The sequence below is a fragment of the Sphaeramia orbicularis genome, chromosome 5 (genome assembly GCF_902148855.1).
Source record: "Sphaeramia orbicularis chromosome 5, fSphaOr1.1, whole genome shotgun sequence".
Classification (NCBI taxonomy): Eukaryota; Metazoa; Chordata; class Actinopteri; order Kurtiformes; family Apogonidae; genus Sphaeramia; species Sphaeramia orbicularis.
The window spans coordinates 20,020,800-20,137,098 of record NC_043961.1 but is presented as its reverse complement, the minus strand read 5'-3'; the positions used below and the strand labels follow the sequence as shown (position 1 = coordinate 20,137,098).

Here is a 116,299-nt window from a genome sequence, read left to right as displayed (position 1 = left end):
GCGAATATGATTTAATAATCTAATCATATAAAAATATCATTTACAGATAAAGACACGAACAGTGGAAATTAAATGAATGTGAAAAAAATAATATGTACACATATAATCTAAGAGAATCTTATAGATTATATATGTCTACTTGGCTTCAAATGGTCACAATTCTCATATACAACAAAATCTACTCTGTACTTTGTGAATATATTATGATAATTTGTCTGAATATCATTTAAAACAAAAGCTTGATATACATGATTTTTTTTTTCCTAAAGATGATTCAAAATGTCGTGACTATAACAGGGGATCAGATGACTTGTGGACAATCGTGGATTGTAATATTATTTAAGATGGCGACTATCATGTCAGAAACACAAGGAAACACTATCATATTCGTTTTCTAACAGCTAAACTAAATTCTTTAAACCAGAGCTACAGTGGAGCGTTCAGTCTTCTTCCTTTCTGTTTGACAAAACCAAATAAGAGGAAAAAACAGCCTAGAATGCAGATGGTTACCAGCTATACTAGGTTAGGCCTAGATTGTAGTAGTGCTTCTACGGCTACAGTCATGCCATGCTGTTACAAAAAAAATAAAATCATTCCACTTCAGTGAAATAAATCTAACATGTAATTTCTATCTGGCTATACTCAGAGGAATACTATGATAAATGAATACTAAAGCATCTATAAGACTGGCAGATTAGCCTCATGGAAGACAGATAGGCCACAAAGCAAAAGTGAAATGACTTAGCCAGGCCACTGTTTAGAACACTCAGATATAGCTCGTCACTTCTTGAACGGAAAGGCTTGACGTTTGAAAAGTGTCTCGACAATGTAACGGTCCAATCAGACTGGTGAAAACATAACTACTTGAGAAAAATGTTAATACCTTTGTCGCGAGAATAAAAAAAACTTTTCTTCCTAGACTGACAGAGCTATGACTGAGTGTTTATGAAGTGGTCTGACTAACATCCTGCTTCATGACATCCAACCTCCGCTTAATCTAAGCAGAATAGTGACTGCAGAGCCTAATGTATGATTTTAGTGGTTTAGCTTTAAAACTAGACTAATCTACAACCGATAGTCACCTCATGTGGCCCAGTGCATCCACCAGTGTAACAAACTGGAAAACAAAAATAAAAATAGAGTGTCAAATCAATGGATAGATCTATAGGACGATAAATCGATAGATCATTACACAGAGAGAGAGCAGAGAGAGGAAGTGAAAGAGAAAAAGCACCGGGAGAAAGAGAAGGCATTCATTTGGAAAAGAGAGTCAGCCCATGAGAAAGTGGGCCTGTCCAGTGTAGCGGTGCAGCGGGGCCGTCCCAGCAGGCAGCCCCTCTGATTTCATTAATTAACAGGACAAAGAGTACAAAACAGATGGGCCCGTAGAGGAACTGGGGCTCCTGTGCTACCCCCACAGGCACACATACATACACACAGGGAGCCACAAAATGTAGCACAAACATAAACACCAGCACATGTAAAGTGACACATACGCGATTAAAATAGGAAGCATATAAAAATGCACAGTCTGCATGTATCCTTAAACGCACACACAATCATACAGGCTTCCCAACCTATTTCAAACTGCTGACAACAAGTGTATTGCCATAATGTATCAGTCACATACAGACACATTTAGGCTCTGACGCACCGGCCAACCTGCCAAGATACCGCTTCTGAAGACTCGCAACAAAATGGTAAATATTAATAGAGGTGCACAACAGGCTGCCCCATTAAGGCAATAATCAATATGAGCTAAAACAAAAAGCTGTAAACAGAAGAGCAGACAAAAGGAGTTGGCATGTCAATGCACACACGGCGCGAGAAAGAGAGAGACTGGGTTTGGGTTCAGGCCAGTAGGGTCAATCTGCACGGCTGAACAATAGAACAGTAATTAGTTAACGAAGCTCACTAATGAGGACCCCCCCAACCCCACTCCTACCCCTGTAACCCTGCTACAGCTCCTCGCCAGGGCTGGTGTGTGAGGTGGTAATGGCGAAGGAGGGGAAGGGGGGGCTGGTAGTGCAGAGAGGACGCTGGATCCACCTTCAGAGCAGGTCCAGGCTTTATCCCCAGATCTGAGGCATGCATGGACCAAGGAAGCTCAATCCAGTTTGTTTCCTTCAATCCGATTAGTTGCTTTTCAGATCTATACTAATTACAGCACAGGAGCTAGGCCTCTCTCCCTCTCTCTCCTCCACGTTCTCCATCCCCCTCTTCAGTTTTGTCTACGTCAGCATTTACAGCAAATCTCCAGCCAAGACCGAGGAGCTGGTGCTAGCATCTAACCTCCTGAGTTTCCAGGTGTTCCACCAGTAGAGATGGCAGACTGCGCTATCAGTGGTCCACGGTGGCTGGTGTTAACATATGTTGTTACAGTGCATGGCTTTAGATAAAAGCAGCTACTCTGGCACCAATCAGATGACTACTGTACCTCCAGACAGCGCAAAGTGGAGTAATGACCACCTACCGTAACACACAGAAACAGCACACCACTGTTCTTGTAAGAAAACCATGAAATGCTAATAAATAACCATCTGTCATACACTTTAAGCTTCACATTTATTTCTACTTAATTCAACATATTATTTTAATAAATGCACCCTTTTTAGGCAAATCTTCATTTCCAAGAATTTTATTTATTAAAACTACTAACTGCACATTTTACTGACAAATGAAACCACATAAATCTTGTGTAATATTTTGTCTCGTCCATAAACCCTTTCCAGTAAACCATTAATAAAAACGATTACCGTCTAATTCGAAGAAATAAAAGTAGGTGCATTTCACAGATTATCCTCCTTTCCTTTTCCCCGCAACTGGTTCCAGTAAAGTCTTTCTCTGAGAAAACAAATACCAGTTGTGGCCTTCTTCTCAGTCCAGAGAAACACAACAGCACACCACTGCCCTAAGGCCAAACTCTGCCCCGCCAGGAAATCTAACCTCCAACCAAAACAACTTCAATAGTCCCTCACTTTGAAAACAATAGACAACCTAAAAATTGTTGAATTTAACGTTTACATTTGCTATGCTGCTACTGAGAGCAATTTATTATGCTGAATATGTATTTAGCTATCATTTTTTAACAGGAAGATAAAGGACTGGAGTGGAACGGGACTGTAAATGTTTAATACCATATGTAGCCACTTCTTTCCACGGTGTACGGACCTTGTACTAGTTATGGAGTTCACTTCTCACCCTGTGTGTCCTGCTAGTGCACCCTGTTGCTCTGTAACATCCCTTTTATTCATCTTCCTTGTCCCACTGCTTCCTACTTTATGCCTTGTAGCATATTTTCTCACAGACCAAAGGCTCAGCTTAAAAAAAAAAAAAAAAGAAAAAAAAAAAATCAGAGCATCAAATATTCTTCCTCATTCCAGGGAGGAATGTCTTTCTCACATCTCATGCTGATCAAACAATAGTTAGCGTCCTGTAACTGCAGAGGGCTGAAGAAGGGGTGCAAGGGTGAGTCAGACACACAATGTGAAAACAAAACGTATAAATAAATCCAAATAGGAGATTGCTGAAATGGGAAGATATTATTAGGAAATACTATTGAGAGGCTGACATTGGACCCACACAGATTTCAAAGTTTAAATCGAAAACATTCAGCCTTGAGGTCAACTCCTATGTAGCAAGGAGAAACAAACACAACAAACACAATATGGGCAGTGAAACCACGCATTAGCCAATTTGCTGCTGCGCCAAATTCAATCATTTTTCATCAGTTATATTTTATGTGCGATCATAAAAATAGGCTATAAGCAATAAAAAGCTGTCCAAGTCATTATAGTCTTAAAACTATATAGCCATAACAAATCTGAGATTTGCGAGACAAGAACAAAAACATAAAGGCTCTTATTTTCAAAATGCAACGACAAAATGGCAACCCATACCCTTGTTTAAAACGCATGGTTGGATAAATGGTACTAGAGCGTGCTTCCCCGTAGTCTGCTGCCACAACAACCTGAGATGCAGAGCTGCTTTTGAGTCGTTAACATTATTATTGTTTAGCCTTATGCTGTATTTTGGTTTATAATAGGGCAACGCCTAACCCCACCAGTGGCCTGCCAAGCTGAGCTCCAAAAGCCTCCAAACCTGTGTTCACACCACACACACACACACACACACACACACACACACACACACACACACACACGGCCTGGCTCTCAAAGGCTCAGGCTGTACCTAGTTTTAAGAGGTAAAATGACTCAGGGAGTAACACTTTACAGTTACTCAGAACATATTTGCAGGCTACCTCAAAAACCAGTATAGATTAACAGCAGCTAATAAATATTATGGCAAAGTAAAGCAACTCTACGGACTCAACACATCATTAAATTAAAAAAAAAAAAATCCTTTCTCATATATGAAACTTTCAAAACATTAATTAACCACACACAAAACAACTTCACAAACTCTAAATGTTGTGCACACAAAGCAAGTTACGTGTAAAGGTCTGACTTGACCTGTGCCACCCAGCCAAGTATCTCAGGATAATGCAAAATAGCTGAGAAGTTGTTATGGTGACATAAATCCCATCAGGCTGTGCAGTTACAGCAATGTCTCCTGTGACTCCCGTCACCCCCGGCAACAGGCTTGCTCCAACAACTAACCAACTCTACCTCTCTCCACCCCTGGGCTTTGCTGTCTTTCTGTGCCACCATTTTTCACTCTCAAATGATCCTTGTATTATGTGTGTGTGTGTGTGTGTGTTGTGTGTTGGGAAAGGCCACACGCTGACAAAGACACACCCATTCCTAGAGCCAATCTACATGACCAAGACATTTACACCTTCATAGATATTTAAATCTGAGTCAGCATCTCAAGCTGTGCCACCACGTCTCTCTAAACTATAAACCACAGGGATTCACACACCTTTTAGTATGAACATCCCTGGTTTATATTCACTATGTGCAGCTAAAGACAGGCAGGTTTGCATTATGTGCTGTAACCTCTGTTTGATAGATGTTTGTCCCATTTACACACATTTGAATTTGCCAGTTGTGGAGGAGGGACAATTACAGCTCCTGTCCAGACACTCCAACACATTCTGTCCAAACCTTATTGTTTATAGCCATTTTTACATTAAACCAACAGTCAGGTGGAGCTCACAGACTTCCCCTGACACCAACAGGAGAACCACCACCACAACTGTTTCCTTTCCTCCAACTTTTTTCTCAGAGAATTGACAGAGCTGTGACTCGAAAACAGTGCTGTTATTTTCTATGAAAAAAATTTGTGAGCTTTCTGCATAAACCCTGTGAGGGTTTTGCAGGGGCTCCTACCCCATTCAGGTCCCCCAGGTAACCATGGCAATGAAGACCAAGAAAGAACGCTTTCATGTTGGCGCCCTGAACCGGGATTTGGAGGGGGAAATGAGCAGAGAGAGGAGAGGGAGGAGGAGAGGAGGGGGCTGCTCAGAAACGCACTCCTCAACTTTACAAGCCATACGGTGGGAGGCAAAATGCAATAAGGGAAAAACATGCTACACGGAATCTGAAGCACTGTGTATTGGAAAAGTTACCCCAGTCAACTTACTGGCAGCATCCAGCATTTCTGTTTCAAAGGTAAAACTCACCGTTTTGGAATCCAATTCGTGTCTGTTTTGCGCCAAAACCTTTTCTACACCAGCCTGTTCTGCGTATGTTACAAACCCGAACCCCCTGCGGAGGAAAAAAACAAGTCAATTCAGTCACAAATCTGAATGCAAACTCACGACAGTCCCAGTTTAACAGTCTGATGGAAAAGCATGGAAGAGCATGAGGCATCCAGTGATAGGACGGCGGAGCGCACACGCCTCCTTCTTACCTCGACCGCTTGGTAACGGGATCCCGCATCACCATACACTCCTTCACCTCGCCAAATTTACAGAAGTACTCCTTCAAGCCCTCTGCAAAGACACCATGGGGATAGCGTTAAATAAATACAGACACGAGCTGTGACTTTTCCTGCAGGCCTGGTGTTGATGATGGGCTGCCAGAGGCTGGAGACAGACAATGGGGTCGGGCGGACCACGTTGTGTTTGTGTCCTTCCAGTCCTCAGAGATACGGGCTATCTTGGCCATTGAGCAGGATAGCCCATTAGGCCCTGCGGACCACAAACAAAGCTACACTTGGTGACGATTGGTGTTTTGACACAGCAGCAGTGGGATAATAACACGGGCCATCGCAACAAGAACAAACTGTATTCATGCAGCCTGCGCTCATGCGTCTGAAAATAAATGAATGGATTGAGCAGAGTAAAGCTGAGAGCAACAATAAGGAAAACAACAACACATACGTGGGCAGCAGTCTGGACTAAACTTCTGCTTTAACGCTGAATAATCGATCAGTTCAACTATAAATGCAATTTCATGTCACTCTCAGAGTAAGAGACGCACAGGAAACGGCAGACAAGCCGCTGTATGTGCACGCATTTCCAGTCTTAATCTTCCTGCGTCTCGGTAAGTCTAAATCCTAAAAGCTGATCCTTATTGAATAGGAGGCTTTGATTTAACTATTTACTGTGTTTCTCCTCAACTTCATGACGCATCATATATAACATTTAGACGGTTAATAGCGGGCTGCGTCCACATAAGTAAACAGAAGGCTTTCATTCACAGACTTATTAAAGTAGCGTGTGGGACAGCTCACCTTGTGTTGTCTGCCAACTCAGACCCCCGATGAACATTTTGCTGAATGAGAGAAATACAAGCAGTAAGTCACACACACGCACACAGGAGAACACACACCGATCGGGTACAGCACGCGCAACAGCGAAACGAAAACACGAGCAATTATGGATAAAATAGCATCAATAAAGTAAGAAGAAAGCATCGGCCATGTTGCGAAGTCACCAATCGGCCAGTCGGGCCGTTATAATCCCCTAGAGGAGGGAAAAGGACAGGATTTTCCAGAGGATGGAGGAGAAGTTACAATGTGGCCTTCTGAATGGAAACCGAGATAAATAAACAAACAAGAGGGGGAAAAACAGGCGGAAAGCAGCGGTGCGTCTGCGTCTCCTCCGCTGAGTGGATCCATCCCACACACACACACACACACACACAACACACACACACACATTTACAGACACACACACAGCGTGCTTGTCTTTTGTCTCGGCGCGGCTCCGCTCTCGCACTGAACTCAACTAAAGTCCAAGGTGAACTCAAACCGGGCCGAGAGGCGAGTGGAAGGCAGGCGGACGGGCTGAGGCTGTTACCAGGGGTCGTGGGGGGAGTTGTCCGTGCCGGAGGACAGGCTGCTCTGGCTCCCTTCCGTATCCATTCTGCTCTCCACTGGTATATTCCCGCACTGTGAGGCGAGGAGAGGCAGTGAAGCTCCACTGCTGCTGCTGCTCCAGACTCAGGGGCGGGCAGCCGAGAGAGGAGGAGGGAGGGGGGGTGAGGGGAAGAGGGGGGAGTTGGAGAGGTGGGGGTGGGGTGGTTTAAGGGAGGAGGGGTGAGCGAGGAAACGCACGCACGCACACACGCATGCAGAACGCACGCACGCACAGAGGCACAGACTCCGCCTCTACCTCGTTTTCCCGTAGCCTACCCCAGCCTCGGACCTCCCCCCTCCCTCCTGCACGTTGCCTGCTTTATTCATACACTGCCAGTGGCGCTCTCTCTGTAGTGTTTCCCCGCCGTTCATGTCATTGGTTGATCATAACAGCATGGCCCATTAAAGCGTTTTGAATGTTTTAAGATCTACAGCAGCCACATCACCCGCACGACGATCAGACACAGGAGTATCTTTGTTTATTCTAACAACAAACAAACTCATACAGCCGCGTTTAATACAACCCATGCATCACACCAGGACAGGCCTCATCATTATTAGTAGTAACTTGTCACTCATTAATAGTAATTGCTTCATATTAAGTAAATTTATGAGTATTACGCACGGAAAATGATGTCTTCCTGCAGTGCAAATAGGCCTCAGGTGAGATGAGACTTCCGTATCCAGGAAACCTGCTCCCAAAACAATGAACCTCATTTTGCAAAGATGGTTTTAGTCAGCTATACTTTAAGAGGTCAGTGAGGTGCATGTTGTGTTATGTCATGTTATGTTATGTTATGTTATGATAAGATAACATAAGATAAGACTTTATTTATCCCACCATGGGGAAATTTCACAGTTAATTAGTAATGTTATCTTATGTTATATTTTAAGATAAGATAAGGTGAGAAGACTTATTCCACCATGGGCAAATTTCACAGTTAACTTATGTTATGTTATATTATGTTATGATGATAATTTTTTGTGCAATCCTACATAGGGCTGTCAAAATTAAAGCAGGATAATCCATCATCACGATTAATCTGATTAAATTTTTTTAACTTAATTAACCCATCTGCAGCACAGAATCATTCTGAAGGTCTCTGGCAATGCATTTCAGGCAGTTTGTCCAAGTAGAGTTAGCGTCACACATACACAAATGTGCAGTTGATCCAGTAGTGGCAGGCAGCAGAACCAACCAATAAAGATGGAAGATGCTAAACAGCACATTAGCCCTCTGAATGGAAATATGAGGATAAAAAACCCAAGATGGAGCAGTTGTTTCAAGTTGTTTTGTTGAAACTGTTGAAGATGTTTAATAAACACGTTAAATGCATATATATATATATTCCCTTCTTTATTGAGCTCATACAAAATGAAACACGATTAATATAGATTAAAATTGAATATTTCATCATGATTAATCGAAATTTATCCACAGCAACCCTGTGATTAATCTGATTAAAAATTGTATTCGTTGACAGCACTGTTTATTATATTTTACATGACATGATGTGATCCCTAACTCCCTTCACCCTTAATCGATTATTTATTTTATTTTATTTAACCAGGCAAGAGATTAAGAGCAAATTCTTGTTCACAATGACACCAGCTAGAAAAAGGTAAAACTACTTGTCAAATGAGATACAGCTATCAACCACCATTGTCCTTTTTTTCACTTCGGCAACGTTCCTGTTTCCCTATTGCAAGAAATTCCAACCAAACCTCATGAAACTATTCCTTTTGAGTCTTCCCTATCCATCAATCATTCCTTCCAGTCCATCCCTTGCACAACCCTCAGCCCACCTGCTCCTGATGCCCAGTCTTCACACTAATCCATCACATCTAAACCAGCTGTGATGGCTGCTCCATATCCTTCATTTAGCCCAGTACATATAAATCACAGTTCATTTCCAGTCTTCACCAGCGCTCATCTAAACCCCATCTTACCCACTCCCTCTGTTTCACCCACGTGACAGGCTGTACTAACCAGCTAAGTGGCAGATTAGCAGCATTACCTCTGTTTCAGCCGCTCTCTCAGTCAGGCCAAGCTCGGTCAGCTGAGTAGTTTTGCACAGACTTCAGCAGCTCCGACAGCAAAGTGAAGCAAAGTGAAGTGTTTACGCTGTAAAGTGAAATGTAGATGTTTCCTTTAATACACTGAGGCCTATATTGACCAATCCAGTCAGATGAAATGTAACTTGTTGAGGTTAATTATTTCCTGTAATCAAATTGGTGTTGCACAGAATGTCCTTTCATATCACATAACAGCCTGTTTATGTGTGTAATAAGTTATGTGTAACAGTTCAAACACATTAGACATATTACAAAGTCTGATAAAAGCTTGTATTCATTATGCACCTGACTGAAAGTTTACGGCGATGATGGTTTAACATTCCCACCAGCACATGATGATGTTTCGCATGTGCTGGTGTGTGTTCTGAGACGGACCGCAGCCTGTTTGTGTGTATCGAAGGGGGGAGTCAGTGAGGGGAGGCAGATCAGGGGGAGGGTGTGACTGTGGCCTGGTGGACCATAGCGAGAGAACAGTATGTAGGACAGGGCCTTGCACTGGCTAACCTATCCTAGCTGGAGCCTCGGTTGGGCGTGCTGAATTTCTGCATGCATGATCATTGGCACTGAATAAAAAGAGGGAGAAAGACGGAGGTATGGGGGAGGGGAAGGAACAAGTTAGAGCAATATGAAGAGATAGAATAAAAAAAAAACTTCACTTTACTTCAAATTGCAAGAATAAAGTAAAGTCTTTGAACTGACTGGTGTGAAAAATGTGGAGTTTAAAAGTTCATTTAGAGGCAGGGATTTGTGTTGTTTGAGAAACTTTTGCTAACTTCTTTAAGGGATTTAAGTGACCATGTTTTTCTTAATTTTTAAAGTACGAAATCTAAATTAACATGAGAGTGTGTGAAAGGTCTTTGTTGCGCATGCACTAGACTTTTTATTCCTGCCTTTCCCGTCTCTTTCCTTCTGTCTTGCTGTCACTCTGCCACCTTGAAACACTGCAATAGTTTGTCCAATCCAGGTCTTCACTGCTTTTGTTTCTTTGACCACAACTGACCCAGAGTGGGAAGCCATTGTCTGTGAGTGACCTTTGACCTGCCAGGGCCTGGGACCTGCACTCCAACACCCTCGAGGCAGATTGAAAGAAAACCCGAGTAGGAGATTGGAGAAAAGAGGGAACTTCTGACCATGTGAAACCCTTCTAGATGCAGATCTGTCAGTTGTATGCTACACCAACAGCAGCAGCAGCAGCATTTTCTTGAGCTTGAATCACTCATTTGCATTTAATGCAAAATGTAAAAGGCAACAAGTAGATCCAGGAAGACTTTAGTGAATTAAATACAGGCCATGGATGATGAAAAAGGACAAAATGGCATGTTTGTTCACGGATCAACGACGAATACAACCAGCAGAAAAGTCTTTTTAAGTGGAAGCCATGAGGCCATTTTAAAGTGCTCCATTTGCTGTGGGTGTTTTTTCCACCTGGCAGGTGGCAAGCCAAAGAAATCATTACATGAGAGAGGTAAGGGGAGGAAACAAGCACACCTGTGGTTGCGCCAGGAGCCCCACCTCCGTTCTCCGATCACAATCCCTCCATCCCCCAGGGGAAGGTGCGGCAAAGGGAGAGAGACAAAGGGAGGAGAGAAAGGGAGAGGAAGGAAGAGATTGTGGGAGAGATTTACAGGCCTCTTTTACAGTTGGCAGAGGTTTGAGTTAACCTTTTATTAATCATATGCACACAAAACAAACTGGACTGATGGTGCAGGGGGAGGCGGAGAGGCTTCCTGGGTGCACAAACACACCACAGCCTATTTACTCTGATGACACAGGACTATTTCTGTCTGTCGGCTGTGTGAGTGTGAGCAACAGTACAGATCTATGCTATAATGCCACACAGACGGTTGGGCGGACAAACGCAGGGAAACACACACACACACAAACACAACACCGACGCCACACAAAGGCTTCTGGTTACAAATCAGCAGAGACCTAACACTTAAAGACAGATTGTCAATACTGCACTTGCCACCATGGAAATTGGTATGGGAATCACAGTTTGTTAAAGAGCTGTCTCTATCCATCAGTGGTGTACAGAAAGCATTATAGACTCCTGGATAACTAATTATCTACTACCTCTCATCATATCTACAAGGACTTTAGATTGAAGCATCAGTTTAGTTCTAGATACTTAAAACTGACACATATACGTAGCACCTCAAAACCAATGGTGGAAGATGTATTCAGTTTTAACATTTGCATAAAAGTCCTGCACAAAAAGCCACACTTGACAAAAGCACAGAAGTATAAGCGGTAAAACGCTGCTAGTTAGTAGTTTTTGGGCTTTTTGCGTAATGGATTTTGTGGAATTTTAGAAGAAAAATCACAGTTTAATGGAGCTGTTAACAACTCATAAACATCTGAAATGTGAGCCAGATTCCATATTTTATGCAAGACATAAGCCAAAAACTTTGGAAAACACAGGAGTGATCTTTAACAAAGTTTATTATCCATGGTGTAAAATCTTCATGTGAGTTACTAAAGCTCGTAGACTTTGAGTGGAGTAAAATATTTGGCTCTGACAAGAATGGAAGCACGAGTATAAAGTGGAATAAAATGTAAATCCCTGTGTAAAGTACAGGCAACTTAAATTCTAAGTGCAGTACTTGTGTAAAAGTACCTAGTTACATTCCTGCATTGCTCAAATTCATGAAAGCGACACATTTATGGGCCATTTACTTCTTAATGATAATAAAACATAAGTAGTTGGTTTTACATCTGAGTTTCTTTATGATTTAGCTAATGTAATATTTATTTATTTACACGTCTTCTATCATTTGTGTTTGTAACTTTGATTCTGTCCTGACCTCTTAGGGGGGTGGGGGGTGGGGAGTGGAGTGATGTCACCAAGCAATTGCTGGAAATGACATCATGACACATACAGATGGAGTCACGACCATCTTTGAGACCATCGCCATGCCAACCTAAAGGAGAGGACTGTGCAGTGACTCACCATCTCTTTGTCGGAAGATGTGCTGCGGGTAATGTAGTGTTAACACATGATGTATTTCACACCAGAGCCTCGGAGCAGTGTGAGGGGACGGCCGACGGATGGAAGGAAAGGGGGGAGTGAGACGTGGGGAAGATAGAAGAGAGGATGAGGAAGTGACAGGGGGAGGATGGATGGATGGATGGATGGATGGATGGATGGAAGGTAGTATGGGGGGAGGGGGTCCAAGAGGGAGAGTTTTGTTGGTGGTAAGAAATCCAAACCACTGCTTTCCTAACTACTTTACACACACACACATACACGCATGCACACACGCACGCACGCACGCACACACACACACACGCAGAGGAACAAGTGGAGTTGCAGTGCGTCCCTGTATCTCTTTTAATCCTTTTTCCACTCCCCCCTCCATTTCTTTTCACAGGACCTATCAACGCCATTCCTAGCCGCTATTTATAGGAGAGCACTGTCCCCCCTGTCCCCCTGCCTGAATGTAGACCAGTGTGTGTGTGTGTGTGTGTGTGTGTGTGTGTGTGTGTGTGTGTGTGTGTGTGTTCAGGGGAACCTCAATAAACCAGTGCTTCTCACTCTTAATCTCAATGTGGTGTGATTCACTGAACAGGATGTATGGGAAAGCAGGCTACAAAGATAGGTGTGTATGTGTGTGTGAGAGCAGGGGGAGGGGTGAATGAGGTTGATTTATCCCACCTGTCCGGTTGTTTCCGGTGCCTGCGTGTCAGTCCACGACCGACTGCTGAAATGTATTCCACGAAGACTTGAGAACACACAAATCATCCCAGGAAATTTAGAAAGGCTGTGTGTATTTATTCCTGTGCATGTGTCCGTAGTCAAACTGACACTAACACTACTAACTAACTCAAACTGTATGCGTCGAGGTGCATTTGATGCCCACACGTAGTTGTTGTACATAGTGACAGTTGCTTGACTTGCGTGCTGCAGTGTGCAGGCCCCACAGCCTGATGGAAGGCAGTGGTTATTGATTTATGAGCTCACAGTTAAATCGTGCCCTGCTTTGTGGTCTAATCAGCAACTGACACATGAGGTCTTCACACATGCTCTTACAAACATTTTAAAGGGATAGTTCACTTTTTGCAGAATTGTGTAAGTTAAATAAACATGTTTCTGTTTGAAGGTTTTGGGGTTGAATGGTGAGATTATCTTAGATTAGCTTTATTGCTGGATGTTTATGGGATCAAGTAAAGGAAGGAGAAACACAGCTGCAAAAAACTTACTTTTCCAGTTTAAAAAAAGAAAAAAAAAATTGGCAGACAGCAAATTTAATGGGTGTTTTGGTGCTTTTGATCGTACCAGATGATTGTCTTGAGTAAATAAAGTTTGTCAAGCCGATAAGGAGGAATATGTAGTTCATCTGAAAACCCCACAATATGAATAACTTTAATGCCATGATTTAGAATGAGCATTAAGTCTGATAAATATTAGGATTTTTAGTTTTTAGGGAGAATTATTACCAAATTGTAGTTGAAAATGGCAACAAAAAGTTTCTACAATCTTTGAATCTTATTCCGATACTTTTGCTTTTTCAACTTCCATCAGGATTAAAGGCATCATCAAACACTTCATTTCACTTTAACTATATATAAAAGCAATAATTATGCCACACTCTACATACTGGGCACAGGTGAATAAAACTAAACTGAGGCTACTCAAAATATTGCACGTTTTAAAATTAATCTTCACTGTTAACCTGGAATCATGGCAGTTACAATCTCAGTGAACACTTTGAAACTGTTTGTTTTAAAGATAAGGACTGAATTAGGAAAAAAATCTTTTAAGTTTTCAGCTCCTGATGCTTGGAATGAGCTTCAGTCTGAGCTCCATCTACTAACACTGATTTCTTTGACTGATTTGAACCCATAAAGACCCAGCACTACTTTTGTGGCAGCTCTCAAATGATTTTTCCCTCTATATTTAACTTTCCTTACATGATTTATCGCCATTTATTGTAATAACTTCTTTATTTTGCGTTTTTCCTGTGCATTTTTTCCTATATTTAATTCACTGATCATGCAGATGTTCATAAAAGCTCAGATTAAAGTTAGGGTTATTATATCAAAACCAGAGGAAACTGAAGAAAAACTTACTTTTTCAGCAAATCTATCAATAATTGAACATAAAAACAAGCATCTCCATCCACTGTCATTGATCCAACTCCATGGGTTTTACCAATGAATCAATGTTGTAGAAGATGACGCTGTTTTCATGTTCAGTACGCAACCTCTGAACATCCAAATGGGTCATATTTGTTGGCCATGAAAAGACAACAAACTGCATTTTACACCAATTATTTCTGCATATTAATAGGGTTAGGGGTTTGGGTCTTTATGGTTTAAAGAGAGTATTAAAACTCAAGACTGTTGGTCTGTAAATGTTTCAATTAATTGTATGTGTTTTTTCTGTTTGCAAATGCTTTTATTATTGTAAAACTCTAATGATGTGATTGTATTCCTGCTGTCTTGGCCGGGTCTCCCTTGAAAAAGAGACCCCCCCCCCCATCTCAGTGGGGCCAACTTGATTAAATAAAGGTTAAAGAAAAAAAGAAAAGTCCTGGAAATCAGAAACCAAACAGCTTCTATACCTGTTAAATCTACTATTAACAAACTTTTGAGCTAGAAAAAATATGCTCAAATACCCAAAGCTTTGTTTAATTGTTAAAATTCTCTAATTCACACAAACTTCGTCACACAAACATGCAGCTCTCAAATAACCAGAGGAATCAGAAGAGGAGACTGTATCATTCCTTGATGAAGAAGAAGTGCTTTTAGCCAATCTATGTTTTCAATTCCAGCATCAAATGAATGGAATTTCCTACCAGTATTCATCACCTTTTGTTCTTTTACTCATCAGCTGAAATTGTGGCTCATAAACAATGAAACATACACTCACTGAACATAACTATATCTGAAACAGTATATTTGGATTCATTTATTTAGTCCTAGAATTTTTTAATATCGGATGGATTGGCATTTGTTGCATTGTGTTGCATTTCAATTAGTTTTTTCACACTGTTTTATTAATGTTTTGGATTATTTATGAGCTTTTCTAGATTGTTTCTGTTTTCAGGCTGCCTTTAAACATCTGGCCAGGGTCAATAGATGAAAATGAGCCCTGTCAGCTGACTCATTTGCAGTTTCTCACATTTCTGATGATTAATAAGCACTGTCCCTGTCAAACAAATACAATACAAATGCATACATATATACTCTTATGAAATGCTAAAATCATCCCATTATCCAATCAGAGGACAGATCATTTCTAATTATGTTAAAACAATCATCATAAAGTTTATATGTCCTCCCCTAACTGAGTGATGGGATGATTTAGCAGCTCATGAGTGTATTCACTTTGTCATGGTTATGTGTGCTGGAGCTTTTTCTCATTGTTTTCAAGTATAATCCTCCACCAATGCACCTGTTGCCTATTTGAGTGTGCAGATTTTTTTTTTTTATAAGCAACCAAATTGTAGGTAAATCATAATAACCACACAAGCTAGATTTCAGTTTTCTACAGAACATGTAAATCACACAGCAGGGTGGAGACAAGACAAAGCGTTGAAAAAAATCTGCTGAATAAAGTGGCAAACAGGAGCGAGTCGATGACAGGCATAAGGTGTGTGTATTCCTATGTATTTCTGTGTGTGTGTGTGTGTGTGTGTGTGTGTGAGAATGTGTGTGCAGCTGCCAAGTGACAGAATGAAGGGAGGAGAAAGCAGAGAGCAGAGGGGGTCCATTGTGGATCTTTGTGTGGCTCAGATTGTCCTCTTCTCTGGGAAAGTGGAAACTCAACACTCCTCTCCAGAGGTCTGGTTACCAGGTGAGAGAGGAGGAAAGAAAGGGAAAAAACAGAGAGAGAGAGCGAGGGAGAGAGCGCTGCATAGGTGTGGAGAGAGAAAGCAAAAAGGGAGGCGAGAGAACAGACCATGAGATTTTGGGCATGAGAGCTGGAAACTGAGAGAGGCTGAGAAAGATCAGGAGATGAACACAGAGATAGGAGGAAACAGCCTGAGAAAGAATAAACAGAGAGAGGCTCAGATTGGGTTTAAATCCCACAAGACCCCAAAAACGGATGATCAAAGTGTAAAAACCCTGAATACATTTTAAAATGCATTGTGTGCTATGCTAGCTCATTACATGTGGCCTATAGATAAAGTAATGATGTGGAATTAAACTGATATTATCAGCTTTATGTCTCCTCTGTAGGGAAACTAACCGTGGGTTTACAGAAAGCAATCAGATCATGACCTCATCTGAAGCAAATACCACATGTGGATGTCAACATCCCATACCAACATCCCGGCATAATAACAAAATCAGCAGCAGTGATCCTTTTCATAATCGACCATTAATCTAACATGAAGCCACTGGTACCCATTTATGACTTAGTTATAATATGACTCCTCCTAGTGGACGCTTTAGGGACCTCATGTACAGTCAATTTAAGTTCTTTCAACTTTTCCCATCTTATGAAATGAAACAAATCACCACACATTTTGTATCTAAAAAGGAACATTTAATTTCTTATTCCACTTTTTTTTTCTTTACAAACTATATATATATATATATTTATTTATTTATTTATATTTATTGTACAAACACCACCTTTAACCCTGAACACTAAAGTTTACAAAGTACAAAGAGAACGTACACTATCTAACTAGAAGAAAAACCACTCAATTTCCAAACATATTCCAACTTGAGGTTGATGATTTAGAATGTGCATGAAATATGAACCATTAAAAATTGAGAAAAAAAAAAAGACAAACAGACTTTAAAATAAGAAAGCCAAACTTCTTACTTGTGGTCTACATTGAATACCAGATACAAATGGCTGCCTCACACCATGATTTGGAGCTAATTTTCTTGGTGGACTTTTTTCTTTACATGAGGCTTCCATCTTCTGTTTACAGACAAGGGTACTCTTACACCGCACCTACCTCCTGCCTCGTCTATTTTTATTTTTAACAAAGAAAACCATGATAAAAAAGAAACATGTCATTGTAGATCAAACTCATACACAGTACTATTGTTGCTGTGTCTATATGTGTGTGTGTGTGTGTGTGTGTGTGTGTGTGTGTGTGTGTATAAAAAAGACGGAGCGATGGGAGACGATTGGGGGTCCACAGGAGTGACCATGTGTGTTTGACAGGAGTGTTTTTGTGGATGGTTTCTCTCTTTCTCCCCTGATATTGTCTGGAGTGGATTGTGGAGGCGGTAGCTCTGAGAACAGCTGCATCTGACAAACACTGCGTAAACACTATGTGTGTCACTTGGGGATTGTGTCTATGTGTGTGTGTGTGTGTGTGTGTGTGTGTGTGTGTGTGTGTGTCTATGTATGTGTGTGTGTAAGGACACTTTTACATTTGCAAAGAGGAGTTGAACCACTTATCTAATAAGCATTTGGTCTGTCTGAGACATACATCACATGGCCATTGGAGTGATGAGTCCCATTTTGGTTTTAAAAAAGATCAGGGTGTAATTATAAATGGATAAATTAACCCTTTTCTAATAGAGTTCCTATTTGTATGTCAGTGCAGAGACTAATATTGGCCTTCCGTGTTAATAAATAAATTACAATAATAGGATAGCAATAAACTGCAAATCGCCATTACAAATAAAACTGTCCACTAACAGTGTCTGAGACTGTTTGTGTGTGTGAATGTGTGTATGTGTGTATATATGTATGAATGTATGTGTATGTCTGTATGTATAAATGTATGTATGTGTGTATGTATGTATAAATGTATGTGTGTGTGTATGTATGTATAAATGTATGTATGTATATATAAATGTGTGTATGTACATATGTATGTATGTATGTAAGTATGTATATATGTATGTATGTGTGTATGCATGTATGTATGTATGTATGTGCAGTCATACATGTACAGAGTGTGCATGCACATATTTGGGTGTGATTTTTTTTGCATGCTAACAGGCAGGTATCACTGTCCTCCATTGTAGGCATAGTCTGCCTTGTTGTGCATGACCAGTCTGTTCTCCACGAAATAGAAACTGTCTGACCGGGTTTCATAAGGACACTCCACCATCTGACGGACTGCAAAACAGACAAACACATGCACATCAGCACTTCTAGCCAAGGTTTTTGTACTAATTATGTTCTTCTGATTAAAAGCAACTGTATAAAGAAGTGGTTTGTACATCTGGTACGGGGGCAAGCAAGAGTCTGAAACTAACAATCTGTCAAAACGTCAGAAGGGTTTTTGTTTGTTGGCAGGACAACACACCATGACCAATTAATTTAAACAACATAGCCTGATAAATTTTACATTTACACATTTTCTGTGTCTAAATATGCAACGTGAGTGTTTTAGTAAAACATACTTCAGAAAAGAAAACATAGTACTTTAGCGATGAATGCTTCTCTACACTTAACATTTCCTATGTGATTTATCACCACTTATTATAATATTATTCTCTGTATTTTGCATATTTCATAGTAAGAGTAAGTATTTCCCTATATTTGATTTATTGATCATGTATTTTATCAAAACAGAGAAAACTTGAGAAAGAGTGACTACAATCACTTTGATTTGTCAAAATACATGGGTTTTATTGTTAATTAATGTTGCAGAAAATGAGAGTGTTTTCAGAGCCAAATAAAACACATCTGATGCTGCTGAAAAGGTGAAAAACTGTAACAGGATTACTGTTTCAGACATTGTTAAATGTTTTAGATCAGTAGATGCTTTTGGTCACTGGCAGTAAGTCCTTATTTTCATTTATGTGGATAATAAGGTAACAGGCTGACATAACCTCCTCCTCTATTCATTGTGCAAACCAGTCAAACTGTCCCATAATTGTTTCTTATGGCTGTAGATGAAGAAAAGCCGACTCACCCAGACTCTCAGACAGCTGAGGGAACTCGTAGATGTGCTCGCAGGTGTTACGACTGTTCGGGATGCAGAATCCAAAGTCAAAGTCAAAGCTCTTCAGCAGGTGATCACGGAAATAATGCCTTTCAATCATTCGGAAGTTGTTCAGAGGCCGATTTCCAACTGTGAATTCCACCCTGATTTAATAATACAGAGAGAAGGAGACTGAGATGTTTGAACAGGATTTAGTCATTACAGTCAATCTGATGATAGACGATAATACCACAACTGTTGTCATTGTTTGTGTACGGGACAGGGTGTGTGTCTGTGTGTTGGTGATTCAAGATTCAAGACTTTTATTTGTCACATGTGGATGTACAGGTACACCCCTGTACAAACTGTGCATAGCAATAATATGATAAATATATATAAAATATTCATTCATTCATTTATTTGTTTTAAGCAGAAGAAAAAACTAAATTTTATGTGCACAGAGAACTAATAGCAGAGCAAATATATTAGTGAATAAAATATCTAAAATATAATATGAAATGTACATATGGACATGTAGGCATACGTGTGGGTCACTCACGTAGCTCCCACAGTCCTCAGTCTGAGGAAGGCTGGGGTGAACTGGTACCGTACAAACCGACCCACGCTGGCATCTCCCTCTCTGTTCTCCTCATCATCTTCTGAGACACAACATAGAACAAAGTCATTTCACTCTATTCATACCAATTTCATGGTAATACTAAGAACAGGATCAGTACATTTATTTTTAAGGTCATACATGGTACACACGTGATCTGAGCACACCCACTCTACCTGCATGTGGGGGTTTGGCGATCTCAAACAGGACTGTGCTGGTCTCCAGATCTCTGATCTTAAAGCGCACAAAGTCGATGTTATAAACATTTTCCTCAGGTTTACAGAGGTACCCTGCAGAGATGATAGCAGGTAGGAGATGTAAACATGTAAATTGTGGTCCATATGCATACAGATATGCTGCTTGGTATCTGCAACATGCAAAACACTGTTATTTAGTTTGTGAGCACATCATTCTGCATAAACTCTAAAAGGATTCCTATTCTCTACATATGTGAAGTTAGCTAGAATGGTATTTTTTAAATCAGATAAGACAGATAATACCAAGTGTGTATTGTAGCTTATTTTGGCTTCGATCCAGCTGATGTCGTCATGTCTATGCATGTCCTGATGTCAGCATATCAATTGCCTGTATATATGTGCCAAGTTTGAAGTAAATTGAAACAAAATTGATGTTTTTATAGACATTTGAAATTTCACCCATGATAAATAAATGGGGAGAAAAAGACTTTAAAATTCTTTCAAAAGTTTGAACTTTAACCAATTTTTCCCAAAATGTTATCACATCTATTCAGTCACTGGCAATCTATAAACCCAATTTGGTATGAATTCAACCAATAGTTTTGCTGCTAAAGTGTTCACAAACAAACAAACAAACCAAACCAAAAACAACTACAATACCCTGTGCCTCCCCTTCGGGGGCCGGGGTAATTATAATGATAAGATAATATGTGACTTATTGCTTCTGAAAATGGTACAGCAATAGTCTTTAAGGCAGGAGTGTCAAACATACGGCGTGCAGGCCAAAATCGACCTGCCAGAGGGTCCAGTCTGGCCCGTGGGACAAATTTGTGAAATGCAAAATTCCACTTGGATATTAATAATCAAGGGTGTCAAATTCATTTTAGCTGAGGGGCTCAATTCAACCTCAAGTGAAATACAATCATTATAACATATAATGTAAAATACAATCATTATAACATATACATAAAGACAACTCCAGATTTTTCTCTTTGTTTCAGTGTAAACAATAAAATTACTTGAAGATGTTTACATTTACGACCTATCTTTTCTCAAAAGTGTGAATAACATGAATAAATATAGAAAACCTGAAACGTCTCAAGAGAAATAAGTGCAATTTTAACAATATTCTGCCTGGTACTAAATATGTTCTGCCTTTATTGATCCACTGTGATCTGTACGGTGTAATGTACATGTGTAAATGATAAACTGAGATTTAATATTGTTAAAATTGCATTTATATTGCTTAAGAAATTTCAGGTTGCTTGTAGTTGTTCATGTTATTCACACTTTTTTAACGGATAATTTGTAGATGTAAACATTTTCATAATGTAATTTAACTTTTTCCACTCTAAAACATAGAGAAAAGTTTGAGGTTGACATTGTTTATGGGTTATTATGTTGTATTTTACTGGTCTGGCCTGCTGGAGATCAAACTGGGATGAATGTGGGACCTGAAATTGAATGGGTTTGACCCCCCTGAGGAAGAAGAAGAAGAAGAAGAAGAAGCAGCACTGATTATTGAGGTGTTATTTATCTGTAAGTAGGACTATGTTAGTAGTGATAGGCCTCCTTTTCCGCTCTAATGCCTTATTTCCCTGTAGTCAAATCCCAGCCTGTAGGTCATGTCCTTTTTGTGCAGGTTGAATAAACTCTACATGTTCAGGTCCACTATGTTTTTAGAGCTACTGCATTAGACACAGCCTACTGAAGGGGAAGAACAGCCCATGTTTATAGACACTGTTATCATCCTCCAACACCAGGCTCTGTGTGTGTGTGTGTGTGTGTGTGTGTGTGTGTGTGTGTGTGTGTGTGTGTGTGTGTGTGTGTGTGTGTGTGTGTGTGTCCAAACCTCGGGTCGCCACTCTCAGTCCTAACACATCCTCGGGGCTGATGTGTCCACTTTGCGTCCGGAGTTCCTCCTCGGTGACGGGCCTGCTGTCCACCTGGCTCCTGCGGGACTTGAGCCTCTTCAGAACCCCTCCGCCCGGCTTGCGGTCCCTCGGTGGGGCCGCGGTGCCGTGGCCGCCGCCGGGGACGTTTTCAGCAACAGGCGCGTCGCTGCGGGCTTTGGCTCCGCTCATCGTCGACTCTCCTCGGCTTCCCTCAGCCTCTGCGCGGCTCCTCCGTCTTTGTTTTGCGATAAATGGGAGAAGAAGATGGCGTCGGAGATGTCGAATGTCGAGAGAACTGTCGGTGAACGGTCAAGCTCTTGTTTTAGTAAGCGCATGCTGTACAGTTGCCATGACAACACGTCCACGGAGCCGGAGGAGGGAGTGAAGACGTTTCTGGATGCGTCCACTAGGGGGCGATGGGCAACTCTGTAGATGTTTATTTTTTTATGCAGGCAAGAAAAACTTTATTTCATTCCAGGGGAAGCACAATATTGTAGCCAAAAATAAACAGACAGACAGATAGATAGATAGATACATACATACATACATAGATCAAAACTATAAAAGCAAAAATTAAAAGATTTATTAAGATTCATAACATTTAATGATAATAATAATAATAATAATAATAATAATAATAATAATAATAATAATAATAATAATAATATGAAAGCATGTTCCCTATATGAATAGATGAAAAGATTTAAATATAAAAGATAGAATAGTGCAAAAATACATATTGCAACTAAGTGCAGTTACATGAAGTATTGTAATATATTAAATATTACTTTGCGATTTATGCAGGTAAAAACCTTATTTTATTCCAGGGGAAGCACAGAAATGCAGCTAATAACAAATAGATAGATAGATAGATAGATAGATAGATAGATAGATAGATAGATAGATAGATAGATAGATAGATAGATAGATAGATAGATAGATAGATAGATAGATAGATAGATAGATAGATAGATAGATAGATAGATAGATAGATAGATAGATAGATAGATAGATAGATTAAAAAAGTGAATCAAAACAATAAAAGCAAGAAATAAAAGATGTGTCATGATTCATAATGTTTATTGTCATATACATATTATGGTAACATGTTCCCTGTAGAGACAGACAGTTGTAAGTACAGTTACATGAGGTATTGCAATGTAACATTGTTACACAGGCTATAGATACACATATTATATATAGGCCTATTATTACATGGTCCAGACTGGGATATTGGTTGTAGAGTAAAATTAAAGTAGTCTTGTAATATTCATGTTATAGTCGCCTTTATTAAGTAGACACAAAACATAAACAAGAAAAAAAAGAAAAACACATTCTTATTCCTATAGGTGATAAACAAATGAACTTGAGCACCGTATTGTAGATGTTCTTTTCCCCACTGATAGGCCCACTGATAATACAATGCAATCACACATAGTAATAATAATGTAAAGTCTTCTTTGTTTGTTGTGTAACATGTAAACAGTGCTTATGGCGTTGCCTTGGTGCGCAGGGGATGCAAATGACCACTGCAAACACCTAAAGCTGATGCAAATGGGCTGTTGTGTTGGTCAGTGCTTCCTGCTGTTAAGATGCCGAAAACTCTCCACGAAGCAGCGAAACCTGCGTGGATCCGATTCCTTTTCACTTTCTGTGAAACGGCTGTGCGCGTCAAATAGAACCAGTTCATCCAGTCTCCAAAACAGAGACCACTGTCAAGTCAGAGGAAAAAACGCAAAACAACTTCCGCTGTGGATTTCAAATTAAAACGTGCTCAATTTGTCACTTATTCAGCTGTCATTCAGGATTCTTTCGGAGCCAAAACGAAGACTTTAATGTTTGATATTGAAAATAAGATTTCACATTGAAAACACACCCTGAAAACTGAAAAAAGAAACATTGGCTATGAAAAACGTGTATTATAAATCAAAACAGGATTTGGCATTGATAACGTTTGGCTGAAGTTTCAAACAAAGACATCAAATTTAATTTTTATTACTTTTCTGCATTTTAATATGTTTTTGAATTAAAATCATATTATTTTTATTTGATGTCACTGTTTTATCAATGATAGTTTATCATTTCAATGCCTTTTTTTATCACAAGTTTTTTATGCTTACTGTCATTTTTCAGTTTCAACTTTGGTGACATTTTTGGCACCAAAAAACACATTATAATGCAATAAATAATAAAAATGAAGTAATATAACATTTGATGTCCGTGTTTTAAACTTCAGTGAAACATTATCAATGCCAATACCTGTTTTGATGCCAATGCATTTTTTTAATACACATTTTTCAGTGCCAATGTTTCTTTTTAAACTATAAACTATCATTGATAAAACAGTGACATCTGATAAAAATAACATGATGTTAACACAAAAACACATCAGAATGCAAAAAAGAGAAAAGAAATAGTGTAATATTTGATGTCTGTGTTTTAAACTTCAGTGAAGTGTAATCAATTGCAATACCTGTTTTGACGCCATTGCAAATTTTTTTTTTTTTTTTTTTTTTTTTTTTTTTTTTTTACAATACATGTTTTTCAGTGCCAATGTTTCTTTTTTCAGTTTTCAGGTTTGTTTTCAGTGCAAAATTTTATTTTCAATATCAGACGTTAAAGTCTTCGTTTTCGCTCTAGAGATTCTCTTCATCAGTGTTTTATTTTCATTGGCTTTTACATTTTTAACCCTCATGTGTCACTATAGACATTTTTGTCCATTTGAACAAATTCCCCCTCTTCGTTTCGGTTGTGTTAGTGCTATGGTACATTATTTTAGTTACAAAGTCTGACAAAGTTTATAATTCTAATTTTAATTGTCATTTTTTAAATATTCCATCAGAACACTGAAAAAAAATATTACACTCGTGACATTCTAGACAAAAAATGTCTACTCCCAAAAACTGTTATGAAAACAGTATAGATGGATGTTTTTTGTTTTTTGTTTTTTTTTCCACTTTTTTTTTTTTTTTTTTGGTAAATATTTTTAATTACTTCAGTTTTGATCAAAACTATCAAATATTGAATAAGTGTCTGGATTTTAACCCTTTAAATAGTTTCATTACCTGATGCTAAAAGTGTTTTACATAAATGAGATTAAATGAAATGTTCCATGAGATATGACTATTTTATTCATTTTGTTGATACCTTGGTTATTTTTATTCATTTTGTCAGTTGTTTATTGTTCATTTTCTTCATTTTTCTTCATTTTTTGTGAAAGGTTTTGTTCAGATTTTTGTTCAGTACATTATTTCCGATTATTTTTTTTAATTTGTTGATTATTTTTTATTCATTTTGGTAAATTTTTTTGCTACGTTATTCCTTTTGTTAAGTACTCGTTTCATTTTCTTGAGCTTTTTGTTTATGTTTGATCATTCTTTTTGCTCTGCTGAATATTTTATTGCCAATTTTGCTCGTTTTGTTGGTTACCTTGCCCATTTGTGTTTCAATGTTGTCAATTATTTTGTTGGATTTGGACGTACTTTTTCATTTCAGGCTTCATATCCTTATTCTAGAGAAGAAGATTAGGGCCACTGGAAAAAAATTAAGGTCTAGAATTCTGACTTTAACCCTTTCATGCATGAATTATGAAAACCTTAATCAAGATTTTTTTTCCTGAGTGTTTTTATTCATCTTTAGGCATGAAAAAACAATACGATAGAATTATTTTTATGAACCTATTTTTCAGTAAGTTACAAAAAATTCCACTCAGTTGGACAGCATACGTTTAATTTTTTGAAGCTAAGAAATATATATTTGAAACCCATCATCATAAAGTGATATACTGTGTTAAGCTAATCTGATGTTTTCTCACATTTTATAATATTCTAATACTAGTTATGGAGATAATACGCAAAAAAAAAAAAAAAAAATTGTTTGAGAAAATTAGCAATTGACTTACTATCAAAAATGTTAGTGCATATCATGTTTATCAAGAACAGCAAATTTACATTAATGGTCTGAATGTCAGTGGAGATGATGCATGAGCGTCCACTGTGTTGGTTGATATCCTCCTGAGATCCAGTAAAGTGAAACTCTTTAGCTTTTTTACATTAAACAGTCATCTTGATTGGAAAGTGCATAATGCAACAGTTTTTTTCAGATACATTTTTTAACCCTTTCATGCATACTGGTCACTACAGTGGACAGCTATTCTACAGCTTTTCTCTTCTATATTCATGGATTTTGTTGTTTTTGTTGTTTTGTTTTTTTTCACACATATCTTTATTAAAGTTTTAAGACACTACATATCTTTTCTGACATGAATTGGTAACATTATGTAGATCTCTCCTGAGCATAAACCCCCAGAATCACAAAGCCCTCCCCATAGTTTTCACACAATTTATCAGTAAATACATGTTTCTGTGTGTCAAAAATTAAACGTGTGGTGTCCAGCTGAGAGGACATTTTTGCAACTTCATGAAAAATAGGTCCATAAGAATTTTTTTTTTCCCATTATTATTTTCTTTATGTATCTTTTAATTTTTTTAAAAATTATTTTTATTATTATTTTTTTAAATTTATCTTTCAGAAGAAACTTTTCAATCACATTGTTTTTTTCATGCCTGAAGAAGAATAAAAACACTCAGGAAAAAATTTTGATTAAGGTTCTCATAATTCGTGCATGAAAGGGTTAAAATTATTTTTAATTTATTTATTTTTTAATGGAATGTCCTTTGCAATGAACAGCATTTTTTTTTTTTTTTTTTAATTAAAACTGTCAAACTTTAGTCCCCTATAGAGGACAACAGTGCATTGCTGGGTCACAGGAGGACATGGAATTAAAACAAATAAACTCATGAATATACAAGTAGAACAGCTGAAGAACAGCTGTCCACTGGAGTGACCACTATGCATGAAAGGGTTAATCTCAGAATTCTGACTTTTTTCTAAATAATAAAATCAGAATTTTGACTTTTTTCTCACAATAAAAATAAAATATATATATATAAATTGGACTTTTTTTTTTTTTTTAACACAGTGGCCCTAATCCTCTTCCGTATTACCCCCCCACCCCACTCTAAATAAATAAATAGATAGATAGATAGATAGATAGATAGATAGATAGATAGATAGATAGATAGATAGATAGATAGATAGATAGATAGATAGATAGATAGATAGATAGATAGATAGATAGATAGATAGATAGATAGATAGATAGATTAAAAAAGTGAATCAAAACAATAAAAGCAAGAAATAAAAGATGTGTCATGATTCATAATGCACGGAAATGCAGCCAATAACAAACAGACAGACAGACAGAGAGACAGATAGATAGATAGATAGATAGATAGATAGATAGATAGATAGATAGATAGATAGATAGATAGATAGATAGATAGATCAAAACAATAAAAGCAAGCATTAAAAGATTTATTAAGATTAATAACATTTATTATTTTTATTATTATTATTATTATTATTATTATTATTATTATTATTATTAATAATCATCATCATCATCATCATCATAATCATCATAATAATAATATGGAAGCATGTTCCCTATATGAATAGATAAAAAGATTTAAATATAAAAGATAGAATAGGGCAAAAATATATGTTGCAACTAAGTGCAGTTACATGAAGTATTGTAATATATTAAATATTACTTTGTGATTGATGCAGGTAAAAACCTTATTTTATTCCAGGGGAAGCACAGAAATGCAGCCAATAACAGACAGACAGACAGACAGACAGACAGACAGACAGACAGACAGACAGACAGATAGATAGATAGATAGATAGATAGATAGATAGATAGATAGATAGATAGATAGATAGATAGATAGATAGATAGATAGATAGATAGATAGATAAAAACACAAAAATTAATAAATAAATCAAAATAAATAAATGACTGACCGTGTATGTATTTATTTTCTTAGTCAGACAGACATTATACCTCCACACTGTGCCACACACGGTCCAACCCAAACCTCCTCTTCATCACACCTTCATCATCTCCTCCTCTTCCTCCTCTTTCTGCCTGGGTGCATTTATTTTGTGAACGCGCGCCTTTTCCTGTCTGCTCGTGTTTGTCCGTGCGTCTTGATCTCCATGGCAGCGGGGCTCGACCTGAGGCGGGCAGAGGGAGTGTCCGCTGGGTGAAGAGCGCTCTGACGTCTTATTAGTGTGAATGACTTGAAAAAAACAAGTGACAACAGCTCAGCAGGAGAGACGATCGCGGAAAACCGAGGAGCTTTTTCTTGCTTTTGTAACTTCTTCCCTCTTCCTTCCGCCCTCCACCTGTATGACTGCGTAAAGGCAAAAGGTAAAAACAAACAAAAAACTTTAAATCAAATGTCTCATCTGGTGGGAAAGTTCAGACTGATTATTTTAGGAGCAGGTGCTGTCTGCTATGTTGCGACTTTCTGTGTTTTCCAAGCTTTGGGGATAATTTTTTGGAGATTATGGCTGTGCGTAAACATGCATTTTCATAAATCATTCATTAGATGTTAATGCTTGGCGTTTGTTTAAATAAGACTTGTAGTTCCATTCATTTATCTCAGTCTCCTTTGTCCATTTGCAGAGGACTGAGCTGGTTCAACGACTGGGAGTTCATTGTTGACGCGTTTATTAGTAACTTATTAACAACCCAAAATGAAACATATGTGTCACTACAACGTTAATAAACCTCTTTTTTATATGGGTACAAATAGTTACAACGCGGTGTTTTGGTCGCTGTAGTTTGAGATGATTCACTTCTGAAAGATTTTCCTCTCCCAACATCACTTTTCCTGAAGTTAATGACTGCGTAAACGAAAGGAACTGTGTGGCCTTGGTAGGGGTATCGGGCACTGAAGTCAAACAAAGATAAAGAGGCGATAAAATCCTGAAAAGAAGCAGCAGAAATGGTTTTCTCCAGCTTTCCAGGGTTGTCTAAATAAGTGCTGGGAGTCATCTATCAGCTGCAGACAATGTTTGTTTCCTTAGATCACAATAAGACAGATGAAGAGCAGAAACACAGAAAACATTGAACTTTTTTTTAAGTGGGCGGTGATAACATAGTTGTGGGTGTCCAGTCTTATCATGTTGCACAATACAATGCACACCCAGGTGTTTATAGAGAAAAATTGTAAAATATATCACATGCAAAAAACACCTGAGTGCACACTTGGCTATTGCCTGGAATCAAAACAATGTATGCAAACCAGCTGGAGATTGATATTAAGAGAGTGAGACTGTGACACATTTTGCAGACACAATGAACACTGCTCTGTATTAAAGCGTGGGGTGTGGAGTTACCGGTTTGTGGAAATGTCTTACAGGTCAAACCAGATGACATACTGCACCTGTGGCATTAGGAAACATCACTGTTATCTTTTTTCACACAGTGTATATTAGGCCTGGCTTTAGACAGAGATTAGTCTTGAGTTAAGTGGTCATATGACAGGACTTAAATAGCAAGTTGTTTTTTCTTTTAGTAGTTAAGTAGAGTGATGTGATTGCCATTTTGTATTGTACATGAGTGTGATGACTCATCCGGGCTGTTGAGATGTCTCTCAGTTGTGTTTTATGGTCTCTATTGTAGTGATTTGTCATCTAATGTGTGGTTTAAAGGGTGAACTGTCACTATAAGTTGACAATCGAAGTGTTAATCATTTACCGTCACTGTAACGACACGTCAAATCAGTAAAATTCTGAATCTGAACATGGTTTTTCTGCTGCTATAGGAGTTTTCTTGGTTGCAAATGAGGTAGAGGTGGGACCTTCCTGATCATGTGTGGCTAGGGTTTTTTTCAAGCAGTCCTACAAATCATGTGTTTGAAGAAAATCACAATTATGCTTAAACAGTACTGCCAAAACTTACTTTTACTACATAAAATAAGCACCTTGTCTTTGTCAAAAGTGTCAAAATTACTGTGATTGATGTTGGAGGTCCCAAAGAAAAAAAGAGGATAAGAGTTCTAAGTCCTTTGGCGTCCTTAAAGGTTAAAAGTCTGCTTTCTAAACTAGTTAAGTAAGTATTTGACAAGAAATTGCAACATCAGCAGCAGCAGCCACAATGACAAATGACATCCACATAGTAAAATTATGATTTCCATGAGACTCCCATCCCAGTTTTCCCTCCATGCATTCTGATATGTGAACTTCTTTTGTCATAATTGAAAAACCAAACTTTGCAGATATTATTCCAGCAAGAAAACATTTCTGTTTGGTATGATTGATTGTTCCTGCTTTTCCCCTGTCGTAGTACTCTGAAAAAATCTCAACCATCCAGATTTACCCAGTTGCTTTTGCAAAAACATTGTAAACATCTCGTCTTTCCTTGTCTCTCAGCAACTCAGTTATGGAGAGTTCCATTGAGGCCTCGCAGATCGGAGACCCCTCAAAACCCAAGCCTACCCTGGCCCCCAAACCTCGGCTCACTCCCAAGCCCTTCTCCCTGCAGAATAAAACCACCTTTCGCTCCATAACTGCTCCAAAGACCACCACCACAACCGTCAAGCCAACAACACACCAGACCGGAAAATCGGAAGATACAGGCGTCCCCAAAACCACTCTGACCCCACCAGCTCTGAAAGCTCCTCCACAAAGCACAACGCCTGAATCCAAACCCAGACCTGTGAGTGAGCTCACCAAAGATGAACCAAAAGCTGCCAAAGAAAATAAAACAAGCCCACATGTAGAGGATGTTCCTGACTCAACTGAAGTTCCTGTAAAATCAAAGAAACCACCACCATCTGCTGCACCCAAGACATCCCAATCTGAGCCAACGCAGAAAGAAAACGTCATTCAGACCAACCATAAAGCATCCACAGACGCTGTTAGTGGAGTAAATAAAGACGTAACAAAGACAGGAGATGAAACTCAGGGTTCTGGGATCAAAACGGATGAAGAATCAGGTTTTTCTGATCCAAAATACACATGGGGTGGAACCAGGAAGCGCCTTTCCACAAAGCTAACATCTAAGTTTGAGTCAGGTGGTGTACCCCTGCCCCCACAGCCCACCCAGCCCACCCAGCCCACCGTAACCCCCTCCCCAAGCACCACAAAAGAAGATGCAAACAAATCAGCGCCTTCCAAACCAAGCCAGATGACCTTAGAGCCACCACAGAAAGAGAACGACGACAGCGGACTAAACGAAGAGCAGAGCGGAGGAGGCAGCATCAAACGGAGGATCAGTCTTCTGTTTGACGCATCCAAACCTGAGGTCAGTACTAAGAGGGAGGAGCCAGAAGTGATCGGACAGATGAACAGCACAGGGGGGGTAAAAGAGCGGATTAAGAACTGGGCTGTGGAGGCGAATGCAGAGACTCAGAGGACTGAGAAGAAGCCCCAGGTAGCTCCCAGACCTCGCTCCAAGAGGTGAGTTGTCTTGGTTTTATCTGTGTTCTTTCTCTTTGTGACTTGACCGGACATGCAGAAAATGAAAAGAACATTCTGTTGCAATTAATCTGGTGCAATAAGATCAGATGTTTGTGTTAAAGTGATGACACGTAACTGAATACATCTCTTCAAGGTTAGGGGTGTAAGAAAATATCGGTTCAGCGATATATCACGATGTTTCATTTCACAATACTGTATCGTATTAAAAAGTATTGTATTGATTTTTTTTTTTGTATTTATTCAAATGCAGACATGGCGAGGGTTCAGTTTAGTTTTTTTGATTTTCCTTTTTGTTTTATTTATTATTTTCTGTTAAATAATGGTTATTTGAAGCATCCTATAAGCACTCTTTACTGTCTGAAAGAGGCAGATGTTAGGTCCTTTGTTGGGATTGCACCAAAATAATGTTTTGATGTTGGATGATTTAGGGACTGTCCACTATACATTCTTTACACAACTAATAAAATATGAACGTTTGAGCAGGATCTTAAACTGTAATGTCTGTAAAACATAATTTAAGTTTTAAGTTTTTACAGCGGAAAGTTTTGTGATATCGCTTTAGATCCTGTTCTGATCAAATAAAAATGTGTTCACTATTTGTGCATATTTCTGGTGTAATTCAATTTTTCCAGGGAATAATCTTAAAAAAAATCACCTTGAATATCACCAGTATTCCAATACATCGCAATATATCGTATAATGATGCTAGTATTGTGATTTGTATCGTATCACCAGATTCTTGCCAATACACACCCTATTCAAGATTATAGTCATCTTTTCAATTACATCCTTAAAGATCAGCCCATTTTCTGCTACACACCCTGAAGTACATATTTTTATATACATCTGCGCTTGACATGAAGAAACTTATTTTTATTCTGGATTTCTTCGAGGGATAGGAACATCGCATGACAACATAGAGGTTTGGAAATAAAAACAAAAGCCTCAGTGCAAATGGGATGTTTATGTTCCTTTTGTCACTTAGTTTACTGGGAGAGAAGATTTCAGCTGTGTGTCCTAGAGAGTCTGCCAGATTCTGTAAAAACATAAACTCAGCAAAAGAAGAGTGCAAGTCTAGAACTGTTTAGACAGGAAAGTTTTAGGGGATGTACTCTCTCTTTTCTTTCCCTTTAAGTCTCTTCCCTCTGTGAAATGTCTGGACATCATTAAGGGTGTAGTAAATGCATGTCATCTCTTGCAGTAATATGATTTTTTTTTTTAATATATAATTTATGACCACCCCAAAGTGAGATGGAGCTCTGAGAATACACACCTGAAAGGAAAAATATAGTTTACTGAGATTTTCTGACCTCTTATTTCTCTTTTTTGCAGTTATATTGAGTTATTTTTATACAGGCTGTCACTGGCTGGATCCATCATTTTTAACACAGTTTAACAACAGAGTTTGTTTTTTTCCACTTAAAGCAATAAATAATGTATTGTTCCCTGTCAGTGCTTTTTACAAGGCTTTCCTTTAAATAGGGATTGGCATTGGGTTTTTGTTTAATTTCATAGAGATGCAGGACTAATATTTATGGTTTCTACCTGAGTGCTGCGTATGTTAAGTAAAGTGTGAAACAGTTCTTTAAGTGTTAGAAATTAAATGGTGCACTTGCGGTTCATCCGCTCCTTGCTTGGTCGTTTTTTTTTTTCACATTACTATTTTGGTTTGGGTGGAGGGTATGTGTTAACAACTAAGAGACTAATTGACTTAATATGGCTTGATAATTCAACCTCAAAAAGTCATTAAAGTGCCCGTCCCTTCTATTAAACAACTGCTTGATGAAGTCATAAGTAGACTTTTCAGTTTCTCTGAACATACCTTTAGTTCCATCAGTAGGTTTGACCTTTATTGTTGGATCGCCTACTATGAGAAATAGTACTGATATAAAATAATCCTTTGACTCTGCTGATCTTTGATTGTTTTCTCCAAAAGCAAATATAATGGAATACCATGTGGTTTAAGGCACGCATTTATTATCTTTTTGACATTTGCCTTACCTTGTCCTATTATTAGATGTATAATAAAGTTCCAGCTGTAAAGTTATTTTGATATATGAATATTTACAATGTGTTCTCACTTCAACAGCTTTGAGCCCATAACTGCTCCAACAGTAGAGAAACCATCCAAGCCGCCACCTGTTGAACTTCCTGCAGCAGAAGCTCCGTCCAGTCAGGCTCCAGATCAACCATCAAAGGTTTCTACAACTGAAGAACCTGCAGAAAAACTGCTGGAGGAATCTAAAGATGCTCCTCCTAAAGAGAAGGTGTTGGAAAGTGCACTCAAGACATCAGGACAAGAGGAGCACAATGAACCAGCAGCCCAGACTGAGGGAGAATCTGATGGTGTGGATTGTCCTCTAAGAAGGGACAGCGTCAAACGTCGCTCTGTTCACTTCGGCGTTGTGGAGAGAGATGATGGCGGACCTCCAGAGATCCTGGGTTCAGCATCCGAATCCAGTGCAGAGGAAGAAGAGGCCTCTGAGGATGAAGCTGAGGAGGACGTCAAGGGGTCAGTCCCCGTCTACAGAGGAGTGGGAATCCTTCAGAGTAAAGATGATGACAAGCAAAAAGAAGAACAGGAACGACTGAAACATTTGGAATTTGAAAGGAAACGGAAAGCAGAGGAGAATGAAAAGGCGAGACTTGAGTTAGAGGAGGAGCTGAAACGAAAAGAAGAAAGGGAAAGAGAAAGGGTGAGGAAGATGGAGGAGGAGAGGGAAAGGGTGAGGAAGATGGAGGAGGAGAGGGAAAGAGTGAGGAAAATGGAGGAGGAGAGGGAAAGGGTGAGGAAGATGGAGGAGGAGAAGGAAAGGGTGAGGAAGATGGAGGAGGAGAAGGAAAGGGTGAGGAAGATAGAGGAGGAGAAGGAAAGAGAGAGGTTGAAGGAGGAGGAAATGGAAAGACTTAGGAAGGAGGAATGGGAGAGAAAAAGGTTGGAGGAAGAGGAGGAGAGGGAAAGGAAGAGAAAAGAGGAGATGGAGAGAGAAAGACAGATAGAGCTGATGTGGCAGAGACAGAAAGAGGAGGATAGAGAAAGGGCAAAACAAAAAGAAGAGCGACTCAGGCAAGATCAAGAAGAAAGGGAAAAAGAAAGACTGAGTGAGGAAAAAGAAAGAAAGAGGTTGAGAGAGGAGGAAAGAGTGACTCATGTCCATGAAGATCACAGGCGTAAACTGACAGAAGAAGACATTCATGAAGAGAAACAGAGAGAGGAAGAATGGGAAAAGGAATGGGTGAATAAGACAGAGAGCACGAAAGACGGAGATGAAGAAAAGAAAAGGAGAGAGCAAGAGGTAGAGGAAGAAATGGAACGGTGTAGGAAGGAGGAATGGGAGAGAAAAAGGTTGGAGGAAGAGGAGGAGAGGGAAAGGAAGAGAAAAGAAGAGATGGAGAGAGAAAGACAGATGGAGTTGATGTGGCAGAGACAGAAAGAGGAGGAAAGAGAGGAGGCACGGCAGAAAGAGGAGAGACTTAGACAAGAGGAGATGGAGAGAGAAAAACTAAGAAAGGAGGCAGAAGAGAGGGAGAGGGAGCTGCAAAGGAGGCTGGAAGAGGAGAAGAGGCTTAGAGAAAAAGAAAGAGAAGAGGAGGAGAGGAGAATGGAAGAGGAAAGGAGGAGACAGATAGAGAAAGAAAGAGTTGAAGAGCAAGAGAGAAAAATGCAGGAGGAACTAGAAAGAAAGAAAGTTAAAGAACTGGAAGAACAACTAAAAATGGAGAGGGAGAGGGAGCTGCAGAGGCTGGAAGAGGAGAAGAGGATTAGAGAAAAAGAAAGAGAGGAGGAGGAGAGGGAAAGGAAGAGAAAAGAAGAGATGGAGAGAGAAAGGCAGATGGAGTTGATGTGGCAGAGACAGAAAGAGGAGGAAAGAGAGAAGGCACAGCAGAAAGAGGAGAGACTTAGACAAGAGGAGATGGAGAGAGAAAAACTAAGAAAGGAGGCAGAAGAGAGGGAGAGGGAGCTGCAAAGGAGGCTGGAAGAGGAGAAGAGGATTAGAGAAAAAGAAAGAGAGGAGGAGGAGAGGAGAATGGAAGAGGAAAGGAGGAGACAGATAGAGAAAGAAAGGGTTGAAGAGCAAGAGAGAAAAATGCAGGAGGAACTAGAAAGAAAGAAAGTTAAAGAACTGGAAGAGCAACTAAAAATGGAGGAAGACAGAGAAAAAGAATGTAGAGGGAGAAACTTGCAAAAGGAGCTAAACATTGAAAAAGAGAAAGAGACAGCAGTGGATGAAGCAAATTTAATCAGCTTCAAATCAGAAGATTTACCTCAGACGGCAAATTCCCCCACAGCTCAACCCTACGAGCCCATAGCGAGCAAAGGGCTGATTGATGTTGACTTTGATGACTTTTCTGTAAAGAAGCCTCTGATTGAGGTCGATTTTGACGATTTTTCAGTCAAACCAATGAGATGGGGCTCAAAGGTGAAAGCAGAAACTAGTCCAGTCCAAAGCTGGGCAGATGAAACAGTGGATAAAGAGGCAGATCTGTTAGTGCCACAAAAGATGGAACTGTTGGTACCACAACAGATGGAGACGTTGGTCCCTCAAAAGATGGAAATGTTGGTGCCCCAAAAGGTGGAGACGTTGGTGCCAGTGGATGTCAGCCACCAGGAAGTAAAAGCAGCAGATGAGGTACCAGATAATTCAGAGTTCAGTTCAGAGCCTATATCACTCCTGGAGAACCCTGTGGAGGAGAAGCTGGAGGAGGGAGAGCTTATCTCTATGGAGGTGGAGGAAAAGGGAGAAGACGAGGAGGTGGAGGTAGAGGTGGAGGTGGAGGAAAACGTACCAGCAGAGGAGGAAAAGAAGATGGAGAAGGAAGAGGAAGAGGTGCACAACACACAAGAAGATGAAGGTGAAGGAGACATCATGCAAAAGGTAAACAGCTGTGATGGGTTGAATTGATTGGTTGAGAGAAAAGGGTGAAACTGGAATCATATGAATGGCTAAACTCCACATAAAGGGTGCGGTTCAGAGCACATACGGGAACGCTCCTGTAACTGGAATTATTTTACTACTGAATCATATCAACCTGGCACCTACACACCTCATCTGCACCGACACATTTCCATTCCTGCAGCACTAGGAAAACTATCTTGACATGCTCGCTTCAGTTTGATTAAGTCATGGCTTAAGAACTTGTGTTTGTCTGTGTGTAGAGGTGTGACACTGAGTAATCAAACAAGCATGGCCTGAAATCCACATCTACGTGTCATTTGCTGTAGTTTTATCTAACCTTGCCGAGTGCTGAAACTGATTTCTTACAATAAAGAATATCAGAGTACAAAGAGTTATAAAAAGATAAGCGTTGACTTAGGAGGTGTGACGATAGCAAAGCATGGCGGTGAATTGGTCTGGTTCTCAGTGGAAGTGCTATTTAATTACCATCCTCCAAAGTGATATGCATATGACAACATTTCTCTTCAGTGTAGTGTTTTATATTCTTTAATAATTTGTTGTGAGATGCTTGCAAATATGCATGTTCTATATACTCAGTGTCTATATTTTCATCATGTTTCTAATCCTTTGTTAATGTTCACACTGCGGTAACATCAAACAAAAGTGTCTTCGCTCTACATCCGGTGGTGCACAGATGTATATGTGAGGTTATGCATGTGAGAAATCTAACAGGAAGTGAGATTAGGACTTCCCGTCTCAAAACTGTCTGTCTTTTGTCTGCTTTTATTTTGTTCTCATTGTTGCAACTGTAAGGGTTTTTTTTGGGGGGGGGTAAGTAACCAAAATAATGCAAATTAGAATCAGGTAAAGGAGGAATGGATTATTTCACATGGGCGTCTTGGATGGGTTATGTCCAGCAGTTGTGGGTGAGTCCTTCGTTGCAGATAAAAATGTTACCACATACTATACGTGCTTGTGGTTTTGCACTGAATTGCACAAGTAGGTCAGCTTTTTGCACTTTTGTGAGGATGCTAGTTATTGTCATCAAACATTGAAATTCAGTGGGCAGCACACTAAAGTTGGGTCATGTGTTTTTCAAATCCTAAACAACAATAGATATTCCCATTTTATTTGAGTTAATTATCCAAAGTGAACAAAGTGAATCAACAGCTACGAGGGCTGTGTCAGTCAAGATTAACTGATTCACCACCTGTTTGAACATGCTGCATTTTTGCTGCAGGAGCAGAAAAAATACCTCCTGATCTGTGTGTACTGGCAATATGTGTGCCTTTGTTTTTATTTGTTACATAAAATAAGCCCTAGCATGACACTGCTAAGGTGATTTTATGTAACCCTGTTCCTGCCATAGGGTCACAGAGATTCAAACACAGCATGTAGTGACCATGTCAGTAAGACTAGGTTTTCACCACTAAGTGGCGCTGCTGCTCTTAAAAAAAAATGCATTTCCTTACTTCCTTATTCTGCTGCACAGACCCTAAAAAGTTTATCTCATGTAGGGTTTTTTGCTTGTTATAATCTGGCTTCCATAACATTTTAAGACACCACATATGATCATAGCTGTTGTATAACCATTTAATACCGCAACAAAATCCGCAGAGCCAAGAAACTATTGTGTGTAAGGTAAATGAGGCAGAGGCAAAGCTTTTCATTTTGAAATGTTTACTGGGCAAACACAAGCTGTGCAGCCAACCGTGCAACCTTATTCATATTGACTGCAGACTAAAAGACGGACAGATGGATGGACGGATGGATGGATGGGTGTTGTAGAAAGTAGAGCCCAGGTGCTATGTGTTCATCATGTCCTCATTTGGATCAGGCCAACAGAGTAGCCTGTCAGAATGACCATACATGGTGCCCATGTCTTTCTGTCTCTGTCTGTCTACTTGATCTCTCCACCCTTTTTGAGTTAGAGCCCTTCACCCCCCCATCCCCCACCCCCATGCACACACTTTCTGTCACACATCCACTCCAAAGAGGATGGGCTTTTCCACAAAGTTTGCATGTCTACTGTCCATTTGTTCAGTCATCTGGCCTCACTTAGTCCTAGAACAGGTCATCATCTGTTTTTCCTGTAAAGTCTATCTATAGTCCATACTATTACCTTTCTTCTCGTACAAAGACCTGGTTCTGTGAGGAAGGAGAGCAGTGGAGGGAGGTACAGAGTGCACCTTGGCCCAGCCTGCCGCACCTTCTTTCACTCGGGATTTTCCATGTCAGAGGACAGACTTTGGCTTTGTTGTGATGTTCTCTGAAATCTCTCAGATCTAACAGAGATAAAGGAGTGTTCTACCTGCCTTTTGGATGTTTGGATTGGCAAATACTTCCCACACTGTTTTTTTTTTTTTTTTTTTTATGAATGGTAAATGGAGTTATGAAGTGAATGGGGACATTGGTAAACAAGCAAGAAAGCGTAACTGTAGCAGAACAAGCCTCAGCAAATATGAAAAAAAAAACGGGGTGCTGATAAACAGAGGTAACAGCTGAAGTTGTTGTGAGCAGGACTGAAAGTTTCTTTTCAATGTGAAGTGATAATGAGATGATGGGTAAGTCTATTTTTGAGATGCTGTTGTCTAGGATGTCACATCCATCACAGTGAATGCTGCAGAGGAATAGTGTTGCCACTGTGCAAACACAAGGCTGGTCAGAGTATTTACTTTTTTACTGACGGCAAATAATAGACTGTTCCAGGAAGTTTATGCAGCTTCAGGCACGACAAAATGTTCTATATGTGACATAATATAAGAAGAGGATGATTGTCAGGCAGAAAGAAGCTGGACTAAGTCTTATTTTGCATGAAGTCACAGCTGGATGTCAGAAGCTTTTTTCAGAATAAAAAAAGGCTTTTGTGTCCTTTTTCTTTTGCTGAAAATGGAAATGTTGAAAGTCACAGAGTCAAGATCAGTGTCGGCTTCGTGACTTGTTCACAAACTCCATCATCAAATCTGAACTTCAGTTTATGTGGTGACCCAGTTCCCATGGTGACCTTTAACCCTGGACAAACAGTGGTGTGAGCTTTTCAACCATGCAGTATTTGGGTGGGAAACTGTCCGCCGCCCAGCTGCAGGTCTCAGGATGGGTGGGGAGTGTACGACGCTCCTTGCAAGGTGCTCTGGAACTGGTGTGGGGCGCCGCAGAGGAGAAGCAGGATGAGGAAGATGAAGATAAAGAGGAGGAAGAAGAGGATGCTGAAGGAGGAAGTGGAAGGTTTCAGAGGGCTATTTCACCCCTTCGAAGCTTTGCCAGGAGGAGCAGGAGATCTTTGCATCGATTTTCTGTCAGAAGTCGGCAGACTCTGCAGAGGAGAAACACCGAAACCCATTCTGTAAGAGCTGATGTAGTACATATCAGACAACAATCTTATCGAGTCTAATGAATACAACTTTTACTTGTTTATTTATTTATTTATTTTTTAGATACAATGATTATCTCAGTTTTTATGCCATGATTTAACCCATAAAGACCCAAACATCCACTGGCAACCAAAATCATCTACTGATCTAAAATGTTTAATACCTGTTGATCCACTAATTCTATCAATACATGTAAATAGTTGGTGCAAAATGCAATTTCTTAGCTTAAAATCTTCATCAGATATAATCCATTTGGACATTCAGAGGCTCTGGACTCTATTGAATGTGGAAGCACCATCATCTTCTACAACATTGATTCACCATTAAAACCCATGGAGTTGGATCAATGACAGTGGATGGAGACACTGGGTTTATGTTCAGTTATTTGACCGAAAAAGTCTCTTTTAGTCAGTTTTCTCTGTTTCTGATATAATAATCCTCAACTTTAATTGGAGCTTTTATAAACATTTACATAATCAGTAAGTTAAATACAGGAAAATACTTAATTTTCACTGAAGAAGCACAAAATACAGAGGATAATATGATAATAAATGGTGATAAATCACTTAGAAAAAGTTAAATAGAGAGAAAAATCAATTTGGGAACTACCACCAAAGTTGCACCGGGTCTTTATGAGTTAATAATAATAATAATAATAATAATAATGGATTGGATTTATATAGCGCTTTTCTAGACACCCAAAGCACTTTACATTATTGACCCATTATTCATTCGCTGTCACATTCACACTCTGGTGGTGGTAAACTACATCTGTAGACACAGCTGCCCTGGGACAGGCTGACAGAAGCGTGGCTGCCAATTTGCGTCTACGGCCCCTCTAACCACCACCAAACATTCATACACCAGTGTATAACATTAGATCAGTGGTTCCCAACCTTTTTTGGCTCATGACCCCATTTTAACATCACAAATTGCTGGTGACCCCAGACATTCAAAACTGAGATTTTTTTGCTGAAATTAATTTGTTTGTGATCATGTAATAGTTTACTATACTATGTTGCAAATAAACGGTAATTTTAGATGACATTTAGTCTATGTAATGTATATTATTATGGATGGAGGCAGAAAAGCCAGGTGTAGATTACTGCACAAAGTGAGAATTTTATTTTCCTCGGTCAGGATTTGTACAGTCAGTCCAGTCTGTATTTATCAATCAATCAATCAATCAATCAATCAATCAATCAATCAGTTTATTACAAAATTATTACGAGGCTATTATTTACAAGACTGCAAATTAATACTGAACAAACAATAACTCAAACTATGAATTATGAAAGAGCTGCAGCATCTGAAACCGGCTACAATGAACATTTGAAAGATAAACAGTACCACAGCGCTTCAGTTTCAGCTTCAGAGTTTATGTCTTTTATGGATTGGGGTTGTCTCTCTCAACTCACCATATTTTTTTTATTAGTAAGTTTACTACTAGTTTACTAGAAATTTCAGGCACCCTCATTTGAATTCCAGGTGACCCCACACCAGGTCCCAACCCCAAGGTTGAAAAACACTGCATTAGATCAAAGTCACATTTAATACTTTACTCCAAAGCCTTGTGTTTCCCTTGTAACTCATATCCCAGTGTCTCCTATTGTTTGCTGATAACAATGCAAATTTAGAAGCAGAGTGCAGTAGGCAATGGCAGTCTGTTTCAGGAAGGACACAGTTATCTGATTTAGTTGTCCAAATGTAGTATATTATCAGTGTACACTCATGCCCTTTCCCTCTCTGTTTCTGGTGCATGTCACAGATAAGGACGACAACAGTCTAACAAAGTGTGACATGTCAGACAATGCTAATCCGGCAATGGCTGTTTATATCTATGCCACTCCTTACATTTACTTTCACTTAAATCAGTTATCGTTCTTTTTTGCACAGATAAAATCCATGTTTTTCACCACTTTACACCATCACACATTCGACTCTCTATTGGGTATGAATTGAGTTTTATTTTGTATTTGTTGCATCAAATGATAAGAATTATTCTGCAAAGTGGTGACATTACACCCCAGTAAACATATTTATCTATTATTTTCCAAAGTTTTGAAATATGTTGCAGAAATTAGATGAGATTATTAGTGTGTTTGCTGACTGAATGTGTGTTTTTGTGACTCTTGGTTTTGGAGCACAAAGGAGGAGAAAACCTGCAGGCTATTTCCACTCTAAATTTGATGATGTGCCACTTTCCTTTATAATAGGTGATGTTTTGTCGGCAGTCTTCATCAGTTATTCTGAATCAGAGTCACGGTTTGTTGTGCCTGCAGCTTCTTTAGGATGTTATCCTCCCCATTTCCCTGTAAACAAGCTCTTACACATTCCATTGACCATGATAAAAAAAATGTGATGGAGGTTAACTATAATGAATCCCGCTCTGTCTTGACTTGCACATCCTCCGCCCCTCCAGTGCATGTAAACACACAAACAGGAGCGTACTCTGAAACACAGACACACCGACACCAAATTTTATAGGATTCATTTTATGTTTGAGTGGAGCTTCATTGTTGTTGTTCAACAGTTTTTACAGCTAAACATTCTCAAAGTTCAAAATAACTAGTGAACATACTGGAGCATTTAGTGGCTAAGAAGTCAGGTATTTCCCTTTAGGACAGGGGTGTCAAACTCATTTGTTCCAGGGGCCGCATTCAGCTCAACTGGATCTCAAGTGTGCCGGACCAGTAAAGTAAAAGCATCACAACCGATAAATAATGACACTTTTTCTCTTCGTGGTAGTGCAATAAAAAACATTAAATTGCTTATTATATTATTTAGCAACAAGCATAATTTTGCAAAAAATTTGGAGTTTGAAACTAAAATAAAGCCAGTATTTCATTCAGTTTCTGATTTGCCCAGGTCATTGTTCTTCTTGGTTGTTCTTCGAGGTTCAACTGAACTAGTGTTGCTTCAAAAAAGCAACACTTGTCCAGATGAACCTAGAACTAGAAAAATTGAGTTGTCACTATTTATAGGTTATTATGCTGTTATTTTACTTTAGATCATATTAGTCTGTATGTGGAAGATGAACTAAAATGAGTTTGACACTATTGATTGTTAATATCTTTGGTATAATTTTTGCACTTCGCAAATTCATCCTGCGGGCTAGATTGGACCTTTTTGGCAGGCGGGTTTTGGCCTCCGGGCCACATGTTTGAGACCCCTACTTTAGGAGATGGTGGAGACCAAAACAGAGATAAAACACAAATTAATTCTTGTATTAACTATGTCATAAATGGACATAAACAAATGATGTCTGTCCTTGATATGTAAATAGTAACATACTTGCACTCATGTTTCCTTCCCAACTTTATGTGATAATATGTCATTGTTCTCCTTCCACAAAACTAGTTAAACTCGTAAAAACTGGCAACTTTTAGACAACATTTTGATTAATGTTACTGTTGCGGAGATGTCATCACATTAAAATGCAAACAGGCCTCCCATGGGGATTGTGTCTCCCATTTCATATCAAACAGACACACTTTCCCGTACTTGTGGCATACTTGTTTCATTGCCGAACAGGAATTATTAAGAAAATAACTCCATTGTCTTTTGTATTCATGAGAAACCTTTTGTTATTTGTTATTAAGTGTTTTTTTCTCGTGTCTTACAGTGATCTGCACATGTGTAATATAGGCAGAATGAGTCAAAAACATGAACAGTAGACTATTTGTTAGATCTAACATCTAAACACAGCATGTGGTTATAGGAAAATCACTAGAAGCTCATTCGTTCATGCTGTGATGCTGTCAGATAGCAGGCGTTGTGCAAATGAAGCAGCTCTGTGAGTCCTGAGTAATAAATAAATGGACTCGCAAAGGAGCTGAGACGTGTATGAAATCATATGGAGCCCAGTGCTGTTTATGCAAGTGTTGTTTTGTATCCAGGTGACAGTATCATTTTGGATGTGCCGATTGACGAAACGTGAAGTGAGCTTAAAGGAATGTTTGCGACGAGGTGCACAGAAGTTACTTTGTGTGTGTGTGTGTGTGTGTGTGTGTGTATCCCATGTGTGCACCCATGCATTCCAGCATGTGGGCGTGACAACATTAGAGTGTCGGATGTGTCTGTGTGTTTGCACATAGCAGTGTAGGCCAGTATGTGTGTGTGTGTATCTCTGTGTGTATCTCTGTGTGTATGTGCCTACACATGCTCATGGTGTTTGTTGAGGACAGCCCAGCCTCTGTGACCAGCTCATTAAAAGATGCATGCTTGGCTGGTCCGTAGCCCTTTTCTCCCTCTGTAGTTACTGATCTTGGCTCAGCGCAAAGTTCATTCTCTCCCTGACTAAACTGCACAGTGTGAAGTTCTAATATGCAGATTTATAAAACATAAGCCAGGCTAAAACACTACAAGTCGTTATATGTCAAAATATGTGCGCTAGTATAACAGTGAAGAGAAAATTTTACCAAATCATATCAAGCATTACTGAATGCCACACTTGTTTTCATATGTTCTATTGTGTTCTTCCTCATCTACATCCCTGCTTTTAATATTTCTGTCTGCTCCCTTCTCTAAGGCACAAGTTAACAGTTATGGTTCAGGCGGTGAAGACAGAGACACTGATGTTTTGATAGACCGTGAGCCAGACCAGCAGTATGGAGCCAGCGAACAGACATCTGAAACTGACAGGTAGGAGAAAGCTGGGATGTAAACCCTACTTACTGTGGAGTAAGGATTGACGTTACTAAGTGCCTGCGTGTTCTATGTCTGCATAGGGACAGACAGGACTGAGCAGGTTAAAATATTATTCTGTGTGTCTTGTGCTGAAGGTGCGGCTCAATTCTGTGGTGATTTAAACTGAATACACCTGCAAACACAAGCTGGAGAGGGACCAGAGCTCTAGGTGTACCTCATAGACATACTGTTTTTTATTTATTCATCTAAAATACATTTGACTATACAAATGCAACATGCAAACAAGTAAAAAAAAAATGAGAAAGTTCTGAATACTTCCCATTTGCACTCTTCACTGTGGTGAAAAGAGATGCCCCCTTGTGGTTAAAAGAGCGCAATGCAGAAACTTAGAAATGTAGATGAATGTGACTTCACCTATAAAGGCCCAAACATACGGTCGCGGCAAAAATGATTAAAACTCATTAAAGCTATGGTTATGCAATCAAGTACTAACTCCTGTGTGTATCATGTGACTAAAACAGACAGAAAAAAAACATGGAATGCCTAAAAGCGCTGTTTTTGGCAGTACAATGCCATAGCTATTGATGTAAGAACTGATTTTGTGATTTTGGTTATTATGAATAAAACCATGGAAAATGGATAGATATCAGCTCTGAAATTAAACTCTTCTGATCTATTTTTGTTGTTATCATTATATTTGTCCAGACAAATGTACTTTTAGTTGTATCAGGCATTAAAGTGAACAAGAAATTGAAGAAAACGAGGGTGGTCTAATAATTTTTTCCGCGACAGTACATCAGCAACCAAAAGCATATACTGATCTAAAATGTAAAATACCTGTTGACCAACTAATCCTATCAATCCATGTAAATAATTGGTGTAAAATGGAGTTTATCATCTTTTCATGGTCATCAGATGTGACCCATTTGGATGTTCAGAGGCTCCGTAGTGAACGTGGAAACACTGTCATCTTCTGCAACATTGATTCACCCATGGAGTTGGATCAGTGACAGTGGATGGACAGACTGGGTTTATGTTCAGTTAATAAGAGATTTGCTGAAAAAGTCAGGTTTTTTTTCAGTTTTCTTTGTTTTTAATATAATAATCTTTAAATTTACTCTGAGCTTTTATGAACATCTACATGATCAGGGAATCAAATACAGGAAAGTTCCTTATTTACATAAGAAAAACACAAAATACAGAGGATAATATTAAAAGAAAAATTATGATGAATCACTTATGAAAGGTTAAATAGAGAGAAAAATTAATTTGGGAACTGCCGAAAAGTAGCACTGGGTCTATATGGGTTAAACTACAAATGAAATTAGTCATTTAGAGCATTTACTTGAAAAAATGCTCTAAAACTGCACTTCTAAAGAAAATATTCTTAATGTCTCTGTAGTTACCATGGAAACACCATCATCTTCTACAACATTGCTTCATCAGTAAAACCCATGGAGTTGGATCAATGACAGTGGATCAACACTGGGTTTATGTTCACTTAATGATATATTTTACTGACAAAGTCACTTTTTCCTCTGTTTTCTCCGTTTTGGATGTAATAACCCTCAACTTTAATCTGAGTTTTTATGGACATCTACATGATCAGTAAATTAAATATAGGAAAGTAGGTGATTTTCACTTAAAAATGCAAAATACAAAGCATAATGTTATAATAAATGGTAATAAATCACTTAAGAAATATAAAAAATAGAGATAAAAATGCATTTGGGTGTTTATGGGTTAAATTACTCCATCCACTCCAGACCATCACACATGACAGCTATCAGAGAAATGTGCAAAAAATTCTGTCACCATGTGTTAATATTATGGTAGTGGTGTCTGTGACAGCTGTGTGTTTTCAACTGTCTGCTGCAGCCCTGAAACATTTACTCTGGGGGATTAATTAAGAAAGTTCTATCTATCAAAAACTGAGAAGACAATTTACCTTTCTTTTCAGTGTAATTTGTGTTGGAACATATTTTTAAGTGGTTATTTCTCTTTCCAGTGCAATGCCTGTCCCTGAGCAACCACCTGAAGCCCCTTGTGACGATACTGATAACACCGATTTTCACAAAGAAGCAGAATTGGTTGCATTTCCAGAGGTTGGTGTCTCTAAATCCTCAAAATTTAGCCTCTCTCTGCAGCAAATATGACATGTAGATTGTTTTTCTGCAATGCTGTAGCCTTGTGGCGTGAGGAGAGTGCATTCACGGTGTTTCTGTTTTTCTGTTTACAGAGCACTGCCCCTCTTCTTGACACCAGCGCACAGAGATCGAAGGCCGATTTGGGTAGGAGGCGAAGTCGATCGCGTCCATCTCGCTCTCTCCGTATTGCAGTGCCTCAGACAGAGAAGAAGGACTGGAGGGTTTGTGACTCCACAGGTTATTACAGTCTACGTAATGTTATCTAATCATCATGTACTGCTGGAGCTGGGTGATGCTTTCATTTTAAAATAAATAAACTCTGTCTCCAAGTAATACATCCACTCCAACAGAAAAGCAACCTGAAAATGTGAATTCACATTTCATGCTGTTTGTAAATTTGTTTTCAGAGGCAAAAGAAATATTATCCAAGGAAAAGGAGTTGGAGTCTGATGAGGAGCAGCCGAAAGCGAAGATGGTCTGTTCTCCTCCTACCTCCCAAAGAGTATCCGTGTTTCCTGGTTTAAACCCTGCTGCTTTAATTGTAAGTTCAGTCCTTAAAGAGACCTAAACCCATAAAGACACAGCGCTATTTTTGTGTCAGTTTTCTCTTTATTGAATCTTTTTTATCACCATTTATTATAATATTATCCTCCGCAGTTTGCATTTTTTCCCCATGAAAATCAGCTATTTTCCTATATTTAATTCATTGATCATGTAGATGTTCATAAAAGCTCAGATTAAAGTTGAGGGTTATTGTATCAGAAAAAGAGAAAACTGAAGAAAAAGTTACTTTTTCAGTAAAATATATCATTAACTGAATATAAACCAGTGTGTCCATCCATCATTGATCCAACTCCATGGGTTTTAATGGTAGGTCAGTGATGTAGAACAGGGATGTCAACGATATGTCCCGGGGACCAAAACCAGCCCGCCAAAGGTTCCAATCTGGCCTGCAGCATGAATTTATAAAATTACATTAAAAATTTTAACAGTCAAGGGTGTCAAATTGCATAATGAAAATATTTACAGTTACAGACTATTCTCACAATAAAATGTTAATAACCTGAACAAATGGGAATAACCTGAAATGTTTTAAGAAAAAAAGTTCAATTTTAACAAAATAACAGATTCACTGCAATCTGTAAGTTGTGTTAATAATAAGATGAGATAATAATTTTAATAATAATAAAATGAGATTATATTCTGACAACTGTCAGGTTTACATGGTTGTTAGGTTATTCATATTTTCGTAATGCAATTTGACTTTTTTCACACTAAAACAAAGTGAAAAATTAAAATTATTAGCTATATCAAAGTTATTATGCCTATTATTTTACTGGTCAGGCCCATTTGAGATGAGAATGAGTTTGACAACCATGTTGTAGAAGATGACAGTGTTTCCACAGTAACTACAGAGCCTCTGAACATCCAAAAGGGTCATATCTGATGACCATGAAAAGATGACACACTGTATTTTACACCAATTATTTACATGTATTGACAGGATTAGTGGATGAACAGGTATTGAACATTTTAGATCAGTAGAGGGTTTTGGTTGATGGCGGTTGTTTGGGTCTTTATGGGTTCAAATATGTTTTTTAATGTATGTCTTATATGTAACGTGTATTTGGTAAATTGTACTTTCCATGCTCCTAAAGGCTCAGATAAAAAAACGAACAGGTGGTGAAAAAGAGGGTGAAGTACCAGCAGAAGAGAAGGGAAGAGAGGAGAAAGAAAGTCCAAATGAGGAGGTGGTATCTCCATCCCAACACCTCCGCACTCCTCGCTCTCCTGCTCATCTGGCAGGGGCTGCGCTAGTGCTGCCACCCTTAGGCGGCTCAGGCGGAGGGTAAGACCACAGCACAAGAGCATAGTTCAGAAAATACTTGGGACATGAAAAACTGAAATTAATGGAATACATTACACAGATACATTAAGTTTTTTAAAGTATTGATTCTTTGTGTGTTGCAGTGCTGCCTCCTCTCCTGCTTGGCTGAAAGAACTCAAGTCTAAAAAGCGACTAAGTCAATACGAAAGCGAGGGTTAGCTGCACACAGGTGAGGTCACATGAGTGATGTTTGCAATGTAATAAACTCTAAATATGATTGCAAATAAAATCTGCTCCCAGTTTTTTGACTAATGTAACATACTGTAACCCAGGGATGTCAAACTCATTTTAAAACAGCTCAATATGATCTCAAATGGGCTGGACCAGTTAAATGATGTCCTAACTTTTATAATAATAAATTATTCTTGATGTTAAAGAGTGAAAAAATTAAAATTACATCAGGAAAATGTTAATGTCTTTCAAACTATCCTTTTAAAAATGTGTGTAACATGAACAACCTTGAGAAAAATAAGTGGAATTTTAACAACATTATGCCTCAGTTTATCATTTACACATTACATTACATTACTTACAGATCACAGTGGATCTACAAAGACATAATACATTTTGTAACAGGCAGAATATTATTAAAATTGCACTTTGTTTTGTAAGACATTTCAGGTTTGTTCAGATTATTCACAGTTTTTATGGAAGGATAGTTTTTAAATGTAAAAAAAATTCATGTTATTTTAATTTTTTACACTAAAACCAAAAGAAAAATTTGGAGTTGTCATTATTTTTTTACTGATCTGACCCACTTGAGATCACACTGGGCTGTACGAGGGCTGTTCAATAAGTTCATGGCCTCACCCAGAACAGAACAACACAGACTGATAATTTATATTTTATTTTTCAACATAATCTCCATTTACAGCAATGCACTTGGTCCATCGATGTTCAAGCATCACTATCCCATCACGAAAGAATGTAACTTCCTGTATTATAACAACCAGTATTTCTCGGTGAGGCCATGAACTTATTGAACAGCCCTCGTATGTGGCCTCTGAACTAAAACGATTTTGTCACCCTGGACTGTTAATATCGTCAGTGTAATTTTTGCATTTCACAAATTCATCCCATGGGCCGGAATGGACCCTTTGGCGGGCTGTTTTTGGCTCACGGGCTGCATGTTTGACACCCCTTTTTACCTCAGTGTTCTCTATATGCACTTGTTATATATGATCAGATCAAATCAATTTTTATTTACATAACACCAAATCAAAACTAAAGTTATCTCATGACACTTTACATATAGAGCCGGTTGGAACCAGACACTCAAGCCACTTTACAGAAACCCAACAGAATCCTCCAGGAGCAAACACTATGTTATATAACAAATGCATTATACCTTTAGCAAAGTGTTTGTGATATTTAAAGCATCAGAAGTACTCTGGTAATGCTGCTCGGAATTAAGAGTGAATAAACAGCAAAAGGGACTTTCAGAAGAGACATAATGTCACATAGAGCGAATAAGTGTCTGTAGACTGTGATTTAGAGACAAACAGGATGTCCACAAAGCTTTCTGTTGTCATGATCCAACTCGTGCACTGGTTAAATCACTCCTTGTATCCAAATGCACTTTCCTCTGCTTGATGCACTGTTACTTGTTAATGAAATTGCTGATTGCAGCTAGATTTTGCACTTACCTTTACTGCTCAACTTTTGTATCGCTGGGTAAAAAGAACATTGAATGTTGCGGGGTTAAGGATCTGAGTGCTACTTACAGTACTAAAAATGAACACACTCATAATTTATAAGAGTACTTACCAATAACCTCAGCTATCAAATGCGTTTAATGTTAAATATGTTGTGTAAGACAGTTGCCTTTTTGTGGCTTTGAACTTCTTTCTATTTTTCTTTTAGGAGACACTGCTCTTGCTGCAAGTATCAGCTCAAATCAGCTTCTGCTGCTGAGAGACATTGTGCGATGATTGGACTTTGTGTGCCTTATTTTACACTTTTACTGAGATATGCAGGAGGGAGATTCAGACTTATAATGAATATTGACACCACTGAGAACTTTTCATCTTCTAAATGAAGCACAGTGCCAAGGCTACGTGCCAAGACTGTGATGTGTTCATGCCAGGTACGTGTAATATATGATGTTGTATAAAGGCCTAATGGAGCTTGACTGCACCAGTGTAATTTAGAACAAAGCTGTGGATTGTCAGACTGTTTCATGCTTTGTTTTTGGGTGTATACTGACAGGGACTGATGACACTAGGACAACAGCGAGGTATTTACTGTCTCATACACTCAAACGTACAGTATGTACAGGAAAAACACAATATAAATGATTGCACCTTGTGTGTTTTACGTTTAATTTGTACATAATGCCTTTTACGTTGTTACCAATCACAAATCGTCTCATGTAAACCTACCTTGCACTTTAAAAAAAAAAAAAAATAATAATTACCGTCCATTAAGTACAAATAAAAATAAAGTAAAAAAAAAAGACCTAAATCTAGTGAGATGGGAAAGGGAACAATTGTCTTGCCTTAGATTTCTGTCCTCCCTGTAAAGTAAGTTGCCTTAATACCTTTACCATGCACTCCTTGATTGTATTTTAATGCTTGACAAGTGGTCAGAATGTCAAATTGGATGAAAATTTAGGGATGTCGGGATGCTGTAATGTATTCATGCAGTGTGTTTGTACTCTTTTATGTGCTTTTTTAATGTAATCATGTATGATCAGCGTATCTTATATATGATAAGAGGAAACTGAGGGAATTTTATTAAAATCTTTTCTATGACATGGAGTTCAGTGTGTTTTTTCTTCACTCATTAGTACAAATGTATAGGGTGGGGCATGAAGATCTATAGACCCCAGGGTCAGAATTTAACCATTAGTAGCGTATTCATACTTAACTATTTATATGTAATACTCCTCTTATGTGTTTCATTTGTAAAATCAAACACTATTATGTATCAAGGGCATAAAGTCTTCATGTGCAATGGTGGAATGAGGGTTTTGGACACCCCATGCATTTGTGGTGTATTGCATTAAGAATAAGAATCACTCTTAACCCTTTATTGGGCAAGTGACTATTTTTGGTCATTTCCATCTACATTATGAGACAGTGACAGCACCACTTCCAGTGAGGACAGTGAGTCAACAATCTCAGGTCCAGTGTGGTCTCCAGGGTCTGTAAGGTCCACCTCTCCATAAACAGTGAGTGTACCTGCTTTGTTAAGTACCATGAAGTAATGGTACTAATGTAAGGAATGATGTTCAAAGGGATAATGTGGATGTGGACAGGGGTCTGGATCAGCACTTATGTTGGTCTAATGTTAGAAAAGCGATGTTCTAAAATACTTGTTCCTTTCATCTTACATGTGTTTTTCTTGTATTTCATATATTTCCTCCTTGGATTTTTTTTTTTTTTTGGCTACTTATAGGTAAGGAACCAAATATGATAGCGTCATTGACCTTGATTTTCTACATAATACAAATTTTGGAAAAATTTCACAAAATAAGTCTTATTATGTCCTCCAATAACACACTCAGGTTGAAATTTTTAATCTCAGAGTATTTCTATGAGTGAACTATAAAGGGTTAAGTCATTGAACTCTGCAAGTATAGTGCAAAATAATGCCCCTTGAAACACATCCAGAGCATGACATGTTGAAACTGCCAAGAATTTAGTATTGTTATTGTTCTTGTTACCAACGAAAAAAAAAAATTTGCATATTTTTGCATCTGTCTCATGCAGCCACACCTTTTAAGAGACACAAAAAAAAGTCTTTTCCAGAAATATTTCACAATAATATTTGAGACTGTCAAATTTGAAAGCTTTTTCCCCTACTGTACATATAGATTTTTAGACTGTCGACATTGGAAAGCAGGACATTAGAATTAAGAATCTTTATTTATCAGTATACATATTATATGTGGAGATGCAACACACACCAAAATGACCCTCTGCATCTGTAGTTGAACATGCAGGAACACACCACACATGCAGACTGGGAGTAGTCTGCTGCCGTGCTGGGCACCCAGGGAGCAGTAATATAAAACCCAGACAAATAGAAAGGTAAAGAAACGTGTAGAAGACAGGAAAGTGGACAGCAAGAGAGCTGGGTGGGACCAATAGTGCTGAGTGAGACTGATCTCTGTTCATTCTCTTGGCTGGCAGTCAGTGCATGTGCCCACTATAGGATCATGGTCAGTCAGGATGGCAGCCTGGGCAGAGCCGGGTGGCGTTTGCCAGTGTGCCAGGGACAGGGGGCAAACCTATTGAGAAGCAGTGTGATGGACACAATGGGTGAGACAGACTTGCTGCATCAACAGGCTTTTTGCTGCTGTGGCCAGAAATAAACCATAAATACCCCCACCGGCCTCCACCGACCGCTCGCCAGGCCTCCACACCCACACACCATCACACTGAGACAGACAGAAAAGAGAAAGAAAAGAAAGGAAAGGAAAGACGGAGAGCTTGGCTTGGTACGTGGTGCAGTGAAGCACAAGCCATCCAGGTAAAACAAGATTCTCCCTCTACCTGCTTTTCTTTTCTCTCTGAATGTTTCGTCTGTCTGCAGTCAAACGTTTGTAACTTGAGTAGAAGTTTGTGTGTGCACCATGAATGTTTAATTCTTTCATAAACGTGTGACAAAAACCATCATTTTTATTAAATAAACACATGCATTTAAATGAACCAGCAATAGGTATTCTCTGTAATTAAAATGTGTATGTGCAACAATATTTTATGCTCTAACTGCCTAACATCTATAACTTGCATTTACTAAAATTTGATTTAAATAACTGATTGTTTGTAATGCAATGTTGTGGTTTGTAGAACTAAAATGACTGAACAGCAGGGAACCCCAGACCAACTACCTGCAGAGAAGGGCCAAGGAGGGGCTGGAGCCACATATAAGGTACCTAATACCATTTTTTTTAAATCAAACTGCATAAAATGACAAAATAATAGATTGAAATAAACAGGAGCCAGAAACACCATGACACTAGGACTGGGCTGACAATAGTGATTCTGTATTACCCAGCTTTTCTTCTGTTCCTGTCTTATAGTTGGCTGTTTTTGAGTATGAGAACTTTCGTGGGAAGAAGGTAGAGTTGTCCGGTGAATGTAAAGATGTGCTGGAAAAGACACCGAAAGTTGGCTCTGTCATTGTGGAATCAGGACCGTAAGTAAAACAAAGCCCTTGTGAAAAAGAGCCTCAAGTATTACCATCCCATGTACTGTTTTCTGTACTGGTGTTGAATATGTGCATAAACATGTGTTGCATGTTCTCCAAACCTCAGATGGGTGGGCTTTGAACGATCAGGTTTTGCTGGAGAACAGTTTGTTTTGGAGAAGGGAGAATATCCTCGCTGGAGCACCTGGACCAACGGCCAGAGTGGCTATAATTTGAGCTCCTTCAGGCCGCTGAAAGTGGTTAGTATTCTTCTCTGCTCTTTCTATTTGAACATAGGATAGGTGAAGCCTTTTCCATGTCTGTGCTACTGGAGTGAAGAGTCAAATGCCTGCAGGAAGGAATGATCTGGAACAGGGGTTCCCAGAGTGGGATACATGTACCCCCAGGGGTACTGGGAAGAAGTCCAAGGGATACTTGACATTTTTGGGGGAAAAATACATTTAAAAAGTCATCATGTACAGAATACAAAATAAATAATGAGAATTAATGCTGAAATATTAAAAAAAAAATCATTCATATAATAGTTTTATTATCAATCATCTTGTTTAAGTTTTGGTAACATTTTAAGAACATTTCTATTTTATATTATTCAAAATGAGTTTATTTGAGTAGCTAAGTAATTATTTTGTGTTGATGAAAGGTTTATTCATTAAGTAATGAGCAATTTATTTATTTTTCTTATCAATGAAACAGGACACGTTTCAGTTTGTATTTTGCACACAAAATTTACTATTAAAATTTTTTTTATTTTTGTATATTACAGTTAAATATAGGTTGTTTGTTTACAAAGTTTCGAAAATATAAACAGACCCCTTTGGCACAGGAACAACATTTGCCTAATGTTTTTTCAATCAAAAATGCTGAAGCAAGAGTTAGGGAGTACTTGGCTAAAAAAGTATATTTCAGGGGGTACTCCACCGTAAAACGCTGGAGAACCACTGTGCTAGAACTTTCAGTGCTATAGTATAGTGTATCATCTGATGTAATGTGTTGTGTTTGTCTCCAGGACAGTGCAGATCATAAGCTGCACCTGTTTGAAAAAGCAGGCTTTGAAGGGAGAAAGATGGAAATTGTTGATAATGATGTCCCCAGTCTGTGGGCTCATGGTTTTCAGGACCGTGTGGCCAGCGCCAAGGCTGTGAATGGAACGTAAGCACTATCCTCATGAATATTACTGTGGAAAAAAATCCCTATATATTAGGACAGTTACTTGGAAAATAAGAATAAAACCCATGAAGAACATATGTTTATTCAAAAGGGAATAATTCAGTTATATACTTTAAATAAACATCAGTTATTCTTGTGTAACCCTGCTTTGTTATGCTGTACTCTTTTCCCTCTGAAGGTGGGTAGGATACATGTATCCAGGCTACAGAGGGCGCCAGTATGTGTTTGAGCATGGAGAATTCAAGCACTGGAACGATTGGGGAGCCACTGCACCTCAGATCCAGTCCGTCCGACGTGTGCGAGACATGCAGTGGCACAAGAAGGGGTGCTACATTGCCCCTGCCCCTGCCCCTGCCCCTGCTCCTGCCCCTGCCCCTGCCCCTGTCCCTGCCCCTACACCCAATCCCACTCCCAACCCAAATCCCACTCCCACTCCCAATCCTACCCCTGCTCCCAACCCTACTCCAAATCCCAAATCCCAAGTCCAGCCTCAACCATAACGCCTCACCTCCAGCACCTCCTGCAGCCACAGGGGCAAGCTGAAGGTGGCCAGTCTCCCCCCTAACACTGCATTTCAGCTGAGGATATCTCACCATGGATTTTTGGAACTGACAACAATGAAAACATGTATCTGATGGAAATAAAGGTTTTGGCCCTGATGTAGTTTTGTTCCTGTGAATTCTTACGTGTGCTGTTACAACTTATGTACAGCAATACTGATGTACACAGCTGAATTATTAAATACTTATGTTTCCCCATCAACCAAAACTAAAAAAATAAGGGCAATGTGACACCTATTAGAGTGCCGTTCTGACAAATATAAGAATATATATGTTAAATATATGCTGGCATTAAATTAACATTTTAAGCCATGCCCCAGAACACAGGTGTCAAACATGCGGCCCGGGGGCCAAATCTGGCCCGCCAAAGGGTCCAGTCTGGGCCTTGGGATGAATTTGTGAAATGCAAAAATTACACTAAGATGTTAACAGTCCTTTTAGTTCAGGTTCCACATTCAGACCAATTCAGTCTCAAGTGGGCAGGACCAGTAAAATACTATCAAAATAACATATAAATAATGACAACTCCAAATTTTTCTCGAAAGTCCAATTCGTAAATTTACGAAAATGTAAATATTTTCATTGTTTACACTAAAACAAAGTGTAATTTTGCAAAAAATGTAAATAACCTGAAATGTCTTAAGAGAAGTAAGTACAATTTTAACAAGATTCTGCCTGTTATTAAATGTTTGGTGTATTCTTTTTATTATCATGTAAATGTGTAAATGATAAACTGAGGCGTAATATTTTTAAAATTACACTTATTTTTTTCAGTTTGTTAATGTTATTCACATCGTTTGAAAGGATAGTTTGTAGATGCAAACCTTTTCATAGTGTAAATTAACTTTTTCACTCTAAAACATAGAGAAAAGTTTGGAGTTGACAATATTTATATATTATTATGTTACTATTTTACTGGTTCGGCCCACTTCAGATCAAATTTAGCTGAATGTGGCCCCTGAACTAAAATGAGTTTGACACTCCTGCCCTTGAAGGTTGGAGAAGTGGCTTGTGTCTATATGCAATTTCCTGGAGATGCTGTTGACTGATATGCCCTTGAGCAAGGCACTTACCCCCCATTTCCTCCCCAGGGGTCCTGACATAGTAGCCCACTGGTCCTGGTCTTCACATGTGGTGTATTCCTGTATGATCAGCTAGTGATGGGTTAAAAGCAGAGGGTCAGTTTCAGTGTGTGTCGCATGTCCACGTGTAAAACATGTACTGACAAACAACAAAGATCCTATTAACATGATCAGATAATCAAATCAGGAAAAGCTTTTTACTAGGTACCATTTTCACAGTATGAGGCATTTGTTTACCTGGTGCATAGGCATAATATTAGACAATATGACAAAGTGCTGTAAATAGACAGTACAGTGACAAAACATCTCTGAATCTTGAGTGCAACTTAAAACGAACTGTGCAGCTTGTACAAATTTTTTGCACTACATGTGGAAAAGTTATATAAAAGCAGGGTAGAGGATAATTTATTATCTTAATAATTATTTTTCCAGTTTACTATCAGTTCCTGCCAGTAGTAGGCTACAATACACATCCTGTAAGAGTATAAAAACCTGTTCTTAATGTACCAGTATCTAATAATACATCTGAAATAGGGTTGGTTTGTTGAGTTTTCAGTCATTGGGTAAACTGAGAATTTGTCCCGCCCTTAATGCCCGTATATCCAATCAAAAGGCTGCTTCATTCAGTAGGCTGGACAGATGGGCGGGTAACGCGCAAAATTTGAAAGTGGACCGGAAATAACGTTATTCGAGAGTAAAACAGTATGCTCTTTTCCGCATAAATGCCTCTCTCTTTATTAAAAAGAAGATTATAGCTATCTACATGGCAGTTTGGTGAGTAATCTAAGACGGCTCGGTCCTGTAGCTGTAGAAATGTAAGATAAGAATGGACGTCTGTGTTCCGTACACGCTGTTGTTTGTTAACAGCAGACGTTAGCCCAGAAACCACTTAGCTAACACTGTAACTGTATTGTTGACATTTCTTACCCCGGTTTGTTGTTGACCTTTTAACTTTATAACTCTATCATAGACACAGTTACATTCGCCAGGTTCCGACTTTAAGAAGGACTCCACAGCATTTCTAAGAGTGTCCCCACGTCCCACATGTCGAGACAATGTCGCACTTTTAGATTTTGAAGGAAATAGCCACATGGGTGAACTCAGGTTTGCATCCAGGATCACTATTTGAGTGAATTTTCAGAAAACCTGCAAAAGACAATAAAAAAGACAAAATTACACAAATAAATACAATGCAATACAAATACAATACTGTTATCCAAATATTATGGACTTTTCAAATATAAGATTTACCAGTTAACCTGTGTTAAGCATCACAGTTTTAATAAACTATGTCAGTAGAATGAAACTTTTAACATTTAGTTAGTATTTGTTATAATTTGCGGTTTAATCTGGGTAATAAAGCTGAGTCCTAAAAAACACCCATTTAAATTAAGAACTTTACAGTAATGTTAAAATCATTTAAGATTTCATTCTTCTTCTTCTTACTATTATTATTATTATTATTGTTATTATCATTATCATTATTATTATTGGGTTTATATAATCTGAGGGGAATGCCTCATTTGTAAGGTAACCTAGACCACAGGAGGTCATTGTAATAAAAATGGTTAACAGTAAAAAAAAACCAAAAAAAAAAAAAACCTAACAAATAGAATTTAAAAGGAACAATACTCAGAACATTGGTATTTTTTGGTGACACAAGCTAAAACATACAATAAAGGACAATTCAGTAAAGCAATTAGAATGAAATTAATAAAATATTGTATAAATCATGTGAAACAAGAAAATTTATTATTAAAATATGTGGAAATTAAAATTTTAAGTTCCCCTAAAGATGCAGGTGATGCAGTCTTAAGCTTTTTCTGTCTTCTGTTCCATTTTGTAAGTGCACAGTAAGTAAAACTACATTTTACAAGATCAATAAAAACAGGTAGCACTTGGAGAGTGGAATTGTCTTGGAGCACTCAATGGTGGCCTTCTATTTTTGACCAAAATAAGTGCAATGTTAATTCATATCAAATTGTATTACTCAGAAGTAGAAGTAGTTCTGAAGAAGAAAAACCTATGGTTTTGACTAGTTTTTATTGTTTATACATTAATTTGCAATTTAAATGACTAATTACTATTTATTAATTCAATGTTAAATTTGTCATTTGTTCAGTTGTTGTTAAGAAGTCATGCTGAAGTTCAAGTACATCAGTCAAGGAAGCCTGAAAACGCTGTCGTCCAGTGCGGACCCCATCAGCAGCCGCAGCTCACGACTCAACCAAGTGTTTCAGGTAAAAAAAAAAAAAAAGAAAAACTGTAGCAAAGTTTCTTGCTACTTTTAACAGCAAGCATGAAATGTCCAAAGCCTTTTTTGTGTGGTGCAAAATCATATACACTAGTTAGCTAACAGTTGCTGACTTCCTTTTCCTGTGTTTATGCACTGTCCCTAGGGCAGAGTCAGCCTGTGTGGGCAGCAGGGAGGATGTTCTGTGGGTCGGGAAGAGTTTCTGGAGGCTCTGCTGCTTCTCTACCAGGAGTGTACTTCACCAGAGCTTATGAAGTTTCATCATGTGGCAAACTTTGTCAACAAATGTAAGAACATCTACAAATCTGCAGGATTTTGAAAATCGTTATATAATTTTATTAAGGCCAATGTTCTTCCTTTCTGTGTCTTAGAATTTGAGTCAATTGATTTGTTTTTTGAATTACTGCAGTGATTTTCATTGAATAATAGGATTACTACATTGCAAATTTCACAATTAGGAAATACAATATAGAATATTAAAACCCTGCCAAAATTAATTTATATTTTTAATAGGCTGGCATATGTAGTATTTTGGTAAATAAACACCATAATTGTGTTTGCTTTATTTTACAGTTTCTGAAGTCATCTCAGAGCTCCGAGCCCTGCAGCCTAGTCCTCATGACTTCGAGCTGCGTGCAGTCGTGGGCCGTGGCCACTTTGCTGAAGTCCAAGTAGCACGGGAGAAGGCTACTGGGGATGTTTGTGCACTGAAAGTCATGAATAAGACAGTTCTGCGCAGTCAGGACAATGTAAGATTTCTTCAGTTTTGTAAGTTTTAACGCTAGGTAATAAAATGTGGTAAGGAAATGTTTGAAAGCCATTCTGTATCATTTATTCCAATGATCATTTGGCATTAGCACAAAGAAAACAGACTGATATTGCCTGGTGTCTAGGTTTTCAGATTCATTCATCACTTTAGATGCATCTCAGTCAGACATCAGTGGCATCAAATGAAAAAAAAATTCAGATTCAGATTATCTTGTTACCAGTTAAACATGAGTAGTAAAAAAAATAAATGACAATACTTACTTTCTCGAACAGGAATAATTGGCCATAAATAGTTTATAGCTTACCTGTATCTGTTGAGAAAGTTGCAGTCTCAGATATTCCCACTTGAGGGTGCTGTAGTGTATAATTCATCAAACAAAACCTGGGTACATTATTTCACAGCTGTGCTCTCTGGCATGTGACTAATAGAACAGATCTTAGTCAGAACTGTACATGAGCTGTGACGGGAAGTCTGAAGTGAGCAATATTATGAACAACTTGTGTGAACAAGAAATGTTCTGTTCATACCAGCTGAGACCATTTTTTACACAAATTTTATGCCTAATTTTAACCTTGAGTCAAAACTCAGAAACAAGGTAGAAATTTTTCATTATCAAAAGGTTTGACATGTTTAAATAACGTTTTTGTAAAGAGACTACTGTATTAACTAACCATTGTACTAACACTTTGGTTGATAGCTGATACCGATACCAATGTTATTTTCTGTTTTTCAGTATTTTAGTTTATTCCTATTTTGTCCTCAGGAAACAAAGACATCTACATTATAAAACAACACGTCAATAGTATTTCAGGCCTTCATCACAATCTTTGAACACAAATTAATTCACATACATTTATAAAATAATTGTATAACAAAATAGATAAACACTTGCCACTGCCATGAGCAAAATAACATGTTATTTACTGATGGTTAATCTCATTCAGTAAAGCCATTATTACATATAAAATGTATCTTTATGTTCCTTTGTTTTACTTAAACATGTTAGCGTTATTGTGGTTGATGCACCACTGACACAAACATTTTGTATTCTATATGTATTTGTATTTTTTTGCCAATATATCCTTACTTACGTATCTGTTGATTGTAATTATTATAGGTGGTTTTTCATGAAGAGGAGCGCAGGATCCTGGCTCTAAACAGCAGTCCATGGATCCCACAGCTTCTCTATGCTTTCCAGGATAAAGATCATGTCTACCTGGTAGGAATGGAGGTTTATTTCTACTCTGAGATAGATGGAAACATCTGTACTGAAATGTTGTCTTTAATTGAACAACATAACATTCTCTTTGATAAATTCTGATCTTGTTGTATTTAGAGAAAGTCACAATATTATAATGACATCATAGATTTCATGTTTCTGTACCAGTCTGTATGTTTTTACCTGAAACTTTAAAAAACAGAGGTGAACTGGACCAGTAGCAAGGTCGCTCCAGTTTATCCATTATAAAACTCTATTTCTAAATGTCTTTTACCAAATGCACTTCTGTAGAAAGCTGTGTAGAAAGTTGGTGAGAGTGAAGTGTAAAGTAATTTTATTCTATTTCCTAACAGTTACACTTTCCAGAACATGACTAATTTAACAGAGGGATTAGTCAGAATAATACATGAGCTGCTAAAGGAGGGATCAGAAATGAATAACTTGCATCAGAGACACATGTTTGACGTAAGTCTGATTAGATAGCCTTGGTTAAAAGTGCAAAATCTCTATGCATCTCCTAAATTGTTCAGTTATTGCATTGTATCAGGTGAGTCATCAGTACCATTGAGAATCGTTTGGGTTCAGTGGTGGCTGCGCTGCTGGGCAGGACCTGAAGTGCTGTGTACAGTCATTGGGCTCAGCTGCTGGTGCTTGAGAAATAGCTGCAGTGTATTAACTAACTGCTCATAAATTGACAGTGTTTTTGCATGGCTGTGGGGGAAACTATGGGAGAAACACCAGTGACAGAGTGAGGCATGTTGTTCACCAAATGTCAGTCGTCCTGTGTTTAACTGAGGGAGAATCTTTGTATTTTATGTAGCTACGAAGGCTAAAAGCTGATTTTGATAAGGTTTTTATTAATGCTAAGACTTGATTATGCATTGATTTCCTTCTGATAGTCTGTTAAACATTATCTGTTAGATCCTTAAAGACACCATCCAGTGAAAATGTGGTGAAAACTGTTTACCTCTAAAACAATCCATAGTTGATCTAAATATAGATTGACTTGAGATGTAGGAAATAAGTCATTATCTGCAAAGGCTTTTCCTTCACTGTGCTCTTTTTGAGTTTATCGTATTTGTATGCTATATCTATATACCTTCCTTTATGCCACCTGCATGTCTTTCTCCATTATTTCTCCTCCTCTCTTTTCACTCTGCCTCTGTCTCACCCTGCTCCCTAACTGAGCATGGAGGAAAATACAAAGCATCCATCTTTATCCGTGTGTCAGAGGCACCCAGTCTCCTTGTTGCTAGGTAACACTGGAGAATGCTCCCGTTCATTCAGACTCGCCGACCATTCATGCACCAGGGGCTCTTGCCTGTTATGGCTGTATGTCAGCCACCATATAGCTCGAATTAGCCTAACCAGTCCCTTTCATCTTTAGCTGCAGCCTGCAGAAAACACACATTGAAAGTCAACCATGACCCAGGTTGATGTGCTGAGTTGTTCACACACACTCTAAAAATCCTGCGAGATATCCTTTATTTGTTGTGGTATGCTGCTTTGAGGCTGTGATCACATTATACACAAGGGTTTAGTGGGTATAGTTGGTATATTTTTAGGCACTGAAGGCTAGTCTTTGACTGCAGTATCACAGATAAATCTGTGAAATCCCGTGTTACATAACTGAATCTATAATGAGAAGAACCACCCTATAAGCTTAGGCTGAACATTCCTTTGATGTCATCTTGTGCTGCTGCACTTGTTGCTTTTTTTCCTCATTCAGATCTATTTATAGGCTGTTATAAATGTTTCAACACCTCATTATACCTGAATCCATACATGTTAAATTGCACATTCATTCAAATTCATAGTGAAGCTCATTTTATAACTGTGTTATCAATTATTGTGAATATAAATATGTCTTCAGGCAATGGAGTACTTGCCAGGTGGAGACCTGATGTCCCTGCTAAATCGATATGAGGATCAGTTTGATGAGTCCATGGCTCAGTTCTATTTGGCTGAGCTGGTTGAGGCCATTCATGCTGTCCATCAGCTTGGCTATGTTCACAGGTAAGACACCACCTCCAGTAATAGAGCCAAAAAATGTAACCTTAGTTTTTATCTACTTATTGAGTTCATGAAGCTCACAATTCATAACTCTATTAACTAAAATGGCACACTATGAACATGCAATATCAATGTATACATAAACAAAAAGCAGCATTTTCAAGTAGACCTGTTAGGATTATTACATAATTGCCGTATCACCTCAGTGGCATTCTGCACGCTGTATGAAGTTTTCAGTAATGGGCTTTGAATATTTAAGTTTTATCATGTCTTCCCAATTTCTGTTTTAATTATGGCCTGCAATGCAAGGCCACAGAAATACATTTTTTTTTAAAAATGCGAAGTCAGTGGGCTCTATGCACAGCCCCACTACTTCCTGAACTTCAGGTGGCTCCTTTATTTCCCGTCTTTCATTGTTGGCCACACTGATTAATCCAGGTGTTCCTAATTAATCAGGAGTCACAACAAGAAGTAGCAGGAACACCTGGGTTAATCAGTGTGTCCAATAATGAAAGACAGGAAATAAAGGAGCCATCTGAAGTTCAGGAAGTAGTGGGGCTGTGCATAGAGCCCAGTAATTGTTTCTTCTTCACAAGGTGCATAAATACTGTACTTATGTTACAGTGAAAGCATAAACTTGACAGTGCAGATGTGTGATCATTTTGTTTACTGCAATTATTTGTATGACAATAAAGTTTCAGCTGAAATTTCAACATCATGGCAGCTCTACTTGATTATTGAATTAATTCAATATAATGCGCGACCATACCTCCAGTGTCAGTCAGAGACCTGACCCTTTCAAGGCAGCAAGGAAAAGCAGGTCCAGGCATCATAAACTGACATCTATCTACTTCTTGACTAAATGGTACATAAATCCATTCTTCTTTTCCTTTTGAAAAGGCCTGTGATAGAAGACTTAGAAAACATTACCTGAACACGAGAGATGTTGCATGGTAATTTGACCTTAAGCACTGAGAGTGCTATGTTATGTAAAACAAATCATTACTAGAGTTTACAATTGTATTCCATTATCATCGGAGTGAAAGATATATTGGTAGTAAGGCAACAAACAGCTCTGTAAAAGCAGTATCAAATCCCTCCTAAACTATCTACTTGCAGAGATGTCAAACCAGAGAATGTTCTCATCGATCGGACCGGTCACATTAAGCTGGCAGACTTTGGATCTGCTGCCAGGCTGATGGCTAACAAAACAGTAAGTCGATTATAGAGTTTGCTCTGTGTATTAACTTCTGTATTCTTGACAGTGACATCATTGCCAAATGTGATTTATTACCATGTTTGCAGGTGGCAGCTCCCACAGTACCTGTTGGGACGCAGGACTTTCTCTCCCCTGAGGTCCTGGCAGCTGTGAACGGTGGCTCACATAGCACCTACGGGGTTGAGTGTGACTGGTGGTCCCTTGGGGTCATAGCTTATGAGATGATCTATGCTAGGTCGCCCTTTTCTGATGGCACTTCTATCAAGACCATCAATAACATCCTTAACTTCCAGGTACCAAGTCTCCCATCTGGACTTCACTTACATAAAGCCTGGTTGTTTTGAAAGAAATGAGGAAAAAAATGCTACCCTAATTCCATTTAATGCTGAAATGCAGTCTGCTCCACCTGAAGTAATATCTGTTCACTCTTTGCATTATTTAATCAGTTCTTGTCCATGTGGTTCGCCCGCAGCGCTTCCTTAAGTTTCCGGAGGAGCCGCGGGCCAGTAAGCAGTTTGTAGATCTGGTGCAGAGCTTACTGTGTGGAGCCAAAGAGCGACTAGGCTTCCAGGGACTCCGCTGTCACTCTTTTTTCTCCACTGTAGACTGGAACAACTTAAGACAAGGTAAGGAGATTGCTCTTACTAGACACTTCCTTCCACTGTCTTTAAAAGAAAAATGCTTAATTTGGCTTAAAATGACACAGCATTGTGGTAATTACTTTCCCAGACTGCCGATTTATAGCCTGCTATGAAACATTAATGTTTATAATACACAGAAGTGAACTGTGTGTGCAGGCGTGGACTCGCATAGACAACAAAAGGCAGTAGCGTTGCCAGTGGTCTTGACAGTAGTAAAATAATGAGATTCTCTGTGCTGCTGGCAGCAGGCCAGCTCCTTCCTGAGGAGGAGAATGGGAGGGAGGCGGAGACGAGAAACGAGGCAGACAGAGTAAAGATCTGCAACTCATCTGCTTCTCAATAGACACAGCAGAAATCTTTTATGGTAGCAACACCAGACACGCTCTCTGTTGCGGAAATACATGTGAATTTGTTAGACGTCATTGCTGGTGTCATATCATCATACATTTCTATGCCCATCATTTCCTCTGAGTTGGTTTTTTAGCCATAATATTGCATTCAACACTAAAGAGTAATGAACGCAATTGTTTGTTTTAAAATAACAGGTTTATCAGTTAACTACATTATGATACAGTGGGGTTTTTTTGTGTGTGGGGGGGGGTTTCCTGTGGGAGCATTTAGTGCAGATGCTAGGAGGGACATTTATTGATTTTTCTTTTTTTTTCTAAATCTCAATTGATCCATTGATTTCTTGGCTCTGTATTACAATATAGAAAAGTAATCACACAGATGAATGTTGATATTAAAAACAGCTCCGGTTTATCGATAATAGGACACCAATAGAGCTTTATGCTTCAGCGTTGGCTCTAGCTGATAAGCTTGCTCTGCTGCAGTGAGGGAGAGCAAGTGAGCATGTGTGTATGAGAGGGAGAAAGGGAGGGAGGGAGGGACAGAGGCAGCATGTGCATCAACGCGCGACTTACTGCACTCTAGGCTCCCACCGTTCTCCGCTCCGTTTCTTCTCCCTTCCTTTCTCTCCCCTTTCTCCTTGTGTTGTGTTTGTTTTCCATTTATTTTAATTGATTTATTCATTACTTGTTCATCACTGGTTCCTTTTTCCTTGCCCTCTGTCACTCCCTCCTCTTATCCTTTCTCCCTCAGTTCTCCCGCCTTTCGTTCCTGCATTGCACGCTGAAGATGACACCTCTAATTTTGAGGAGCCGGAGCAGGCAACCCCCCGGTCAGCCTCAGCAGCCCGGCAAGGAGCTCCGCCAGCGGGCTTCCAGGGCCAGGATCTGCCCTTTCTAGGCTGGTTCTTCAGCAGAACGTTGACAACATTGGCCAAAACTGAGTAAGTGCAACCTGTTTACTGTGCATTGTTGTGCTTTTTTTCAAAGACTACTCCCTTCTTTTTCCTGTAGTCAATGCTGAGACCTCTAGCATACCCCTCTTTAACACACCTTTGTTGGTTAATGATCCCATGCTACCACTGGGTGTAGTTCTACCATTACACTCTTCATTACCACAGAAACAAATTTCAGGTAGTCTTGTTTCAGGTGACCTGGTAGTGCCCTGGGCAGTTGGTGTCTTTTCCCTGTCATTAGTGTTGCGCCTGTTGGGGCTGAAATGGGTTTGGCCATATGCTGTGTCAGACAAGGAACGAGGGAGGGGAGGGATCCCCCTGTTCTCTGGTGCTCTCCTTCTCACTGCTGTTTTTGTGCTCTGAGATCACATGTGGTTGATCTGATGCATAGATAGATCAAATGAATGGGCCAGAGGATGTGAACTGGCGTTATCTTGCCATCGGCACTGATTGGTATGCGGCTGAGTATGTCAATGAGGTTTGCTGAGAGGTGGAACCCCACACAGACACACTCCCACCCTCACTGCTGTTATTGTGCGTTCTCTCTTACTGTGCAGCATAATGGGCTCCTGACTTTTATAGTATGGGTTTTGGGACTGTAATTATCCCTAATGGTTTTTGGCTTCTTAACCTTTGATAATAATGCAAGAGGATGGGTTTCATTTCTGTAGCCCCATGGCAGTGTTCTAGCAGGTTAATGGTGCTGGAGACTGCGGATCATGACAGCAGCAGTAACAGAAAGGGAAGAAAAAGCTTTAGCAGATTAGACAGGGAAAAGGATGAGAGCTCAGGTTGGGGGGAGAATCTATTTCTATGGTTACTATCGTGATGTTTTTTTTTTTTTTTTTCCTCGTCCCCACCCCCATCTTTACCCATCTCATCTCCTCTTATTTTCTCCTTCTCTTAATGTCTATGGCCCTTGCTGTTACACCATCAGTCATCTGTTCATGATTTTTAACTGAAGCCAGTCATTTCTTTGGTGCATTTGATTAAGAGGAGCTCAGAGCTCATAGGATATGTCAAATGTGTGAGTGGGTGCAAGCATGTGTGTACACATTCGTCATTACAACGCCAAAATGGAAAGAGAAATGAGTCCAGAGCCGGGCATAATGAAATGCTAATCATGTATTTTGGGGGTTCCTGTTTTTTTCTAAATTGTGTGAACTTGTCTGTCTGACTCCTCATTAGTCAAACTCAACAACAAAATCCCCTTTGACAGCCTCCCTCAAATGTTTAAGAACCCTCTGTGGATTAGCGTTGGAAATTAATCTTTCCAAAGGAGCTTGTCTGCCAATTTATGGATTTTTTGTAAAAGAAATGTAAATGAAATATTGGACATTTGAAAGTGTTATGGAAAATATACAGGAGAATTTTCACAAACTCTAATCTATATTTGGATTTGCAATCCTCATAGTAGCCTGTGCCATATACATTTTAGTTAAAACTGCATTTGTAAGTACCTTATGTGAAATTAAATGAATTTTTTTAACATGCCATCATTATAATCTGGACTTCAGATTTCACCACCTCTTTCAGAATTATTTCCCAAGAGAATCAATCTACTCCTTTCACTCACTGTTCATATTTCACATGTGTGTGCTCACCTGTTTCATTGTCTTTATAAGCCTGGTTTAAGCACAAAAGATTGATGCAGCTAAGCCTTTAACTTGCATACTATCCCTGAGTCGCTTATTTTCTTTGATTTCCTCCATTAACGCAGTCTGCGCTGCACTCACTGGCTACTCTTTTTATGTTCCCTAACAGGAGAGAGATGTGACAATCACCATATTCCCCAATGATGAAAAGCACTGCCTGGCTTCTCTCTTCCAAACATATTTAATTGTAGTGTTATCTATTCTTCTAGGTACGAGAATAGAAAATAAATAATACAGTAAAGGTGCTAAATACTGATTTCATTCTCCCTCCTGGGTAATTTTTGTTCGGAAAATCTGCAAGGCTTGGGGCTTTTAAAGGATAAATACATTGAAACCTACAAACAATATACAGTGAAACTTCAACTACTGTTTATCATATACCTATCTTCTTAACAGGTTACTTAAAATCCAGTATTATACAATTAAAACTTTCAAGCCCTAGCATCAGTTGAGGATTATAAATTACCACATTATCTGTACAGTAGCTCCATAAACTGTTCAACTAGGCACTGGAGAACTTTATGAATTTTGATGTTTAACATAAATTTTTTATTGCAACAGATTCAGCTAGCTGGAACGCTTATTCATTTAATCTGCACTGCTGTGGAAGAGACTGGTTGGGGTGTTGCTTTTTTTTTTGTTTGTGATATAACCTTTTTATCTGTCTATGTGCGTGTGTGTTTACTCTATATAGCCTAAACGTATGTGAGTGTGTTTCAGGGGGATGGCGAAGGGAGCAGTGCTCGCTTTCGTGATTATTTTTAACACTGTGACTCAGCCTGAGTCAACTTTATTAAAGATCCCTCTGCAGTATTTGTGAATCCATTCATACAAAGCATTAACTTATTTGGACTTCTGCACAGAGTTGCTGTTTTTCTGGTCAAGGAAACTGTGAAAATGGCTTTGTATTTCAAATTATTTTCAGAGAATGGCAAAAAAAAAACAGAGTATATTATCTTATATAACAAAAAAAGAGTGTATTTTTTTCAATATAAAGCTCTGTGTAGGCAAACCTGAAGCAAGTGCACAGCCCTAATTCTCCTGTCACATTATTTTGTCAGGCAAACAGTGAATATTCCCAGGTCTACAGGGCTGTTTTGTTCATGTAGGCTGTTTTGTCCTCAATAAACCATAAAAAGTCTAAGCTTCTCTTTGCAGTTATAAAATTCTCAGTTGAATGTTATCCTGATTGTTGTTGAGAGCTCTATTGTTATAACAAGATATTCTTCCGAGACCTGTTTTTTTTTTTTTTTCTTCTTTTTTTTTTATTCATGAAAACGAAATTGTAGTCATTGCATATTTTCCTGCCCTCAGTGCTCATTTGTGAGGCGTTGGTGTTGCGTCTGCATTTCAGCCAGCTTAATTAAAACTACAACAGTCTGTCAAGTCTTGTGATTACATGATGTGGGTTTATGTCATGATATGAAACTGTCAGTCAGAGCTGCAACTAATTATTATTTTTATGACATGGCAAATACTGACTTGCTTCACAAGATGTTATAAAATATTGCTGTACAGCCTTCAATAACCTGTGCACTTTGTAGATTTGAATGTTTGGTACTAGTATGTAGTGTGACGCACAGCATGTGTTTGGGTCTTAAATAATTCTAAAAATGCTTCTATTTGCTGTATGTTGTTACTCCCAGGTCAGTGTCTGCAGGCCTCAACTCTCCTGCCAAGACCAACTCCATGGAAAAGAAGCTACACCTTAAAAGCAAAGAACTACAAGAAACTCAAGACAAATGTCACAAGGTGATGATGTGCTTTCAGCCTCCCTCAGCCTGCATTCATATTTCAATATTTCATCACAAGCCTCTTCTTTTGATGCCAAAGCTAAAGCTCAGTTCTGTCATATGGTTGGGAATGGCGTATGAAAGATATCAGTGTATCTTTCTGGGAATATATATTTTTTTTTGAAATGGAGCTTTTTCTGCTGTGTGTTGACTAGAAACAGTAAACCTAGAACTTTTTTTTTATTAATGAATGAGTTCATAATCTTTTGTTTTATTAGCAGAAGTCCTGTGTTTATTCTGGCTTAACACTAACCAAGCAGCGTTTATTAGAGCTGTAGTAAGCCAAGTTTTTGTTGAATTCACAATATTACAACTAAAGCTGGTGAATGGGTTTTTACTTACCACCTCATTAAGTACTTTTACACTTCTACTGTACTTGAAATGTTAAACTTTACATGAATAATAAGAGTAAATTATCATTAAGTTCTTCTGAAACTTGTTACTTTGGCCTTCATTTGCTTAAAGTATGTGACTAATCAATGCCTTTAAGGGCATCAAATAACAAATGCACTGTGTTTTTGTTTAATTAGATGGAGCAGGAGATCTCCAGGTTTCAGCGTAAGATGACTGACCTGGAGTCAGTGCTTCACCAGAAGGATGTGGAGCTTAAGGCCTCTGAGACGCAGAGAAGTATCCTGGAGCAGGATCTTGCCACCTACATTACCGAGTGTAGTGTGAGTCATGCAATCAGCTGTGTTTGTGTGAATGAATAAAAATGCTTAAGGCCAATAATCCTCTGTTATGTAGTTTTGTGTTGTGCTTTTGAAATGAGTTTAAATTTTGACCAACATCAGCCTTGAGTTTGTCTGCATGCACTCTATGTGTTTGCAGAGCCTGAAGCGGAGCTTGGAGGAGGCACGTGTGGAGGTCTCCAGAGAGGATGACAAGGCCATGCAGCTGCTACACGACATCCGCGAACAAAGCAACAAGCTGCAGGAAATTAAAGAACAAGTGTGTTGATTGTCTCATTTAAAGGATGATCTGTCTCCTCCCTCTCATCATGATAATGATGTGCTAGATTTATATTTTTTTCATAAACACTTCAAGTAGTTGGTGATACAAAAATATGTATTTAAGGTAAAAAAAAATGCATTAAAACTGCTTCCATTGTATAATTTGCTGGAAGGGTTTCTGCTACTTTTTGCAATGCTACCTCACTTTCATTGCTGAAAACGTTTGAGATGCAGCCGTAGGATTTTGGTTCTTTACCTTGTGTCCCTGTTTTACAGACAGGGCTTCCCCTTTGAGGACTCCCTTGTCCTCAGCAGTTATAAAGGTCATCCCTGCAGATGGCATCCCAGAAGATGCAAACATAGAGACTTTTATCCTTACGCAAGAGATTTACTCACTTTCCTCCTCTCAGGGGAATGACTCACAGTGTTTATATTTCTATTAATCCACAATTTTGACTCAAAGCTGAACTCATTGACTTACTGTAAATGAAGTCAGAGTTGTGACAGAAAAGACGGATATCCCTCGTTATTGAGAACCAAGTGTGTAGTTGTGTATCTTATCAGATAAGATGTCACAAAATGCGCAGTACACAAACAAGTAACAGTGTAACATGTTGTCTTGGATTTTCACAGACTCAGGCAGTTACTCGAACTTTAACTTGGAAACTCTGTAGTGCAAAGTTGCCAAGTACAGCTTCAGTGATAATCCTTGAGTTGTTATCTCTGATTTTGACACTTTTGGTGATAAATATTCGTTCCTGCAGTGCACTGCAGTTTCCATAGATCACTGCACAATGAAATGAGTGTCAGCAGATCTGTGAAGTATATCTTCTTCTGTATAGCACTGGCAGCACTTGCTCGTGCTAACAGTTCAGTTCCTTTGCTCAGGCTGCTCCAAACAGACCCCTTCTGTTCAGAACAGCCGTTGCTGTTTTATCTTGGAGGAACATAAATGTCACCAAACCTGCCAATTGATTTTCCTTAGAAAACTATGAAACCAAGGGTAAATTTATTTAACTGAAAGAAACAAAGTAGCAAATGCCGACTTGGTTGTTGTTTTATGTTAAAACACTGTTGATGTTAAGTCATTTCGCAAAGTATTACAAGTGCATTCATTGTTTATTACTAGATAAACAAATACTGTTTTTTTTTTTTTTTTTTAATAAATATTGTCAGTAGCTAAATTGAAGTATGTAGCTTGATTTTACATAAACATGAAAGATATTTTTATCTTCACACAAAAGAAAATGGTGACTTGTTTGCAGCTTCTACAGAATGAGTGTGATCACAGCCTGCCCTGAAGTCCTTGGCCTGATTTCAAACTCTAAATTATAGCGACGTCACAATGCATTTAGCAGCTTGGTTCAGTACACAGCACGATGCCACTGCTGTATGAGATTCACACAAATAACAATGAAAATAAATATTAGGACATTGTTCAGGATTAATATGACATTGAGATCTAATATGTCCACATTGTTCTTGCATCTATAATTTTTAGTCTGCGGTTTTTTGTTTTGTTTTTTCATACTGGTTACATTGTGTGCTGTCTACGACTGTAGGAATACCATGCTCAGCTGGAGGAGATGCAAGTGACTATCAGACAGCTGGAGGAGGACCTGTCTGCCGCCCGACGCCGCAGCGACCTTTATGAAGCTGAACTTAGAGACTCCAGACAGACAAGTGAGGAACTCAAAAGGAAAGCTGTGGAATACCAGCAGAGAATCCAGAAGGTGTGTTTGTGCCAGATGTGCTTTTAGGTCATGAAAAAAAAAAAAAAAAGAAATGTGGGTCATGTCCCAGGAAGAGGATTCACTTGTTGTCCTTAAAACACATACTAACCGCTTGTTTTCCAAGGAAAACATGCAGAGGCACTTGATCTTGGAGCAGATTTGCATCATATTGTACAGTGTCTATTATGTATTTTTCTTTTTTCAGGCCAAAGAGCAGGGCAAGGCTGAGGTGGAGGAGCTTCTTTCCAAACTGGAAAAGGTAACAGATCTGGCTAATCATCCTTCATCAGGTACATCTACATGACTAGGCTATAATTACTGTATGATAATGCCTATTGTGTTTCTTCAGACTAATTCTGAGCAGCAGATTAAAATCCAAGAGCTCCAGGACAAACTATCAAAGGTAAATTAATCTAATTAGCAATTATCTCCAATACAATAGTATTAAAGAGTTAATAGTAATATTCTTCGTATTTATTATGTGATTAATTACAAGTATTTTGGGGGGATTAGTTGTACTTCTAATCAGTACCATAAACCTTGTCATTGGTTGTGTCTTTGAATCTGAATCAGACGAATGTGAAGTAGTACATGGGCACCATTTTGCAGCCTTGATATAGTTTCCAACAACTTACCACAGTCCTTTGTTCATTCCCTTTTTCTATCCTGGGAAAGAATTGTTCAAAAGTATCTGGAGCTTTGTCTTTGGTTGCATTAACAGCCTTTGACCCTCCAATCCTCCCCAGGCAGTGAAAGCGAGCACAGAAGCAACTGAACTACTGCAGAATGTCCGGCAGGCCAAAGAGCGGCTGGAACGAGATCTGGAGCGTCTACGGGGCAAAACCGACTCCAGTGACACACTCAAACGCCGCCTGAGAGAGACAGAGGTACCAGACTAAACCCAGCACCTCAAATTCATGATGCCCATAGGTCTTCTTGTTAAATGCAGTAATTAGACCACACTCATGCAAATTATTCTTGTGCAGTGAAAACTCTAATTCTGCCATTTTTGTTGTCTAAGCAGGAGGGCAGGAAGACCCTGGAGAACCAGGTAAAGAGGCTGGAGATGGTTGAGCGACGGGAGAATAAGCTGAAGGATGACATTCAGACCAAATCCCAGCAGATCCAGCAGATGGCTGAAAAGATCCTGGTGAGAGAGCTACAGATAAGGCTTGCTAATACCCTCCACCCCTAATTTCACCCACTGCCCCCCACCTCTGAACATACAGCACTCTCTTCGCCACAAACAGTTCTTTTTAGAGAGCTCCTTTGTGGCTGAGGTTTTGCAAACAGCTGCCGGTCACCTACTTTTAATATACACATGAACCTTTTGTACACGTGATCTGCCAGGATGAATAGAACCCGCTTCACTCGTCTTGTGGATTTCCAGCTCTTTCAAGCAAGTTTCTTTTTTTATGGTATCTTTTAACAGATAGAGTAGCCTTGAAAGCCTTTTATTCTGTTTTTTAATTCATTGTTTGGTCATGTATTAGCTCCATTAGCTGTTTATATATGTTGTGGAAACTTTACTGGACTACTTACATGTGTTTTGTGGTTACTGCATTGTGTCAAATATCTCTAATCATGCTTGTAATTTTATTCACTCCAGGAACTTGAGGAAAACCTGAGGGATGCCCAGTCAACAGCTCAGAGAATGGAAACCCAGCTGGTTCAGAAAGAGAGGCTTTATGAAGACAAGATTAAGGTGAACCATCTTAATTTTTTTTGTCTTTCAGGTAGCTAAAGACCGCACATATCTGAAAATAGTGAATTATTTGTGACAGTCGTATTTTCTACTCTGTCCTGCCATTTTAAATCAGGAGTATGATGGATATATGCAAGAGCTGTCATACGTTTTACTGTGAGATTTGACACCACACTAATTACTGCTTCAACAGCAGCTCATTAATTTACACCCGTGTCATGATTTTTTTTTTCTATCTTTCTTTTTTAATCAGTGCCTTATCACTTAACAGACTAAAGATGACTGACTATGTAAATGTGCTACACTAGCTAGTCTAATTTTCAACGGGTCTTACTCATCAAGGTTCTGGAGGCCCAGATGAAGGTGGATCTGGCTGACAAGGAGAGCCTCGAGGCCAGAAGGGCCCAGCAAGAGGAGGAGTCGAGGGAAAACTGCAAACTGATCAGTGAACAGAAAGCAGTAAGAAAATAAAACAGACTGTTTTATTTATGACTAATGTCCGCTCTGGCTTTTGCAGGCAAATTCAACATTGTAATGAGCAAGTAGGGTATGAAAAGGATAGCATCTTCATTGTTAAACTCACTATACACTATACACTACAATAAGTTATTTGAAGAAATTTAGTCACAATGTGAATAACAATGTAAACAGTAAGTTTTAATGCCTCCCTTTCTGTAGGACTGTAGGTGAAACGTGTCTGAAATATGAAACCTTTCCATTTTTTCTGCTTTAGACTGTTGTGATGTTTTTAAATTCATTTTCTTACTCTGTAACGTGACACCAGCTACATGAATCGGCATATACAATTGGGTAACTGATTAAATTGAAGTATACATGTTACGCTATAAAGCCTTGGCTCAATCCCTAATCTGGTTAATGTGGTAGAATTGAAGCCGTTAAGAAGCTTTTAGAGCCAGTCATCTGACATTGACAGTAGATGATCCAGGCAACACCTTAATGGGCTCTAATAGGATTTTACAGTAGTATAACGTTCTATTCCCTAAAAAAAAAAGTGCTGCTGGATGTTAGTGGGATGTGATTCGCAGCCAAAGGGGAATAAATTCCTCATCATTGAACCTGCTTTTGGAATATGAGTTTCACGTTATTGCTGTATCCCTCATCCTGTAGACCATTAATGCCATGGACTCCAAAATGAAGAACCTAGAGCAGCGGATCGCTGAACTGTCTGAGGCTAATAAGCTGGCCGCTAACAGCAGCATCTACACCCAGAAGAATATGTGAGTTAACAAGACCTTCTGCCCACATTGAGCTTTCATGAGTTTCCACACCCACACTAAGACTATGTGTCCTCCAGTCTCCAGTTGCTTCATTAGTTTACATCTCCCTGCACCACGGATGATCCTTTATGTGTAAACTATGATTATACTTTTAGGAGCGGGAACTGTAAAAAAATAAGTTAATAGAAAATATAGTTTCACAACATTTACCTCGAAGGCAGATAAGTTATTTCCTTATATTTATATTTAAGTTTAAGGAACCATTTTCTTAGTCAAGTTGATCTCCATGATCTGGTCTGGATAAAAATCTCATTAATTTAGAAATTAAGCAAGCACTTGTTGGTCCTTTTAATGTAACTTTGGGGTCAAGTCATAATATCAACAGTTCTGTATACAATTTTCACCATAATTTCTCTGAGAATGACTTTCATTGCAAGTAAAATTGGTATTGTAGCCTAGTATGAACTCATATTGATTACAATGACAACGATTTAGGTCTTTGTCAGTGAAAATATAATTTATTCATATTCCTAGCCTCATTACTGATGGCTGCTGATATCCATACTTTAAAAAAAATTGAGTATTTTTTATTTTAAACATGCACTATTTAGAAAGTGTTTTAATGACAACTTTCAAACAGGGAATACAGTTTGTTTCTGTGTTTCTGCCGTTGTTAGGAAAGCTCAAGAAGAGATGATCTCAGAACTTCGGCAGCAGAAGTTTTATTTGGAGTCTCAGGCAGGCAAACTCGAAGCCCAGAATGCCAAGCTGGAAGAGCACCTGGAGAAGATGAGTCAGCAGGAGCAGACGAAGAGGACTCGTCTGATGGAGCTGGAGAGCCGGCTGCGGGAGGTGAGGCACCAGAAAGCACAAAGACCGCCCAGAATCTCTAAGCTCAAGATTAAGTAATTCACTTTAACAAGCACACTGTAGCCCTGCGTCATCTCCATCCACAACAGGGATTAGAGCAGCTGATCAGCCACCAAGTAAATAAGCTCAGATCTCTTTCAGATAAACTGCTAATTAACGGCTGTTGGTCTGTAATGGCATGTCCACAAATTTGCCGATGGACCTGCACAGAAGCTACTGTATTTATTGCTTATGTTTAGCTAATGGCTATTATTTTAAGCACCTTCTGATTATTGGCTGATATCGGGTAGAATATGGTTAAATATGTAAATATATTCCTAAGCATCTACCTTGCATAAAGATTCTTTAGTTACCAGCTTTGAGGTTACTTTTTTGAACTCAGTCTGGCACCTGTGGAGAACTACATTTTTCTACAAGATTGATTTTGCTGTAGTGAGGATACACATTGGAGTTAATTTTAAAAATTATATTTGAGACACACTTCCCTTTCATTGGCTATTCACTGGTGCATATATATATCATGTTTTCCACCATCCTTATAAATATACTGCAAAATCCACTAGATGATGCGATCTGATGCAAAGCTACACTATAAAAAGAAAGTCCTGGTATAAGTGAGGGCCGTGACGCCCCATTCTCCTGCTTGAGAGCTCTCACCCCCTGGTGTGCTGTCTGCCGATGTTACTGGTGGACAGCCTGCTGGTTGGATGTCATATTTCTACCCCCACACTCACTTCCCTACTGAGACTTGATGCACAGATTGGCACTAATTGCTGGCCTTCCACCTCCCTCACATAAAAACGCACTGTACTCTCTCAAATATGTTGTTTCACATGAGATTGTCTGTTCATCTCTGTAATAGGGAGACTAAGCACAACTAAATGCACTCTTGTTTGTATTAACATTTCTGAGCTCGTTACCAATACTGAGACAAAAGGCAGCCTTTTAAAAATGATTGAATTTTTGAAGACATAAAAGGTAAAAGGTAAGTTTTATTTCAAAGGTCTTATATCTTAAACCTCACTCTTGTTCTTCTTTTCTTACGCAGGAATTTTTCCTGTAATACCTCACCGTGTAATTAGTCTCCTTTGGTCTTTTTTATGCAACCTGGATTACTCAAGTTTAATGAAAAATGGAATCCTTCTATAATCTTTATCTTTTTAAAATGCCTTAGTTGGGCTTACAATTGGGTATAATCTATTGAAAGCTATGGTATTTTATGTGATGTCATAGAAATACCTACAAATGTCAAATTCATATCGGAAATCACTAAAGACCTTGCTTAGCCTATAATAAGGCTTAGTTTATAATTTGAGACTGTCTTCAATTTCTAGTGCCCTGATATCCTTACAAAAACCATTTGCTACTTTGAGCAGGTCAAGTAACAGCAGGAAATGACATGCAAATATTGTGTGTTTCAGGTTTTATTTATACTGCCTTATACACACAACACTCACCTGTTCTTATCTCTGTTGTAGATGGGCCTCGAACATGAAGAAGAGAAACTGGAGATCAAGAGACAGGTGTCAGAGCTGACGCTTTCACTGCAGGAGCGCGAGTCCCAGATTAGCAGCCTGCAGGCTGCACGTCTTGCTCTGGAGAGCCAGCTGCAGCAAGCGAAGACTGAGCTGGAGGAGACCACTGCTGAGGCTGAGGAGGAGATCACTGCCCTCAGGGTAACATGACCAAGCACTGACGAAGCACACGCATTCAGTTCAAATACTATATTGAGATGTAATGCTGTTAATACATCTATTTTAAACAGCAATATCAGTAAAAGGTCATTCGTCATCATTTTGTCTGTTACACACAGTTGATTGTATTTGAAGGGATTTTCTTGGGTTTCCCACAGAATCACAGAGATGAAATTCAGCGCAAGTTTGATGCCTTGAGAGACAGCTGCTCAGTAAGTCCTACACAGTCTTTTGTCTTTTTTTGTCTCTTGTATTTCTTCGCAATACCTTTGAGTACATAGTGATTCATGTGTGACTCCTAATGTAGCAAGACTCTGAATCATGTCTTTAGCCAGGAGACAGAAATTGCTTTTACAAGCCATGTTTAGATATTATTTAGAGTCCTGGTTTGTGTCTTTATTACCTCTGCCAAGGAGGTTATGTTTTTGCCGGCGTTGGTTTGTTTGTCTGTCTGTCTGTCCGTGTGCAAGATAACTCAAAAAGTTACGGACAGATTTGGATGAAAATTTCAGGAAATGTTGATACTGGCACAAGGAACAAATGATGGGGGGGCACTGATCTACCTTGGCGGAGGTCTTCACTCTCTGAGTGCTTTTCTAGTTCACTTTTTTTTTCTTTTGTTTTTGACTCAGTTGATTTCACAGTTTCTACTCTTCCTAATTCAATGAATTATGGAGCTGAAATGAGTAACATGACTGCAGTTTACTTGCAGCTAAAACATCTAAGAATACATGTTTGACTTTTAACATGTACCGTGACTCACAGAAAGTGACAGTGCTTTCTTTTGTTTTGCATGCTAAATATGTTTCTTCATTATGGTCCTTTGGTAGTAACTGTTACTACACATTGCTTATTAAATGTGTTAACAATCAGCACCCAAGCTGTGACGCTGCTCTTACTCTATGGCTTTTATGACACAACCATAAAATATCTCTTGACTTCATTATCAAGTCTCACACTTCTGCCGGTTTGTGTTGCCTCAGGTGATTACCGACCTGGAGGAGCAACTTACTCAGCTGAGTCAGGAGAATGCTGAGCTGAACCGCCAGAACTTCTACCTGTCCAAACAGCTTGATGAAGCATCAGATGAGAGGGAGGACCAACTGCAGCTCAGCCAGGAAGTGGACAGGCTGAGAAGGGAAGTGGCCGACCGTGAGATGCACCTCAACAATCAGAAGCAGGTAATTCACACATAAACCACAACTGCATGTTGATGCAAAAAATACACACGAGTGCTTAACTTTACCAAGTATTATAAGGGATGTTCCTGATTTTGGCAGGGGTGGCAGAATAAACATACATTCCTTACCCAAGTAGGAGTACAGATGCAGGTCGATACAGATAAAAGTGGGAAAAATACAGGCTCTGAGAAGTATAAAAGTATTAAGTACAAAGTCGGCTTTTTAAGGTAGTTTCTACAAATGTTTTTCCTCAAACCTAAGTGAACTTCACTTCACATTTAAATATCTATTATATTATTATTATATTATTAAATAGATATTATTTAATATCTATTAAACCATTCTAATAAATTTGCTATTCAGCATGCATTTGCAAAAAGTCCATTTAAGTAATTTGCAAAGTATTTCTAGTTTGCTACTTCCCACCTCTGTGCTTTTCTGTGTCCTCCTAGAATATTGAGACTCTGAAGACCACATGCAGCATGCTGGAGGAGCAGGTAGTGGAGCTGGAGTCGCTAAATGATGAGCTGCTGGAGAAGGAGAGGCAGTGGGAGGCTTGGAGAGGAGCCCTGGAAGATGAAAAAAGCCAAGCCGAGAGACGCACCAGAGATCTCCAGAGACTGTTGGACAATGAAAAACAGAACAGGTAGCAATCTGAAGTGGACAGTTTTAGTATTTGTTCATACATACAAACTTACATTAAACTGTTGTGATTACAAATTTATAATGGCGGTGTTCACAGGCTTCGTGCAGACCAGCGCAGCACCGAATCTCGGCAAGCAGTGGAACTTGCAGTCAAGGAGCACAAGGCTGAGATACTAGCCTTACAGCAGGCTTTGAAAGAGCAGAGACTGAAGGCAGAGAGCCTGTCTGACACTGTGAGTCACAAGTGTTGTATCATGACTTTCTTATAATAAAACAATTCCTGCCCCGGCATTATCCATTTTGATTCTAGAAAAGAAAGTCCTTGATGTATTTGTAGGATTCAACATGTAGCTGTGACGTTTAACCTGTAGAAGTCTCCTTGCAGCTCAATGATCTGGAAAAGAAGCATGCCATGCTGGAGATGAATGCCCGCAGCTTACAGCAGAAACTCGAGACTGAGAGAGAACTGAAACAGAGGCTCATGGAGGAGGTAGACAGTGAAATATGAATTCATTTAATCTGTATGTTCTGCTTGGGTCACATCTTTTAGCTGTGTTAATCATATTTATAAATGCATAAAGGTTTTAAAGCGGATTCCCTGATCTAAGTGCCTCTGTAATTGTGTGCTCACAGCAAGGGAAGCTCCAGCAGCAGATGGACCTGCAGAAAAGCCACATTTTCCATCTGACCCAAGGCCTTCAGGATGCTCTGGACCGGACCGATATGCTGAAGACTGAGAGGACTGATCTGGAATATCAGCTGGAAAATATACAGGTCCCTAAAGCAATACCTTTGCAATTAGACAAAAATACTGAAGTCTTTGGGGAGAAAACGAGTCCCAATTAGATATTTCAAGAGTGATGTTGACAAGTGTTTTTGCCATAATAAGGTATCTCAAGGGGGTTAAGACAATAAAGTAATCCTAAGTCATGTGTTCTTTAACAAGTTGTTGTCTGAGATACTTCCGCCTCTGAGGCTCCACTTCTCTTCCTCCAGGCTGTATACTCCCATGAGAAGGTGAAGATGGAGGGAACTATATCCCAGCAGACCAAACTCATCGACTTCCTTCAGGCCAAAATGGACCAGCCTACCAAGAAAAAGAAAGTGTGTAAAAATAATTACGACTTCATCTGTTTATAAATCACATTACAGTAATAATCAGCTTGTAGTCAGATCATGTTTTATACTAATCTAGAATAATATCAGTAAATTGAATCGTTCTAATGTCGACTATTCCCAGGGAATTTTTGGGCGAAGGCGTGAGGATGTAGGCACCACAACCAATGGGGCACTGGCTCCTCAGGCCCAACCAACAGTTCCAATGCAGTACAGTGACATGAAAATGGCTTTAGAGAAAGAGCGCTCAAGATGTGCAGAGCTAGAAGAGGCTCTGCAGAAGATGAGGATAGAGCTGCGATCCCTCAGGGAGGAAGGTAGGTTCTGGCGGTAACCCTTTATAGTTCATTCATAGAAATACTCTCAAATTCAAAATTTCAACCTTAGTGTGTGATTGGGGGATATAACAAGACTTTATTACTTTGGTGAAATTTTTCCAACTTTTTTATTGTTATGTAGAAAATCAAGGTTAATGAAGTTATCATATTTGGTTTCCTTACCCATGAATGGCCAACAAAAAAAATCCAATAAGTATATATAAAAAATACAAGAGAAACACATGTAAGGTGAAAGTAGCATGTATTTTTGAACATTAGGACATCACTTTTAGAATATGACAACAACATAGGTGCTGATCCAGACCCCTGTCCACATCCACATTATCCCTTTGAACATCATTCCTTACATTAGTACCTAATAAAGCAGGTACACTCACTGTTCATGCAGAGGTGGACCTTACAGACCCTGTAGACCACATTAGACCTGAGATTGTTGATGCACTGTCCTCACTGTAACTGGTGCTGTCACTGTCTTGTAATGTATGTGGAAATGACCAAAAATTGTCACTCACTCCCGATAAAGGGTTAAACAAAATAGTTTGTTTATTTTATCTTATGTCTTATGTTACTTCTAAAAGATTTTGTAACACAAATCCACCAAATTACCAGAAAATCCAAAACTGTATATCACAACATATTAAAATGTTACAACTCCTTTACAACACTTAACCCCCTATACAAGTATAACCTCAGGGTGTTGACAGGAAACTGAATACCTTTCACAAATGCTACACTCAAAGCATAAACTAATGTATTAGGCTGCATTTACAGATGCTTGTCTTGTCTATAATATTTTACATGATTTGACTCCTCCCTCTTATTGGTTTTATAAAACAAAAATACCTGATGGTTGACAAATTAGGTCTGTGGCAAGAGGACAACTGCATCTGGACCATCAGATTGTTACACATATCAGTCCTTAAAAATCAATTTAGAATAAAATGATAAAGTATGTGTCTGTAGTCTATAACTTAACAGGACAATCTAAAGCATCTTTTGTTTTATGTTTTCCTCATTTTATGTATTGCTGTCCCCCTTTTAACATGTTTTATGGATCTTTTCTGCTACACCTGCTGAAAGACTTTATAAATAAATAAACTCTGTTAATTTATGCACCCATTATGTGAAACTGAGTTTAAATTGTCGTCGACTGAGTCAAAAAGGTGTTGACACAACCTTGATATTCATAATTCTTCATTTAAAGCTCTATATTAACGCCTCCTGTTTTAAAGTAGAAATGACAGCCCAATACTCAGCTTTAATGTGTCTTCTCTCTTATCTGTTGGATATCTTTCTATGGTACTGTCTTTCTCCATTACCGACACCTGCCACATCCAGTGAGATACATTTCAATGCTGTTTATTGTTGAATTTGTCCCTGGTGATATAGCGGCTCATTTCAAAGCCCAGGAACACGTAGCTCCTTCCACACCAGCCCAGGCTCGACATCAAATCCTCATGTCTGCCATCGTCAAATCCCCAGAGCATCAGCCCAACCCCAGCAGCCTGCTCAACCCCTCAACTCGCTGTAAAGAGACCTCTACACCCGAAGGTTAGTCACTCCCAAACATGCGCACACAAGCTAAGAGACACACACACATAGACTCGGTCAGCCTTGATTAAAATGTTGGATTTTTTTTTTTTTCTTTCTAAAACTGTAAAGTTGTACAGCTGTCTTCACCATTATGCTATCTGTCATAATAGATTGACTCCCTGTTTGGTTATTTTGTGGTCTGTTGTAGTGTGTCTTCTTTACATAGTCTGTCTCACAAAGCAGGATTATAAAGTTGGATAACTGTGTTCAGTACATGTTAAACCTGGATCCCGCTCTAACCCAGGAACATGGACTGAAATGAATGGATGATTTGGGTTTGACTCATTGTGTTTTTGTCCAGTTAACTTGATAATTCTGCTTGGGCCTGTCTCACAAAGTAGGACCAGTTTATAATGAAGGTGTTTGTTTCAATCCAGGCTTCCCAGTCTCACAAAGCCTACCTGAATTTTTCATGGGTTCATCACCATGGAAACTGCACCTATACTGCATATTTGCAAGCTGCATCACCAGTTCAGGGAATGTTTTCATAATGTGCAAACAGCTCCCTTTTCCCATAAGCTCTAGGAACGAGTGAGAAATAACAAAATATCATCCAAGGACAAAAAGTATGAGTGAAAAGTACATTCACGTGAAATCTTTTAGGACGGCAGTATAATCCAGCAACCATTCCAACCTTAGATTCATTACTTATGATGTCATAACATTCACTTTCATGTATAAGAGAAATGTATTTGGATTAGAGTCTGTCTCTAGTTTTGTGATTCAGGCCCTGATTGTCTTTGTTTTTTTCACTTTCACCCAGTTGTTGTTATCTGTCGATTGTTTTTTCCTTTCTGTCTCTTTCCTCCTGTACCTCACAGAAAAGAGGAGGGTCACCTTTGAAAGTAAGTTAGATGTCACCCTGATCAGAAATAGTTCTCAAACATGCATGTCCTCATTTGCATGCATGTTATGTGTATACATGTACTGGTCATACTTTGTCTGCTCAAACCAAAATTGGCCAAAGTGTTTCTGTTTTTTTCTTTTTTGCCACATTCCTGGAGTCATACTTTGGATAGCATAAGGTTGTGTTTCACCCAAAATGTTTCATGTAGCCCATGCAATGCATGATTGGGTTCTAATGAACCATTAAAGTTTACTTATATTTTTGCAATTAAAAATATTTCATTCATTCATTAAATTCCTCCATGACCCTTGAAAAAGCAGAATCTAAGGAAGCTGGTTTCTGAAATGACTAAGCATATAAGGGAGTGGTGTTGTTTTACCTTTTTCTTGTGTCAGTAACTGTCCTCCCTGGCTGAATTGTTTTGCCTGGTTTGTATTACAGAGTTTGGGCGACGTGTGAAGGAAAGAATGCACCACAACATCCCTCATCGATTCACTGTGGGCCTTAACATGAGAGCTGCCAAGTGTGCCGTCTGCCTGGACACTGTGCATTTTGGACGACAGGCTGCCACTTGTCTAGGTTTGTTTCCTGCTCTGTAGCCCAAATCTGAGAAATTCAACTGCTCAACCATATTAAAGTGTTTGTTATATTAATATTTTTCACTGTACTATATTGTTTTACTGTAGAGTGCCACACCCTGTGTCATCCAAAATGCTCGCCATGCCTTCCAGCCACCTGCGGCCTGCCAGCTGAGTATGCCACCCATTTTTCAGAGGCTTTGTGCCGAGAAAAGGCAAACTCACCTGCACTGCAGGTCAAAGAGGCTAGTGGGCATGTTCGCTTGGAGGGATGGATGAAGCAGCCCAGGTATTTAGATCAGTTCTTCAGCTCTCCATTATATGAAGTATATTTTCTATTTAAATTAGTTAGAATAGTTTATACTATATGTGTTTGCTCTCAAAGAAATGGAAAACGTGGCCAGCAGGGCTGGGAGAGGAAATACGTGGTCCTGGATGGAACTAAAGTGTCGATCTATGACAATGAGCCCAGAGAAGGTCAGCTTTTAAATATATTTGCTGTAATAAATGAAAACTCTTTTAAACCCACCATCTGTAGCATGTATTGGTTAAAATGTGTAAACAGTTACTAGAGCCTTGTTATGTATTTTGTTGATTTTGTCAATATAGACCATAGCCAGTGTTTTCAACTATGTTTAAAATTGGAGATTGGAGAATGTTTGGACTGTAAAGGAATTAATAGGTTATTTCATTTTTCATTTCGATGTTGAGATATCCCTTTTATTAAGCCAACATTCCCATTGTATGAACACATGTCTTTAAACATCATATGAATAAAGCTAAGGTTATCTTATTGAATTTCCTTTCAGTCAACTGTCTTGAATGACTACCTTTTACTGGACAAGGTGAAAGGAACTTACAGAAGTGGTTTTGATTTAGAGATGCATAGTGGCGGGAAATATGTTCATTCTCTCATTCAGCTCTTTATGACTACTTTTGCTGTTACTGTCTAGATCAGCATGTCACATATTAAACCATGTTGCTTTTTTTCTGCAGACTGTATTAAGGCTGAGGAGGAGTTTGAGCTGTGTTTGCCTGATGGAGAGGTGACTGTTCATGGTGCTGTTGGAGCTTCTGAGCTCATCAACACTGCCAAATCAGGTACAGGATCAATACCACCTAATCCTGCTGCTACTGAGTGTATCACTGTCTCTACAGATTTCAGTTTGGACCCACATGCCTCTTGTATATGGATCCCTTAAGCCCAAAATAAGCAGAATGTTTACTGTGCAGCTCACCGCTGATTTTTGCCATCAATTAATCCATATTTTTGTGTCTGTACATAGACATCCCTTATGTGTTAAAGCTGGAGTCACATCCCCACACCACCTGCTGGCCTGGTCAGTCCCTCTACTTCATGGCTCCCAGTTTTCCTGACAAACAGCGCTGGGTGGCTGTACTGGAGTCTGTGGTGGCCGGTAGCCGTGGCTCTAAAGACAAAGTGGATGCTGATGCTGTAAGTCTATGTTACGTATACACTGTATGTATGTCCTGCAGGCTTATGTTAGCTTTGACTGGTTTGAGTTTGCTTTGGCCAGTCAAAGACTCACAACAGCCGGAAATCTCCTTAAGACAAAACAAGCTTGATTGTCAGGCTTGTGTCACAAGTAACTTAAACCAAGGCTGGCTTGTACTGTTTGGTTTGAAAACTAGTTGAATATACTGAATGCTCCCATTAAACATCAGCCAGTGCCTTCACTTCTTTTTTTCCCCCTCCCTCTTCTTTCTCTCTGCATGTTCTCAACATCCACGTCTTCTATTTATGTGTTTTCATTGTCTTTGTTGATGTGATTATATTATGTGTGTGTATCTCCATCCAACTCGGTTGTGTGGATCATATTATAGGCAGGTGTTTCTAAAAGACAGAAGAACCTATCCCCTCTGGTTCAGGTACAGTAAGTAGCTGCACGAATGCTTGGGCTTCAGTCAGCCGACCGACTGAGCATGCAGTAGCTATACACATCTATGCATACAACACGGATGCAAGTGTGTGAGCCCTGTCACAGGATGAGTTACTGAAATGTTTCCTTTTAGAAACCACATTCAGTAGCCAAACATACATCAAATGAAGCACATACATAGTTCATGGATGTGAATGGGCAGTGCTGTGCACCTTTGGCCTGGTGTCATATGCAATGTCATGCATGCTTCCGCAAAATCCATGCACTGCTTTAGCCCCGTCACTTAAACACAAAGGCACACACCCCAGTAGTGTAGCAGCCTGAGCTTAGCCTTAGCTTGCAGACTTTTGCTCTGGATGTTTGTGGGTTAATTGCTGTTTCAAATGCAGTTATCACTCCTCTTACATTCTGTGATAAATGTCCCTTGGAAATTATTACATGTTCTCTAAACTGTGTGTCAGCATTTTCTAAAAAATGTTTTGCCCCTACTTCTGTAATGCCTGTTCAATTTATTCATAAAAAATCAATATGCAGCAACTTTTTGCCTTGCAGCAGAATGCACTACATGACCGACAGAATGTGGACATTCAGACAAATGTTGAGACATTATAGCTCTGCAGTTGGGTTTTTTCCCCAAGGTGTTGGATGAGGTTGAGGTCAGGGCTCTGTGCAGGCTCCTCCAAAACGGTCATGCCAAACTCCAAATCATTTTACTATTGACTTTGCTGAGTGCACAGGGAAATTTTCATATCGTTCTTACAAAAAGCAAAATCCATAATATAGGCTGTGGTAAGATATGAAAGAAAACACAGAGGCATTTCCAGTGATGAGCTTTATCTGAAATTAACTTAATACCTTACGTTATTCTTGACATTTAGTGAAGTGAAAAAGTAATGTGTCTTACATTCCATATGCAAAAGTGACAAATACAGAAAGATTGGATTTTTTTTTTTTTTTTTTTTTGGTTTTGTTTAATTTGATCAGTTTCAGATCTTTTCATTAATTGAAGATAGTTGAGCAATGTTCTTCTACTGATGTTTGTGCAAAAAATACAATAAAACATATAGTTTTATTTATTTTAAACACAAGGAATTAAAATTTATGCAAGTGTTTACATTTAAGTAGATTTGGGTACATTGTGCTGGAACTCTAGAGCAAAAGAAATCAGACCATAACACTGTGAAAAACAAACAAAGCATTTCTTTCGCTTCATCTGCAGAGGAAACATATTAGCTGATGTAGATATCCACATGAATTCTGATTAATATTGCAAGATTGATTCAGCAGGGTTTTCTGTTTTGCCTTTGTTTATTCTGTGAAGGCTCTCAGGCTGTCATCCTTGCTGGGCCAGCTTCTTTTGCTTTAAAGCACAAATCTGCTGATAATTGCCCTAACCTGCCCCCTTTTCTTGCGCCATGTCTCTCTTCTTCTCCCTTGTCTTTACAGAAACTTCTGGGCAACTCACTACTGAAGCTGGAGGGTGACGACCGTTTGGACATCAACTGCACTCTGCCGCTCACAGACCAGGTATGAGAATGTAAACGGTCATAAAAACACAAAGACGGGAACCTGATAAGTGATCCTCCTGGTTGAAGTAAGTCTCTGGAAGTTTTTCCTTTTCTCTCCTTTTCTTCATCCTTTGCCTCAGATTGTGTTGGTCGGCTCTGAGGAGGGTTTATATGCCCTGAACGTCATAAAGAACTCCTTGACCCACATCCCTGGCCTAACATCGGTCTTTCAGATCCAGATCCTGAAGGAGCTCGATAAGCTGCTGATGATCACTGGTTAGTTTACGACAGTGAGACTATATAATGCAGTACCTCAGGGGCCTCGTTTTACGAAGAATTTATAGTAACGCTGCATGAATGGAAACTCATATTCTTCTATTCTATTCTTTTGATGCCGGAACCTCAGAGTTTGTGATTATGCATGGCATGTTCACTGTCCACAGGAGAGGAGAGAGCTCTGTGTCTGGTGGAAATCAAAAAGGTGAAGCAGTCTTTGTCACAGTCCCATCTCCCAGCTCAGCCGGACCTCAACCCTTTCATCTTTGAAACAGTCAAAGGATGCCACCTGTTTTCCTCTGGAAAAGTAAGTTAGGCTGATGATACTGACATACAAATCAGAATCATTTACTTTTAGTCAGAGTTAATGACAGTTAATAACAAAGAATCTGTTGACACACTTCCAGCCTTAATTCAGAGTTATTGCTCAGAACTGATTTTTTTAGTTTTTGTCAATTTTTATTTAAATTTTGTTTATTACTTTTTATTTGTTTGTTTGTTTGTGGGTTTTTTTTATGTGTTAACCCTTTATAGGTCACTCATAGAAATACTCTGAGATTCAAAATTTCAACCTTAGTGTGTTATTGGAGGACATAACAAGATTGTATTACCTTTGTGACATTTTTCAAAATTTTGTATATTTATGTGGAAAATCAAGGTTAATGAAGTTACCGTATTTGGTTCCTTGCCTATTAGTGGCAAAAAAAATCCAAGAAGTAACACGTATTTTAGAACATTAGACCAACATAAGTGCTGATCCAGACCCCTGTCTACATCCACATTATCCCTTTGAACATCATTCTTTACATTAGTACCATTACTTCATGCTACCTAACAAAGCAGGTACACTCACTGTTCATGCAGAGGTGGACCTTACAGACCCTGTAGACTACATTGGACCTGAGATTGTTGACTCACTGTCTTGTAATACATGCGGAAATGACCAAATGTAGTCACTTGCCTAATAAAGGGTTAATGTGATCTGAACCTAATCTACAAAGCCACAGTAATCTTCACCTTAATTTAAAGCACTAATATTGCGCAGTGAAAATACTCTACTAAAAGTGAAAGTTTCCCATTTTAACCCTTACTTTTAAGTGCAAATATTAATTATCAAGAGGTTGTTGTGCAGTGAAATGGTCCCTGATATATGTGATGGTTTTGGGTTCTTATTATTGTTGTATTCTATTATATGTGTCATTTTATTACAGTACATGTTCAAGGTACAGCTCATTTGATTTACTTTATCCATGACAGAGCTGTGATGAATCTCAGAATAGAGTTATGTAAAAACCGCATGATTTGTGATGTGACCACTCTGACTGAGTTCATATTACAAAAGATCAGATCTTGGACCACATATGGAAGTGGCTCATTTCTGAATTGAAAAGAGTCAATGTGATTTCAGATCCCTGTCATTATGTAGCAGTTCTACCGTCTGACTGCAGATGTTTAACACTGTCCTGATTAGAGTTTTTTCTCCTTTACAGATTGACAATGGGACCTGTATCTGTGCAGCTATGCCCAATAAAATCACTATTCTGCGACTTAACGAGAGCCTCAACAAGTTTTGCATTAGAAAGGTGAGCATCTTCAAATTCAGCCACTTGTTGCTAATTTTTACCGTTTCGTAATGACATTTTTCATTGATTTGACCTCTGTTTTTATTTTCAGGAAATTGAGACCTCAGAGCCTTGTAGCTGCATCCACTTCACCGGCTACAGTATTATTATTGGCACAAACAAATTTTATGAGATTGAGATGAAGCAGTATGTGTTGGAAGGTTGGTCACCCTCTGTTTTGATTTACAGGGTTGCTGCAGGGTCTTAAAAAGCCTTAAAAGTCTTAATTTACAAATCTGCTTTTACTGCCTTAAAAAAGTGTTTAAAATGTATTAAATTTGATATGGTAGGTCTTAAGTTATGTTGCCATGAACTTGTTGGCTGTATTGTGTTTAAATGTGTCTGGGAAATGTCCAAGCTGCAAAAAATAATGTTAGTCAATTCCACCCGTTCCAACTTGACAATTTATATTGAAATTAAGAACTGAATATCCCTAACTTTGCAGCCCTCGGTGAGAAATGACTGATAACCGTGGGAATCAAGGCACTGGCGTAAATTAATACATTTTTCAAAATTCTAGGAGTTACAAATTTTTGCTAGTATGACTCTGAAATGGGCATTATATCGTGTTTTAAGTAGTCTAAAAAAGGTCTTAAGAAGTCTTAAATTTAACTTGCAGAAACCTGTAGGAAGCCTAGATTTAGTATTTGCAGGGTTTAACAGATTCTGTGTTGATAGATGTAAATATGATTCTAGTGTTGGGATTTAAGGCGTACCCAAAGTCAATTAACCGATGTGACTGTCTTCTACAGAGTTCCTGGATAAAAACGACGTGACGCTAGCTTCAGCTGTCTTCGCCGCGTCCTCCCACAGTTTTCCCATTTCCATCATCCAGGTCACCACAGCTCCACAGAAGGATGAGTACCTGCTCTGTTTCCATGGTAAGGTATTTATTTTCTACATATGTGTAAAACATGCAGTGTGAACAGTTTAACTAATGTATCAGGGATCATATCTGTTTTCAGAGGTTTTACTTACATGCATTTTCCATTCAGTTGATGACATTATGGTTTTAGTTTCTTTTTTTTAGTTTTTTTTCTCAACACTTGACTGAGTTTGACAATATTCATCTTTCATTCTTGCAGAGTTTGGTGTGTTTGTGGACGCATATGGACGCAGGAGTAGAAACGATGACATCAAATGGAGCCGGCTGCCTCTTTCATTTGGTTAGTGTGAAGAAGGCTCTATTTTAACACGTGCTGTATATAATTTTATGTATATTCATATGAAACTAAACCATTTTTTGGCATTTCAGCCTACAGGGAGCCTTACCTGTTTGTGACCTATTTCAACTCATTGGACGTTATTGAGATTCAGGGACATGCTGCCCTTGGGTAAGATTTTCTTAGGTCTTCAGCTTTTTCAAATAGTGCATCATCTTTTTATGGGGGATATTAGTTTTAGGGGTGTCACATAATGTAATTCAAAAAGTAAAGGTCTTTTAATGTGGCACTAAACACTAAAACATATATCTGAGTCAGACTTAATTGTGATCAAACACATCAGTGCTATCGATAATACAAATTAGAATAGGTTGTTTAGTGGTCAATTTGAAGTTGTAATAATACAGGGGTCTGCAAGCTTTACAGTCAAAAGAGCCATTTTTGACTCGAAAAAGAAGAAAAATGTGACCGGAGCCATAAAAAAAAAAATTTAAACCCATCTACATTTTACCATGAGAGGGCTGTTCTTCTGTAGCCTATTTGTGATTAGTTTGTTATTTAACTTTGTATTTCCACTACAATAATGCATTGTTTGGTGCTTTTATGAAATTGTACAACTACAGTAAAGAAAACATTCAAGATTTGTACTTTTTTTTTTAATGATGTACACTATTTCCAAAACAAAATTACATTGTGTAATGGATAAAAAGCTCAACTTTCATGTATATGAGCTGATTTTTAAACAGCGGAACTACTAACAAATGCAAGCTGAGTATCTTGTATTAAATTTGGCAAGAAAATAATGTGGTGTGACATACATTTTGGTTTATTTGCTGTCAAAAAATTATTTTATTCTGAGTATAGCCTGTACATTTTTGCAGATGGACAATGTTAGAGTTGATTTAGGCCTATAAAAATGTTAAAAAGTAATGGGTCATTTGGTTCATTTCAAAATGCTCCTTATGTTTTTTGACAAGGGGAGCCATAGAGAGAGGCTAAAGAGCCATAACTGCCCAGGAGCCATAGGTTGCAGACCCCTGTAATGTATTAAAATAGAGAGATTTCACAAGAACACAGGCTGAGCTGCTGTTTTGTCAGGGATTTATGGTAGTTTTCTCAGACTTCATTTCCCTCAGATTGGACTGTGTAACAAGAGGAAAAGTGAAAGGTTTAAGGGATGTCTGTTTTAGGTGGTGAAGCAGGACCAAAACCCAAACTAACCCATTCAGACCCTCAAATGGTTCTGCATACGTGTCATGTAACTCTGTCCAGTGGATGTGTCTGAACTAATCCTGTTTCACATATCACACCCTCGCGGCCTCTTGTTGACCTTTTCACACTTTTCAGAATCATGCCACTAGACCCAGAGCAGGAAATGTTAACTCCTGTGTTGTCTCATCTCAGAAACCCTGGTCATAGTTGTCAATATCTATACAATGGTTTGTTCTTCTCTGTTTCCAGACCACACTCCTATGCTCACCTGGACATCCCAAACCCACGTTACCTTGGCCCAGCCATTTCCTCTGGCGCCATCTACCTGGCCTCATCCTACCAAAACAAACTGCGGGTCATCTGCTGCAAAGGCAACCTGGTCCAAAGCCAAGAGGGAGGAGACCTGCAGCGTAACGGCTCTGGACGCAGGTGAGAACTTTTCTATAGACTTTTTATAGACCTTACACTTCACACTCACATTTCTGTGCATGCAGTTATGATATAGAACTATATAATAGTACTGCATGAGAAGAAAACACTGCTATGAATGAATGCGAATGAGTGAGCAAATGGAAATGATGCACAGTAAGTGGAAAATAAGTGAAATCCCAAGCCATAAGCCCGTCACTTAATTTTCACATTATTTAATGCTTTACTTTCACTTCAGTAATGTTCCCTCAGCAGAATTTGATTTTCCAATAATGAAATGAACTGGTTTGATTTGCAATATTCGAGGAAGATGTATATATAATCCTGTTAACTGGCTATTAGAAAATAAATCTACTTGTAGCAGTTTTCCCACAGTAAAAGAGATGCATTGGAAATTTCTTTTTAGCTTTAGAAAAGAAGGAGCAGTAAGAAGAACCAGTTTAGAATGAAAGAAAGAATGAGCATTGTATTTGTGTAATTCATTCATTTCAACTCTGTCAAATGTCTTACTTTTTCACTCGTTTATTTTTAGATCAGGTTTGGTTGTCTTTTCCAGTGCAGAGGCCGTTCTCACACTTACTCACAGCAGTAGTAGAGACGAAAACACACAGTCCTGACTCCTGTGGTATTCCACTCACACTGGTGTTAAAGGGTCACTGGGATTGGCTGGCACTGGGACACAGGTTGACATCCACAGGTGGTGGCGGTAGTAAAATGTTGTCCAGTCTAATTGTGAAACAGGAGAGTAACGGCTACATTTTGTTCTTTGCAGGAGGAGGAGTTCATTTTTTATCTGTAGCAAATCCTAAGAGATGTGTTTTTAGATAAATGTTCCTCTTGGAAATGTCTCCTGTCAAATGTAATAAGTAAATTGTGTAATAAAGACTGGCTTCCTTCTTTTATGTCATCGGACTGATCAGTTCCTGAAAACACTAAAGCTGGACTATTTTTTTGTCTCACAGAGTTGGAAAATTGGCGTTATTAAACTTTAATTGTTTCTGTGTGCCAGTGATTCTTTTCTCTCCAAAATATATGATAAAAATAGAGAATAAGCTTATTTAAAGGTTCAGTGTGTGAGATTTGGGGGGACATAAAAGAATCCAACTGCAGATATGGAATTGAATTATATTTTCATTAGTGTATGTTCACTTTGTTTTGATATTGTGAATCATCAGGCTATTGTTATCTTTGAACAAATGGTTTATACCTACAGATGGAGCGGGTCAGCACCAGTCTCCCATTGTTATGTTTCTACAGTAGTTTTGAGCAGACTACTCTTTTTTTTTTTTTTGTTTGTTTTACAGTGGATGACATTCAGCATTAAGGTGCGTTACTGGTACCTATGTTAGAATGTGGACCGGAGCTCTTATGAAAACACAAAATTAACAAAAACCAAATTCTGGCTCAGATTTTTGAGTTTGTTTTGGCCACCATAGAGGATTGTGAGGATGTTAGGTTAACTGGAATGTGCGATTTCATTACTAGATAATATTTTCACAAAGTAATATTCTAAAGCCTCTTGTTTCCAGTTGATCAGAGTCCCACAGCCAAACCCATGACCCAGGACCAAACAGTATTCTGCCTTTGTCAAACACTCAGCGCCCCTCCTCACACCTCGGTTTCCCCCCTAACAGCCCAAACAAGCGCGGGCCTCCTTCCTACAATGAGCACATCTCCAAAAGGCTGGCGGCCAATCCCTTAGCACACGGCGATCCGGGAACTCCACACCGGTACCGAGAGGCCCGCACAGAGTTTCGTCGTGACAAGTCCCCCAGCCGTCCTCTGGAGAGAGAGAAGTCCCCCGGCAGGATGCTGGAAAGCCGGATTGTGGGTTCTCCGGGCAGGGCCATGGCTGACCCACGGTTGGAGCGCTCCCCGGGAAGGGCCATGGCAGACCCGCGAATGGACCGCTCCCCCGGCCGGATGATGGATGTACGCAGAGAGAGGTCCCCAGGACGTTATGAAGAGCGCCAACGGCTCCATACTGGCTCTGGAAGGACCCCTATAAACCCTGTTAACAAGGTCTGTCTGCTTCTGTATTTGTACTCTTTATGCACCTCTGATTCTATTTATTTACACTGTTTGAAGAAGTAGAGCATGTGTGTATTTAGCAGGGTTCGTACAGGTGCTTGAAATCCTTGAAAATGCTTAAATTTCAGTGTTGTGTTTTTAGGTCTGGAAAGTCCTTGAATTTTAGTTTAAGTGCTTGAAAGTGCCTGTAATTATAAGTCTGTGGTTTGTTTACTTCTTTTTAACGTTAACTCTGCCAGTTTAGATTTCAAGCCAAAGCTACTTACAGAGAAGTGGTACATTTTGAACAAATGGTGCCAGGCACAACAAACCCCGCCCCTCGCACGTATAGTAGCTTATTTTGGTATTGATCCAGCTGATGTCATCATGTCTATGCATGTACTGATGTCAGCATATCAGTAGCCTCTATATATGTGCCAAGTTTTAAGTAAATTGAAACAAAATTGATGTTTTTATAGACATTTGAAATTTCGCCCATTATAAATAAATGGGAGAAGAAAAAAGATTTTAAAAAATTCATTAAAAAAAATTGAACTTTCACCTATTTTTCCCAAAATGTAATCAGATCTAGTCTGGGTCAGTGGCAATCTATAAACTCAATTTTGTCTGAATTCAACCAATAGTTTTGCTAAACTTTTTGCTATTATGTAACATAATTTTTGATGATTATAGCATAATATAATTGAAACATTTGAAAATGACCCTTAAAAGTGCTTAAAAGTACTTTGACCTTGAAAAATGTGATTTAAGCTCCAGTGTCAGAGTATTTTTCATTTGCTAAGATACTTTTCTTCAAATTATGCCCCATTACCCATAAGTCTAAACACAAATGCAGGTGAACTGTGTGAATAGACTTTTTTTTTTTTACAGGTGTGGGACCAGTCATCTGTTTGAGGCACAGCGCCACATACTCAGCATGGGCAGAAGGAGGGAACAGAGAACCAGTGAAAATGTCACCAACTCATGATGAAACACTGCCACATGTCTGTTTTGTCTGACGCATAAACCGCAAACAAAGGAAACAACTGAAGCTGTCAGAACAGAAAGAGCAGAGGACAAATGAGTAGATGTCATTAGAATCAGGTTATTTCTCTCAAACACTTGACCCCAGTCAATAAAGGTCAACAAAATGCCATATTAACAACTTTTTGAGCAGGGTTCATTGAACTATTTGATCTCTACTCTGAGAAGGGATTAGTAAATGTATTTCATTTCTTCAATAGTATAAATTCTGGGATGTGACTTCACAGCTTACGGTCAGGTGTGGGTTTCGCTAGCTTCAGTTAACCCCACACAGTAGTGACTATGATAGACAAGCACAGCCGTAGCAACCGGATCTTACAAACAAATGCCTGAATGTCCGTATTTCAGAGTTAAACACAAAATACAGCTGGCTTCTCTTCACACTCAGCTCTGTCTACAGTAGCAACAGATCAGGGCAGGACAGAACTGTAACCATTTGTGGCTCCAGGCCTGCGCTGACATGTCAGCACAATCATTATCAGCTAATTACAATCATTCTCTTCTAATCTCAGTCTCCTGTCGAGGCTTTGATTAGTTATGGTGACAGTACATGGCCGGAGCAAAAGCACCAAATTTCAATCAAAATCCGAGTAAACATCAACGTCCCCGCCCCTGTAGAACACACACACCGCTGATGATTGTGTGCCCTCTCGTAGGTCAACACTAAAACTGCACTACCCACAATCCCCAGCAGCAATGGAGCAGGACCTTTCTAATCCTTCAGAACGCTATCTGACTGTAAATAAACAAGACATAATTTTATATATATTGAGAAGGAATTTCAAGGCTGGATAAGCCATGTCTATTTTTGTTAAAGAAAAAGTGATTACGTGTTCTATTGAATGTCTAATGAGTATTCTTTTAATATGTCCAAATGTCCTTTACCAAGTGAGTGATTGTATCTGGATCCCACTCGTGTATGCACTTCCATCTGTCAAAGGCAAACCTCAATGCTGAATTATATGAGACGAGGGAAAAAAAAGATCATGTCTGAAGCTTAAAACATAGTACTTTTTGTACCATGTCCCTTATATTGTATATAACCAAAATGTTCAAGGTAAAGATGAAAACAGTTTAAAAAAAATACGTTTTTTTTTTTTTTTTCCCTGATTCGTAAATGGCATGGATATGTACAGTATATCTGAAATGGAACGGAGTGTTGTGTTCTGCTTCTGCCTCATTTGGGTTCCATTTTAATTCCATAATTTAACAACAAAAGCACGTAAAGAACATGTCCTTTCTCTTAAATAATCCTATTTGCACAGTAAACTCATTTGATTATAACTTCTCAGTCTTTTATTTTCTTTTGTTAAGACACTTTTGGCAAGTTAAAAACTAAGTCCAAGATGCTAAAATCCATCCAAATTACTATATGATTTTATTCATGTATATTCTAATTAATGAAAATGTTATATTTTTGTGGGTTTTATTTCTACTTCACATATACAGTATAAAAAGAGGAGATGCCGTCCTTTAACTTGCCCATTGTGTCTGCTGGCTGTAGGGCGCTCAATAGGAAGATGTTTCTTCAGCTTTCTGAAGTCACAGTTTTACTTGTAAAATCTTCCTGAATGTATTAAAGCCAAGAAGGAGCTAATTTACTGGTTGTTCAACAAAGCACCTAGTGCTACAGATTGCACAAGTTTTCTACTGGTCTCTCAAAGGGTTTTCCATTTTATTTTCCTATTCTTTTCTCTTTGAATTTCTTTTCACATGATCCTGAATCATAATGCTGTAACGCTGGATATGATATTGATGTCTGCTAACAAATGTTTTAATAGCGTTCCCTGTAGAGATTTTGTCACAGAATATTAAATATTATAACCATTGTCTTTCACTGGTTTAGTTTGTGTTGGAACTTTTTCAAGGTTGCAACATGGAATATTCATATTCTCATCTTGTGTATCAGTTTATTTTTATTCAGCTGTTCTATCAAAGGTTTATACAAATAATGTCTCTAACAAGACAAAGTGACATCTTCAGCTTTTTTCACAGACACATGATAAAAACTTTTATTCAGACACATAAGACAAAAAGAGCAAGATAACTAGGACAGATTTGGTTGGATTTCCTCTCCCTTTAGAACCCACATAGGGGACCCCTAGTGGAAGAACCCTATTGATTTCAGCTTTTCTATGAGTATTAGAAGTCATCCACATGGGGGCGCTTTAGTTGAAAATCAGTTTTTTGGACATAAATCAAGCAATAATAGGCTGATTGAGATCAAATTTGGTTCATATTGATTGTCTTCCAAATGTCCATTTTCTGTCTTCCATCCAGAGTTCATATGGTGTCATATTCATTCACTAGGTGGAGTTTTGTGGGGGAAAACTGGTTCTCTGACCATTATTCTGCCACTATCAGGTTGACGTAGCTCAAATTGAGTTCATATTGACTGTCTAACAATTATCGTGGATAGATTTATATAGAGCAGAGCATTAGGGGGATTTCAGGGATATACCCTTGCTGTCAGCCCCCAACAGTGTAAACCTTGTTTTCTTCTCGAATATGTCTTTTAAACCAAATCAAAAAGGCCATGACAAGTCAAAAGTCGCATTTCTTTTTTTTTTTTTCTTTTTTTTTCTCTTCTTCCTATTCTTTATCCATAAAGAATAGGCAAAAGTCGCATTTCGACTACATGGTACCGACTCGACCCGGGTACCAGGTACTATTCCTGGAGGCTGTTTCCATTACAAGATACTACTGACTTTAGTGTACCTGGTTGTCATAGCAACGCTGCGTGTCTCCCAGCATTGCATGAAGGTTCTTTAGTAACTTTGTGCTGTCATCTGCTCTGAGAGTTGCTGATAAACTCGCTCGTTGCGTGTTGCCCCGTCAAGCTCACGGTGAATCTTTTCATTGGCCACCAAGGTCAGAAATGTCGGAATCTCCTTGACCGACCACAGTGTCGTTTTGTAGGCTGTCATCATGGATGTAGTTAGCCTACCAGTATATTAACTGTCAACTTATGAATCTGTTAAAAATGGCTGGCCGCACATTGATGACGCAATGACCCAATGACAACTCTTTGACTAATCTGTGGTTTGCGGTGTTTACACGTCACATTTTAGTATTTCTTCACCCATTTTGGAACCTTGGCCGAGCAGATACTAAAAAAATAGTACCGGGTACCAGATTCCAGGTACTTTTACATAATGGAAAGACAAAACGGCCAAGTCAAGTCGATGGAAAAGCTGCAAAAGAGGTGACAACTGCAAAATGACTAACTTCTTCACAAAAGGAACAAACTTCAAGTAAACTTATGCCGCGTTCCCACTATGTGGAACCAGCTCAACTCGACTCGGCTCAACTCGACTCGGGTACCAGGTCCTATTCCTGGAGACCGTTTCCATTACAGGATACTACAGACTTTATGGTACCTGGACGTCATAGCGATGCAGCATGTTACTCGTTCGTTGCGTGTTGTCTCATCAAACTCAAGCTGAATTTTTACGTCAGCCACCAAAGACTGAATCTCACTGACTGAATGGTGTAGTTTCTCAGGCTGTCATCATGAGGATTAAGCTACCACTACATTTACTGTAAACTTCCGCATCTGGTTTTTGTAAAACGGCGGGTCACAGAGACAGCTCTGACCAATCAGTGGTCTGCAGTGTTTATACGTCATGTTTTAGTATCTGGTCCCCAGTCTTGGAACCTTGGCGGAGGTGATACCAAAAAACTAGTAGCGGGTACCAGATTCCAGGTCCTTTTTCATAATAGAAACACAAAAAGACCGAGTCGAGTTGAGTTGGTACCACGTAGTGGAAACGCGGCATTACAAAAGTTGAGTCGTGGATGTGAGTGGATGAGGGGTGGCAGAAAATGAAAATGATGAAGAACCAAACAAAAGGCCGGAGGCACTCTCAACTGTTAATATCTTCAGTTTAAATTTAGCACCTTAAATATTCATCCCATGGGCTGGATCGGACTCTTTGGTGGGCCGGTTTTGGCCCACAGGCCTTATATTTGACACCTCTGATCTAAAGTGAGTTGAAAATGACTGAAAACTGTTTCCATCTGAAGCCTGTTTCCTTGTTCTTTCTACTTAACACTTGCACTCAAGGCTTCCAGTGAAACAACCATTTGTCCACGTCCATTGTATGGTTCTATTTTTAGGTGTCTGATCCCGGCTCTGGGCCAACGCCTGAGCTGCTCCACTGTGACAACCCACTGTCAGCTACAGTAGCAGCAGCGACGTCTGCTCGCATCAGAACCTGAGAGGAGCTGAGGTTTTCAACAATAGCGGATAACAATAACTCAGCTAATTCTGACCTCTGTACACACTATGCTGAGGTGACACCGCTGACATCTGCCGTTAAGTCATCAACAGCAGCATTTTATTTGACAGTGCAGGGAAGGCGGGAGGGAGGCTTTCAACGCCTTCTCTTTATATAGATCACACATCGCCGGCCTCACCCTCTCACCCCGACCCATTCAGCTCATTTTCACACACTGTCACTTTTCTTGACCTGAGAACCATGAGTGATACCGGACGCTTTGTTAATGGTGCAGAAAGTCATCACACATTGTAAGGATGCGTTCAGTGTCAGCAGCCACACTTGAGTATGTGACGCCTACTGCAGTTGACATTTGCGGATTAGCATAAACAGCGTGGGCGGTATGGCTGCTTCTGTCACCTGGAGAAGTGAAATCAGCCAGGGTTTTCAGGCAGATCTTTAATCAGAATCCAATAAATGTCAACAAGTGCACTTATCTTTGAAGAAGCAATGATCATTTGTGTGTCTAAGTGCTGTGATATAGCACCACATTGTCAGGAAAAGCTAATGCTAATCGTGCCACACATGGTGGTAACACACTCCTGATAGGTCAATAAATTAGACTGAAAGTTTAACTCTAAACCACCTTAACAGCCACTAATGACCAGAAGCATCTACTCATCTAAAAAGTTTTATAACATCTGAAGCACTAATCCGACCAATATATTTAACCCATAAAGACCCAGCACTACTTTTATGGCAGTTCCCAAATGGAATTTTCTCAATCCTTATAATATTATCCTCTGTATTTAGCATTTTATAAGTGTAAATCAGATATTTTCCCTAGATTTAATTCAATGATAGTGAAAATGTTCATTAAAACTCAGATTAAAGTTGAGGGTTATTATATCAAAAACAGAGAAAACAGAAGAAAAAGTGCCTTTTTTTGGTAAAATATATCATGAACTAAGCATAAACCAAGCACTTCCATCCACTTCCAGTTGTTGTATCAAAAACAGAAAAAAAAAACTGCAGAAAAAGTGATTTCTTCAGCAAAATGTAGCACTAACTGAACATAAACCCACTGTCGCTGATCCAACTCCATGGGTTTTACTGGTGAATCAGTGTTGTAGAAGATAACGGTGTTTCCACGGTAACTACGGAGCCTCTGAACATCCACATGGGTAATATCTGATGACCATGAAAAGATGGCAAACTGTATTTTACACCAATTATTCACATGGATTAACAGGTATTAAACAGTTTAGATCAGTAGATGCTTTTGGTCAGTGGTGGATGTTTGGGTCTTTATGGGTTAAGTGATTCATCTACTTTTTCAAATATGTCTTTTTTGGATGTTCAGAGTATAATGTAAATAAGTCATTTTCCACGACATCCAATCAAATCCATGAATTTTCACAAATGAAGCTTGTTTTACGAACAGGTGATGATATATTTTGCTGAAAAAGTCACTTTTTCTTCAGTTTTCACTGTTTTGCGTACAATAACATTTGAGCTTTTATGAACATCTACGTGCACAATAATTTAAACAAAGGAAAATACTTGCTTTTCGCTAAAAAAAACCAAGTAAAATGCAGAGGATAATGCTCTAATACATGATGATACATCACTTGAGGAAGGTTAAATGTAGAGAAAAATCAATTTGGAAGTCGCCGCAAAAATAGTTCTAGGTCTTTAAGGGTTAAGTCCCAGTGGAGACAATGTCAATCACTGCAAACATATAAACGCTGATAGTTTTACAATGGGGGTTGAACCTACAATCACATTGATTTTTCTGATATTAAGCCAATAATATGAGCTCCAGAGGGACCTCAGAGATCGATTAAAAAGACCATTCTGGAGCAATAGAGACACTTAATATGAGACTTCATACATTCAGTAAAACATGAAAAAAGCTTAAATCTCTCTTGAATGTGTAAGCAGAATACAATGTATTGAGCTGGATTAAAATCACCCTTTCAATACCACCGTTTGGAGACAGTGGTCCGTGGACAGGATTTGATTAAATGCTTTAACCTTCAGCCTGCTCTTGATATTCTAAACCTGTTACTCTGCTGCCTTTGTCCACAGAGGGGTGTGTGTGTGTGTGTGTGTGTGTGTGCAATACTGTATGTGCTGTATAAAGCGTGTGTCAAAGCATCATTTACCTGTCACTTCCTAAAGAGGACATAGTTTATAAATATCATCCAGTGGAGCTGGGCGTAGGGGCTACAAAAGGCCACCCACAATCTCCCCATTGTTCACTGGCATCATTGTTGGTCTGACCTCCCAGCTGCTCAGCCATGGTAAGTGTGTGTGTGTGCAATCTGATGTAGCGAGGACAGGCGTGGCTTCTGTGGAGGATGCTGTTTTTTATTGAATGATGGACTGGGAATGTTACTTAACCCTTTGTCTATCAGGTGAGATTTGAGAATGGTTTAGGTTGAAAACTTTCACCAGAGGGATACCAAGTAAATTAAAGTATGTATTTACATGGAAATGACACTTCTTAACAGACATAGTGTAGTCGTGGACATGTAGGGTCACTGAGTGTACCTCATCCCTGTTATTGAGATGATGTCCTGCATTTTCACATCTGTGAAACTTTAGCTTTCTACATTTATTTAGCATGCAAGTTGCGAAAGTTGGAGAGTTTATTGATCCCACAACGGGGACATTCACTGGTCAAGGCAGCAACAGAATTAAGTGCAAGAAAAAATGTGTATGCATAAAGATAAACAATACAAAAACAATAATAATAGTCGTAAGTATAAAACTCTATAGCCTACATACTTATTTACATATTTATTCATTTCATTTTGTTGTTTATTTTGAGCATTTACAGAATACATGCAAATTCAAAATTCTAAAATCATTCATCTATACTTGAAAAGGAGTGGGAAGAAGAAAAATCTATTTAACTTATTTATTCATAAGTAGCAGAGTAGTATGGTATAGTAAAGTAATAGAGTAGAGAATAGTAAAGTAGTAAATGCAATAAATAAATAAATAAAAATTAAATAGATTTATCCTTTACATGTTGAGGTCCTGTAACCCAGACAGTTAAATACATGTTATATCAAAATTTCAGATGACCTTTCCACACAAACACGCCTGCTTTGTTGGGATTAAGTCACTTTATGTTCTATAGCTACATTGTCAATGTTTTTTTTTTTAAGGAAACACATAAATGAACATTTAACACCCCTGAAACCACAGGTGACATTAGCCTTTGTGTGCCTGAGCCGCTTAGTTCCTTCTTAATCTGCATGCGTAGGTTCTGTGTCATTTCAATATCATCGTTTGTGCCAAAAGGCGCCCAAGAAAGCCAAGAAGAGGACAGCAGAGGGAGCCAACTCCAACGTGTTCTCCATGTTTGAACAGGCCCAGATCCAGGAATTCAAAGAGGTGAGAGCAGCTGGACTGGTTCTGATTTGGCTGAAAGAGAGAGAGAGAGAGAGAGAGAGAGAGAGAGAGAGAGATGGGATATCTGTGGAAGTGCTGTATGAATATATCTGTCATTTCACTGTGTTAGTGGTCAGCTTATGACCGACTGGACTTTTGTTTTAAACTCATACAGAGCTCTGTGTTTCCTCCATGTCGTCCTTTGTCTTTCCATTGCTGCGGTGTTGTTCATCAGTGTAGTATGCCCACCTGTCTATTTTCCTGTCCTGGTTTTGACAGCAGAGATGCTTGTGGTATGCTGGTATGAGGGTCAGTGGTGCCCAGACATCCACACTGTGTCATCAGTGATTAGGCTGCAGATAAACTGCTGGGCATGCCCTGGATGCCAGCATAAACCCCCGGGACTGGAGGTTATAAATACTTAATGGCGCTCATCTATCGAGATAGCACACGAAAAGCTGAAAGGAAGAAAGAGAATCTACAGCCAGAAAAAAAACCTACTGAAAAATAACATGTAAATTCTCCTTTGCTCTCAGGCCTTTACTATCATGGACCAGAACAGAGACGGCTTCATCGATAAGAATGACCTGAGGGACACTTTTGCCGCTCTAGGTGCGTTGTCGTCACCTTCTGTATCAGCCCTACTCAGTCTAAAAACATGCAATGACCTCCGGAGTTTATTTCCTCCTTAGTGACTGAAGATAAACAGCCATCATTTGAGTGCACTCTTATCTGAATCTACTCCATTTAATGATACTGATTGTTTTTATGTGACAGGACGCCTGAATGTGAAACAAGAGGAGATTGATGAGATGCTTAAAGAAGCTCCAGGCCCCATAAACTTCACTGTTTTCCTCACCATGTTCGGTGAAAAGCTGAAAGGTGAGGGCGTTGTAGAGAATAGACGACTAGATACGAGCATTTATTCACTAAACTAATTCATAAATGTGTAAATGTACCTAGGTGCCGATCCGGAGGAGACCATCCTGAATGCGTTTAAGGTTTTTGACCCTGAGGGGAAAGGCGTGCTGAGAAAGGACTAGTAAGCAACACGCTTCACATCTCATCAGTTTTATGCGTAAATCATTGAAGGAAGTGTTTCACGGCCTTCAGTCAAAATAGACGACTGCATCTGGAATCATTCATCCCAGCATGAATCTGTCATAAGAAAATGTCAGTGTGACTTGCTGTTCTAGAGTGAAAGATGTTGTTTTTCCTTTATTTATTTTTGTCTTTTCTACTCAGTGTGACACAGATGCTCACAACACAAGCAGACCGGTTCTCTGCTGAAGAGGTTGGTTCCTGCCTTATTAGACTAATTACAATTATTCTGACAGCTTGCTGTGCGTGAGTGTGAATCCAAAAAGCTCAGATGAGTAGACGTCATTTGGACGATAATCTGCAGCACATGATGACAAGCACAGTTTCACCTCAATGAATCATTGTTACATGTTCTCCTTCACCCTGTGCTTAGAGTTGTTTTTATTAGGACTTCAAATAGACTCAAATGTACCTCTTGTTTTTCAGATGGAGCAGATGTTCGCTGCCTTCCCTCCAGATGTGGCTGGAAACCTGGACTACAAGAACCTGGTTCACATCATTACCCACGGAGAGGAAAAGGACCAGGAGTAAAGCTTTTTATCAACATGTTCATCAAATAGAGAGCCTTCTTTTGAGTCATCCGTCTGCCCTTGAAGGAGATACATACAGACTGCGTTTCATCCACTCAGTTTTTATGTTTATGCAGTTACTCAGCCCAGATGACAAGACAAGGCAAAACTTTCTCCACAGAGCTGAACGTTTCGACATCCTCCTCCTCCCATTCAGCTTTATCCACATTCAACTGGAACCTATTATATATAATTTCCCTTCTTCATTTTGTACAGACTCCAAACAACCTGCCTCTTTACCTTTTTTCATAGCAAATACATTCATTTGTTAGGTCTGTGCATGTTTGTCTAATAAAACACTTCAAACATAGCGAGCGGCCTGTGCTCCTTTCTCATTCTGATGTCTGAAACCTTTCCCTGCACTGTGTACAGACTTTATAGACTCCTGCATGGGTTCAGACCTCCGACACATGGAGGTACAAGCTATTCTCTTAATTCCATGTTTGGTAGTGAATGCGTGCGCTTGAGAATACAGGATGTGAGGTTGGTGGTCTAGTGAATTCCCCAGAGATTAAAGCAAAATATACAGGAGGCATTGTTTGTGTTTGCCTCCGTGCATCCACACACAAAAACGAGGATATGTGTGTGTATCAAGGTTATAATAGTTTGGGATTTTTTGTTATAGTTTAGATTTATTTAGTTTTAACTTTTTTTCTCTAATTCAGTTAGTTTTAATTAGTTTTTAGAGCAGGTTTGCTAGTTTTTATGCGTTTTTTTTTTTTTTTTATGCTTAGTTTGAATTCCGTTTTAGTTTTTACCTCCACCAAGGAACGGCAGAGGTTTTGTTTTCATCTGGGTTTGTTTGTCTGTTTGTTTGTCTGTTAGCAAGACAAAGTTATGGACGGATTTTGCTGAAATTTTCTGGAAATGTTGATACTGACTAAAGGAACAAATTATTAAATTTTGGTGGCAATTCGGGGGGGACTGATCTGATCATCTCCAAGTGCTTTTCTAGTTTTATATTTTTTGTCTTCCTTGCCGTCGTATTCAAAAAAATCCCATACATGACTCTACTACTTTCTCCCAACTTTATTTTCCATGTTGCCAGGTAGAATGGGGACGAGAAGACGACTTTAAGTGTCTAGAAGTGACACACCATGAAGTGCTGCCAGCTAAAATAGCTCGAGCGAAATATATCAATTTCATATCAATCCGACATTGACATCCATAATTTTTATGTTTTAGTTTTGTAAGCACACAATACAGTTTCAGTTTGTTATTGTTTTTTCTTTTAATTATAGTTTTTATTTATTTCAGTTGATGAAAATGTGTTTCCAATTCTAGTTTTCGTTATTTTGTTAGTTTTCGTTAACGATAATAACCTTGGTGTGTGTTGTGTGTGCACATAGGAATGTCTGGCTACCAAAACAGAGGGCTTTACTGAAACAAAGCCCTGGTGTTATTTTAGTGCCGTGATGATGTGAGCGCTGTAATGTTATACAGCGGAGCCAGGCACAATAGGATGCCGCCAAGTGATCCTCAGTGCCCTCACCTTCCCCACTTGCCAGACCTTGGCCGGAGAGTGACAATCCCCCCGGTCGTTCCAGTGAGACAGGAGGGGCAGCCTGGTTGTCAACCCCCAGACTGAAGTATTGTCTTGTGGAGAGGAGAGGAGGCATGTAGGGAGTGGTGGGAGATAATGTGCTTGGATCAACTGGGACATTTGAGCCTGCAGCATGTGTCTTGTTTTAACGGGGAAATATAGCACATTGTCCCTTTAACCTCAGGGGGATCTGCAGACACAGATGAATGACCCTTCTCTTTAAGGAGCCATAATCCAGTGGTTGACAACCTGTTTTGTCTCCTGTACTCCCAAAGCGCAATCAGATTACCTCAAGTACATACCGATCTGCTGAAGTCTACTTAGAAAGACCACAAGATAAATATTTTTAACCATGATTATTATGTTAAAAAAAAAAAATCTGTTATTTCAATTTATTTATTTATTTTTACTTCAGCTACTGTGTTGTTCTATACTGACAGTCAATAGAAACTTTGAGGTAGAAATGTCTGCATATTTCTACTTGTAGGGGGGTTGTAATTATTCATTGTGGATTTATTGATGACTTAGTTCTCGGATAGTTGAGATAATGATGAGTTGTCATGTTGTTACGGTTCATTGCGCATGGGTTGGTCTCTTTGCAAAAGTGGACCAAATACATATTGAGCAATACTCAGTGGGTATCTGCACAATTTGAGGATTGGTTTTGAAGGCCTATATAAAGGCCCAAAAAGGCCACCATTGTTAGTCCAGTGAACGGCATCATGCCACGTCTATCACGTGAACAACGTCTCCGTGCACTGGGTATGGTGGAGGCCGGTTTGAGCTACAGTGATATAGCCAGGCCTATGTATGGGCTGTTCCCAACCCACAATCAGAAACCTGGTTGAACGCCACAACACCACAGGCTCTCTCTGCTGACGATAGACCGCATCCAGGGCGACAGAGAGTGACAACTCCTGACCAGGACCTCTACTGTTGTGACTTTTTGTTTGGCCAGTGCCATTTTCTTTTGTTAAGTTTTTTGCTTTGAAATTATTCTTGAAACTTTAGATTTTTTTTTTTCTGTATGCCAACATCCTAAACAAATGATTCATATGAAAAAATTCCAGTTTAGGGTTTCAAAATAAAAAGTATGTTGAAAAATACGGTCTCAAAGTTTTCATTGACTGTGAGTGTACTTTCGGTTTGTGATTCACACTCATAATCCAACCACTGATGTCACTCGTATGGTCCAGTCTTTTATTTGCACTTTTGTATTTCACAGAAGGTGAACATAATAATAACATAATAAAAATAGTAGTCAAAGCCTGTATCAGCGCCCCCTATCCAGATTAATATAAAGGAGGTGGTTGGCTGGTTTACACCACCATGAACATTCCCTTCTTTAACCTTATCCCTAAGTAAGTAGGGCGGCCATGGCTCAGGTGGTAGAGAAGGTTGTCCAATAACCGAATAACCAGGTTGGTGGTTTAAATCCCACTCTGTCCTAGTCAATCTGTTGTGTCCTTGGGCAAGACACTTCACCTTCCTTGCCTCCAGTGCCACTCACACTGGTGTATGTATGCATATGAATGTTTGGTGGTGGTCAGAGGGGCTGTAGGCGCGAATTGGCAGCCACGCTTCTGTCAGTCTGCCCCAGGGCAACTGTGGCTACAAATGTAGTTTACCACCACCAGAGGGAGAATGTGAGAGCGAATGAATAATGGGTCAATAATGTACAGTGCTTTGAGTGTCTAGAAAAGCGCTATAGAAATCCAATCCATCATTATTCATTCATCTTCTGAACTGCTTTATCCTTGTGAGGGTCGGGGGGGTTCTGGAGTCTATCCCAGCTGCATTCCAGATGAAGGTGGTGTACACTCCTGGCAATTTAGATTCACCAATTAACATTTTAAGTAAATCAGTAAATACTAAATAAGACTGATCTCCCAAAACAAACAGAAAATGATGTCCTAGAAAATGAATCTTTGCCTTAAAGACGTCAACTTTTAAAGAAGCAAAAAATATATTCATACATTCTCCAAAAAGCACTCTAACACTTGTTATTATTAGTTTACTATTTCAGCTATTTATCACTATTCCTCATCCCATTGTGATTAGTGCGAACCTTTAATTAGTTTGATGTATAAAATACTTCTACATTACATTTATACTAACTACTTTCAACTGCACCTGGCTGAGCACTTAAAAAACTTAAATAACTACATTTAACATGATCAATCCATGCTTTAACCAGGGTTTGTATTAGTCACAGTTCCTGTCAAATAAAACAATAAATATAAATACTAGCACATACAATCTTTTTTCCTGTATATCAATGTTTATATTATTGCTTTTTGTACTTTTTGTAATATATTGACTAAAAATAAAACAACACACACATTTTTTTTAGTCATTTTGAGAGTTTTGTCTGAATTGTTTGCCTTTTATGTAAGGTATTGTGCTTTGCGCTTAGAGTCTTGTAAATATATCCTATGCTTTTTGAGATCATGTCTGAACAGTCTGACAAAACTATAAAAGCATTTTAACTGAGTCAGGTTTATGGCCTGTTTTATAGTTATTGTACGGATCAGCAGGACAACAGCTTGTAATCTGATCCTTTTTCTCCCTCTCACAAATACACTGCTGTCCATAAAGTTGGAATCATTTTGTTTTCAGACACATTCTTCTTTTTATTCCTATTTATCCACATAAGTAACTACCTTTGACCAGGTGCAATGATAACATACTGAGTCCCAGCTCAAGAATAAATTTGTCACAATCATTTCATGAGAAGAGGTAAATATATTTAATTCCATCTTTATGTACAACAGTGTATGTGTGTAATCACCTTGTAGTGACCGTAGAAGTTTCCCCTGGGCTACATCTCCTCCTGGATGGGAATCATTGCCTTATTCAGTGATTTTTTTTACTCTGTACAAGTGGTTTATAGTAATAAACCAACCTCTTGGTTTAATAAACCTTTGCATTTGGACTAGTTTGGAATTACAGCTCTTATGGTCTCTCATCAAACATTTTCCACAGCAGCTGTTTTTTTTAATGAAAAGGCTCAGTTAATATGTACACAATCTGTTTGTCAAGACAAGGCTGGGAATGATGAGGAGTTAAATGAGGCCAAAGGAAATCACTGATACTGCATGTTTTAGAAGAAACTCAGAATGTACTCAGACAGATGATGTCTCAAGGTTCTGTTGTCTTATTAAATTGATTCTTTTAGATGACGAGGGCTCAGGAAGCAGTTTACACGGACATCAGCTGATGAAAACACACATTCAGCAGTCTTTATATGTGTGTGCTGCTTCTTTCCTTAACCCATAAAGATCCAAACATCCACTGGTGACTAAAATCATTTACTGATCTAAACTGTTTAATACCTGTTGATCCATTAATCCTGTTAATGCATGTAAATAACTAGTGTAAAATACAGTTTGTCATCTTTTCATAGTCATCAGATATGACCCATATGGACGTTCAGAGGCTACATTGTTACCGTGGAAACACCATCATCTTCTACAACATTGATTCACCAGTAAAACCCATGGAGTTGGATCAATGACAGTGGATGGACACACTGGGATTATGTTCAGTTAATGATATATTTGACTGAGAAAGTCGCTTTTGCTTTAGTTTTCTTTCTGATATAACCCTCAACTTTAATCCAAGCTTTTATGGACATACATGATCAGTACAATAAATATAGGGAAATACGGGATTTTCACTTAAAAATGCAAAATACGGAATATGATATTAGAATATATAGTAACAAATCACTTGAGAAAAGTTAAAAATACAGAAAGATTAACTGAAGAACTGAAACAAAAGTAGCACTGGGTCTTTACGGGTTAAATCAAGAATTAAATAGTTCTGCCATGCATTTATTCAAAGGAGACATAGTAAAATATTCAAGGCTGATTGTAGGCTCTGGGTTTAACAATACACACTAAGTCAGGAAATGCTATCTGGGAAAGACAAGACATGTTTTGGAATGAGAGACCTTGGACAGTTGTTTACCTGCAGATTGTTGATACCCAGTTCTGGCTGTCCTGGGTCAGACTGGATTCACGAAAGAGGATCTGACATGTATGAACAAATGACACGAGTAACTCAATTTATGAAAGGTGGCATGAACATATCATTTCTGAGTGAATAAGTAGTAAGTAACAGAATGTAGCATAAAAATATGGTGTTTTTTGACATGAGAGATATAACTGAACCATCGTCTGTCCGATCAGATGCACTCAACCATCTCAGCCATAACAGTACAAAGAATATGGATAAAGACTGTACATATATTTATAGTAAAAATGGTGACAGAAGAAAACAGAAGTATATTAAAAAATATCACAAATGACCTCAGGTAATACGTGCTCTGTCATCTTTAATAACATGCAGGACTTATACCTCCCTTTGGACCAAACCGCTGCTCCACATGCATGCGAAAAAGTGAATTTACATTTTTTTTAAAAAACCCAATTTAGCTCAAAGCGAGGGCCGCCTGCTCCCCCTGTTCACTTTGAATTTCTTTTGGGTGGTTAAATGTTAAATTTCCCTGATGCTCAGTGTTGCCTTTTGATGCAGATGTGTGACTTTAGATGAAGATGTGTTACTGTACAGATACACATAAAAAAAACTACATACCGTCTACTGGGAATGTTGAAACCAGATGAGCAGACACAGGCACAGATACTTTAAAAAATTATGTCACATATACTAAATATATATACACTTATCCAAATATATAAAAATGAAATCTGTAAAATTCATTTAATATCCATACACAGAAAAAATAGCGTATTCGACAATAAATCTAAGAAAACAGCAGTTTAACAAGGAGAGGGGTTCAGTTTGTGCTGAAAGCAAATCATAATAAAAAGATTAAAAACCAAAGATATAAAAGAAAATAATAGGATAAAACCAGAAATGAAAAAAATGTCTTTGTCTCTCTGCAGTTGAATTAAATAAAGATGCAATTTTGTCCCATGAAGACCCAGTGCTACTTTTGAGGCAGTGCTCAAATGATTTTTATCTGTTTTTAGTGATTTATCACCATTTATTCTGATATTATGCTCAGTATTTTGCATTCTTAATTGAAAATCAGGTATTTTCATACATTTAATTTGCTGATTATGATTTATGTCCATAATAGCTCAAATTAAAGTTGAGGATTATTATATCAAAAACTGAGAAAATGGAGGAAAAGGTGACTTTTTCAGTAAAATTTATCATTGACTGAACAAACCGATTGTGTCCATCCACTGTCATTTATCAAACTCTATGGGTTTTATAAGTGAATCAATGTTGTAGAAGATGACGGTGTTTCCATAGTAACAACAGAGCCTCAGAATGGCCAAATGGGTCATATCTGATGACCATGAAAAGATGACAAACTGCATTTTACACCAATTATTTACATGGATTGATAGGATTAGTGGATCAACAATTGTTTAACTTTTTATATCAGTAAATGATTTTGGTTGCCAGTGGATGTTTGGGTCTTTATGGGTTAAGGTGTAAAATATATATTCTATTGTGCTGAAGAATGGGATTAGGCAGACTAGTGGTAGAGTTTACATATGGCAATGAAAATGACTCTTATTTGAAAGTAAAATTACATATTAAATAATGTGTTTTATGTATTTCAGATACACAAACATATGCTCTCAAGCGTTTGCTTTTTTGCTTCAAGTCATTAAGTTTGACAGTTTTTGGAATTCAGGCCAAATTCATTTAGAAAACTCATTATGTCTTGTTTCCTTTACAAAAGCAGAAGTTAGATGAACATCTTGCTGGGATTTAACATGAGGTTTTGTGTTGAATAATTTGTCAGTTTGCAGCAGAAGATGCCCTGGATTCTTTTCATCCTGAGATTTACAGACTTCTTTTCCACTCAGTTTAATTTGAATAATCCAACCCAGTCTCACAAATCACACTTTTACCTCCTCAACTGAAAACAAAACAGTCTGAGTCTGCAGGTGAGAATATTGGGGGGGGGGGGGGGGGGGGTCATTTCCCTGACTATTGGTAGAACACATCTCCAGTTATCTTAAGTTCTTGTCTTAAATTAAAATTGATATTGTTAGATGTGTTTCTGTGCAATATGCCTGACAGATAGACAGATTTTTTTCTTCTTTTACTCCATGAAAACCACCTGATTCTGCCTTTTGTCTCCTGAATCATGTTTTGTGCAGCAGGAAACACAAAACAACCTATGGTGTCGACAGAAAACATCATCTACTGCTGAAAATTCTACTCACCACCCACAAACACCTCACACCAGAACATTCTCAACAAACAATTCTTGAAAAACTGAAAAAAAAAATGCTTTTTTGCACCAGAACTGAAACAATTGTCTGAATAAAAACACAAAGCAATAACTGCACACTGAGATCGTAACTGGTGGATTTTCATTTTTCTATGAAAAAGTTTTAATACAAAGCTCAGATTGCACTAACTTTGTTTATCTTAATTTATTATCCTAATAAAGTCATGACAATTAACCAGATTAACAATAATAATTAACAAAAAATGAACAGGAAAGTGAAGTAATTTGTGGTTAAAATCTAATTAGGCTAAAATATATTTGCAATATGGATCTGATCATAATAAGAATTGATCTGTGTTTATAGTTCTGTTAAAAACTGTGCTGTTTACTCTTTTTTTTTTTTTTTTTTTTTAACATTTGAAACATTTATTTTAAAATAGGCATATGTATGCAAGCTATGTTTACTCTTTTTTTTATTATTATTAATTTATTATTCTCTTTTCTATTCACTCTTGGCTCAGTTATTATTTTTGTTTATTACAGATTTCTTATTATTTGTACTTCATTAATTTTCTACTGCACAGACTTTGTTATCATGTTCTTTTCCCACTGTCACCCCCTCTCAGAGGGCCTTGGGGTCTGTTTGGGCATGGAAGAAAAATGATATATAAGGCAATGTATAGTGTATGCACTGTAATTCCACTTCTTTGTATGTACTGTTACATTGCTCAAAAAAGATAAATAAAAAAAAGTGTGCTGTAAAATGATAAACCATAAATCTAATAATGTTGGACACCCTTGGTTTGCAAATGTTGATGGTTTCAGAGAAGAAGAAGAATCTGAAGAATCACTGTTAGTGTTTACACATTCAGGGAAAAAAAGTAATATTTCATCTGCCTCCATTTCCAGAGAGGATGAATTATCCTCTGATTGATGAGCGCCTCACAACGGTCATTCTCCTCCCACAGGTTGCTGCATTCTTCCACAGCTGCCATTTTTGTCCAAAAGCCAAGATTTACAGTCTCAATCAAAGTATTACTGAGGTCTAACACATAAATGGAAATGCATTTACAAACTACAAAAAGTTGGCAGTGACATTTCTGTGGACACTGATGGCCTATACCTGCCAACTCTGGGGTGAAATCCTCGTTAAATCTAGTGTAAATATTATTTTCAGTGACTGTGATTGCTGCCCTATGCATTAATCACTCCTCAGGTCCTGTTGAGGCGCAGGAATGTATTTTTATTAACCCATAAAGACCCAAACAGCCACCAGCGACCAAACTCATCTACTGATGTAAAATGTTTAATACCTGGTGATCCACTAATTCTATCAATACATGTAAATAACTGGTGTTAAATACAGTTTGTCATCTTTTCATAGTCATCAGATATGACCCATTTGGACGTTCAGATGCTCCATAGTGAACATGGAAACACTGACATCTTCTACAACACTGATTCACCAGTAAAACCCATGGAGTTGGATCAGTGACAGTGGGTTCATGTTCAGTTAGTGCTATATTTTGCTGAAGAAGTCACTTTTTCTGCAGTTTTTTTTTTCTCTTTTTGATACAATAACCCTCAACTTCACTCTGGCACTTTAATGAACATCTACATGATCAGTGAATTAAATATAGGAACATACATGATTTTCACTGAAAAAAAAAGCAAAATACTGAGGATGATATTGTAATAAATGGTGATAAATCATTTAAGAAAGGTTAAGTCTAGAGAAAAAAAAAACATTCAGGAACTGCTGCAAAATTACCACTGGATCTTTATGGGTTAAACTAATTTAATGTTAAATAGAATTAGATAGATAGATAGATAGATAGATAGATAGATAGATAGATAGATAGATAGATAGATAGATAGATAGATAGATAGATAGATAGATAGATAGATAGATAGATAGATAGATAGATAGATAGATAGATAGATAGATAGATAGATAGATAGATAGATAGATAGATTGTACGTGAGCACCCTCTAGTGGCCAAATAACTAAAACAAACCAAATTGGAAATCTGTCAGATGCATTGATTAATGAAATCGACATGATGTTAACAGTATCATCTCATACCTTTAAGTTAAATGCAGACCTGATTAATCCTGAATATGGAGTAAATATTAAAAAGCAATGAATTACAGCAGTGAATCAATAAAAGGCACATATCACATATACAGTATGTTCATCATCAGGGGGATTTTACAGTGTGATGATGGTGCAGTTAACACCCATTTACTGAGGTTTCCACTGAGATTTAATACAGTGCTAAGTGGTGTTTGCAGGAGGATATATGTGCCATTTAGAAGCAACACATGTATTTTCTGTGAGAAATGCTGAATTATGCTGAATGTGTGTTAATAGAGCAAAGGGAAATGGATTTAAAGTGTTAGCCTTTTTTGTTGTTGTTGTTGTTGCTTTCATTCATCTGTGTATTGGCAAACATTATAAATGCACACATTTATATGACGTAGTATCCATGAACAGTGAAATATGACAATAAAATGACAGAAACCATTGTAACTTAATCCTCAAAGATCTAAAAAGTTGGCAGCCAAAATGATCTGCTGATATAACATGATTAATAACCTTTAAACCACTAATCCTATTAATATATTGAAATCAGTCAAGTAAAATGCAGTTTCTCAGCTTTTCATTATCATCAGATATGACTAATTTGGACGTTCAGTGGCTCCATAGTGAATGTGGAATCACTGTCACCTTCTGCAGTTTTGATTCACCAGTAAAAACCCTTAAAGGACAAATAACAGTGGTTGTAGGTGTTTGTTTTAATGTTCAGTTAATGATATGTTTGGTTGAAAAAGTCACTTATTCTCCATTTTCTCTGTTCTGATATAAGAACCTTTGAATTTACATCTGAGCTTTTATGTACATCTACATACTCAATAAATTAAATAAATGAAAATATAGGATTTTCACTGAAAAATGCAGAAGTGATAAAAATCAATAAGTCAATAACATTTATAAAAATCAATAAAATTAGCAATATGAACCAAATAATAAATAAAATGGATAAATAAGTCAACAAAATAAAAAGCAATGAACCACATAAAAAATAAAACAAGCAAATATTTACTGAATAATCAACAAAATGAACACAAATCTACAAATTGTGAGCAAAATGCAGAAAAATATTCCGAAATGAACTTAATAATCAACAAAACGGATTAAACGGTTGACAAAATGAATCAAATAATCAACAGAGCTGACACAACTGAATCAAATTTTCAATAAAATAAAAAGGGCACGAATAAAATAATCAGCCAAATGAAAAAAAACAAGCAAATTAATCAATAAAATCACCAGAAATTAACTTAAAAAATCAACAAATTATCTTAACCCATAAGGACCCAGTGTGACTTCTGTGTCAGTTCCAAAATGATTTTTTCTCTCTATTTAACCTTTCCTAAATGATTTATCACCATTTATGATAATATTATCCTTTGAAAATAATCTATTTTCCTATATTTAAGTCTCTAATCATGTAGAGGTTCATAAAAGCTCAAAGTAAATTCAAAGGTTATTATATCAAAACAGAAAAGACTGAAGCAAAAGTTACTTTTTCAGTCAAATTTCTCATTAACTGAATATAATTGATCCAACTCCATGGATTTTCTTGGTGAATTAATGTTGTAGAAGATACCAGTGTTTCCATGGTAACTACGGAGCATCTGAATGTCCAAATGGGTTATATCTGATGACCATGAAAAGATGAAAAACTGTATTTTACACTAATTATTTACATGAATTGATAGGATTAGCGGAACAACAGTTTAGATTAGTGGATGCATTTGGTCGACAGAGGATGTTTGGGTCTTTATGGGTTAAAATAATAAATAGTGAAGGTTCGATGTAGATGAAAATGCATTAGGAATCCTCCACTGAAGTAGTTTTTTAGGCGTACAGTGTTTACAGTGAACAGTTCAGACTGAGTACAGTCTTTCTCAGTGTCAACAACGGGAGGAAATCCATCTGTATATGTCTCTTTCCCTGAAGTAGAAGGAATAAATATTTTTTATGTTTTGTTCCAACAGGTGCCGTCTCATAAACATCTACCTCTTGTGAGTTTCTGCCTCTTCTGTTCCATCAGACTCCGGTGTCTCTGGATAAATCTCTGCCACGGTGAAATCCTCATGGTTTCAGGCTCTGAGTCGTCACTTCAGTGAAAACATGAGTTTTCTTCTCCCAACCACTCCTCAAATTCCTCCAAGAGGAAATCCAACGCCTCTTTCAGACGATCAAAGCGTTCACACTCTCCCCTCTCCCTCCTGTGAGTCCCATCCTCATGTCATGGACTCATTGAAGCCTCTCCCTGAAGCGCTTTGTTAACGTCCGTGGCCTCCTTTTCCTCCTCTTCAACCTCACACTTTGGCTTCATCAGTCTCAGTATTTCCTGGTGTAAGGCTTCCTTCTCTGCCTCTTTCTGCTGGGTTTCCTTACTATTGATTTTGGAGGACTTCACCTGTATGTCATCTGCCTAGATCTACAGAGAGACGAAAGGCTTCAATCTGATATAAGGCCACAC

The 116,299-nt window shown here is 38.6% G+C and overlaps 6 protein-coding genes across 14 annotated transcripts in view; 4 read left to right on the top strand and 2 right to left on the bottom strand.

Moving 5' to 3' along the window:
* LOC115419106 (RNA-binding protein Musashi homolog 1-like) overlaps positions 1 to 7,365 on the bottom strand; it is a 22,060-nt gene extending 14,695 nt beyond the window's left edge. For both annotated transcript variants that reach the window (XM_030133728.1, XM_030133729.1), the window contains exons 1-4: positions 7,208 to 7,365; positions 6,640 to 6,680; positions 5,815 to 5,896; positions 5,585 to 5,669 (exon numbers count right to left, since the gene is read on the bottom strand). In XM_030133728.1, the coding sequence (XP_029989588.1) occupies positions 5,585 to 5,669; positions 5,815 to 5,896; positions 6,640 to 6,680; positions 7,208 to 7,272 (273 nt within the window). In that variant the 5' untranslated portion in view covers positions 7,273 to 7,365. The remainder of the gene's footprint in view (positions 1 to 5,584; positions 5,670 to 5,814; positions 5,897 to 6,639; positions 6,681 to 7,207) is intronic.
* A 10,880-nt stretch (positions 7,366 to 18,245) lies between these two features.
* LOC115418820 (protein unc-119 homolog B-like) lies at positions 18,246 to 22,265 on the bottom strand. Of its 2 annotated transcripts, none has more exons than XM_030133310.1 (5): positions 21,862 to 22,265; positions 19,989 to 20,102; positions 19,756 to 19,852; positions 19,188 to 19,360; positions 18,246 to 18,385 (listed from the first exon to the last, which is right to left on the bottom strand). In XM_030133310.1, the coding sequence occupies exons 1-5, from the start codon at positions 22,091 to 22,093 to the stop codon at positions 18,273 to 18,275; spliced, it is 729 nt and encodes a 242-aa protein (XP_029989170.1). In that variant the 5' UTR covers positions 22,094 to 22,265; the 3' UTR covers positions 18,246 to 18,272. The 2 variants fall into 2 exon arrangements, with proteins under 2 accessions (XP_029989170.1, XP_029989169.1); XM_030133309.1 differs by having other exon boundaries at positions 19,756 to 19,855; positions 21,862 to 22,264.
* Positions 22,266 to 28,031: 5,766 nt separating this feature from the next.
* Positions 28,032 to 50,947, top strand: tnks1bp1 (tankyrase 1 binding protein 1). Its single transcript, XM_030134907.1, has 10 exons — positions 28,032 to 28,181; positions 30,191 to 31,219; positions 33,330 to 36,117; positions 44,041 to 44,153; positions 46,168 to 46,264; positions 46,399 to 46,543; positions 46,714 to 46,847; positions 47,965 to 48,155; positions 48,278 to 48,363; positions 50,058 to 50,947. The coding sequence occupies exons 2-9, from the start codon at positions 30,201 to 30,203 to the stop codon at positions 48,351 to 48,353; spliced, it is 4,563 nt and encodes a 1,520-aa protein (XP_029990767.1). The 5' UTR covers positions 28,032 to 28,181; positions 30,191 to 30,200; the 3' UTR covers positions 48,354 to 48,363; positions 50,058 to 50,947.
* Positions 50,948 to 51,784: 837 nt separating this feature from the next.
* On the top strand, positions 51,785 to 55,177 carry LOC115419757 (beta-crystallin B3-like). The gene is made up of 6 exons (XM_030134732.1): positions 51,785 to 52,670; positions 52,991 to 53,072; positions 53,224 to 53,339; positions 53,458 to 53,590; positions 54,358 to 54,500; positions 54,697 to 55,177. The coding sequence occupies exons 2-6, from the start codon at positions 52,998 to 53,000 to the stop codon at positions 55,016 to 55,018; spliced, it is 789 nt and encodes a 262-aa protein (XP_029990592.1). The 5' UTR covers positions 51,785 to 52,670; positions 52,991 to 52,997; the 3' UTR covers positions 55,019 to 55,177.
* A 1,659-nt stretch (positions 55,178 to 56,836) lies between these two features.
* On the top strand, positions 56,837 to 96,514 carry cita (citron rho-interacting serine/threonine kinase a). Of its 7 annotated transcripts, XM_030134895.1 has the most exons (50): positions 56,837 to 56,934; positions 58,283 to 58,400; positions 58,560 to 58,701; positions 58,988 to 59,163; positions 60,301 to 60,402; positions 62,276 to 62,418; positions 63,535 to 63,628; positions 63,721 to 63,927; positions 64,107 to 64,260; positions 65,377 to 65,566; positions 68,880 to 68,985; positions 69,557 to 69,700; positions 69,858 to 69,977; positions 71,542 to 71,712; positions 71,918 to 71,971; positions 72,062 to 72,115; positions 72,459 to 72,599; positions 72,734 to 72,862; positions 73,322 to 73,417; positions 73,760 to 73,876; positions 74,546 to 74,655; positions 75,333 to 75,507; positions 77,004 to 77,201; positions 77,378 to 77,431; positions 78,203 to 78,400; positions 78,853 to 79,046; positions 79,143 to 79,278; positions 79,431 to 79,535; positions 79,679 to 79,819; positions 80,042 to 80,149; positions 80,286 to 80,478; positions 81,889 to 82,050; positions 82,914 to 82,937; positions 83,381 to 83,518; positions 83,626 to 83,806; positions 83,903 to 83,994; positions 84,514 to 84,618; positions 84,804 to 84,973; positions 85,363 to 85,407; positions 86,865 to 86,945; positions 87,067 to 87,202; positions 87,370 to 87,509; positions 88,693 to 88,785; positions 88,877 to 88,985; positions 89,577 to 89,705; positions 89,910 to 89,990; positions 90,080 to 90,158; positions 91,449 to 91,628; positions 93,263 to 93,650; positions 94,530 to 96,514. In XM_030134895.1, the coding sequence occupies exons 2-50, from the start codon at positions 58,299 to 58,301 to the stop codon at positions 94,551 to 94,553; spliced, it is 6,411 nt and encodes a 2,136-aa protein (XP_029990755.1). In that variant the 5' UTR covers positions 56,837 to 56,934; positions 58,283 to 58,298; the 3' UTR covers positions 94,554 to 96,514. The 7 variants fall into 7 exon arrangements, with proteins under 7 accessions (XP_029990755.1, XP_029990762.1, XP_029990758.1 ...); XM_030134902.1 differs by lacking the exon at positions 85,363 to 85,407 and having other exon boundaries at positions 72,737 to 72,862; XM_030134898.1 differs by lacking the exon at positions 82,914 to 82,937.
* Positions 96,515 to 101,095: 4,581 nt separating this feature from the next.
* On the top strand, positions 101,096 to 104,287 carry myl2a (myosin, light chain 2a, regulatory, cardiac, slow). The gene is made up of 7 exons (XM_030134569.1): positions 101,096 to 101,208; positions 102,218 to 102,310; positions 102,844 to 102,919; positions 103,085 to 103,189; positions 103,271 to 103,349; positions 103,553 to 103,601; positions 103,835 to 104,287. The coding sequence occupies exons 1-7, from the start codon at positions 101,206 to 101,208 to the stop codon at positions 103,937 to 103,939; spliced, it is 510 nt and encodes a 169-aa protein (XP_029990429.1). The 5' UTR covers positions 101,096 to 101,205; the 3' UTR covers positions 103,940 to 104,287.
* Positions 104,288 to 116,299: the final 12,012 nt, after the last annotated feature.

What these genes read in the sequence shown, in the direction of transcription:
- LOC115418820 (XM_030133309.1), bottom strand. Translation starts at nt 22,093, where the DNA reads ATGAGCGGAGCCAAAGCCCGCAGCGACGCGCCTGTTGCTGAAAACGTC. An exon ending in ACTGAGAGTGGCGACCCGAG is followed by an intron (nt 20,103 to 21,861) that starts GTTTGGACACAC and finishes TCATCTCTGCAG; the next exon opens with GGTACCTCTGTAAACCTGAG. An exon ending in CGCCAAACCCCCACATGCAG is followed by an intron (nt 19,856 to 19,988) that starts GTAGAGTGGGTG and finishes GTTGTGTCTCAG; the next exon opens with AAGATGATGAGGAGAACAGA.
- tnks1bp1 (XM_030134907.1), top strand. Translation starts at nt 30,201, where the DNA reads ATGGAGAGTTCCATTGAGGCCTCGCAGATCGGAGACCCCTCAAAACCC. An exon ending in AATTGGTTGCATTTCCAGAG is followed by an intron (nt 46,265 to 46,398) that starts GTTGGTGTCTCT and finishes TTCTGTTTACAG; the next exon opens with AGCACTGCCCCTCTTCTTGA. An exon ending in GAGGGTTTGTGACTCCACAG is followed by an intron (nt 46,544 to 46,713) that starts GTTATTACAGTC and finishes ATTTGTTTTCAG; the next exon opens with AGGCAAAAGAAATATTATCC.
- LOC115419757 (XM_030134732.1), top strand. Translation starts at nt 52,998, where the DNA reads ATGACTGAACAGCAGGGAACCCCAGACCAACTACCTGCAGAGAAGGGC. An exon ending in GTCATTGTGGAATCAGGACC is followed by an intron (nt 53,340 to 53,457) that starts GTAAGTAAAACA and finishes TCCAAACCTCAG; the next exon opens with ATGGGTGGGCTTTGAACGAT. An exon ending in CCTTCAGGCCGCTGAAAGTG is followed by an intron (nt 53,591 to 54,357) that starts GTTAGTATTCTT and finishes GTTTGTCTCCAG; the next exon opens with GACAGTGCAGATCATAAGCT.
- cita (XM_030134895.1), top strand. Translation starts at nt 58,299, where the DNA reads ATGCTGAAGTTCAAGTACATCAGTCAAGGAAGCCTGAAAACGCTGTCG. An exon ending in AGATGGCTGAAAAGATCCTG is followed by an intron (nt 72,863 to 73,321) that starts GTGAGAGAGCTA and finishes TATTCACTCCAG; the next exon opens with GAACTTGAGGAAAACCTGAG. An exon ending in ATCTACACCCAGAAGAATAT is followed by an intron (nt 74,656 to 75,332) that starts GTGAGTTAACAA and finishes TGCCGTTGTTAG; the next exon opens with GAAAGCTCAAGAAGAGATGA.
- myl2a (XM_030134569.1), top strand. An exon ending in GGACACTTTTGCCGCTCTAG is followed by an intron (nt 102,920 to 103,084) that starts GTGCGTTGTCGT and finishes TTTATGTGACAG; the next exon opens with GACGCCTGAATGTGAAACAA. An exon ending in GTTCGGTGAAAAGCTGAAAG is followed by an intron (nt 103,190 to 103,270) that starts GTGAGGGCGTTG and finishes AAATGTACCTAG; the next exon opens with GTGCCGATCCGGAGGAGACC.